The sequence below is a fragment of the Antechinus flavipes genome, chromosome 6, assembly GCF_016432865.1.
Source record: "Antechinus flavipes isolate AdamAnt ecotype Samford, QLD, Australia chromosome 6, AdamAnt_v2, whole genome shotgun sequence".
NCBI classification, from domain to species: domain Eukaryota; kingdom Metazoa; phylum Chordata; class Mammalia; order Dasyuromorphia; family Dasyuridae; genus Antechinus; species Antechinus flavipes.
The window spans coordinates 156,229,027-156,373,205 of record NC_067403.1 but is presented as its reverse complement, the minus strand read 5'-3'; the positions used below and the strand labels follow the sequence as shown (position 1 = coordinate 156,373,205).

At 33.9% G+C, this 144,179-nt stretch overlaps 3 protein-coding genes across 3 annotated transcripts; all 3 read left to right on the top strand.

Moving 5' to 3' along the window:
• The first annotated feature begins 32,774 nt into the window (after positions 1-32,774).
• Positions 32,775-55,633, top strand: NUDT9 (nudix hydrolase 9). Its single transcript, XM_051963914.1, has 8 exons — positions 32,775-33,189; positions 41,281-41,514; positions 44,070-44,165; positions 45,220-45,306; positions 46,141-46,252; positions 51,146-51,292; positions 52,286-52,370; positions 55,133-55,633. The coding sequence occupies exons 1-8, from the start codon at positions 33,056-33,058 to the stop codon at positions 55,306-55,308; spliced, it is 1,071 nt and encodes a 356-aa protein (XP_051819874.1). The 5' UTR covers positions 32,775-33,055; the 3' UTR covers positions 55,309-55,633.
• A 6,910-nt stretch (positions 55,634-62,543) lies between these two features.
• DSPP (dentin sialophosphoprotein) lies at positions 62,544-118,998 on the top strand. Its single transcript, XM_051966715.1, has 9 exons — positions 62,544-62,707; positions 77,273-77,363; positions 77,517-77,579; positions 78,747-78,842; positions 104,228-104,300; positions 107,927-108,042; positions 110,578-110,664; positions 114,896-115,870; positions 116,554-118,998. The coding sequence occupies exons 1-9, from the start codon at positions 62,544-62,546 to the stop codon at positions 118,996-118,998; spliced, it is 4,110 nt and encodes a 1,369-aa protein (XP_051822675.1).
• A 12,351-nt stretch (positions 118,999-131,349) lies between these two features.
• Positions 131,350-140,265, top strand: DMP1 (dentin matrix acidic phosphoprotein 1). The gene is made up of 5 exons (XM_051966714.1): positions 131,350-131,403; positions 132,505-132,552; positions 136,136-136,168; positions 136,365-136,412; positions 138,793-140,265. Exons 1-5 carry the CDS (start codon positions 131,350-131,352, stop codon positions 140,263-140,265), a joined length of 1,656 nt encoding a protein of 551 aa, XP_051822674.1.
• Positions 140,266-144,179: the final 3,914 nt, after the last annotated feature.

The following is a 144,179-nucleotide window of genomic DNA, read 5'->3' as shown; positions in this document are numbered from 1 at the left end:
ACTTATAAAAATAGTTTGGAAAAAAAAGTTAGGGAAAATTTGGGAAAAAAATAAAGTTTGGAAAACAAAAGTCGGGAAATTTTGGGAAAACACAGTCGGGAGATTTGAGGGAACAATTTTGGAATGGATTAAGGAATTTTGGTCTCAGGTAGAGAACATGCTGCCTTGTGCTTCCATCATATTTATTACTGGTTGAAAAATAGAAAAGTTGGTCAGTGGGACAAATTAGGAACATAAGATTAGGGAGGAGAAAAAAAAATGACATTTCCTCTCATGAATACTTTTACCCTAATTGATTTCTGTCTGATTCATTGTGTTGCTTAAATGGTGTAAGTTCTATTAAAAACCAAGCTAAAAATGGAAAATTACTTGGCATGGAGTGGCTCCCTCGCCAGTCTGGGAAAGCTAAATTCCTCTCAAGATTGTTTTTAAAGATGCTAACAAGATTGGAGACAGGATGGAAACTCTAACTTCACATTATTCAATATATACAGGGATAATCTGGGAATTTGTTATATCTGATAATAGTCATTTGGGCTTCTTCCTGACAGGGAAAGAGAGCAAATCATATCAATGAAGAAAGCAAAACTGAATAAATAAAATACATAATATAAGTGAGAAGAAAAACAACAACTATATTAAAACTAGATGCTACTGAGTTTAATGTATTAATATACCAAACTGTGTATGCTTAAGCTTTTGTTGATAAAAGCAAGATTCAGTGATGATCATCCCCTCCCCACTTTCTCTTCCATTTTATAAATTCATCTTTGTATACTGAATTATGAAAAACATGAATGACCATCCTTTTTTGGCAAAAGGTAGATTTCTTTAGGAGAAGAGATTACAGACAAAATGAAGCAAAGCAGTACAATAGATACCAGGAGTGGCAAATATGAAATAGAACTGAGAGAGAACATAGACTAATCATTTAGCTAAAGAGAAAAACTCCATTAGAAAGAAGGCACTATGAGAAGAGAGACCCTTTTTTAAAAATTTTCTCTTCTTTCATATATTCTCCTTTTAAGGTCATCAACACAGAAAACAAAAACAAAAAACAAAACTGATTTAATCCCTCTAATTTAATTCTTGTGACCTTTAATAGTGAGGTAGATCAGTGTAAAAGATTTGAGTGATGACTTTGGAGACAGGAAAGTCCTGAGTTGGATGAAGAAATTTGTTAATGTTTCTGTTTGAATTTATAGGTAATTATGCAATCTGGTACTTTTAAAGATAATAATGATGATGATGATGATGATAATACTTATGACAATATCTAGCACTGATACAGCATTGTAAGGTCTGCAAAGCTCATTACAAATATCTCATTTTATCTGTGAGATAAATGCTATTACCCCTATTTTACAAATGAGGAAACTGTTGCAGACAAATATTAAGTGAATTGACCAGGATTGTACTGCTAGTAAAGTCAAATTTGAACTGAGTTCTTCCTAATTCCAGATCCAGTGTATTATCCACTGTGCAACTTAGCTGCCCTAGATCAGTGCTAGAGTCAAAGTGGAAGAGATGGGATATTCTATGATCTTTTGTGTGTCTATCTTTTTTATTATTATTATTATTAGAGCTTTTTATTTACAAGATATATGCATGGGTAATTTTTCAGCATTGACAATTGGAAAACCTTTTGTTCCAATTTTTTCCCCTCTTCCCTCCACCCCCTCCCCCAAATGGCAGGTTGACCAATACATGTTAAATATGTTAAAGTATATGTTAAATACAATATATGTATACATGTCCATACAGTTATTTTGCTGTACAAAAAGAATCAGACTTTGAAATAGTGTACAATTAACATGTGAAGTAAATAAAAAAATGCAGGAAGACAAAAATAGAGGGATTGGGAATTCTATGTAGTGGATGTACTCATCTCCCAGAGTTCTTTCGCTGGGTGTAGCTGGTTCAATTCATTACTGCTCTATTGAAACTGATTTGGTTCATCTCATTGCTGGAGATGGCCACGTCCATCAGAATTGATCATCATATAGTATTGTTGTTGAGGTATATAATGATCTCCTGATCCTGCTCATTTCACTCAGCATCAGTTCGTGTAAGTCTCTCCAGGTCTTTCTGAAATCATCCTGCTGGTCATTTTTTACAGAACAATAATATTCCATAACGTTCATATACCACAATTTATTCAGCCATTCTCCAATTGATGGGCATCCATTCATTTTCCAGTTTCTAGCCACTACAAACAGGGTTGCCACAAACATTTTGGCACATACAGGTCCCTTTCCCTTGTTTAGTATCTCTTTGGGGTATAAGCCCAATAGTAACACTGCTGGATCCAAGGGTATTTACAGTTTGATTTTGAACATAGTTCCCAATCGCTTTCCAGAATGGTTGGATTTAATCTTGTGTATCTATCTTAACCATAATCCTTCCCTCAGTTGATCATCAAAAATTTGTACGGGGGGCAAGAGTGGCTTAAGTACATCTAGGTTGACTGTGAACTTCAAACAGATAGCAAGTGACTCTGAGACACAAATTTTTGCTGTACCTAGAAGGATTAGTTTCTCCTCAGTATCTGAGTAGACAAAGCCATGTTTATTTTAGTCTCTCTGTTGGATTGCCCAGTCTGCCAGCTTCTTCTTACCTTCTCTGCAGCTTTGTATTAGATTACCATGAAGACTCTTTGTATATTGCTTTTTAACTGCCTCCTAGCCAACTATCTGTACCTAGTTCTTTGATGGAATACTCACTGACAGAATCTTCACATTCCATAATTACTCAAATTTTGGATGGATGTTCACTGACTATATATGGGAAGATATATTGATAAAAGGAGTCTACACAGGTTTCTTGGTGCTCTCAGAAATGACATTATCATCGTTTGTCTATTTTAGCTGCATTGTAAAGCTATCTCCCTTCCATGGAATCTCTGACCTCCCTGCTATCTGCTAGGAAAAATAAATGATAGTAAACCTCTAATCTTTGCTCTATCATATGGTAAAATAATGGTAATGAGAGAAAAGTAGTAATGCAATCCTGTGACAAAACCTCCCTTGTTCCCTTGTCAGGCACATAGTTATTTCAACATTTGGTACTTATAAGGAATATAATCCAAGGATTAGACTTTGTGAAAGCATTACTTTAAATGCTATATATATATATATTTTTTGATGAGTGACAAAATTTTCTCTCAGGTTCTTAATTAGATTTATAACTCATTTAACTCTCACTAAATGATCATATTTTATTTATTGAGCTCTTCAGAATCCAATTATGTAATCAATGCTCCTTTGTATTTCAGGTTGTCTAGGAGCCTTGTTTATTTTTATAATACTCCTTGTTTTGGAGAGACTAGGCATAAAGTAATGTCTTGCTAATTCTTGTTATAAATGATCTTTAAGGTCTCTTTCTAATGTAATATAGAATATTTGATTCTATCTATGACTCATAAAGGTTTTTAAAAATAAAAATTGGAATAAAATAAAGACTAAAAAAATAATCAGGCTAAAAGTTAGAGATAACATTTAATTTCCGCTCTGTACATAATTCTCTATCATACTTTAGGTTTCTAAGAAGCTTTATATACTCATCAAAAAGGCATATTTGAAGAATGAAAATGACTTGCAAGGTTATATAGTAATAATGTTGGCTTATTTTCATGAGCACATCTAATATTTCTTTTATTTCCTTTCTGAATTTGACAAATGTACAATTCTTTAAAGTCAATTCTTTAAAGTCTATTTTTTACTAGTAACTAGTCCCACAGTTAATTTTATTTTTTATTTTGAATACAAGTAAAGTTCTTTTTTATAAGAAAAAAAATGAACAAAATACTCATTGCCCAACTTATGGTAGGCGGTGATGATTTGTTTAAAAAGAACACTATACAACTGAAAGTACTTCAACAAACATTTATTTTCTTAGCAATTTAAGATAAAAATATTTGATTTATCTTTTTCTTCCTGTAAGACTTTTACAGAAGAGGTTTTCTCCTGTTATGAAAGATCTAGGTACACTTTGGGAACTCTTCAATTACTTAGATATCGTCTCTACAAGATCTCAATACATAAAACAGTTTTATTTAAGTAGGTAAATATATAGGAAGGACCTAAACATGATTTCATGGAGAATCAAGAAATTCCATTCCTGGGACCACTATTTCCTTTAGGGTTATATATAGTCTGCCTGATTTATCTCGCTTGTTTATTATTTGACTTTTTTTTTTTTTTTTTCTGAGGCAATTGGGGTTAACTGACTTGCCCAGAGTCGCACAGCTAGGAAGTGTTAAGTGTCTGAGATCAGATTTGAACTTAGGCTCTTCTGACTTCAGGGCTGGTGCTCTATCCACTGTACCACCTGATTGCCCCTTTGTCCTTTATTCTTGAAGAGGATCAATGACATCAGGAGGGTGATGCCTTGACTGCAAGTGAATTAGATTTAAGTGAGACAGAGAATTATTACTGCATATCATTTATATTTTACTGATTATGGTATAAGTTGCTCTTCTGTATCATTTTTTGTTCTTAAATTTACATAAATCTTTGCATATTTATCTGACTTCCCCATTTTAGTAATTTCTTACAGTAAAATAATATTCTATTACACAAGTTGTTTAGTAATTTCTCAATTTATAGAAATCCATTTTGTTGTTATTGCTTCGTTTCTGAATATTTTAATATATATTTTTGTCTGTCTTTGACCACCTTAGTAAATTTTAGCAAAGAGAACTGCTGAATCAATTTGATGGTTTTTCTCACATAATTCTATTTTTCCCCCATTGTTCCTCCAGCAGCATCATTGTCAATTTGATATGCTTGAAGTGAAATTTCAAAGCAAGTTAAGTTTCAACTTTTTCTATTATTAATGCTTTAAAAATTTTGATTACTAGTGATTAAACTATTTTTATTATCTTGAATTTGACAAAAATAAACAAACAAATGAAATATTCATTCAAGATCACAGATGTAGAGCTGGAAGGGACCATCAAATCCAGTTCCTCCATTTACAGATGAAAAAACTGATAGGTTAGGTAACTGGCTTTACACAAAGAACAGAAAGAGAATTGCATATATTATAATGGATCTCTACTATGTACAGTTTTTATAAAAGTATTTAGCAGTTTCCAACACCATGCTATATTTGTCATCTTCTGAGCTTTTTTGTGTGACTTTTAAGACCTTTCACTAATTTATTTTTCTTTTCTATACTTTTTGTCATTTTGTTTGCTACCTTGTCTTTTCCCCACCTCCCACTCCCATTCTGCCTATATCACTTCATACAAGTTGTCCCAAGTTTCTCTGAATCAATCCTTTCAGTATTTTTTTTTAAGTGGAGAAATAATAACATACCATTACATCCCAATATGTAACAATATATTATATATAATATAAAATATTTTATATTACAAATATTTTATACAGATCCTTTTCCCCTTTCTTTGATCACTTTCTTTGATCAGAATAGTAAGACCATTTCTGAGTCAAAAGATATACATAGTTGATTGACTTATAGGTTTAATTCCCAATTGCTTTTCAGAATGAGTGAATCAATTCATAACTTCATTAATGTTTATCCTCTTACAGCTCCCATAAACCAATTATTTACCTGTTGTGTCATGTTAACTATCTGTTGGGTGAGAGGTAGAGCCCTTGTTTTCATTTGCATTTCTCTACTTACTAGTGCTCTGGAGCATTTTTCATATGGCTAGTGATAGCTTCTATTTTTTCCTTTTTCAGAGTCTCTTGACCATTTTCTATCTGTGAATGGGTTTTATTCTTATATATTTGTATCAATTTCTTACATGTCTTGGATAGAGGATCTCAATTAGAAAAACTTTATACAAAACTTCTCCCTACCCATATAACTTTCCCCTTACCCCACATGTTCCTTTCTTATTCTGTAATACAAGGGAGACCAGATAAAAAGTATTATCCTACACAGAGATAATTTTCATAAACCTTATTGATTCTCAAAAGGGGAGGAGGAGAATAGTTGCTGTCAGGGACAGTCTCACTGTTTAGTCACCATGCCTGCAGTAGGCAATACACAGGGGGCTGGATGAATATTCCAGTCAAAATTTAGAGACCTTTACCAAGTGGTACAAAGAGACAATATAATTGATAGTAATGGAAGACTGCTCTACTATTTATAGAATAGGTCGGTAAAGTTGAAGGGATATTATATTCTGAATTACCTAATGAGGAAGGAGGAAAGAGGACCAGCAAACTAGGAATAAAGTTAACCTTCACAATACCATTCCCCAGCAAGAGGCCGAAAAGGGGCTTTGAGGCCCTCCCAGTCAATTTTTTTTTTTTAATGAATCACTTAGTTCTCATTCCCTTTATTTGGTGTAATTTGTTTTATGTCTTTGTTGAAGGCTTGAAATTCTTCTTTTAAAAACTATTTGTTCATATACTTTGACCTCTATCTAATAGGGAATAACCTAGTTTTACCTATTTGTGTCAAGTTTCTAGTATATGTTGGTTTTTAATCTGATATGTAAGTTCATCAGATCAGACTTTTCATCTGATACAAAGATTTCATCTGGTACAAAGATTTTACCCCATTTTATAGTTTTCCATTCATATTCTAATCACATTTTTTTCTGTAAAAGGTTTCAAAAATTTTATGTAATAGTCTATTTTTTAGTCTACTATATTTACAAGTTTCTGCTTTTGAGGCTTTTAAAATGGCTGAATCTAAATAACAGGGATTTCCAGTCAGTGAGAGATGAGATAAGAGTAACTGGACCTGAATTGGGAGTAGACTTTCAGGGATAACAAAAAGATGATTGTTAAGTATATTGTCACAACACAATTTACCAGTTAAACTTGATAACAATCCCTTTATTTTCTAGCTAGCAAACTGCCATCTTTTGCTTTTATCATTAACTCATTGGCTGGGAAGGCCAAACAAAAATCCCCAAACACCAGTTTTTGGCCGGCTTTCATTATCTCTTCCTGCCCTCTTAGCTATCTTTGACCTCTACCTCTCCATGCACAGAACTTAGGTGTCAGAGTAAAGGAATGTTAGAGACTATCTAGTTCAATCCAGATGAGAATGAGTATTTTCTTTATAATATACTTAAGAAATAGTTATTACTCCCTATAGAATATTCTTCCCAGAAAAAAAAAGGTCAGTCCCTATCCTCCTTTGATTTCCATTGTGTCTTATGGAATTTTTATTCAAATTCTTTTTTTAAAATCCCCCCTTCATTTAATCTATTGTCTGTGTACTCATTACATTTTCTTCAGCTCACAAAACTCTGATTTTCTCTCCATGATATGTAACCATTCTTTTTAGGGTTGGCTGCTCCCATGAGCCTCTTATTTACTGCTCCAAAATAAATAGCATTTGGCGGAGCGTCATCACTTCCAGACCCTCTCTGTCATCATTACTTAGTGACTTCTCCTGCTCTGAAATTCATGCCATTCAATTATATTTACCTTCCCATGTTCTTGTCACTATCAGCTATTTTCTTCCAGGTTATTCTTTTTCTTTTGAATGCTAACTCTGTTTTTTTTTTTTTTTTTCTTCATACCATGTCCTGCCTTCATATTTGATCATCGATGTGTCTCTTCTGAATACTGATGAACAGGTGATGATGAACATCAATCTCCTCCCATCCCATAATTTCTGTGTTATCTTAGTCACTAATAGTCATACCTTATATTTTACCATTGAGTCAACTCAATAAACATTTATTAAATGTCCACTGTCTTCTGGGTATATACTCCTTTGCTCCCATTACGCTCTAATTTATACCATACTTATCTCTGAGCCCCTCCCTCTCTTTATATTCCTAGTCCTTGAGTAGAAGGTCTCATTTTATCTTCATAGCCTTGATACCTAACACAGTGCCTTGCATAGCAGCAAGTGCATAATATTTTAAGTGTTTAAAGGGACATTATGGATTTTTTTAAAGGGTGGGCAACTATTTTCCCATTTTACCTTTAATCATTCCATTAGGGTTAATAGTATTTAGTTATTATGCCAACTATAGTTTGATATTAGAGACTAAGTGAACAAATAATTATAAAAATATAAAAATCTCAAAAATAACAGAAAAATAAATAAAAGACTTAAATAGCCATATCTCAGAAAAACAAATTTAATAAATTAGAAATGAACTCCTAAAGGGGAAAAAAATCATAGTGCCACATGGATATACAAATTCTAATATAGTATTAACTGTGTGAGAAAAAAAATAAGGAAATAAAAAGATCCTATGAAATTCCTTCTATGATAAAAATATAGGTTTGATATGAACACCAGAAAAAGTCAGTATCTTTAATGAATATTGATGAAAACATTTTATTTTTTTCTCAATAATATTTTATTTTTCCAAATACATACAAAGATAGTTTTCAACATTCATTTTTGTAAGACTTTGTGTTCCACATTTTTCTTCCTCCTTATCCCATCTTTCACTTCCCCAAGACAGCAAGCAATCTGGTATAGGTTAAATATATGCAATTTAAAAAACAAAACAAAACATATTTCTATATTTGTCAGGTTGTGCAAGAAAAATCAGACCAAAAGGGAAAAAAACTATGAAAAAGAAAAATCAAACAAAAAAAGTTGAAAATACTATGCTTTGATCCACATTCAGTCGGTCTCCATAGTTCTCTTTCTAGATTCTGATGGCATTTTCCATCTGAAGTCTATTGAAATTGCCTTGAAATATTGCTGAGAAGAACCAAGTCCATCACAGTTGATCATCACATAATCTTGCTGTTACTGAGAATAACATTCTCCTGGTTCTGCTCACTGGTGAAAAAAATTTAAGTAAAATATAAGCAAAGAGATTACAGCAACCAATCAGAATGTCTATACATTGGTATTTAGTTGGAATTATATTAAGAAAGTAGGGTTGGTTCAATATTAGTAAAGCAGCTAGGTGGCATAGAGTACCACACTTAAAATCAAGAAGGCTTTTCATCCTAAATTCAAATCTGATCTCAGATACTTACTAGCTGTATGAACCTGAGCAAGTCACTTAACCTTTCTGATTCAGTTTTCCTACTTATAAGAAATCAACTTGCACCAGATCTCAAACCATACTACAAAGCAATAATCAAAACCATTTAGAATTGATTAGAAGAAAATAGAGATTGGTTAGTATACAATACATCACAATGGTCTAAACCCAAAATTTCCAGCTATTGAGTAGAAACTCAAGTCTACAAAAAAAAGCTAGAAAGCAATCTTATAGAAACTAGCTATAGAGCAACCTAAGACACCACATACCAAGACATACTTCAAATTAATACATAACCTAGACTTAAAAAGTCACATCAAACAAATTAGAGAAAGTTTAAAAATATATTTTTCAGAACTATGGATAGGGAAAGAGTTCATAACTAAACAAAGATAGAATCACAGAAGATAATGGACATTTTTGATTACATAAAATAATAAAGTGTTTGAAAAAAAAAACCCAAAATCAATGTAGCTGAAATTAAAAGAGCAATAGGTACTTGGGAAAAATCTTTACAGCAAATTTCTGTGTTAAAGATCTCATATCCAAGATATAAGAGGAAATGATTCAAATATATAAGAATAAGGAGTCATTCCTCACATCATAAGTAATCAAAGGAAATTAACAGGCAGTTTTTGGAAGAAATCCAACTTACCAATAGCCATATGAAGAACTACTCTGAATAATAATTAGAGAAGCAATATTGAGATTCTACTTCACACACATCACATTGATAAAGATGACAAAAACCCAACATAATGAATGTTGGAGGGGCTATGGGAAAAACAGGTACATTGATACACTGTTTATAGAGTTGATAATTGATCCAGCTATTTTAGAAAGTAATTTAGAACTATGAACTAAATTTACTAAACTGAATACATCTGTTGATCTAATAATACTACTATTAAGCCTATACTTTAAAAAGATTAAAGAAAGAGAAAAGGGATTTATACATATAAAAATATTTAATGCATATCTTTTTGTGGTAGAGGTGCCCATCAATTGGGCAATTGTTAAATATATTATAGTATAAGAATATATTATGTGATAAGAAATGATGAAGAAATCTGGGAAGACTTATATGAACTGATGCTGATTGAAATGAACAGAACAAAAAACAAAATTCATGTGATAATATTGTTTTTGGAAAGACAAACAATTTTGAAATACTTAAGAATTTTGATCAGTACAGTGAGAAACCATGATTCTTGAGGACTCATAATGAAGCATGGTACCACCTGACAGAGTACATTCAAAATATAGATTGAGAAACATGTATTTTGGACATGGACAATGTGAGTTTATTTTGCTTGACTCTTCTTTTTATTACAAGAGCTTCCTTCTTCCATCCCCTTTTTTCCTTTTTCCCTTTTCTCTCTCCTTCCTTTCCTCCCTCCTTCTCTTCCTTTCTTCCTTCTTCACTCCTTTCCTTCTTTCTCTCTATCCTCCTTTATTCCTTCCCTTCTTCCTTCTTTTATTCCTTCCTCCTTTTTTAATGTTTGTCTTCTTTCCTTCCCCCTTCCTCTCCCTCCTTCCTTTTCTTCCTTTTTTCCTTCCCTCCCTTCTTCCCTTTCTTCCTTCCTTCTTCTTTTCCTTCCTTCTTTCCTTCTTCCTTCCTTCCTAAGTTGGGAAAGGGAGAGAATGAGTTTTTGTTCAGGTCCAGAACCGAATACAATACTTCAAATGTGGTATGATCAGGTGTATATTGAGGCTATTATATCTCTCTTCTTGGAAATGCTGTCTTGTTGAATGCAGTCTAGGATTTTCTTAACATTTTTAGCTGCCATGTCATATCGTTTATTCATTCTAAGCTTGCAATACATTAAAATATTTCTTCATCATGCTCCAAATCACTATTGATCAGAGAAATGCAAATTAAGACAACTCTGAGATACCACTGACCTGTCAGATTGCTTAAGATGACAGGAAAAGATGATGAATGTTGGAGGGGATATGGGAAAACTGAGACATTGATACATTGTTGGTGGAACTATGAACAGATCCAACCATTCTGGAGAGCAATTTGGAACTATGTTCAAAGTTATGAAACTGTGCATACCCTCTGATCCAGCAATGTTTCTACTGGGCTTATATTCCAAAGAAATCTTAAGGGATGAAATGGGACCCATGTGTGCAAAAATGTTTGTGATAGGTTTCTTTGTGTAGTGGCAAGAAACTGGAAACTGAGTGGATGCTCATCAGCTGGAGACTGGATGAATAAGTTATAGTATATGAATGTTATGGAATATTATTGTGTAAGAAACGACCAGCAGGATGATTTCAGAGGGATCTGGAGAGACTTACATGAACTAATGCTATGAGCAGAACCAGGAGATCATTATACAGGGCAACAACAACACTATAGGATGATCAATTCTGGTGGACATGGCTCTCTTCAACAATGAGATGATTCAGGTCAGTTCCAATTGTTCAATGATGAAGAGAGCTATCTACACCCAGAGGGAGGACTGTGGGAACTGAGTGTGGACCACAACATAGCATTTTCACTCTTTCTGTTGTTGTTTGCTTGCATTTTGTTTTCTTTCTCAGGTTTTTTTTTCCTTCTTGATCTGATTTTTCTTGTGCAGCAAAATAACTGTGTAAATATGTATACATATATTGGATTTAACATGTATTTTGACATATTTAACATGTATTAGACTACCTGCCATCTAGGGGAAAGGGTGGGAAGAAGGAGGAGATAATTTGGAACAGAAAGTTTTGCAAGGATCAATGTTGAAAAATTACCCATGCATATGTTTGGTAAATAAAAAGCTTTAATAAAATAAAAAAAATTTTTTTAATGTTTCTTCATCTATTTTGCAGATGATTTTTGGTATCATTTTTCTACCATCTTGCATTTGTGAATCAAATTTTTAAAAACCCTACAAATGTAACCCTATTAAATTGCATCAGTATACAATATACAGAAAGTGTGGCAAAATGAAGAGAGGATTAAATTTGAATTCAGGATGCCTAATTCAAGTCCTGTCTCTAACATATACTGACTATATAGTCATGAGCAAATCACTGAATTTATCAGGGCCCTAAGCGACTTTCTAAGACTAGAGTTTCCAGATAAGTTGTCATATCATTGAAAACCCAGACTCAGTGGTAAACATTGTTGAATTGTTTGGCTCAGTAGTCTAGGATGTGTAGATATTTTTGAATTTTACCTTCATGGTAAAGTTTATGGTATAAACTTTATTTCTAAGCTTTGTGCCATCTGCAAATATGATAAGTATGCCTTCTATACCTTTATGGAAGTTATATATAGATAAAAATGTTAAACAGCATAGGGCCAAGTACAAATCTCTGGGGCTTCTTACCAATTTGGCATTTAACCATTAATGAATATTCCTTCATAATCAATTCCAAACATACTCAATTGTAATATTATCTGGATTTACATTTCTACATCTGTTCTACAAGAAAAGCATTATAAACTTTGCCAAATTCTTTACTAATATTTAGACTAAATATGTATTTATGGGATTCCTTTGATCTAGTAGTAAAGTAGCCCCATCAAGAAAAGAAATGAAGTTAATCTAGTATATAACTTTAAAATTTCTCATATTACTGTACTTTCCCAATACTCCTCCCCTCTCTCTTGAAAAAAAGTATAGTAAAATAAAGAAACATGCAGTGATCATATATCATGCCACATTCTAGATCTGCAATTCACCACCTTTCTATTGAGAAGAAACATGTTTCATCATTGGTTCTTAGGAGTCAAGATTATAAATTTCATTTGTATGAGTTCTAGTATCTTTTAATGTTGTTTTCCTTTATTTAAATATATATTATGTTATTGGGCAATCCAACTTATTTCCAGTTGTTTACTACCATAATATATATTGTATTACATAATGTAATACATCTATTTGTTATTTATAAGACCTTTTCTGTCATTAACCAACTTAGTAAAGATGAGGGATAGAGTGCAGTACTGTAGTCAGGGAAATCTGAATTCAATTCTTGTCTCAGACACTAGCTGTATAAGCAACACTTATAGTTTTATTTTTCTTCTTTATAACACAGAATAATAATAGCTAAGTTAACTAAAATAATAACGTATTTCACAGGGTTATTGAGAAGAAATAAAGCACTGTATAGTACAAATCTTAAAACACTACATAAATATTAGTGATATCCACATGCCTGATAAGATTTTGATCGATAAGCATACTTACAATGTGTCAAGCACTATGCTAAGTATTGGGTGACACATTTCTAGGTCAAGTATGAACAATTTAGTGACTTTTTTGGGAAGTTTTCAAATAATTTTCCAGATAGTTGGACCAATTCACAGCTCCCTTAAGAGTATATTAATGTGCCTGTTTTCCTATAACATTCCTAAAATCAGCTATTTCCTATCATCTCAATCAATTTGTTAAGCATGAGGTAAAATCTGAGAGGTGTTTTAACTTAAATTTCTTTTATTTTTTAACAATTTGTCCACATGTTTTTGATCATTTAAATTTCTTTGGGAAAAAATTTATTCATAATTTTTGATTACTTATCTTTTGGGAATGTTATAGGTGTGGCTCTAAAGCCAACATTCTCAATTCAAGTTTGATGTTGGAATGAAATAAGGCACTTATGAGTAATTATACAAAGGAGATTTATTTTGTTCATATACAGCAAGGATCCAGTGGAACTTAGTTTCTTTGAACCTAGTCTCTTTTGGATACATCTGGAAATGGATCTGATCAGTATGTCATCTGGTATGGTTTTAGGTAACTATAAAATCTGAGAGGTACCCGACTATTAGACTTATCTGGGACTTTTCACCAGAAAGCTGCAGCAGAAAAGCTGGGGCCAATCAAGTTGCATGGGATAAGGAAGTCAAGGAAGTTAGGAAACTCATTTATATTTAGTCAAGAAAATGCTGGTCTTGCAGGGAAACATGATCTGTTCTTGATAAAACCATTAGATGTCATTAATCATGTTTTAAATAAAAACTTCTAGAAATTTGCCAGAAATTCAAGTTAAGTTTTCTGGTATGCAACCTCCATAACCTTTACTTTTTTTCCTTTTTTGACAAAAAGAACATTTGCCTTTCTCAAAACCCATGGCATCATAACTGTTTTCCAGATATAACCAACTAGCTCAGAAATTACTTACCAGTATTTTTGATACCAAAGAATATAGTTCATCTGAGCCTGGGGACTTGAACTAATAGATTTTGAGGTGCGAAGGGACCTAAGAGAGCATCTACTCTAATTCCCTTATTTTACAAAGGAGAAAACTGAGTCTCCTGAAAGGTTAAGCAACTTGTCTAAGAAAGGCAGTTAAGGGCTTTTTTAGTATCTACCTATTTATATTTAGTATCAATTCTCTTTGATATAGAGTTGATCTCAGAAGCAAGAAGACCCAGTTTCAAGTATTATCTGACTCAAATTAGCTGAATGATCCTGGGTAGGTTGCTTAAACTCTTTAAATGTTTGATAGAATTCGCTTGTAAATATATCTGGAACTGGGGATTTTTTCCTCAGTGAGTTAATTTATGGCTTATTCAATTTCTTTTTCTAAAATAAAGTTATTTAAGTATTCTATTTCATCTGCTAATCTGGACAATTCATATTTTTGTAATTATTCATCTTTTTCATTTAAATTGTCCATTTTATTGGCAGATAATTAAATGATTTAATTCCCTCTTCATTGGTTGTGTATTTACCTTTTTTATTTTTTTTTGATGGTGGTTATTTGGTTTTCTTTAATAAAATCAAATGATTTATATATTTTATTGTTTTTCATTAAACCAATTCCTAGTTTTATTTATTTGTTCATTTTTTAAACTTTCAGTTTTATTCCATTCTTCTGTAATCCTTAGGATTTTTATTTGATGTTTAATAGGGATTTTTAAGTTTTTCCTATTTTTTTAATTGCACACACAATCTGCTCTGTCTTCCTTTTATTGATATATTTAGAGATATAATTTCCCTCTATGTACTTCTTTGGTGGAATCCCATAAATTTGTGTATGTTGTCTCATTATTGACATTATTTTTAATGGAATTATTGATTCGATGATTTGTTCTTTGACCATGCATTCTTTAGGATTATTTCATTTCCAATTAATTTTTAAACTTTGCTTCTAAATCCATTGATTGAATGTATTTTTAAAATTGCATTATGGTCCCCACAGGGTGCAATTAAAATTTATGCTTTTCTGCATTTGTGAGTTTTTTTTAAGCCATAATGCATAGCCATTTTTTGTGATGGTACCATTTACAGCTGAGAAAAAGAGCATACTTCTTTCTATGCCCATTTAATTTTTCCAGAGATCTATTATATATCTAACTTTTCCAAGATTCTATTCACTGGGGCAGATAGGTAGCCCAGTGGATAGAGTACCAGCCCTGAAGTCAGGAGTTCTAATCTGACCTCAGATACTTAATACTTTCTAGCTGTGTGACCCTGGATATAAGTTAGTTAACTTTGATTGCCTCAGTCAAAAATAATAAATAAATAAAATTCTATTCATTACTTTAACTTCTTTCTTACTTGTTTTATATTTAGATTTATCTAGCTTTGAGAAGGATTAGCATAACATTTTTCTAGTATAGCACAGTTATAGAGGACAGGAGGAGAGGTCTCTAGTATAATTTTATTTTTTCTTTTGTAATTTATTTAACTTCTTCCTTAACAATTTATTTATTTATTTTGGGGATTTTTAGCAAAGCAAACCAAAAATGGCTTACATATCAATTAAATACTTAGTATTACATTTAATCAATGCATATTTCATCACACAGTACATGAGTATAAACACTGTACATTTATACACTGTAGAACATTATACGTTATATTATCCATGTAACAGTAAAATAATGTATACACTTTATGAAAAGATCTAAGAAAGTAGTTTATATATAGAAGAAATCCAAATTATTGAGTATTTTCTATGTTCTAGGAATCCCTTAAGAATTTATATGCAATGGGGGCAGCTAATTGGTATAATGGATAGAGCACCAGCCCTGAAGTTATAAGGACCTGAGTTCAAATGTGATCTCAGACACTTAACACTTCCTAACTGTGTGACCCCTGGGCAAGTCACTTATCCCTAATTGCCTCAGCAAAAAAGGAAAAAAAAAGAATTTAGATGCAATGTTAGTTGGTGTACATCTTCCCCCAGATCCTAAATCCATTCTAAACATTCTTGCATTGGGTCAATCCATGTTTGTATTTTGGGTTTCCATTGTGTTTGGTCTCATTCAAATTTTATTGTATGTTAACATCTCAATCTACTTTGCTTTCAAGTTTACATCTCTTCAAAATTATTAAATTGCATACATATGGTTTATGTGTAGGTACCCTTGTCTAAACCTTTCAGAACCTATGGGAGACAGAGTTATACTTTTCTGGCTCACTCTCTTCTACCAAACAACCTCAACAAACACATTTCTTCTAAAACCATTTCAGATTTTGAGGTTTGTTCTCACATATAATGCTTCTTCTGTGTTTGTATCTTGAGCTTCCCTTTCACCATTGTAGCTTTTATAATCAGGTTCTTTTTTGTTTGTTCATTTCTCTAGTCTAATTCTTGACTTTGTACTTTATGTAAAAATTGGGTTCTGATTATCTTTGGTTAGTAGGGATTGTGGTGACTGTTTTGAAATTAAAACTTTTCTGCCTTGCTGTTTTCATAGGTATTGCTAGAAGTCTATAACTTTTCATTGCTTCCAGGTGTTAATCAGGAAAAGGTGTGGTCATTGATCTCTTGATCTGTACTCTCTGTCCCTGTTCTCTCATGATGGCAAATCCTCTCCTCCCTAGAACTGTGATCTCTGCACCAGTAAGGCCCTCATTCCCTTTCAACCAAAGATGCTCCTTCTGCCTGCAATTGTGACCTAGAGCTGGGTGATGGGCAATGAAGTTCTTCCTTGGTACATTCCTGCTCACAGTACTGGATTGTATGGAGTTCAATGGTATTTTCCTTTAGTGCTATTGATTGTTGTTTTATCTGATGCCCTTTCAATGTCTGATGGGAATTTCTTAGGGAAGCTAGATTTGGTTATATATTGTCTTGGATGGAAAGTTCAATACCATACCTTTGTATTCATTATATATGTCCTTATTCTATTTTCTATATATTTTTAATAAGAAAAATTAATTGTTTGACAAGCTCATTCACATTTGTCTCTTTGGAGAACTTTGCTCTTCCTCCTTGTCATAACTTTTTCTATTTGTGTCTTTAGAATCTCATTTTTGAGAACTTCTTATTCTTCCTGAACTGACCTTCTTGGTACAATATGGTTCCCTACTAATCCATTTCCTAAAGTCTTTGAAATCTAGTCCCCTAAAATCCAGAGTATATGTTAGACAATTCTCACACTGTCTTTACCACAAATTCTGAGATAAAGTTGTCGTTCCCCCAAAATTCTGATCATTTCCACCCCAGGTGACAGTTAACTTTTGTTGGTGATAATAAGATCTAGGATCCCTTTGTTGATCCTTTTGAATGTTATCAATAGGAAAAAAAAAAGTCTAGGAATGATTAGCTTCTCTGCTTTGGCAGGGATAGGGCTCTAGCACTTATTTGTGCAGATATTTCTCCCATTACTCTTTGTATGCGTCTGTCTTAGGTTTTTAATCTATTTCCTAAATTTCTATTTCTTCTCCCTGTTCTAAATGGACTATAGTAAGTTTTGGTGATAATATCCCTTCTTTTTCTGCCCTCTTCCAGTATCCCCATCGTGTTTAATTCATGTAGTACTTGGACTTTCTTATATGAATATAGCTTTTTTTTCCTATTAGTCATTTCCCAATAATTCATAACTTTATATCATTAGAAACATTCCTTGTAACTAAGAAAATCAATAAAACAAACCAAATCAATGCATTATTCATGTTTGACAGCAAATAACTATGCAAAGGTGGTATATTACTGCTTTTTAAAGAGAAGTATGTTTTATTACCTTCTCTTTGGAATCATAATTGATTGACCATTCCATTAATAATCTGAATTGAGATACCTTTTAGTGTTTTTTTTTTTCCTCCACACTTCTGTGGTCATTGTGCATATTGTTCTCTTTTCATCACTTTGCACCCTGAATCATCAGGTCATATAAGTTTTCCTGTTTGACTGAATTCCTCATATTATTACTATCTTCCAGCACAACAGCAGTTTATTATCTCTAAATACCATAGTTTGAACAGAGATTACTCTATTAATGGAAACCCATTTTTCTTCCTTCTGTTTGTTTTTTTGTTACCATAAAAATATATGCTTCCTTTCTAGAATGTCCAGATCCCTTCTCTTTTGGAAAAGCTTTTAAGATGTGTTTTAGATCTACAAGTGCTCAATAGCCTTCTTCCCTCTCCTTCTTATGTGACCTTCTTCTACCTCCCAATCTCCTGACACAGGTTAAGATTCCTCTGGGCCTCTTCAAGTATTTTTTCTCCTTTATTTTTATACTGAAAATTTTTTTCCATTTATTTAAGGAACACTTCATTTTCCCTGATAACCTGTAGAGTACCTACTTAAATTCTCTTCAAGACTCTCACCTAGAAGACCAGTCTCTGCTTTGAACATAAGCAGCAGCAGTCATTTGGCAATGGTGGAAATATAAACATTGGCAGAAATATAAGCATTGCTCAATTTTTTAGATTAGTGCAAACTCTTCTTGCTTTAAATAATTGTTGGACGTGAGATCTTCAGTATAATTCCTTTCTAGTAGCTATTCTGGAAAAATGCAGTAGTAAATTGCTATTGGAAGCTTTCAAGTCTCCTCAATTCTTTAGCCCCTTGACAGCTTCCTTTCATTTTAAAATTTACTCTATTGCCAAGGTAGAAGAATAAAATAAGTGTAGTGGCTAGGCTTTAAAGTATTGGTGTAAGAAAAATATTAGAAAACTGTGATCTTTAATTTAGTGATTGGTAAGAATTTTCTACTCACAAAGGAAGGACCTAAATATGTGCTCTAGAGAAAGCAAATTTAATGATTTAGGGAGTACTAAATAGTTAAATTGGAGATGGGGATGTTATATAGTTAATACATTATAATGTAGTGGTCAGTATTATACACAGAATCAAGAAAACTTGTATTCAAATCAGTGTCTGATACCTACTGGCTGTGTAATTGGATAAGCTCTATGATTTCTTACTGAATTATGTTACATAGTCTTTCTGAGCTTCAGTTTCTTTTGTAAAATGTTAGAGCTATTGCAAAATTCAAATGAAATAATGCATGAAGACTAATTGCAAACTCTAGAGTGCCATATAAAAGTAAATTATTAATAAATTTAGTTATCTAATCTATTAATGTTGTAATCCATAACCTTTACCTACATAGAGTCACATAATTTAGATCTGGGGTGGAGATTGGGTATTCTAGATTAGAATTTCAGAATGTTTACTTCATCAATTAGTAATGAATATTTCATCTAATTACATTATTTTCCATCCCTTCTTCACCAGAGACTGTCCCATCTATGATTCTCACTCTCTCTAATTTTCTTTTTATCTATTGTATCAATGTTTCCTGCCTACAAACATGCTCATGTGTTCCCCATTGTTACATAACTGGAAGACTGGCTAATGAACCCAGCCTTTATTAGTATTCATAGAGTGTTCAGCTATTGTAATACCAATTTGGACATCGAAACACATGAAGATATTTTCTAACAAGCTCTGTTCTGCTAACTAAATGATGAAAAGGATCCTTTTTTATTGACTATAGAACTGGGATTTTAGTGAATTCCAAAAAGACTAGTCAACCTTAATCTGACTTTTAGTCTAACTCCTTACTGCCTTTCCATACTATAATATTTGATATCCTAGAGACAAATGCAGCCAATGAGGACATTTGACTTGGGAGTATGGACAGCAGTGTGCTAATAAATGTTTATAACTAGCGTTCGAAGGGAAAATGTACACATATTTATAATCTGCACATTTTTTCTTTTTCTTAAATCTAGATAATCAACAAAACAATGAATCAAGACCAATTCCTGGTCAATATTTGTCAATTCCTGGGGTGTAAAACATTTTAAAAAATCGGCTTTTGAGAGTTTGTTTGAGCTATTTCTGGTGCTGCCTAAATATGAGTCATTTCTTTTTGTGTTTATTCTTACTATTTTTTTTTTGGGGGGGGGGAGAAACAAATGAAATAGCTACAACCTTGTAAGGTCAGGATAGTGAGTCACTCAAAATCCAGGAGCATAGTCCATACTGGGCTTTGTAACCAGCCAGTGTAGTACAAGGGTTAAGGTACAAGAAGCTACCATTAAGAACCAGCCCAACAATATCTGAGATACAGACTTGAGCTGCAGCTATGTTATATTTGGAAGTGAACTTGGAAGGACCAACAACATGTAGAAAGTTTGAGATTATTATCTTCAAGGATGAAGGTGATAAGATGCTCCTCAGATATTAGAAGGGAGATGTTTTTACTAGTTTTTGCTGTGTCACTGAAGTATGATAAAATGATTTCTGGTTCATGCTTTTTGTCACTACTATTTTATTTTAAGATTGTTAAAACTGCTTGAAGCAAACAGATCAGGTTTATTGCTAGAGCCTGCAAAAGAAAGTTTGGGACATAAACTTCAATTTTAGTTTTGATTAACTAGTTCTCTGAACTTCCTAATGTAGACATCTTTATTTTCTTTTTCTGTTATAAAGTCCTTACCTTCCTCTTCTACAAAATATGAAATTCCATTGCATCCATCCTACTTATATAGATTGTTATATGGGCTTACTAACTCTGTGTCAGTAAAGACTGCTCTGAGCATAATAAAATTGTATTAACTACTTTTATGTTATTGATGAGATGACTGACAGCAGTACCTAATCAATAACCCCTTGGGTAATTTAAAAACTAATTGATGTTAATTGGCTAATGGATTTGTAGTGTTAATCACTGGCAGCTAACATTGAGGGAAAACACACTGAGAGCCCAAACCAATACCATTACAAAAGAATTGTGTTTACTCTAGAACCATGAAGGGGTTTATAACCAATCTCACTGTGTGAAAGTGAAGCCAGAGAAACTGAAATACTAAAAACCCTCATTTGATCCTTTAATCCCTACTATCATATCTTCAACTTTCTCTCCTCTGATTCTCTTTTAAACTCTTTTGCAATATCCTAATTCAACTGAAACTTCTCTGGCCAAAGTGACCAATTATTTCTTAATAGCCAGAATAAATGGTCTTTTCTAATACCTCATCTTCTTTGATCCCACAATATAGTCTTTAATACTATTCATCACCTTTTTAGGTATAATGAATGCTCTTTCCTGTTTCATCATCTTAAGCTGGATGTCTTGGGGATTCTGGTTTAGTTGGGTTTCTACCCTTCATACTAAATCCTATCTACATTTGCCTTTAGAAATCACAGGAGAAGTCTCTATGGAGAGAATAGATTATTATTCTAGGAAAAGAGCAATACTTTCTTAACCTCTATAGGAAGATAACATTCATGAATATTGATAATTAAGGTTTTTTAAATTTAGGAAATATTTAGATAATTTAAGAATAATCTAATAATTTAAATAAATTTAAATATTTAGTTTATGAAATAAACATTTAAATGAAAAATCTCACTGTTTTGCAGTAAATTTTTTCCAAATTATGGTTTATTATTAGAATGACATGTTTAATACTTTATTTTAATCAGTCAAAATCTCCCCCTCTCTTTCCCTTTTGAGAACACAAGAAAAACAAAACCTATTATAAATATAGATAATTGATCAAGATAAGTGTCCACATTGATCATGTCCAAAAAAGTATGTGTCTCATTTTACATTCTGAATCCTTACACCTCTCTGTTATGAAGTAGTGCGTTTTATTATTAGTCCTCTGGAATCATGTGTCATTATGCTAAAAAAATCAGCACAACAGCATTAATTCATATTAATAAACTATAATTTTTTCATCCATTCTCATCAATTTTTATGGGTATATCCTTAGATTCCATTCCTTGCCACTTCAAAAAGTGATAAACATTTTTGTGAATCCTTAGAGTTTGTTTTGCTTAAGCCTAGATCTTAATACCCTCCCTCAAATTCTCACTGCCCCATTCTCCCTCCAATTTCGCTGTTGAATGAAAGGTTTTGTTTGTTTTTTGCATCTAACTGTATGTATGTATTCTTTCATTTAATCAGTTTGATTGAAAGTGAGTATTCTCCCTTCTATCTCCCTCTTGTTTGTATAGATATCTACTTGTGGATCTTGATCATGTGAGATAATTTCCCAACTTTCCTTTTTTTCCTCCCACCTTCACCTTCCTTTTACATTCTTTCTCTAAGATCATCAACATATAAACAGAACTGTTCCACGGTCTTGTTCAACTGTACTCCCTCTATAATCCTTGATGATGATAGAGTCCCATGGGGACATGTGTATTTCCCCTTTTTGAATTAAGCAGTTTATCTTTGTTTAATCTTTTATTATTGTTCATTTATTTGTACTTTATTATGTTTTTCTTCAATCCTGGGTTTGAACATCACAGTTTCTACACTGTTTTTTTCATAAGGAATGCTTAGAAATTCTCTATTTCATCAAAGATCCATTTTTGCTCCATCCCACTCCCACCTTCCAGCAACATGCTCAGGTTTGCTAGATAAATTATTCTTGACTATAAGCCTTTTGCTTTTTGGGATACTGTATTCCCAATTCACTGCTCCTTTATAGTAGTGGCTGCTGAGTCATGTATGATTCTGATTGTAGTTTTCAGTACCAGAATTCTTTCTTTCTGGCTGCCTACAATAATTTTTTTTTTCCTTTGACCTGGAAACTTCAGATTTTGGCTATGATATTTCTAGGTGTTTTCATTTGGGGATTTCTTTCAGAAGATGACTGGTAAATTTTATTTCCACTCTGCTCTCTAGTTGTTTAAACCACTCATTATTTATAATTAGATTGTCTCCAATTAATTTCTAACATATCTTCCCATGTCCCTTTATTAAATGTAATTTTAATTTCATCAAGATCTGAAAAGGATGCATTTAATATTTCTGCCTTCCTACATTTAATTTTGAAGTTTTTATGCCCTAATACACAGTCAATTTTTATGTAGGTGCCATGTGTAGTGATACAGAAGCTACCTGCCAGTGGCTGTTGGAGGTCTAACTTAGACCTGTAGAATGGATCTCTTCATGTAAGAGGATGATGATGATGATGATGATGATGATGATGATGATGATGATGATGATAAAAGGAGACCGAGGCAGTTGCTGTTCTCTGACCTCTTTACTGAGAGGCAGTTGCATGTTCTGACCTCTCTTCTCTTTGCTTCCAATTTATTTCATTCCCAGTCCACAAACAACATCTGTGTCAGTAAAGGCTGCTTTGCAATGCCTTCAGATGTTATGATTCACAGCTGTGGAGGCTCTCAGAGAATTGGCCTGCCCCTTCACCTAGGCATGGTCCTTAACAGCCATGTATCTTATTCTCATTCAATTTTCCCCATTGGTTTACTACATCTAACTTTTCTAAAATTCTATTTACCCCTTTAACATCTTTCTTGTTTATTTTGTGATTAAATTTATGTAGTTTCAAGAGGGGAAAATTGAGGGCCTCCACTAATATAATATAGAATATCATATTCTATTTCTTTTTGTAACATATAACTTTTTTAAAAATTTGGAATGCTACATACCACTACCTCTCTTAATTTGCCCTCACTTCTATCAGTTTTCCCCTCCTCTCCTACTTACCTATACGGTAAGATAGATTTATGTATGTTATTCCCTTTTTCAGTCAATTCTAATGAGAGTAAAGTTCAAGCAATGCTCACCTCCCCACACACCTTTTCCTCCACTGCAATAGGTCATTTGCACCTCTTCATCTGAGATAATTTAATCCATTCTACCTCTTTCTTCCTTCTTTATTCAGAGCAATCATTTTTCTCACTTATTGATTTTTTTAATATCATCCCATCAAAATCAACTTATACTGACATCTTCTGTCCATATTTTTTCTAACTATCCTAAAAGTTATACAGTTCTTAAGAGTTATAAGTATCATCTTCTCATGCAGAGATGTAAAGAATTTAACTTTGTTGAATAATTTATATTTTCTCTTTCCTATTTATTTTTGTATGCTTCTCTTAAGTCATATTTGAAAATTAAAATTTCTGTTTACTTCTGATCTTTGAATAAGGAATGTTTTTTCTCCATTTCACTGAATATCCATTCCCTGAAAGATTATGCTTGGTTTTTCTGGATACTTGATTCTTGATTGTAATCTAAGCTCTTTTGCCTACCAGAATATCATATTCTAAGCCCTGATTCTTTGATATAGAAGCTGCTAAATCCTGTGTAATCCTGCCTATGGTTCCTTGATATTTAAAGTTATTTCTTTTTGGCTGCTTATAATATTTTCTCCTTGACTTGAGAGTTCTGGGATTTGGCTATAATATTCCTAGGAATTTTCATTTTGGGATCCCTTTTAAGAAATGACTGGTAGATTCTTTCAGTTACTATTTTAACCTCTGGTTCTAGGATATCAGGGCAGTTTTTCTTGATAATTTCTTGAAAGATGAGGATCAGGCTTTTTCTATGATCATGGCTTTCAGGTAGTCCAATAATTCTTAATTCTTAAATTATCTCTCCTAGATCTATTTTCCAGGTCAGCTGTTTTTCCAATGAGATATTTTACATTTTCTTCTATTTTAAAATTCTGTTTGATTCTTGATTTTGCATGGAGTCACTAACTTCCATTTGTCCAGTTCTAGTTTTTAAAGAATTATATTTTTCTGTTTGATTTTGTACTTCTATTTTCAATTGGACAATTCTACTTTGGAAGGAGTTGTTTTCTTCAGTGGATTGTTGTACAACTTCCATTTTTTGGGTGTTCCTTTACTAAGCTGTTGACTCTTTTTTCATGAATTGCTTGCATCACTCATTTCTTTCACCAATTTTTCTTTTTCTTTTTCACCAATTTAAAAAATCTTTTTTGAGCTCTTGTAGTAGTTCTCTTTGGGCCTGGGATCAATTTATATTTCTCTCAGAGGCTTTTCATGTAAGTATTTTGATATTGTTCTCCTCTTCTGAATTTGTATTTTGATATTCCCTATCACCATAGTAGCTTCCTATAGTCAGGGTTTTCTCTTTATTACTTATTTCCCCCCTATTTTATGATTGCTAAATTTGAGTTCTACTGCCAGAGTACAGGGGAAACTGTTCCAAGTTTCTTCTGCCAAGGGCCAAGGACCTGGCCTCTGGCCTGCTGCACCAGAATTTCTGGGCCTGGCAGCTTGCCTGCTGCAAGCCTTGATTGGTATGGTCTCAACCATCCAGGATAGATGTATACCAAGGCTAATAAACTCAAAGACTAGGACGTTAATGTTCTTCAGCCATTCTTAATATCTTTAATGAAAACCTCTCAATTTTTCCACCCCTCATTCCTTATTTCTATCAGGCAATTAAAGAAAAAGAAAATCCTCTCATTTTGCTATTCTTTTAGAAAACAGGGAAGTCTCCTATTATAACGTTGTACAAAATTCTATATAAGTTTGGAACCTAAGGGACTCTGGATTTCAACTGGAAAATGGATACCTCTATCCCCAAACAGTTTCTCTGACTATATGCTGTCCACTATGAGCAGAGAAGCCACATATTGTTGGTGTGTTGCCAAATGTTTAACAACGGGCTCTTTGAAAAAAAAAAAATTTGCAAGATACATTTTAAAATGTAATTTGCTTTATTAACATTTTTTTTAACATTAACTTTCTTAAATCTGGCAATTAAAACAATAAATCAAATTTTGCTCGTAGCATTTGCTGATTTCTGAGGTGTGAATATTTCACACTGGACATTTAATAATGGCCTCTTGTGAACAATATGGACTGGCTCCAATGAGGCTCTACCATACACCAAGACTGCCCCTGTTAAATAGCTGTTCTCCTCCCATTGTGAGTAATGATACAAATTGGTTCAGCTATCTGGGTGATGCTTTTCATCTGCATTCGTCTGCATTACAAATTGGTGGTAGCTGAGAAGAAAAGAATTTTTGGCAACTCGGTGGCTTTTGGGAGAGAGAAAGGAGGTTGGGGAAGGGAAGTGTAAGGGGATGGGAATCTTCCCTGCAGAGAGTGGAGGAAGATAACTTGTCCCCTGGACCCTCTGAGGTTTTGAGTAGTAGGTTGCTTGGAAACAAGAAATTAACCTCAAGGGAACCAAAGATATTCCTCAGTGATAAAAATCTTTCACTCAGGAGGGCAGAGACAGACTTAGGAACAACACAAACAACCAGAATCTTATGGATAACACTCACTACCCAGTAGGCAGGCTACATCCAGAGGAGTGGATGTATAGTGAGGAGCTTGTTAGTGTTCAAGACAAATCTCAGCACAAAATGGGGGCAGGATACCCAGTGGTTACAGATAGCTGGTGATTCACTTCACAAAAGCAATTTCTACTATAAGACAGATGGCAGTTAAGTCACTGTATCTTTATGATAACCTGATTTATATACTTCCCCAGATGATCTGATTATAATCTAGCACATTACTGATGCTTTTAGTAGATGGAAGAATACCCAGATGACCTCCTTAAAGTTCGTTTTGCAGCCAGGAACTTTTCAGCAGGAAATCCTTTGTCTAGTAAACTTTTTTGCTTAAATGACTAGGGGAGTTGTTAATGAATAAGATTAGACTACTGGGATGAGGGTTAAGGCTCCTTTAAGAACTTTAAAAGTGAAAATCTGTTTGACTGGTATGGCCTTAGCCCTCCTATGATGACAGTATCCCAAGGCCAATAAATCCAAAACCTAGGGCATTTATATTTTTTGCATGTAAAACTTACTGGATGTAAAAACAGCATAAGAAAAGTCACCTTGGTATTCTCTGCCCATTATAATAATATCATCAGGGAAGTGTATTCATTCAGGTCATCACTATAAAATTATTACTGTATACTGTAAAAGTTCCTTGAAGAACAGTCTCTGGGAGTAGTATAAAGTCAGGAAGGGACTGGAAAGAGGAACTTCCCTCCTTCTTCCCAAAAGGTCATATAATGATGGCTGCTAGATTATAGAGCATTTAGGGGGATATACATTAGAATCCCCCACATCTTCCTGTGGCAGAAATATAGACATATTGTTGTGCCAGTTTCCTTTGTTTCTGCCTCAGTTTCCCTAAATTGTCCTACCTCAGTTTCCTTTGAATTATTCTGCCTCAATCCCCCTGATTGCAACCTTCCTTCCTAACCATTAGGACTGAGAAAAGTAGGGCTGGGAGCCCTGACCATTAGCATTCCATAGAGCCATAAACTGCAGATAAGTTAGAGATATGTAAGCATATCTCTTATTCCAGACTTTCTGTCTCTAGTTTGACTACTCCCTTCACTCCCAATGTATAAGAATGTATGGTCCTACCCCCAATCTGTCAGAACTGAATTGATGGTCCCTTCCTGGAAATTATTAAGGGCTAAACCAAGTTATGGATATGGTTGATTGCTAGATACTGATTGTGCCTCTGATAACCACATTTAGTGGTATGCTCTGACAGATCTGGCCAACGCCTTCTTTTCTATCCCACTCAAAGAGAAGCAAGCTTGATTTGCTTTTACTTAGCAAGGGATGCAGTATGGCTTTATTGTCCTGCCTCAAGGATATTTTACAGCTGTCCTCTGCTGTGACGACCACACTAGCACCCAGGACACCCCAGAATCAGCCAGAGTCAGGATAAGCAAAAGTCCTTAGTCTTTATTCTTGGTCTTTAGAAGCAGGATAGAAGAACAGGATGGAAAAAGAATCTCCGTGAACACCTTTTCCCTTGTCTACCACAAAAGAGTGACCCTGCCTCATCTTACTCCACCCCCTAGTCCCTCCTACAATCTTCTGTATACACCAATCATTGAGCCAGCATAGGATAGTGGGAAGGACCATTTTCCAAGCATATGCTCATAGAGTATTGTCCCATCAGTAGTTAGCCTCAAATGCTCGGCAGTCCTGACCTCAGTGCATCAACTCAATAGTTTCAGCCCTCTACAATCTGCCACCAATGGATAGGATGGACAATTTGACTCTGACATTATAGTGTTGCAGTACACTGATATTATTACTATGAGGATAATGAAAAAATAGGGGGTTCTGATCTGGTTATCTAGTTGGAACAAGATTAATATGCAATTAACACAGATGACACAAGGACCATCCTCAAAAGTCAAATTCCTGTGGGTACAATACTTGGGGTTTATGGAGTAATATTTCTAAAATGGGCAAGAATAAATTCTTGGATGAAAGCCTTTAGCAACCAAAAAAGAAGCTTAGGCCCTGATCCAGCTTTTTCAACTACTGACACCAATACATCCTACATTTAGGGATCACTATGAGGCCTTTCTATTGATTCCACATGCTACGATGTGGTTTGAGTGAACACTGCAACCACAAGCCACATTGAAAACTGATGTCCAACTGGCCTTTACACTTGGACTCCTGCCACTCACAAATGCCAAAGAACTACTCCAATGGTGGCAGAAAGATGCAGGTAGGACCTAGAGTTTTCAAAGAACTCAAGTTGTGGACCCACACATTTAAAAAAGCAATGGCCAATTAAGTGATTTTTAGCCTACTACTGACCAACCCCTTAAAGAGCCTGAACCTAATAAACTACCTACAGTCATACCAATTTAGGATTTCTCATCTGATATTCAAGAGCATGTAAAGGTATGGTTTACTGGTAAAAATCTTTCATATTCAAAATAGTCAAGACCTGTGGAGAACATCAAGGAACAAAAAGGCAAATGTGAAGTTCATACTCATGGCAATCAATGATTAGTCAAATCAGCAAAACTATGAGCAGTCTTTCATGCTTTCAAAGAGGGTGTTCAAAGGCAGGTGTTCGTTTATATTGATTGTGGCCAATGGCTTAGCCATCTGGTCTGGTCAATGGCAGCAAACTCATTGGAAAATCAAATTAAACTCAGTATGAGGGGGTGAGGTAGAGGAGATGGTATCCCTGAAGGCCCACATAGTAGTTTGTTAGGGACACTTCTTCTCTGAGAATTGCCATAATGCCAAGTCAGCTGGTAGCGTGGGCCCAGGAGATAAAGGGGCTTGGCCTCTGAGACTGGAGATTGTGTCTTACAGGTGTTAAAGGTTCCTTGAGATGATGAAGGGTGTATTCTCTTGCTAGCTCTCTTAGGGCGCAGCACTAACTCCAAGTGTCTCCCTTCTGCAGATCCACCTACACAATGCTGAGTGGGCTAGACACGCGTAATCCCAGAGGAGAGTAAATATAAATAACCAGCTCCATAGGCAGGGATGGCGAGAGGCGAGAGAAGCAGAGAGACACACAGGCACACACCCTTGCTCTTGTACTCTCTTCCTCTTGCTTCCTGCTAATCTCTGCTGAGATTACATAAAGAAAGGCTGTTTTGCACCTTAAGATCAGCTCATTTTCTTGTGTATCTGGGGATATCCCGAAGATTGGCATGTATGGCCCTGGCAATCTAGAATAGTGTACACAGATGGATCAGTACAGTAGTTGAACTGAAAAACTTGTAGATCATTTCAATTATATACACGCACACTGAAAGGGACACTCTCTTGAGGAATCCAATAGGAATGACATGTTAGATCAAAACTGTACAGAAAATAGATCATGCTTGAAATGGTCATGGGATAGACTTCACCCAAGAAGCCAAAAAAGAGAGGCTATTGATATTTCCTACCAATCGCATTAGGCTTTAGAAAAGGAATCTTAAGGAAGATGCTCTGGGAAGACATCTAGCCAGTGGATCATGTAAAACCTTCTTGCAGAGATACAAGACCTGTAAAATATCTTGACAACAGGAGATACCTTTTTTGTTTTTGGACTGACCACAGCTGTTATTTATCCTGATGTGAAGGTTATTATTTCAGCTTCTCCTTGGCCATACTGATTTTATTTCAAGTGACAAGAGAACTCCATTTAGCATAGGTTGGAGTCAACAATGGATCTGAACTCAAGGATTAGATAGGTCTTCCATAAATAATATCACCTTCAAGTATGTAACAAACTCAACATATCCATGAAAATAGAAAATTCCTTTCTGGCTAGCTAGACTGCTGGTCTCAAGCAGTCTACTCTGATATTTATTCACTCACTATTCCCTGCAATGTTAAGTCTCCATTATCTCAGATAAGAGCTGAAATTTTCAGGGTGCAGCAGCTAAGGAACTACCAGTGGTATATAACTCAATGACTATACCCAGACCTATTTTAAAATTCTGCCCAATCCACTGGGAAAGTGGACAGTTCAGCAGGGTCTACCAGTCATTGAAGTTGATACCAACTTAGATGCATTGATCTCTGCTGGCCACATCCAGTCCTCAGACCAAGGAGTCTAAAATAAATCACATAATGGGATCAAAAATTGGACTGGTCAGTGAACACAGAAACAATGATTTTCCTCAAGCACAGCTCTGACCATATTACCCTCCTATCAATAAACTCTAGGGACTATTATCTCCAGGATCAAATACAAAATATTCTGGCATGTATTCTTTGATCCAGTGGCACTGTTCTTATTGTTCCTAAAAAACAGTCCATTTTTCTGCTCTGGGTATTTTCACTGGCTTTCTCTCTTTACCTTTATCTCCGGACTTCCTACAAAGTCCCAGTGAAAATCCCACCTACTATAGGAAATCTGATTCACTGAATTGGGTACACAATTATGTAGCCATCAAGACTGACCTCCTTCCTGCTCTTGACTCAAGCAACAGCAATGGCAGTTAATTTAGATCTGTCACTTGGCACCAGGATGGATCTGAAGTGACTTCTAAGTCTTGTTCTTCTTTTTGCATGACAGATACATGTACATCCTGATAATAATTCACTGTGGGCATCAAGGGTTGATTCACTAATTCCTTCACCATTCATTTTATATATGCTTTTGATATGATGGATGGTATGGAAAGAAGAGAAGAGTCAACTATCAATTTGTGAAAAGTGCTTTGACTGTTGTGATCCTAGCTTCCCAGAATGCCAAATACACCTAAAGACCAGGCAGTTATTCTTTTCAGCAACTTGAGGGAATGTCCTCATTAGGTTTAAATACCTAACCTTCCTGCCTCTCTCCTCACTCCTTATTCAGTAATTTAGAAAGCATTCTTATTTTACTGGCCTTTAAAAAACTCTGATAGTCTCTTATGATATTACCAACCCTTTTGTCTAAAACTGAAAGTTTGAGGATTGAAGGGCTGTAGGCTTTGATAACAGATTATATATTCTCCCCTTACTTTATCCAAAAGTATGCTGTCCTATGTAGTAATAAATCAAGACTATTTCTACAAGCACTATTGTTCTTTCCTTTTGATAGCAATAAAAATGGTCTAAGTTTCTCTCATAATGGGTTGCCAGAATTGACTTGGTGGAGAAGCCTGGATCATTTGGCAAGTTTGCAATTTGTGCTTTCTTCCATTCCATTATCCACGATATTATTATTATTCAATTTGTGATTTGTCTTTAAGATATTAATCTTAATTTTTCTTTGCTTGGACGGAACTTTTTTTTTAAATTTTTAACTTTTTATTATTTGCATACATAGTTTTCAACAATCGTCCTTGCAAAATCTTGTTCCAAATTTTTTCTCCCTCGTTTTCCCCCACACCTTCCCTTAGAGAGCAAATAATCCAATACATATTAAACATGTGAAATTCTTCTATATGTATTTCCCCAATTATCATGCACAAAAAAGTCAGATCAAAAAGGAAAAAAAAGAAAACAAAAAGCTAGCAAATAAAAACAAAAAAAAGTGAAAATACTCTTCTCTGATCTACATTCAGTATTCATAGTCCATTCTCTGGATATGACGGCTCTCTCCATCACAAATCTATTGGAATTGATAGGAATCCCCTCACTGTTGAAAAGAGCCAAGTCCATCAGAGTTGATCATCACATAATATTGTTATTGCTGTGTACAACGGTCTCTTGACTCTACTCACTTCACTCAGTATCAGTTCATGTAAGTCTCTCCAGGCTTGTCTGTAATCATCCTATTGATCATTTCTTATAGAACAATAATATTCCAAAACATTCATATGCCACAGTCTATTTAGCCACTCTCCAAATGAGGAGCATCCACTCAGTGTTCCTTGACGCTAAAAAAAAAAAAAAGGGCTGCTACAAACATTTTTGCACATGTGGGTCCCTATCCTTAGTTTATGACCGCTTTAGAATACAAGCCCGGTAAAATCACTGCTGGATCAAAGGGTACGCACAGTTTGATAGCCCTTTAATTATTATAGTGGAAGGAACATCTTTAAACAGTTTTTTGAGAACAAGAGTTTGGAAACCAATCCTATGGCAAATTAAGGAAAAAAAAAAACCCACTTTTACTTCATCCTCCTTTTCTTCCCTTTGCAAGTTTAATTTTTAAAAAAATATTCAGTTTTCCTAATTTTATATTACCTTCATTTTATAAAATATCTCTTCCTCCACTTCTAGGAAGTCATCCCTTGTAACAAAATACAAAACTGCAGGAAAAAAGCAGTTAAGTGCTATGAGTTTAGGATGACAGCCTGTTGCATTTCACACTCTTAGTCTCCCATCACTGCAAAAGGTCTCAAGTTGTATTTACTTATTCTCCTCAGTATAATGCCAGCTGCTGTCACTTTCCCCAACTTGGGAGACAGAATCAGCAGAGCGCAATTTCATCTCTACAACCACCTCTTCGCTCTTCGCCTTTAAATACAGTCTCTGGTGCCGGGACATAAAAGATGAGTCTTTCCCCCGCCCTGCCAAAATACGCCTGCGCGGTGAAGACTTCGACGTAAAGATGACGGAAGATCCCGCGCGCCCCACGGACGCCCAACCCTCCTGCACGCTTGTGTCGGGTTTTGACGTCACGACGCTCTGACCTGGGTCGGGGGTCGGGCCGTGAGTTCGCCACGAGGGCGGGGGTCGCGGGCGCTTCCCCGGCCGCGAGGCTGGGTTGCCCGAGGAGCCCCCGGACCCGCCTGGGGGTCTCCGCCGGCGCCGCCGGGGCCGAGCGGGTGTGACGGAGATAGATGAGGAACCCGCCCCCGCGCAAGGGCTGGAGAGCGGCCGGTCCTAGTGCCGCCCGCCGCCCCTTGTCGGGCCCGTGGCAGGGCCGACAGAGGCCGCAGCCCCGGCAGCCCGCGGCCCGAGCGGCCTAGCTTCCTGGAGCGCCTCCGGGACTCCGATGGCAGCACGCGGCCTGGCCCAGGCCCTAGCTACCGTGTGTCTCAGTGCGAGCCTGTCCTGTGTGACCGGCAGGGCCCCCGGCGGCCGCTGCTGGGCTCCTCTGCAGCTTCCGGGCCGAGGGCCGCCTTACAGGTACTTCCCGAGGCCGGCTCCGACCCGCCGGGAATGCCCTGCCTACCTGCCGACCTAGAGGCGTAGGACGCCTGGGGGAGGGGGCTCGCTTTGCACTCCAGCTGCAACCTGGGCCGAGGGCGAGCAGCGCCCAGAGGGGCTCTTCCCCTCTTTGTGGGCAAGCGGACGTGCTGAGTTTCCCCGCTCGGTACGCGGCGGCTTCTTATGGGATACTTCCCCCCATCTGGCAAAATTCACTTCTATTTTAGTCCCCAAATCATTGACTGAGGATCTGCAGGCGCTCCTAGACACTGGGTGGTGGTTGGGGGCGTGTAGAAGGGGGATGCCCGTACAAGTAAGGAAACTTACTCTGAAGGGCTTGTATTGTTTTCTCTCCTCAACTTAATTATCTAATATTTCATTTTTCTCCATTTGCACGTGAAAACAATTTTAAGCAAATCTTTTTAAAAGAAAGTTTTGAGTTCCAAATTATTTCCCTCCCCATACTCCTCAAAGAAAAAGCAAAGAATTTGCTATAGCTTATACATCAGTAGTCATGCAAAGCATTTACAGTTTTTTACTTGGATAAATCCAGAAGCGACACTTTTACCTTTGAATTTTGTGCCTAAAGTGTAAAAAGCAGAATTACTCTAAATTTCTAAAGATAATTTTAATGTGAGACTTCTCTTCCCCACTCCTATATTTGCTGTTAGATTTTACAGTCAGGTATATCGTTATTTTTTATTTGTATGAATATGTTTATATGGCGTGTGTATCTGTTACTTGCATATACACCTGTGTGTAAATACATATATAGGGATGGAAGTTGGAAGTTCTTTGCCACTTCTATTCCATTTCTTTGCTCTAAACCAAGAATGAAACAGATCTATAACTATGCCGTCTGGTCAAAAGAAAAATCTTAGGAAAGACCTTAAGTATTTTACGACTTCCAGGAACCTAAGGAACATTTTTTTTTTAATGCAATAAAAGCTTAAGAATGTGAAAGAAAACTGACTAGATCCACCAGAAAGTTAGTTTTGCTTTTTGAAAACACTACTATGAACCTTAGCTCCCAAGATGACATACAGAAGCACACCTTTGACGATGCTGTGGATAGAGTGTGGGCTCTGGAGTGAAGAGGTCTTGAGTTCATATTTGACCTAGAATGCATGCTGTGTGGCCCTGGGCAAGTCACTTAATCCTGTTTGCCTTAGTTCCTTATCTACTAAATGAGCTGGAGAAGGAAATGGCTAGCCACTAGTATTTTTGTCAAGAAAATCCCAAACGGGATCATAAATTGTTGGGAATAACTAAAAAACAACTGATTTAACAACAACAAAAAAAGTAAGAATGGGCTTCCACATCTGATCTCTACAGGCTATGTAGAGTCAGTCACTTGAGTGAGTCACTTATCTTCCCAATCATTAAGCCATTGATTAAACATTATCATGTAACAAACACCGTTTTAAAAGCTAGGAATACAAAGACAAAACCCAGATAATTTGTAGATTGCACCTAGGAAATATAAATGAGAGAATCTCTTGAGGAAAATATTAGTGGGGGGTGGGGAGGGGCAGCAGGCAAGGGGAAGACAAGGGGAGCAGGCCTTTTGAAGAAGGTGGTTTTTGAGCCGAGTTTTGAAGGAAATCAGGGAATCCAGGAGGCAGAAGGGAGAGAGCATTCCAGGCAAGGGGAAAAAGGCATGAAGTTGGGAGAGGGGAGTATTGTAAACAAAGAGAAACATTATCATTATTGTTGGATCAGAGTAATAGAAGCAAGAAGACTGAAAGCATAGAAAGGAAATTGTATGAAAGGCTTTAAAAGTTGGTTACATCATATAGGGACTGTGTGGGCTGCTGTATGAGAGGAGAAAAGGAGGTTTCTACTAGAGATATGAATTGTCCACAGGTTAGATAGAGTTCAGGGCCATTCCAGTCTTGTGAGAACAGGAAGGTCATGGTGTCTTTGACAGTACTCAGTCTAGAAGCCCCAAGTACCTTTTGATGCCACCAATCAGTAGTTGGTGATTCTAAATCGGATGTCAGGAGAGAGTAGGGCTAGAAATGTGTAACCAAGAATCATCTGCTTAGACAAGAGAATTGGACCTGTTGCATGAATTTAGACATTTGTTTGATTAGGTAATGCCAAAAAGCCAACAGGTTTTATTATACTCAAAAGTGTGTGACCCACCTCAGTAGTTTATAAGAACGTGTACCCTTTAGCATTAAGCTATATGTTGGGGGCAGTTGGATTGTTCAGTGGAAAGAAAGCTGGGCCTGGAGTCAGTTCAAAGCCAGCCTCAGACTAGTATCAGCTGTATGAAGCTGACATCCTTATCCATTGGAGAAGGAAATAGCAATCCACTCCATTATCTGTTGAGAAAACCCCTAGTCATGGAGAGTTGGATATGACTGAATGACTGGACAACAATTTATACATTATATGAAACAGAAAAAAAAAAAAAAAAGATAGCTACTCATACAAAGAAATAAATTATACTTATTAAGGAAAAAGTATATTATTAGCTGCAGGAAATGAGTAAGAGATATTCTTGTTATAAGCTAGTTTCACTACTCAAAAGAGAACTACTTGATAGACTAGTTAATGGAGGGAGACTGAAATCCTCCCCCCCCCCCTTTTTTTTTAAAAATCAATTTCAGTCTTTGTACCAATTAGAGGTGCAAAAATATTCTCTGAAAAATACTTGAGAACCAGTTATTGCTTTTGGTCCTATAATTCATTCAGAGTTCATATACAACAAAATGTCAAATATAGAAGAGAATAGAATTGGTTCTGAAAATTAAGTGTTAAGAACAAGTAAACCAGAAATTCTCTTATAATGGTAATACTTCCTTTGATTATATATGATATAATACATATATCTCTGCTACATTCCTGTACATCTTATAGCTCCCTTTCTGGACATAAAGTTTCTGGCATGTATTTCCACAGGCAGTTAGAAGAATTGAGAAACATTGAACACAATAATAAATGGAAATTAACGTAATTGCTATTATAAGTATTATAAAACATACAACTTCATTGAACCTGGTTTCTGGCAACTTAGCTCAAATATCAAGTTGGTCCCTTTATGTAGACCCTTCCCTAAATCCCCAATGCAATCCCATTGTAGGTTAATGGTAAGGTTTGTTCAAACTTACATGTGCAACATGTAAGTAATATCTTAAGTAACAGATTTCTTATTTTGTTATCTTGGTCTTGGTTTATTTCATGGTATCTGCTTCTGGGAAACATTTTAATTATAATCTTGCACCATAACTGTCAAGTTCTTTATTATTATTATTATCATATTTAATTCTTACAACCCTGGAAGATAGGTGCTAATACTTACAGATGAGGAAACAGACAAATAGAAGTTAGGTGATTTAAGTAGGGTTATATAGTAAGAATCTGAGGCAGGTTTTGAATTCAGATTTTCCTGATTTCAAATCCAGTGTGTTTGCCACTTAGTATCCTGTTTTCCCTTGGAATTTCTGTGTCCAAGAGAACTTGTTCTTGACCACTGTTAACATATTGTCCAGGTGGGCTTACTCAAAACTCATATTCACTCAATCAACATCTTGGTGTTTTTAACTGGGATGTTATCTGTTAGCCATATCTAGAATGGGCCTTGTTTCTAGGGCAGATTTGCAGAGGAGTTTTTTTCCTTAATGGATTGTCTTTCCAAGTTCCAAACAACTTGGTGGTTTTCCTAAGTGATACTGCAAATTCAACCTGCAAATGACACGACTTAGTACAATTTGGTGAGACCTGACAAAACCCAAATAGGTTGACTTTCCAGTAATTCGTACATCTAGTGAAAATCAGTGCAAATTGTAGGGACTTAAGAGACTCCCAGTTTTCCAGAGGTAAGACCCAATAAGCAAGCTATGCCCTGAGCTTGGCAAACAATAATACTTTGGTCTCATCCTCTGTATGAACTCAGCTGTAGCAAAATCCCAGAATTATTTCATACCAGCACCAGATTATAGATAACTTTTGAAACAACTGATCCTGAAACAGGTCTACATATTCATGAGGTATATCATACCCAGGTTCTGAATCAACCAGATGGGAAATATGTGGAAAACTTGAGCCAAGAAATTCTTGGAAGGCTATCTTCTCAATTCTCCCAGTCATCTCTATACATCAGCAATATTTTCCAGAAGATACTTTCTTAGCAACAATTATGTTGGAATTTCTATCTCATATGGTAATTGCCATTATTTATAGTTTAGAGCCAGGTATAGTTTTTCATATTGAAATAACATTCCAATAAAATAATAACAAAAACATTTGTCTTCAGTATTTAAGTTGGCCATCATTAACCTGTCTGTATTATAGGACTGCATTAGGTAACCCCTAAAGTAAGGTTTTTTAATTGAGGTCCATTGATAGTAAGTTGATTCAGATATAATTTTATTATTCCCCATGCACTTTTATAATTCTTAATATAATGGATCAGGCACTGAATCTCAGACAATTAGGCTTCCCAAGTAAGCAAGCTAGAACATACCCATTTAAATATTATAACCTTTAATCTGACGGGCACTTTGCCTTTCAGGAAAAAAAGTAAGTTCAAAGTTCAAAATCATAACATTCAGATAGAAAAGGAAATAACCTCCAAAAAATACATTACATTTTAGGTATCATGTCAGATTAATAGCATTTCTTATGCAGTAGTTTCCCAGAATCAAAGTGCAAGAAATTGGGGATAATTCTAACATAAAACAAAATCACAACAGCATTTTTTGCCAGGTGAATGACATTAATTCTGTTGAATTGCATCCCTGAACAATTTTGAAATACAAATTTCATGCCTTTATGAATTTTATACTATATTCAGAGACTTTATATAGAATAATTAAAACCCAATTTTGTTTATAGATATAAAAGTGACTCTTATTTTTGCAGTCTACAGACATTTCACCTTAATGCCAAATTTTAAATATTTTTTTCCATTAGTCAGTTTTTCTTACAGAAGGTCAAGTAAAACAGTTGTCCTTATAGGAAAAGCCACATCTTTAAATGAGACTGCATTACAATTTTGTTCAGAGCAAATTCCATAAAAATCTAATCTGGATTTCCAATTTCAAATATTACTATATAGAATCTCAACTCTTATTATTGACCCATCCACCTTCATTAAGTCTGCTGCCAAAAATCAATGTAAGAACAGTTTTGCATTTTCAACTCCTCTTTTGGGGCCCTTGTGGGTCTTCTAAAGCATGGAAATTGCAAGTATTACAGTTCCTTTTTATTGTCCTGCCTCATTTTCCCTGAATTGTCTTGCCTCAGTTTCCCTGAATTGTTCTGCCTCAGTTCCTTGAATTGTTTTGCCTTGATCCCTCTGGTTGCAACCCCCCCTTTTTGCTCATTAGAACTGAGATAATTAGGGCTGTGGAGATCTGACATTCCAAAAGATAAAACTACAAATGTCCTATCTCAGATACCTAACTGGCATTGTCTATCTCTCTAAATTTCAAACTTCTTGGCTCTAGTTAGACATCACCTAAGTCCTCCCAATTAGTAAGAATTTATGGTCCTACGCCCAACCTGTCAAAACCGGATTGATGGTCCCTGCCTGGAGATTCCTGCTCACTAGAAATTGGACTCCACCCCCGCTGCCTTTGTGTATCTTCTGGAGCTTAGAGTCATATATATAATGGGAAATTCCTTGGATGTTTGGAGACATCAGCCCTAGGGGCAACATGCCCCCAGCACAATCTCTCTCTCAAATAAAATATTAAAAACTCTCTAATCTCTATCTTGCCTCAGTTTCTCTGGCATTACAATATAACTTCTGTTATAATGAAATTATGAATATGTATTCCCATCATAATGATTAGAATATAGTCTTCTATTGAACATTCAAAGACATTTTAGTATTTTTGTTGTATCAGTCGTTATATTGGCAAAGGTGCCGGAGTGGATTATTTCTTTCCTCACTTCATTTTCAGATGAGGAAACTAGGCAAATAGGTTAAGTGACTTGTCCAAGGTCACACAACTAGAAAGTGTTTGAGGCCAGATTAGAACTCAGGATGAGTCTCCTGACTCAAGACTTTGCACTCTGTCTGTTGCACCACCTAACTGCCCATGTCTACAAAGCTTGTTTTCTTTATATAACATATAAAATCTTCAAATTGGCACAAGTTTTATAATATAGTAGCAATTAATTGCAAAAGTTTACTTTTTCTTCATCAAAATGGAAATTTTGAGTTTGGAGAAAATACCTTTTCTGTAGAACAGTAATCTTGGAGATCAAAAAAATTTACAAGGCTATCCTCAGTCTACATTTTATTCAACAGTAAGATAAGAGACTGATCTTATTCTGAAGGAGACATTTACTCTATTGAAAGCCTTCTGGCATTATATTCCAATTCCTTTTAAGTGATTTTGCTTCTACTTCACTAGACAAATAAGTTAGAGGCAATAAAGATAAAGTAGATGGCTAAGTTTAGAGTCAGGAAGATTTGTGTTCAAAACTCATCTCGAATACTGGCTGAGTGATCCTGGGCAGGTCACTTAATTGCTGAGAGCTTTAGTTTCTTTATCTGTAAAATGAGTATGCAAATAGCACCTTAGGACTGTTCTGACTATAAAATGAAATAATTGTAAAGCTTCTGGCACTGTATAAATGTTAGCTATTATTTTGTATTCACAAAAGAATACAGGGGTGAGGTAAACCATACTTTTAAAATTAAATTTAACCCATTTCAAATAATTTGCTGATTTAAACAAACCTCTTTTCAAGATAGAGAGGAGAGTTAATTGTACTAGATGGCTCTTACATACCACATACATTTATGAAGAGTATATTATGTTCCAGGTAATCTGCTAAGTGTTAGGTTTACAAAGAAAGACAAAACATCATTTCTGTTCTTTAGGAGTAGGAGAGACAATATAAAATGATGTTAGTAAAAATATATGTATAAGTATATATATGTGTGTATGGTATATATGATGATATGTTATAGATAATGCATATACTATATATTTATATAATGTAAATACATGTATACACATATATACAGATACATTAGTGTAAATGGAAGGCAATCTCTGAGGAAAGTCCCTGTGTATGTGTATGTATATAAGTGTGTGAAAGGAGGGAAAGAGAAAGAAACCACCAGCAAAAGCTTCTTGAAGGTTTGAGGTGATTTTTGAAGGAAGTCCAGGAAGAGTGGGAGGGGGAGCACTGAATTCCAGGCACATGGGCTTGCCTGCAAAATGGCTGGAGTCTGGAGATGGAATGTGGGGAATAGCTGGATTGTAAAGTACATGACACGGAGAATATATAGGAAGGATAGGGAAGTTTCAGATTGTGAAAAACTGTAAATGCCAGACACAGAATATTTTATACCAGAGTCAAAGGGGAGCCACAGTTCATTGATTTGGGGGCTGGGGCAGGACATTGGCCTCTTTTGTTTCTTGATCTTAGTGCTTTAGAGAAATTTTGGCAGCTGAGAAGAGGATTTTAATTGAGGCAGCTATTGTAACAGTCCTGATAGAGGTGTCCAGAGCCTGCATCAGTATGCAGGCTATAATAGCCTATATATTAGTGGAGAGAAGGTTCACATTAGAGATGTTGTGAGTTAAGGCAGCAGTGACAGCACTTGACAATGGATTAGAGGAGAGTTGGAAGGGAGTGAGACATGATGTATTTGACATGCCTGTGGGCCATGCAGTTTGAGTTATTCAGAAAGCAGTTAGTGATGTGGACTGAAGCTCAGGAGAGAAACTAGTGCTGAATATATAATTCTAGAAATTGTCTGCATAGAAGGGGGAAAGTGCCCAGAAGAGTGTCTTGCTTGAATAACTAAGGTTAGTGGATGTGAAATGGATTATCAAGATTCAGCATAGGAGGCCCAGAAAGGGTAGGCAGATGGATGGGATGAGAACCAGGAAAGAGCAGTGTTAAGAAAACCTAGAGAGTGATATTATTTTGGAGGAGAGTGTTTAATACATGTTTGTTGAATGCATGGAAAATAGGAGACAGTTTTGTTTAATGTTTGAAAAAATGTTTTCAGATCCTTTAAGGGAGGTCTTTTTAAAACTTTATTTTTAAAGAATAGCTATGTAATATTTTGATTTTTTTTTCTTTTAATAGTTCCTCTTCATCACATTTGTTCCATCTAAGCCCAGTCATGTCAGGTTCAAATGGTGCTGATGAAAATTCCCATAACAAAGCTCGGACGTCACCTTATCCAGGTTCAAAAGTTGAACGGAGTCAGGTACCCAATGAGAAAGTGGGCTGGCTTGTTGAGTGGCAGGAGTATAATCCCGTGGAATACACTGCAGTCTCTGTCTTGGCTGGACCCATGTGGGCAGATCCACAGATCAGGTGAGTAATTTAGGTACAAATTTAGCAATATGAACCCTGATATTATTTGTAAATCAGGAGTTTAAGTACTGAACGTTGTAGTTGTTCATGTTTGTTTTTAATTTACTTATGATACTCACATATAGTAGTTGATTATTTTTGTTGGTTTTTATGATGATCCATGTATATAGGATTATCTATAGTTTATCAATATCAGATTTATTGAACTCTTGATCCTATAAGTAAGCAAATACTTATCTCATAGTGCTTTTTTTCTAACATCCTAGTTTATTATTTAAGGAGTACATATATTTATCACATTATTATATAGGAGCCCTCAGGATGAAAAAAAAAGGAATTACAAAAGGACTGAAAAATAGAAAAAACTTAATAGGAGAAAAACTTCAAGAGAAGAAAAAAGAAAATTCCATCTAAATTCACAGCAGTTCAGAACTTATTCATATGTATATCCTTTTTGTAAACAATTTTACCAATTTATATCCATGAGGTTAATACAAATGTATTCTAGTTAGCATTCCATCCAGCTCTATTATCAAATAGGTGATAAAAATTAGACTCAATCTTAGAGTAATTGAGATTAGCAAAGAGCATTATAAGTTTTATTATATTCTTTTCTGTGTCTTGATTTGAATTTATTGTATCTTTCTCTTCTCTCTTTAATGCTTCAGTCAGTGATTCCAAAATCTAATCCTGCCAAATCTAGCAATGCAGATCACAATCTATCTATGATTTTTAATTTGTCTAATTCCAGATATCTTGATGATTTAAGCTTGTGGCCTATTCATTTGTTATCTTTTGCTTTTGTATTCTTTTTGAAAATTTATTAATAAATCATTGAGCTTTTATTAAACACCTGCTATGTGTCAGATATTGGGAATGCAAATATGAAGAATGAAATAATCCCAGCTTTTAAGGGATTGATGCTTATGTTATGAGAGTAGCCCACTTGCTTTTACATCTGTAGCAAACTGTCCAAGATGTATATGATGATTGACCAGCATGGAATTTAACATGTTCAAAATAACTTATTGTCTTCTCTCCTAACCCTCTCCCTGCAACCTGCCTTTCCCGAGTTCTTTTTTTTTTCTTACTTTTTTGCGTTCCACCATCTGCCAGCTGCTAAAGTTACCTTTCACTCAAATATTCACATATTAATCCCCATGCAACTCTGTAAACTCCATGAGGGTAAGGATTTTCATTTTTGTCTTTGTAAAGACAAAACTCTGTGTCTAGCAATGCTTGTGAATTTCATTTAGAAGACCCTGCAATATTAGTGTTTATTGAAATGAGCAGTATGTTGTTTGAAGCAGGAGCAACTGGAAGGTTTTTACCATCTATAAGAAATTGTTCATTCTTTCTCTTTTTGCTTGTGAATGCCTTCTATGACAGTGGCAAACATCTCTGGCAAACATACTTAAATCTATTTTTATTCCTTGATATTAATAATCAGAGCCAAATTATTTTGGTTGTTTCTCTAAAGGAATCTCATGATTGTAATATGGACATGAGACACCTTTAAGGTGGTGCTTTGTTTTGCAAAATATATCATGTTTTGGTCAAATAATAAACACAATGGGATTTTAATTTCCTTTATCTTTTAAGTCATTTGTGTGTCTAACCTATTTAGAGTGTGCTTAGGTAGATTTACTCTCAAAACATCCTTGGTCTGTTTCTGGGACCATATATTTCTAAATGTAATTTATAGAAATAGTACTCACTTTGGTAACTAGTTTGTTAAGTTTAGTCATACTTGTTAAGATTAGCCAATTTCATTTTTTATGTTGTTACTGGTTCTAATTCCCTTTTTGAAGACAGTATTCATGTAATAGTATTTGTGAGACTCTTGTATAGGCTACAAGTCTTTGGTTTCCTTTATTTTTTGATTTTGAATCTAATTTTGCAGTATATTTTCCTCTCTCTTCCTCTCCTATTGCATTGAAGTTAACAAAAACTAAAACATGTTAATTTAATTTGGAGAATCTTATCAAGTTCTTCACAGGGTTTCTCTTCCTCTTCATTTATAATAGGTAACATATAAATAGCAGATTAATAAAATAGGTATAGAACTGCCTTTCTAGTCAAGATAATCTTATTCTAATCCATATTGATTTTATATATCTAGACAAGTGATTTAAATATCATAGTTGTCCAAACAACTCACTTAAAATGTAATTGCAAAATAGTACCATTTGTAGATGGAATTTATTCACCAAAGAACTCCCTAAACTGTATGAAATCACTTGCCTAGACAGGAATAAAAAAGATGTTGGGACACAAATTTAAGACATAATCTAATGAATATATCTTTAAATTTGTGATAATATGTGATGTTATATATTAGTAAACTGCACAAATAATATGTATAAAAATTGAAACATTAGTTTCATTCTTTACTATTTGGAAGTGAAAAATGAATATGGAAAGTAGAAATTAACTTTTAAAAGCAGATAGAAATAATTCTACTTCAGCATTAACTATCTTTGAGGAATAACAGATTGAGTTTTTAAATACCTGGAAATATTAAATTTTGGCATTGGTTTTTATTTTTATTGTAGTGAAAGAAATTTTTCTCCAAAATTTAATGAAAAGGATGGACATGTTGAACGAAAGAGCCAGAATGGCTTGTATGAGATTGAAAATGGACGACCTAGGTAGGTATTGTGGCTGAACCATTAAGTGCTTCTGGAGGCATAACTAGTTTATTGAATACCTGCTTTGTACAGCAAAATCATATTTTAATATAGATTTGAGAACAAGATTATTTTATCTTTTATCAAAACAATGCAATTTGTGGATTTACATTTCTACTGTAGAATGGATTTTGTGCATAAAAAAAAAAAAAAAGATGAATTAACTGCCATAGAGAAATAGGCATTTGAAAGAAACACAGCCAGATAATGAAATATGAGGGAGTTATGGGAAGTAGTAGCAAATTGAAAAGGTTATTAATAAGGAAGTTTTATCACTACTCCATGGAAACTTGAATTTTCAAAGAACATTTTACCTGGAAGAAATTTACTGACTCATTAAATTACTTGTATTTATTTAGTCTCTGTAAATATTTAAGTTATATTTTGTTTATTAAATATTGTAAATTCAGAATTTCTGAGATTTTGTATGATATCATAACTGTTAGTATTTAAAATTGTTATACTTTATTCTGGTCAGTGTACATGATGAGTAACAAAACACTTCAGCTGAGGAAAAAAACCTGTGGCGTTTAAAAATGAAACAAATTTTGTATGCTTAATATGCATTTTTATTTTTGGTTATAGATAGGAATTTTTGGGGAGGAAGGAAGAGAGTAAGCAAGAAAAGAGGGTAGTAGTGGTTATTCTAAATGATATGAATAGAAAAGTCATAGCATCAAATAGAATGAATTATCTCATCTGACCATTCTCAGGGGACTAGTTTTGGTTATAACCCAGACTGAGAAATGTCAGTTCAAAGTGGAATAATCACAGGATCTTCTGTCATATGTAGCATCTTTAGTAGGGAAGTCTTTCTTTTGGGTTAAATTCAGGAGTAAGATAGAAGAGAGGAAATTATGATTAAAAGCAAATGACTAAAAATATTAATGAGACATAAAGTTAGAGACATGATTTCCCTCTAGTTGTTATTCTTTTTTTTAGGGTTATGCTTATTGAGCTCAATTTGGAAATAAAAAGAAGATATAAATTCAAATTACTCTCTTTTTTCTTCTAGGAATCCAGCAGGTCGGACAGGACTGATTGGCCGAGGACTTTTGGGACGTTGGGGCCCAAATCATGCTGCAGATCCCATCATTACCAGGTAAAAATTCAGAAACTTTAATGATCAAGAAATAAATGGATGGGAAAAAACAGACATCATCCTTAAACTCTTACTAGTCGTATTTTATATCCTAGTGCTCAGCACAGTGACTTTCACATTTTTATTGTTCAGTCATTTTTCTTCATGTCCAACTCCATCTGAACCCATTTGGGTTTGATTTGGCAAAGATACTGGAAAGGCTTGCCATTTCCTTTTTCAGCTCATTTTGCAGCTTTTATATAATTGATGCCAAATAAACATTTGTTTGAATTGAAAATACATCTTAAATAAAATGTAGCTTATGTACATAATTGTGTTTGCCATATTCTGATTATGTACCAACATAGACTAGTGCAAGAGCTGTGACCAAATCAGATTGGGATGTGATGGGATACAAAACCTTACCCAAGCAGCAACCCAAACAAATGTTAATTATTCTGAGAAACAATAAGAAATATTAAAACAAAGTCAAAAGACTAGAAAAAGGAAGAAAATGTAATCTTGTTCTTAAATCTTAGTCAAAGTCTGGGGATCCAAAAGATCTTTGGGGCAGACCTGTTTCGCAGTCTGCTGTCATTTGTGACCTGAAATTGGGGAAGTGAATGACAATGTACAAGATGCATTGGTGTTAAATTCAACTCATTTTAATATAGATAGTGACCATTGCTTATAATACTAATTCATAAATGGAAGCTACCTAACTTAAATGAAATTGGATTTGCGCTTTGCTCATAATAACTTAGATTGCTATGATTGTTGTTATTTATTTTCAAGTTATTTATTCTCTGTTCTGTTTTATTCTAGACTAAAAGACTTTTTAAAAATTATTTTCAGGTGGAAAAGAGACAGCAGTGGAAACAAAGTCATTCACCCTCATTCTGGGAAAAATATCTTACAATTTGTAGCAATTAAAAGGAAAGACTGTGGAGAATGGGCAATTCCAGGGGTAAGAATTAAAAATAAGTAACATTGATATTTTTCAAGTTTATTAAAATTTTGTTATTGATTTAATAATCACCAGTAAAGATAAATAAACTTACATAAAAGAAATAAAAACTCAAGATCTACAAAATAGAATTCGTTTTCTTTATCCCTAAACCTGTGCCTCTGGTAAATTTCCCCATCATTATTTAAGATGCCAACAACCTCCTTGTCATCCAGGTTTGCAGACTGCTGTCATATGTAACTTTATAGTCTGCTAATTGAGCCTGCCTCTGGTCTTTGCTAGTCCATTCTATCTTTTGTGTAGCTGCCAAAATTGGCTTAGTGAGCCTTCTTAAAGTAGCTTTAAGTTCAAATGTAAGATTCTTTGGCATTTAAATCTTTTCTCGACCTAACCCACCTTCACACATCTCACTATCCATATTATGCTATTTGTACAGGATATGCCATCTCTGTTTCTTTGCAGTCACTTTTTTACCTGTCTGGAATGCTCTCCTTCAATCTCTTTAGAATCTCTGGCTTCCTCAAGACTTACTTCAAAATGCCACTTGATGCAGGAGGTCTTTCCTGTTCTCCTCTTCCCTCGGCCTTGTGCTTCTAGTTTTGATCTCTGAGATGACCTGTCCAGTCTGTTTATCCCCATGAACTGATTAGGAGGTCTTTCCTGTTCTCCTCTTCCCTCGGCCTTGTGCTTCTAGTCTTGATCTCTGAGATGACCTTCTGTCCAATCTGTTTATCCCCATGAACTGATTATTGACATGCTGTCTCCACTATTAGAATAGAAATTCTTTTAGGGTCAGGACTGTTTCACTTTTGTCATTGTTTCCCCAATGCTCAACACAGTGACCTTCACTTTAAAACTTGTTTGCTGAGAGTTGTTTGATTAGTTTGGCTTTCCTAAGATCATAAAATAATATATTTAGAACCATAAGTAACATCTGTAGTCATCAAATCATTGTATCTTATAACAGTAGTTATAATAATTACATTTTTTGTGTTCAGTTGTTTTTCAGTCATCTCTGACTTTTTGACTCCGTTCAAGGTTTTCTTGGTGAAGATATTGGAATAGTCTGCCAGTTCCTTCTTCAGCTCATTTTTTACAGATAAGAGAACTGAGGCCAAAAGGTTTAACTTGCCTTGGATCGCAAAACTAATTAGGGATCTGGGGCCTAAGCCTGGAACTCAGGAAGAGGAGTTCCTGACTCCAAGCCTGGCGCTATCTGCTGTGCCATCTAGCTGCCCCAAATCATTGTAGGCTTTAAGATTTACAAAGTACTCTAGTGACCATTCTTTTATTCAGCACTAGGAGATCATAAGAGGGCTTCTCTTCCAATCCTTTCCTCTTCTAAATGAAGAAAATCTAGGTCCAATCTTTCCCAAGTTAACACAGATATGGAGGAGCCAGAATTCGAACCCAGATGCTCTTTAAATTTTTATGTTTCATGATAGAAACTCCTTTGATCTGAACCCAATTTATGTTTTAAATTTCTGGGAAATCTTCACATTGACTTCACTAATTTATTCATACTTTTCGATTATTCCACTACTGTAGCTTTTGTTCAGGTTATCACCCAACCTTGAATACTCTTCCAGCTCCCTTCACTTATCTAAGTGCACTCTATTTCTTGAAGCCCAGTTCATATTTTATAAAACCTACTCTAAATACTCCAGCCTATTCTGATTCCCTCTCCCCCTTCCCTTGCTTTATAATTTATTATTCATTTGAAACTGAAGCAAACATGCACAGCCCTTCCTTATTTAAATCCAACTCACTTGTATGTCATCCATCACTTTCCTGATGTCATATTCCTCTTCAAGAATGAAGGACAAACAACAGCTTAATCATGTATGTTTTGAGGTTTCAGATCATAAGGAGCTATCTTATTTGCCATCCTTTTGTATTCTTTAGTAGTGATGATGTCTTAACCCACTTGTACTGTAATGTATTGCATGTTTTCTTTCTTTTAGCTCTCTGCCTTTAAAGATAAGATTTCCCTCATATCCCTCATGGCACCTGACATAATGCTATGTATGTAGTCTGTACTGGTTGAATAAATACCTTCACCACAATTCTCATGTTTTTCCCTTTCTTTCTACTTCACAGTCACCAATATGGTATCTATCCTAATCTCTTAAATATTAAAATATTCTGAGAATTGGATCGATCCATTAAGTTTAAAGATTTGACATTTCTTTTCTGTTTAATGTTCTTTAATTCAAACAATTGTTTCATGTCTCTTAATCAGATAAAAGATTATGTAGCAAAATGAAATTACATCAATAATCACAGCAAAAGCATAGGAATATTTCATTGGGGCATAGGCTTATTTATGTAAGAAGGTAATTTATCCCTTCTATAAAAGATTTCATCCATTTGGATTAAGATAGGAAAAGGTATTAAAACCAAGAGAATAAAATTAATTTCTTGAATTTATATTTTAACTTCTTTCACTGATAGGATGGATGTGGATTAAAATGATGTTAGTTTCACTTCCTCTTCCTGAGTATATTTCTTCAAATGTAAAATGAGAAAATAATAATAGTTTTATTATTACTGTGTGGAGTTGTGGAAAAAATGTTTTGAAAACTTTAAAACATTACAGAAATTAAGGTTCAGCAAACATGAATTACCTACCATGTGCAGAGTGTACTGTGTTTGCAGAGTGTGAGTTATTGTTGATGCATATTAGCTTTTGCTCTGTAATTTACCATTTTATAACATTGCTGGAGTGTGAAAGGTTATATTCCTTAACCTCAGTCCATAACTATTACATTTTGAAGCAGGGTATCAGAACTAGGAGGTTAACAGTCATCTAGTGAGTGCTCTCATCTTACAGAGGAACATCCTGAGGCTCAGAGAAATGATGCCATTTGTCCATGGCAGTAAGTAGAGGAGCAAGGTCTTGAACTCAGAGCTTTTGACTATTAAGATGAGTAGGTATGTTTTATATTTTATTTTAATTAATTTAAGCATTTATTGTACATTTTTATTTGACTTCCCCCCCAAAAAAAAGACAATTCCATTTACTACCTTTATTTCCTCATGTGTCACTTCTCAGCTTCTCTCAAGCCGTCTTGTTACCAGTACTATTCAACTGAAAGATTACCAGTAATTTCCTAATTGTTAAACATAATGGTCTTCCTCTAGCTTAAATCCTGTCTCATCTCTCTCCAGATGTTTGTGTTGTCTACCACTCCCTCCTCCTGGATGTTCTTTTCCCTCTTTGCTTCTTTGACATAGCTCTTAATTCTTTTGTCATTTGTCTGACCATTCTTAGCAAATTGCTGGTCATACACTCTCTCCTATATACTCTGTATAGGTTTCTCCCAGAACTTTCTTGGACTCTCTCTCTCTTTTTTTCCCCCTTTTCTCTGTGTTCTTTTTAGTGATTAACTCCAGTAGAGTCAGCTATCCATTTCCTTCAAAATCTATATGTCTTTTTCTAGCATCTTTCCTGAACTTTAGTCTTTGCTACCTGTTATATATTTCTTTGTGGTTACATCATTGGCACTTCAAACTTTTCAGATCAGCCATCTTTTCTCCAAACTTATTTCTAGTAATGATGATGCTTGTCCTTCCAGTCACCTGGGTTCACAACCTAAGTTATTTTTGATTCTTTCTTCTTCAGCCACCTTAGACAAGTCCTACTAATTCTACTTCCACCACAGTTCTCATGTTTTCCCCCTGTTTTCTACTTCACAGCCATCAATATGATATCTATTCTAATCTCCTCTTGTCTGGTAAGACCGCTGCTGTAGTATCCTAATTGTTTTCTCCTGTCTCTCCCCTTCCTAGTCAGTTCTCTCTATATAGTTAACAAATTATATTCCTAAAACACAGGTCTGAACCATGTAACTCCTCTATTTATGTATCTTCAGCCAAAGCATATGGGCTGTGATACTTTCTGAAATTTCTCATCACAATGTTTTCATGTTTTTAATGATATTCTTTGGGCAAAAATATTCATTACTTGGTATCCACCCTGGTAATCATGAACCTCTGTGAACCAAACTAATATTCAGATGATAGAGAAAAGGTTCGTTTCTAGACCCGTACTCAAAATCTTTCCACTTAGTAGCACCTCCAGAGCTTATATATCAGAGACTTTGAGATAACTTTCAAACCACAAAGAGGTACAATGACTAGGAAATAAGACTGGAAAGGGTCTGATTATTTTTGGCTTGTAAAACTAAGACATTTATGATTTAGTTATTATATTCTAGAGCAGGGGTCCTCAAACTTTTTAAATAGGGGGCCAGTTCACTGTCACTCAGACTGTTGGAGGTCCAGACTATAGTAAAAACAGAAACTTTGTTTTGTGGGCCTTTAAATAAAGAAACTTCATAGCCCTGGGTGAGGGAGATAAACGTCCTCAGCTGCTGCATCTGGCCCGCAGGCTGTAGTTTTGAGGACCCTTGTTCTAGTGGCTTTGCTTCATCTTTCTTAGATTTAAGAGCTTGCCTGAGGCCTTACATCTAATAATGTAAAGAAGCAATATTTGAATTCAAGTCCTCCTAAATCCAAACCTGCTGTTGGCTTTGCTGCTTTATGGTCTGTCTTTTGATTAAAGATGGGAAAGGGAGGAAGACTAGTACAGAAAGATTCCCTTTTATAAGTCTGGTACAAAAAATTGATGCTTCATTGGGATAGTTGCATCCATAAACTCTTAATATTGATTAAGTAACTTCCCCCTGGTGAACTCATTCACAGAATTTTTATAGATGTAAATGTTAAAATCAACCAGCCATCCAGAATTTAATGTGCTGAGGACAGAAAGATAATCTCTCCCTCCAAGAAATGTGATTGTCTCTGTACCCATAAATTTTGATATGTATATACATACATTTTAGATAGATAGGAAGAGACTCAGATATACTTTTTTTGTGTGCCTTTTAGGGGATGGTGGATCCAGGAGAGAAAATTAGTGCTACCTTAAAACGAGAGTTTGGTGAAGAAGCTATGAACTCCTTGCAGAAATCAAGTGCTGAAAAGCAAGATATGGAGGAGCAGTTACACAAACTCTTCAGCCAAGAACATTTAGTGGTAAAAATTTGTTTCCCAATAATTAATCAGATAATGAATATTTAGTAAGCATCTACTACATGTCATACATTGTGCTAAGCAAAAATTAGGTTTCTACTCTGTATTACCAAATGCATCTTATAGACTTGTAAAGTTTCTAGAATTTTGAAGGGCTCTAGAGTTTTTCTTAATGGTGGTAAGTCTCCAAACTTGAAATTTATTGTCACTTTAGATTATTAAAATTTAGAGTAATTACCATTACCAAGGGAGTTTTGCCCAAGTTCTTGAGGAACATAAAGTTGTGTTAAATACAATCAGGCATAACTTTGGTTCACAGTGTAACTGTTGTAAACCTAGACAAAATCCTTTCCCAATCCCAATTCAAACCCCAAAGCCCTAACGATATTAAACTAATTTTTTCTCTGGTTATCTGGCTGAGTACAATAAGGTGGTACTTTACCTTAGCTTTTGCTCTGATTGCTGTTGCCTTTTTAGATCTGTTGCTTTTTCTATTCTTTGCTGTTTCTTGACGGTCTCCTCTGTAGCATTTTCCAAATGTCTAGGGCCACTAGCTTTCATCCATCATAGAGCTTTCTCCTAGTCAGATGTTTAACCATTGTAGTATGGGCTTTATATAGAAAGAACTATATATATAAAGTATGGATTTTCCTCTAACTTACATGCATGACATGTAAAAAGTTTTAATCATATAGCCTCTCTCTGAATTATACCAGTTGCAAAAATTAGTAGAGGCTGAATTATAACAGTTTTCCTTTTCCATATTATGAAACTACCAAGAGTTATTGAGAGATAACTATGTATATTCATTTGTTCAGTTTAAGCTATTGTGCTCAGAAGTTATTTTTGATTTAACAAATATAAAACTCCTAAAAAATTCCTAAATGACATTTTTAAAAATTTGAGCTTGTCTGGTGTGTATTAATTTTTCTAACCATGCCAAATGTATTTTTTCCATCTTTTGGTAAGTTATGTTACCTATTTCTTTCTTACTAGGTTTATAAGGGATATGTAGATGATCCTCGAAACACTGATAATGCATGGATGGAGACAGAAGCTGTGAACTATCATGATGAAACAGGTAGAAAATTTTATTAGCATGTACTGAATGCTTTTTTTGTTATAAGCATTGAATTAATAATATGCTGTCTTTTGTGTTATTGTCTTAATTAGACAATAAAATTTAAGAGCTTTCTTAGGATTAGGAGGAATTTGTTTCATATACTTAAATGTGTTTCCTCATGTGACCAAGGTGGTTTTGTGTGTGTGTGTGTGTAATAACTGACAGATTGGAGCTTCATCTAGTGGCCATGGAAAGGACAAAGGGCATATACCTACAATCTGGATTTTTTTTTAGTACTTATGATTTTAGCTTGTGCCTTATTAGCTCAAATGGTTAAAATGGTATAAGACAATCAAAATATATGGTTCCTTCTGATACAATAAGGTTCAAGGTATTACATAAAGTCTTGAATTTGTAAATGCCAATATATACTGTAAGAAATTAAAACTGAAATTTAGGGGTTAACACATGCTGGTTTTTTTCATGGATCTCTGAATAAATCTCTTACTGAAAATGGTGTGAGGGAAATTTTTAACCACTAATGAATAACTTAAGTGTCTACATTTATGGTGTTCTTCTTTTATATATAATATGATCATTCTCTGTGGGCAGCTTTCTTGGGGAGGTTTTCTGGAGGCAGCCTTAGTTTCAATTCAAAGTAATAATCACCTCAAATACAGCCAGCTGATAAAATCCAAATGTTTATTTTCTCCTTCCGAATCTTGTCTCCTTGCCTGGGGCTGGGCAGTTTTCTGGAGAGCCTTTCAGACCAGCCTTGGTCTCAGTGGGGGAAGTGCAGGAGGCCAGCCACCACGGTGGTGTGAGATGAAGTGAATGAATCTGGTTTGGCCTAAGAGAGTGGGCTTCTTCTGAACTGACTCTGACTGACTCACTGAAGCTCTTTTTATGCTCGGTATAAAAGGTTAACTCCTCCTCCGAGAGTGGGATTATAGGTTTCTGACTTGTGAATCTCCCAAAAGTGTGAACTCCAATGAGTACTTAAATACATTAGTGAGCTAGAGAATTTGTTAAGTACCATGCTAAATTAGCCAACTGACTTACCACTTTGTAAGGATTCTATAGTATTTTAATGATGAAAAGGATAAAGTTTAACCAGGTAAATTATTCTGAAAAGAATATATGATTGGGTGTCAGATATTCTGGTTTCAAGTCCTAATTTCGATACTGTGTCACCACACAAAAAGTAAATTGACTTTTCTGAACCTCTTTTATTATGTCTTTAGAGTAGAAATCACCTATCCTATCTACTGAATTGTGAACAATAAGCTCATATGAGGCAATGAGAAATGAAAAGGGTGATTGTAAAGTATTACTTTTATTACTTTCATTTTTCTGGTGAATAACAAGCAACATTGTCATTAATCCACAAACATTAATGATATACCTAACATATGGCAAGCACTGTATTAAAAACATTAAATAGAAATTGTTCCTCTCAGCACTCAGCAAAGCTTACTTTTACTATCAAAATGGCTTCTTATCAGGCTTACCAGTGGCTCATATTACTAGAGCACATATTTGACCCAGAATTACACAAATAAATATGGTAGTTAAAAAAAAAATATGTTGCAGGAAGGAACAGATTAATTGTTCTAAGCCTGTGAGAATTTGTCATGTTGAAATATAAACACTCGGTTTTGTTACTAAAATGAACTTGATTTTTCAGGAACTCCTGTCTACTCCACCTCTTTTTTTACTTACTTTTTATAGCTTTAATTAGAAAATTAGAGGGAGAAAGGAAGCTTTTTCATTCAGCAAGTGTTAATGATTCTATGTGTCAATATTGTTTTGGTTGTACAAAGTATTATATACTAGCATATAATATGGTATATAATATATAGTAAGAAGCTTACATTCTATGGGAAACAATTCTTAGAAATATGAGTAAATACAAAATAATAAAAAAAATGTGAAGTAATATTGGGAGGTAGAAGGAATACACACACAAATGTATATGGAGATATATAGACATAAATATAATAAAGAGGTAGAATGTTATAGGGGTAAAGAAAAAATTGAGATAATTCCCTTTAAAATAGGAGCCCTTCCCCAAGGAATTCATAGACAAATTTCAAGCAGTCTATGAACTTGTTTGGGAAAAATGTTAGATTTCTTTCACTCAATAATATGGGCAACAAATCACAGTGGTATTAAGCTTCACCAGATTCCCAAAGGAGTCCATGACACAAAAAAGGTTAAGGACTAGTCCTTTACAAACTTTAAAATGATATTTTTGAATTATTTGTATATTTCAGTTTTTCTTGTTAGATCTACTTCCTAAGGATAATTAAGAGCTGGGATATATAGATAAATAGAAAAGTTTTTTTTTAATGATAATTTTAAAAGCAGATTTATTTCTATTTAGGAACTTAGTTGAAACTGATTGCATGATTATAGAATTATTTGTATTTATTCACTTTATATTTATACTGTATAAAGGTTACTTGTCTCCCTCATTACAGTGTAACAGGATTAGGAACCTTAATTCTCAGTGAAGTGAAATAATTTGCTCAAGATCACATAGTGTTGGAATTGAGGTTTGAAGTCCTTTGACCTCAAATCTAACACTTTCTTCCATTGTACTATACTATCTTTTGGGCTGTTGGGAGCTAATCAATCTATAAAAAGTTAGGTGTCTGTCACTCCTTACCCAGTATTGAGATTGAGTTTTGAGAATAAAACTTGAAGAATGGTGTGGTAATATTTTTTAAAAAAAAAATAGCCTGTAGGTTTAATGATAGTTTTTATTTTGTATTTAGGTGAGACAATGGATAATCTGGCTCTGGAAGCAGGAGATGATGCCGGGAAAGTGAAATGGGTGGACATCAGTGACAAACTGAAGCTTTATGCCAGTCATTCCCAGTTCATCAAACTTGTGGCGGAGAAGCGAGGAGCTCACTGGAGTGAGGACTCAGAGCCAGGCTGCCATGGATGATGACTTAGGAATCTCTGTTTATATTTCAGGTCTTCAGAGGAACAGTGTGCAGGGCCCAGAACACAGTTTAGAAATGGCAGGTCACTTGTGTCCGTGGTGGTTTTATTCGTTTCTGAAATTGTATTTGAGTGTTTTTGCGTCATGGATATGATAGAAAATAGAATGGAATGCTTAAAGAGAAGAAAAGCTTTCTAGCCACGAGAAGAGGAATATAAAAGATAGCCTTCTGTACATGTTATATTTAGGCATTGCTTAAACCAAATTAAATTACTGCTGCTTTTTGAAGAATTGCAGACCTAAATAAAGAAATGACTGACTGAATGAATATGTGCCTGATGACCGTCTTCTCCACTTTCTTCTTAGTGGGGTTGGTTGGTTATTTCTTGCCATTCCTTCCCTCTTGCTGTTCTGCACTCGAAGTTTGGAGTGTTGCTGCTTCTTTTAGGGGCACTATTTGCTTCTGAAGGAGTGACATCCTTGGAGAATCTCCTATAAAGCCTAATTCCTTTTGTATTACCTACTTCAAATTTAGGTTTAGGTGGCCATGTGGAAGCTGTTTTTAAGAACTGAACCTTTCAGGGCATTTTTGACTTTACAAGGATCAATTTTATGAAATACTCTAGTTATTCTTTTCGTGAATGGTGAGAACTAGAGCTCTCATTGTTTCCATTTTAGAAAATTCTTCTTAATAAAAACTTGTCTAGGAATTAAGTAATTAGATTGATGTCATGTTTTATTTCATCCTACACAATTTTATGTGATGAATCAATCTTAAAATTACTAAAATGGCTTAGTAATTATAATAGTTTACATTCTTTGACATTTTTAAAGTTTACAAAATACTTTTTATACACTATACACTATCTCATGTAATCCAAATGAATCTGTGAGGTAGATGCTTTCATCATCATTATTATCTTTTCATAAATGAGTAAACTTGGACTAAAAGTGACTAATTCACTTGCCAGGGTCACATAGGACTTCAAATACTGGCCTTTCTAACCTTCCAAAGTCCAGAACTTTATCTACTATGCCAATTTTCCTCATTAGTAAGGAACTGAAATCTAATTAAGATCTAAAGGCAGGTCTTGGAGAGTTGTTCAGTTTTTGAAGGGAATTCAAAGACTTAAGAATGTTACTATTGTGACATAAAAATTTGAATGTTAGATGAATATTCCAAAATAATTTTATTCCTGGAATCAAGACATTAGTGGTGGTGTTGAATCCATCAGGGTTATTTTTCAAATAAAGATTTTAAATCTTGTAGCAAAGCAAGCAGGTTATGCTTTTGATAGTACATGTAGCCCTCAGCTTATAAATGATCTTTTTGCTAAAAATATAGTTTATAATTTGTTGTTTGGAATGTTTCTATATGCTAATATCATTATCTACCTGAAAAGCAATGAAATTACAGACTCAATCCCTAGACCTATAACTATTATTAAAAACTATTACTAACCACATTTTAAAACATTGAGAATTGTAAAAAGTTCTAAATTAGGATAGTAACAGATCATTGTTTGTCTCTATTCTATAAGCAAATCTGTTTATTCTCATACTAGTTCAGTTCACATGGGAAAATGTTAGGAAAGAGAAGGCTAGAGTACAATTTAGGATTTATATAAAAGAATGATTTTTTTTTTCCTTAAGGAGGAGGGAAAATTTGTTACAGTAGGTTTGATTTGATATAGGCTTTGTGCATTTTAGTTTTGTACATTCTGTTATCCAGAGAAAGTACCTAAAAATCTTGGCAGTAGTCATTAATAGAGCCAGGAGGCTATCTGTAGTTGTTTGAGGAAAAAGCATTGCTTCTTTATAGTGCCAGATAGAGGTCTTTAAAGTAGAAATTTTTTTATACTTTAAACAGTACTTTGGAAATACTTATAGCCTATATTTGCTTGTTTAGGTAAATTCTGACAAGCAAAAAAAAATTTATGAGTAATAATTGATTAAGAAATAAAGTATTTGCTAAGGGATCTACATATTGCTGTTTTCATAAGATTATAAAACACTGGTTTCATTTTTTTTTTTTTTGCAGAGAAGAAATTCTTTACACTTTACAGGATTTTGGAATTTTTACTTGAGCTCTTAAAGACTGCAACATGATATTTTTTTTCTACTGTAAACTGCATTCAGATTAGGAATGTAAATTGAAATTTTCCGATCTTTTTGCAAAACAGGAAAATTTGCATAAAATATTTTCAAAAGAAATTACTTTTAAAGCATCTCTACTACTTTATCATTAACTTCTTGTTCTTAAACTCAGTTGTAATGAAGAGCCTTCATAATTTGTTAATTTAATATATTCATAATTTATTTCACATTTATTTGAAATAATATATTTCATATATTATTTCATAATTTATGTCCCACTAGAATTAAATGCTGTGAGTTTCTTAAGATTTGTTTTTAGAAAGGAAAGTGAGTACTCGAAAGATAATAAACATTTGTTATTAATGTGATATACCAAGTTAACTTTAGTGATGCAGTTGCATACAGATATCTTTAAATGTAGCTGCTCCATTTTCACCAACAAGCTTTTATTTATGGATTAATAATGCCTTAATAACTTGAAATAAAGCCAGATGTTTGTCTTTCTGGCATTTTCATACATTTATAAGTAATTCTTAATTTTTTCATACAAACCTAACTGTCTTAACAGTAAATACTACTTTAAGTTGTCATAATTAAATATTATTCCTTTTAATAGGATATTTTATTAAACTAAGGGATTCTTTTCAGGACAAAAATGTGTAATTTTAAATAAATCAATTGATTTAAAACATTGTTATTTTTCTGCAAAACTGCAAAAACTCAACCAAAACCAGAATGTAACTTTTACCTATCCTGTGTATACCTTATATTTTATATTTCATAAGCTGTGTTATCTCTGTCAAAAGGAATAGAGAGTACAGATTGGGTTTATTGTAGTTCTTTATTTAATTTACTTAACATTTTTTGGTTATCCCACTTCTTAAAAATATTTTACTGCCTACAGGAGGTAGGAATTATGTTAACAAATTATTTCTAGTTGCTAACATGTTCAGAGCAGGACTGCTGCTTATTACCACAAATATACATTTTTTTCTCTTGGAAGAGTGTATTTCCTGATAGTTTGATGACTTGTTAAGATCAGTTGGGAAAATGGGTTGGTTTTTTTTTTTTTTTTAAGATAGTTTTCATTTACTGGTTTTCGGTTATTAAGTCAGATTAGTGCAAATGAAAAAGAAAATTTCCTTTTTAAAAATTATGGTAGAAAAGTTGTAGAGAAATACTGAGCACATAACAAATGTATGCATTTGTATTTCTCAACTGTATTTATTTATAACAATGGTTTCCCCTCCCAAGTGGGCATGAGAGGGGAAAGGAGTAAAAATAAAGATCAACAATAAGCCAAAAAGAAAAATTTGGATTATTGAAATATAAAAAAAAATGAACAGGAGAGAAGGAAGTTCAGAAGGAATTACAGAGAAACATAACTAATGAATTTAATGTGTTGAATTAAATCATTTATGCTTATTTTTAAAGAGAAAACATACATAATTGAGCTTCATGGATTCACATGCAATCCTCTTTGTTATTCGTATATTTTTATATGTCCTTTGTTGTTTGTCAAGTTTAGAATGAAAAAAATAAAAGAATTACCAAACTAAAATAAAACATTTTGAGATTCATTCATAAAAAATAAATTAACCTAGGTCCTAGAAAAAACTCTACCTATCAATAAACCTATGAATTTCATTCCCAGCTTTGTGCAGGCTTCTAATAGAAAAATAAGAGTGGGAGGAGATCCAGGTGTCCAAGGCAAGGCAGTACTTCTCTCTCCCCAAGTAAGATAGAAAGGATATTCTTGCACTTAAATTGTCATTAAGAATAAATTTACTTGATTTGCTAGAAAACTTCATTAAGGCTTTACATTATTACAAATTATACAAATAGTTGACTGGATATATTGAAAAGAATGAACTTGTTTTTAACATCTGATTCAAAGAGCCATATTACAATCATACACTTTGTGTACATAAATCTACTCTGAAATTCATACATGATAAATATGAGTTAACAAATGTGCTCAGTATTTTTCACATACTCTTCCTACCATAATTTTGAAAAATAATTTTTTTCTAATTAGCACAAGAAAAACCTCATAGCAATTAGAGATGTCTAAAAGTGAAATGGCCTGTCTTGGCAATTTCTCCCTCATTAGAGGTCTTTAAGCAGATGAACTTGGGGATTTTGTCGAGTGGATTCTTGGTCACTTACAGGCTTAGATAAATAGGGGCTGCTGAGGCTCTTTCAGCTCTGAGATACTGAGTTTTTTTTTGTTTTTTTTAAAATAAATTCTCAGCTGGATGCCAATTTGTTCCTTGCAGGAGATGTTTGTAGTTTCAACCAAATTAATACCTAATGTGGATATATTCCCAGGTGAGCACTATCTACACAGGTAGATCCTCTGACGAGTTGTACACACATGTCTTAGCTTTGTCCATCTTTGTCCATCTTTGTGCTTGTAAACCTTTCTCGGTTCTGTTGGAAGAACAAGCAGGCTAGAAGGGGGAGGGTTTTTGGCTCCAGGTGGATGAGATGACAACAGACCCAAGGAAGCAGAACTGCTCACTTTTGACTTGGGTCATGTTAACCTTTACACTGGAAATGATGGCACAAAAATAGCTAACTAGAAATTGATAATATAAGTGAACAGATAATGAGAGAGCACTTGAATTCAAGTCCTTTGGCCCAGAGAAGCCACATCTTGAAAGAATCGACAATTGTAGTTGGTGAGCCAGTATTAATGGTATTTGAAAGCTAAGGAAAACAATTACCACAAGAGTGAAGAAGGACAAACTTCCAATTTTCAAAAAATTTTCAAAAAGAAAAAATAACTAAGTCTGCAAACTTTATGGCAATGAGCTTAACTTTTAATTCCTGGAAAAATCTTGAAAAGTTTTATTATAAGATGAGAAAGTCAAGAGACCATGCCAGATTAACTCCACTTTTTTGACAGGATTGCTAAGGAGATTGCTCATCATCATCATCAGCTGTGTGTCAAACATTTAGAACCAGATGTCCTTTACACATGTCTAAAAATAGAACTCCAAAGAACTTGACAAACTAGAGATTTGGGTTGAATCTATTGTGTTGGCTGAGTTGTGTTTGACTCTGGCCCAAATGGGGTCACAGATTGGCAAAAATACTGGCGTATCCTGCCATTTCCTTCAGCCTATTTTATAGATGGAGGAACTGAGGCTACAAGTTAAGTGACTTGCTCAAGATCACACAGCTACTAAGTGTCTGAGATCAATTTTGAACTCAGGTCTTCCTGATTCCAGGTACTCCTGGAATCTATCCATTTTGCTACCTAGCTGATGAGAAAGTTTAAATTTAAGATAAGTGAAGAATGTAAGTGGAGAGATGCTGGTTCTGAAAAGGATTTGGGGATTCTAGTGGACTGCAAGCTCGATTTGAGTTAGCAGTGTGAGGGATATGGAAGACCCTTACCCAAAATGACTACTCAGAGATCATTCAGTAGAAGGCAGAAAAGTTGTTTATTGAAAACCTCCAGAGGATGAGCCGTCCCATCGTAAGATAAGAAAGAGAAAGCTCGTGGTAGGAGGGCTAAAGAAGTAGTAAAAATACATAGCTTTTATACAAAAAATTACATCACAAGTAAGAGAGTATTGAGAAGGGGAGGGGGAGGCATCTAATTGATTGTTGCTATTTGGAGAGATTGGAATGGAAGGTTTCTGTTTCCCCAAAATCTCCTGATTTCTAGGAAACAGGCCTTCAGACTCAAATAGACAGTGGTCCAGCTAATAGACTAAATATTGATAAATGTCAAATACTAATCAATGTCATCAGCTCAGGTTAAGTAAATATGTTTCTAACTGGCTAAGGCTCAAGTAAATATGAGCCTGCACATATGATACAGGTCATAGGGGAAACACAGAAATAATGAAAATAAAATACAGAAAGAGAACTCATACATTCCTGTAAGTTCTTCACTTTATCTCTCTCTCTTTCATACAGCAGTGTGATGTGGCAACCCAAAAATTTACTGTGATCTTAGATTGCATTAAGAGTTTCAGGAACAGTGAGACAAGGTATTCGTTGTCTTCTGCTTTGTCCTCATCTGAGTACTTGACTTTGGGGCATTATAGTTTAAGGACAACAGGAGAATGTCTGAAGATAGGAAGCTAGTTTGATGAAGGGCCCCGAGTTTTTGTCATAAGTATTGTTTGAAGCAATTATTTAGTTGTCCTAGAAGCCATCTTCCTTTTCGTCATATCTTCCCTGTTGATTTGTTTTGCTTAATGTTTTAAACAGTTTTCTTTCAACTGAAATATTAGTAATTTCTCTCTTTCTCCTCTCCCTCCCTTCCCCTCTTTCTCCTCTCTCTGTCTCTGTCTCTCCTCTCTGCCTTACTCTCTTCCTTTGTTTATTCCACTTTTATTTCCTTATTACTCACTTTCTTGCTTTTCTTATTCCACTTTTATTGTCCTTATTACTCGCTTGCTTTTCTTATTACTCTTTTCTTATTCCACATTTATTTCCTTTTTACCCTTTTCTTATTCCACTTTTATTTGCTTATTACTCACTTTTTTGCTTTCCTCCTTGGTGGCAGGTCCTTTGAGAACTGAACGTTGAAACTGTCAGTCTCTTCCCATGCTGGGTGAATTAACTTTTCAGCATTCTCAGTCTCCACTCTTAAATGACCTCTTGAGGGACATAGAGGTCACATATAGGCCAGTCCCCTTTCTTCCATTTCTGATGGAATATCTCAACAAATGTTCTGGTAGCCTGCCCTGGTTTCTGTCTTTGCTAATTATCTGGCTGAGCACTGCTGCAGAGCACAGCCTTCCACCTAAGGCAGAGCCTGTTTTCACTTTGCTGCACCAACTCTTCTGAGTTTGCATTAAGAGTGATATGCCAGAGGCCTCTCTGATAAGATAGGATGCTCATTATTACCACTTCTTTCATTCAGTATTAGGAATGCTAGCTATAGCAACAAGGCAAGAAAAAGATGTTTAAGAAATAGCCCGGACTTCCAGTGCTGAGCTGGCAGAGTGAGGATTGACCTTGAAGCCCTCCAAAATTCCCCTCCAAAAACTAGAAATCCGTTTAGAATTTATCTCAGGAGCAAAGCAGCAACGTTCCAGCCCAGCAGGAACGGTCAGTCTCACTGGGGTGGGCAGGGGACAAGGTTAGAGCAACAGCAGCAGCCAGCTTCACAGTAGATGCAGCAAGGCTCCAAGCCTCCAAGCACTCTGCCAGTGAGGCTCCCCTCTTCTGCAAGCCAACATACCCCTAAGCAAATGAGCCATCTGTGCAGCACAGCAAGGCCTCAGTCCAGTGAGCCCAGCACCAGCTACCAGCGAGGCCGTAATCCCATTGCTGACCAGTAGGAAAGCCCCACCCCAGGACTGGCCAACAGTGAGATCCTTCCTCTGGGGCTTACTGGCAGAGACCCTGGATTTTAAAAAGTTAATTAGACAAGTAAAAGAAAATAAGAAAATAAAGGAGAGTCATGCAAGAGAAGCATGAAAAAAGTCAAGAGCATTGAAAAAGATATGCAAAAATTTACTGAGAAAAATAACTCCCTAAAAAATACAATTGGTCAAATGGAAAAGGCAGTACAAAAGTTCCCTGAAGAAAATTTCTTAAAAATTAGAATGGATTAAGTGGAAACTGATGACTTTATGAGACATGAAGACATGATAAAACTAAAAAAAGGAAAAATAATAGAAGAAAAATATGAAATATCTCATTGGAATATCCCAGGAGAGATAACATAAGAATTATTGAACTAACTATAAGCCACGATTAAAAAAAGCCTCGACAACATCTTCCAAGAAATTATCTTTTAAAAAATTTTTAAAGTTTTTTTCAAAACATATGCATAGTTTTCAACATGCACCTGTGCAAAACTGTGTGTGCCAAATTTTTTTCTCCCTCCCCTAGATGGCAAATAATCCAATATATGTTAAATGTGCAATTCTATATACATTCCTGCAGTTATTATGCTGCACAAGAAAGATTAGAAAGAGAAAAAAATAAGAAAACAAAATGTAAGCAAATAACAAAAAAGTGAAAATACTATGTTGTGATTCACATTCAGTCCCTATGGTCATCTTTCTGGATGAAGATGGCTTTCTCCATCACAAAACCATTGGAACTGGCCTTCCAAGAAATTATCAAAGGAAATTGCCCTGATATATTAAACCCAGAGGGCACAATAGAAATTGAAAGAATCCACTGATTACTGTCTGAAAGAAATCCCCCAAATGAAAACTCTCAGGAAAATCATAGCTAAATTCTGGAGCTCACAGATCAAAAAGAAAGTCTTGCAAGCAGCCAAAAAAAAAAAAAAACAAACAAAAAAAAAAAACAATTCAAATTTTGTGGAGCTATAGTTAGGATTACATAAGAATTGGTAGTTTTTGCATTAAAAACTGGAGGGCTTGAAACATGATATACCAGAAGGCGAAGGAGTTAGAATTACAAACAAGAATCACCTATCCAGAAAAATTGAATATAATATTTCAGGGGAAAAATGGATATTTAACAAAATAGAAGACTTTCTGTCTTTTCTAATTAAAAGATCAGAGTTGAATTAAAAAAAAAAGTTCTTCAAATATGACTCAAGGGAAACAAAGATAAAAAGGTTAAAAACAAACAAGAAAGAGAAAATATAAGAAATTCAATAAGATGAAACTGTTTACATTTCTATATGCCAAGATAATATTTGTAACTTTAAACTTTATTTCTATAAGAGCAATTAGATTAAAGAATTGTATATAGACAGAGACTAGGGATATGATGACTTTGAAGGGATGATACACCAAAAAACAAAATAAAGGGGATGAGAAAGAAAATTGCACTGGAAGAAGAAGGGGGGGAGAATTAAATGGAATAAATTATTACACAAAAAAGGGGCATGAAAGAGCTATTAGAATGGAGAGGAAGATGGAGAGTGGTAGGCAAAGCTTAAACCTTACTTCAAACCTTACTTCAACTTTACATGAAAACTGACTCAAAGAAGGAATAACATGCATTCAGTTGGATATAGAAATCAATCTTACCCTATAAAGAAGTAAAAAGGCACCAGAATAATAGAAGACGGAGTGGAGGCTAATAAAAGGGAAGATATATTGGAGGAGATAGCATTCTGATTGCAGAATGGATTAAAAGCCAGAAACCTACAATATTTTGCTTATAAGAAACACATTTAAAACAACTCACAATTATTTTAAGTCCCTAGTAGGAAAATTCCCAACATTTAGGTAGAAGTGGAGTTCTTTACCTACCTTTGCATTTATTTTCATTTCTACTTAACTGATATCTTCTTGAAGTCTCTTTTGATGTTTCCTTGGAAATATTTGGGTAATAAGCTAACAAATGATACTATAATGTTTGTGGATAAATAGGTACCAGGTGAGGCTGTTGGAGAAAATAGTTGACTTTTTCCTCAACTTGTGTCTTCTGCTCTGAGACATTTATATGGACAATTAGCTTCTTTAGTATCTCCCTTGTCTGCCACAGTTTTTTTTTTTTTTTTTTATTCCTCAGAAGTGTGTTAGAAAAGTACATATTCACATTTTTTTCTTCCCCTTTTCTCAACTTTCTTGATAATTTATGGACAATTCATGTAGATAAAACCAGTTTTTCACTCTATTGGAATAGACTTCCTGACATCATTTCATTTTATCCAATGTTTTTCACAGACTTTTTGCATCTAGTCTATGGTCTTTTGGTTGATTAAAATATGTTCTCCCTTAGTTAAGGTATTTAGAGATAAAATGGGGTGGAATGGTTCAAACTTACTTTTATATAAATTTTTTTCCTAACAGGAAAAAAAAAAACAGCTATGGATTTTGGTGAAATGTTGAGAAATGACAACAGAGAGCAACAGGAGTTTATGAAAATCATCATCTCTTTCTAACTCTTGCTATTGTTTTTGTTGTTGTTCATTAGTGTCTGATTCTTCATGACCCTACTTGGTTTTTTCTTGAGAAAGAAAACCTTCTAGGTCATTTTACACATGATAAAATAGAGGAAAATATCTAAAGTGACTTAACCAGGGTCACACACCTAGTAGACATCAGATTTGAACTCAGGAAAATGAATCTTCCAGGCTCCAGGCCCAATACTCTTTCCACTGGACTTTTTTTTTTTTTTTTAAACTTTTGAACATTTTTAAAAAAGCAAAATATAGTTTCTCTGATGATTCTCTTTTAATTAGGTCCATTATTTTGTTTTGTGTGAGATAATGATATCACCCTATCTTTTTTACTTCAGGGGTAGTTGAAACTACTCCACACTCTTATTTTAACTATGTGTGTATCTTTCAGTTTCAAATATGTTTCTAATAAATAAAATACTATTGTAGTCTAGTTTCTAACCCGTTCTGCTGTTTTCTATTTTATATGAGTTTATCTCATTCACTTTCCCAGTTATGATTGCTAACTGTATATTTCCCTCCATCATATTCTCTTATATTTAGTCTTCTCTTTCTTATCCTATTCCCTTCTCAAAAGTCTCTTTTGCTTTTGATTACTCCCTCTTTTTATTTTTATTTCCCCTTTGATTTTTTAGGGTTTCTATTTTGGTATCCAAGTAGGGGGTTTTAATTTTTTGTCTTTCTTTTTTCTTTCTTTTTAGTTGCATGCTCAATATTTTGATCTGCTCTTTCTCTTTTTTTATTGATGAAAGTATTTGGTGATATAATGTTTCCCTTAAGTAGCTTGATGTAGCTTGGCTACATCAAACAAATTTTGTTATTTTGTCTCATTGTTGTCACTATCTTTAATGAAATTATTGTTTCTATGATTTATTCTTTGACCCACTTTTTCTTTAGGAATGTTATTTAGTTTTCAATTAAATTTCTAAGACTCTACATTGAATGTAATTTTTCTTACATTGTGGTAAGACAAATATCTATTTAACATTTATGTTTTCTGCATTTGTTTGTGAGATTTTTATGCCTTAATACATGTTTAGTTTTGTGAAGCTGCCATCAGAGAATTTGTCACTTTTAATCCTCTTCCCCATTCTGTAAAAAAAGGAGATTGTACTGGGCTTGATGTAAATTGTGTCCCCTTTGACTTTTGGAAGGAAATGATGGGAATGAACCCTGAAACTGTCCAAACTCTCCTCTGGGAGAGACCCATCCTTAGGGAGTCAAGTTAAATGATCTCATTCAGTTGGAAATCTTGGCCAGGGATATGATCACACCCCCTATTGAGTTGAAGATTAGGACGGAATCACTCCCAGTAGTTCAAACTCCCAAGATAAGTAAAATCTCTTTTCAATTTGAGATCTAGGCCCCAGGGCATTGACAACACTGAGGGAGTCTCATTCAATTTTGAATTGAAACCCAAGTCTCAGACAGCTAATAAAAGACAATTCTGAACCCTGAATCTTTATAGAAATCCTAAACAGGATTATGCTTGCCAACGAAGCTGTTTTCTTGGCAAGCTGCCTTGCCAGGACTTTTGCTCACTGGTGAAGATATTGTCTTCTCAGTGCCAATAAATCCCTTTTGCCACACAGATTTTGGGTTTGTGAATTCTTTTGCGTAGGACCTGCACCTCCAAGCAGAGGGAATCTCCCATCCCAATTCTCACACCTCATCACAACTACCACTCACCTTATTATTTGTACCTCATCAGGCTAATATCTCAAAAAGATCTTAAAGGAGGAAAAGGGACCCATATGTGCAAAAACGCTTGTGGCAGCCCTTTTTGTAGTGGCTAGAAACCAGAAACTGAGTGGATGCTCATCAATTGGAGAATGGCTGAATAAACTGTGGTATATGAATGTTATGGAATATTATTGTTCGGTAAGAAACAACCAGCAGGATGATTTCAGAGGGGCCTGGAGAGACTTACATGAACTGATGCTAAGTGAAATGAGCAGAACCAGGAGATCATTATACACGGCAACAAGAAGATAGTACAATGATCAATTCTGATTTATGTGGCTCTTTTCAATAAAGAGATGATTCAGGCTGGTTCCAATGATCTTGTGATGAAGACAGCCATCTACACCCAGAGAGTGCTGTAGAACTGAATGTGGGTCACAACATAGTGTTGAGGGGTAAGATACCCTAACAGTGATAGGCCAATGTTGCAAATTTTGTGAAAGAATTTGCAGTCCCAGTCCGCAAGCAGGTTTGGCAAAAATGGGTTTATTTTCACTAAGCAGCTCTCTCAGTGGGCTGCTTCCTGATTAGGAAGATGGCAAAAATTGGGATACAGAGTCTTGATTTTATTTAGTTTTCTATGGCTTGGGGCTAGGAAGTGATTGAGGGGTTAATTTTCAAATCAATAAGAGTGGTGATTGTTTCCCAGATCAAAGTGATTCCCAGATCATTTAGAGATGGGAGTTTCCCATGCGAACCAGGTAATTTTCCCAGAGCTGGGAGGGTTGAGATTCAGGGTTTTTCTAATTCAGGTTCACCCTCTCCCCCAAAGATCAGGGGGACACAGTTCTATTACATCATTAGCATTTTTACTCTTTTTGTTGTTTGCTTGCATTTTATTTTCTCATTTTTTCGTTTTTTCATTTGATTTTTCTTGTGCAACAAGATAATTATACAAATATGTATGTATATATTGGATTTCACATACACACACACAATATATATATATATACACACATTTTTTTTTTTTTTTTACCATATATTGGATTACTTGCTCTCTAAGGGAGGGGATGGGGAGAAGAGAAGGAAAAATTGGAACACAAGATTTTGCGAGGGTTATTGTTGAAAACTCCCACATTCAGTTATATGAACCTATATGGGATTGTGACCCACAGCTTAAAAATCTTTGGTATAGAACATTCCTCAATGAAGAAGCTCTATCTACCAGAGTAGATTAGTGCCCTCTATGGACCTTTTAATTTTAGAGAATGGTGTAGATCAGTGGGGTCAGCCTCAATCAGAAAAAGATCCTTCTGGTGAATTATTGACTTAGAAAATTTTAATTTAACATTATTTATCTTGTATTATATTTTTATTATTTTGTTAAATATTTTCCAATTACATTAACACTCTTAGAATCCTGAGGCTAATATGTGTCAGATGGGAGACTTGAACTCAGGTCTTCCTGACATGAAGATCAACTGTTAACCTGAATGTCATGCTGCCTCTGTTTTAGAGTCTGCAGAATCAACTAAATTCCCCCAACTCAATCTATTCTTAGAGAAACCCTACTCTACTTGTAAACAGTTAGTTCATTGTGTATTTTCTTAAAATATATTTTAGAAATGTATTTTTGAAGATGTAATAAAAAGGTTATTTTCCCCACAGAAAGTTTAAAGAATGGGCCATTCCTTCTCTCAGTCTTGAGGAATATTCCCATTTAGTCTTGCTGTTATCTCTAGACATGAAGAGTATGTGTTTTCTCTAAATGGTCACAAGAGGGAGCTATGAACCATTTAAATATATAACAAAAAAATGGAAGTTGACAGAATCCTTTCCTGTCAACTTTTTTTTTTTTCATTTATATGAACAAAGGATCCTTAACAATATTTAGTTCATTTTTTTTTGGTGTTTACAATTGGGTTTTATCTTTAATAAAATCAAATCTAGATATAAGAGAACTTTCTATAAAATCTAGTGTCCATTATTGCCTACAAAAGAGAACATTGGGAAGCCTTCCTCATACAGTAAAGAATCATTCTCCAATTTATACTCTGCATCAAATCTCTTCCTTGCCAATAATGAATACCTTTGTTGCAGATGCATCTTTCTGTTTTATGTGATATTTGATATTAATGATCAAGGGTTATCAAAAAAAGCAATTTCTGTTATTTTATCCATAATAATCATGATCATAATCATAGCTACTGCTAGGTCCGTAGAGCTGAAAAACTCAATTTCTCTTTATCTACCAAGGTACCTGAATTGCTATTTAATTTAGGAAATTATGAGGTGGGATTAGGCACTCCTGGTCCTTTGGGTGTTCACCAGTGAAAACCAACAGGGAGTAAGGCTTTAGTCACACTTAAATTTTAAGTCACAGAAGATGCAGAGATGAACAGGCCATAAAGTATAGAAACAAGTGGCAGAAGGTGGGAGGAGAGTACAGAGGCATGAGAACAGGGACAGGTGAGGAAACTAGGCAACATGGAGAGGGAGAGAGGTACAGAGAGTCGCTCACATAACCATGGATTAGAGTTGGGAGTGTTCAACAATGTATACCCAGATGGCAGGAGCAGGAGTTTGGAGTTTCATTTTTATAGGGTTTTGTTGGGAAGTGGGGGGACAAAATAACTTTTGTCAGTGCAATTTAGGCTTATATGTTCATTAATATAAACATCCTCTCAAAGCTGTCAATACCATATGGTATTCTGTGAGTATCTGGAGCTTACTGGAGTCTTTATATCATAGGTCCTCACAGCAAGAGCTACCTGTGTTAGCATATATTTTAGGAGATGATTTGTTATATAATATATGATACAGTTTGCAAATTATGCCCTTCTCATCTTGGGAACATTCTATACAGACTTTTCCAATCTTATTTCCTGCTTTTCTTATTTTATAAACTATTATTCTTACTTAAACTTACTTATAAACTTACCATACTAACTGGAGGGGTTGGAGGATATTAATGGTCAGAGGATCAGAACAAGATACACTTTTAACACAGTATTCTTTAGTAGTTTTTGACTTATGAATGTACAAATTTAGTTCAGTCATAGGAAGAAACTGGTTTCTCAGGAGATGTAACAGGTTCTTTTTCTCTGGATTTTTACACTGCCACTCTCCAAACCTCAAAGAGCTTTATTTTAAATATATGCATTTAAAATTTTTTGTATTCCAAATTCTCTTCCTCTGTGCAGCTCCTTCCCCACTCATTGAAAAGGAAAGGAATGCAACATCCATTTTTATACATGTGAAGTCATGTAAAATATATTTCCAAATAAGCTATATTGTAAAGAAAAGAAAAAAAGTGAGAAAAATAAAGTAAAAGAAAACATGCTTCAATTTGCAGTAAGACAAATCACTATTGATCAGAGAAATGCAAATTAAGACAACTCTGAGATACCACTACACACCTATCAGATTGGCTAAGATGACAGGAAAAAATAATGATAAATGTTGGAGGGGATGCGGGAAAACTGGGACACTGATGCTTTGTTGGTGGAGTTGTGAACGAATCCAACCATTCTGGAGAGCAATCTAGAATTATGCCCAGAAAGTTATCAAACTGTGCATACCCTTTGATCCAGCAGTGTTTCTGGGCTTATACCCCAAAGAGATACTAAAGAAGGGAAAGGGACCTGTATGTGCCAAAATGTTTGTGGCAGCCCTGTTTGTAGTGGCTAGAAGCTGGAAATTGAATGGATGCCCATCAATTGGAGAATGGCTGGGTAAATTGTGGTATATGAACATTATGGAATATTATTGTTCTGTAAGGAATGCCCAGCAGGATGAATACAGTGAGAACTGGCCAGACTTACATGAACTGATGCTAAGTGAAATGAGCAGAACCAGGAGATCATTATACACTTCCACAATGATATTGTATGAAGATGTATTCTGATGGAAGTGGATTTCTTTGACAAAGAGATCTGAGTTTCAATTGATAAATGATGGACAGAAGCAGCTACACCCAAAGAAAGAACACTGGGAAACTATTTGCATTTTTGTTTTTTCTTCCCGGGTTATTTTTACCTTCTGAATCCAATTCTCCCTGTGCAACAAGAGAACTGTTCGGTTCTGCACACATATATTGTATCTAGGATATACTGCAACATATCTAACATATATAGGACTGCTTGCCATCTAGGGGAGGGGGTGGAGGGAGGGAGGGGAAAAATCGGAACAGAAGCGAGTGCAAGGGATAATGTTGTAAAAAAATTACCCTGGCATGGATTCTGTCAATATAAAGTTATTATAAAATAAAATAAAATTAAAAAAAATCTGCAGTAAGAGCTCATCAGTTCTCCCTCTGGAAGTGGATAGCTTTTTTCATCATTAGTCCTTTGGAATTTTCATGAACCATTGTATTTAAGTCTTTCATAAGTAATCATTGTTAAGTATTACTGTTACTATATACAACGGTCTTCTATTACTGCTCATTTCACTTTGCATTAGTTTATACAAGTCTTCCCAGGTATTTCTAAACTCATCTGTTTTTAATTTCTTGTAGCTCAATAGTATTCTATTACAATCATATACCACAATTTGATCAGCCATTGATGGACATTCCTTAGGTTTCCAAATTCACCACAGAGTTGCTCTAAGTATTTTTGTACATATGGGTCCTTTTTCCTTTTCCTCTGATCTCCTTGAAATATAAATCTAGTAGCAATACTGCCAGGTTAAAAGTGCAGAAAATAGCCTCATTCAAATTGTTCTTCAGAATGATTTAAACAATTCATGACTTTACCAACAGTGCATTAGTAAACCTAATTTCCTCATCCCTTCCTGAGTTTGTATTTCCTTTTCTATCATGTTAGCCAATTTGTTGGGTGAAAAGTGATTCGCATTTATCTAATTATTGATGAATTAGAGGATTTTTTTGAGTATTGATAGTTTTGATTTCTTCTTCTGAAACTTAATATTATTTGAAAATTTATCAATTGAGAAATAGATATTATTTTTAGATATTTGATTTAGTTTCCTATGTATTTGGGAAATGAGATCTTTATCAGAGAAATTTACTATACAAATTTCTACCCCAGTTTCCTACTTTCCTTTTAATTTTATCAACATTGGTTTTGTTTTTGCAAAAACTTTAAATAATTTAATATAATTAAAGTTATGTATTTTACCTTCTGTGATCTTATTATTTTTTGGTTAAGAACTCTATCTTTAGCCATAGATGGTAATTTTTCTCATGTACCTGTAATTTGCTTATATCACCCTTTATGCCTAAATCATGTATTAATTTTGAATTTATTTGAACTTATCTTGAATTGTGATGTGAGATGTTTATCTATTCCTAGTTTCTATTGGACAGCTTTCCCAACAGTTTTGCCATATAGTAAAATCTTGTCCCAATAATTGGGATCTCAGTTTATCAAATAGTAGGTTACTGTGCTCATTTACTTCTGTATATCATGAATCTATTCCATTCCTCTATTTTTTATCCACTATCCCTTAAAAAAAAAAAGATTTCTGCTATGTAATATAGGTTAAGATTTGGTATTGTTAGGCTGTTTTTCTCTATTTTTTCCTCCATTGATTCCCTTAATGGTCTAGATTGTTTTTTCCTCCATTTGAATTTTGTCATTAATTTTTTGTAGCTCTATAAAGTTTGATTGATAAGTAAAATAATTTAAGTAGTATTATAACTTTTATTATATTGTAGCTTATTCACAAATATCCATTGTTCAATGGTTACATTTGCTTTTATTCATGTGAAATGTGATTTGTAACTGTATACGTATAATTCTTGTGTCTGTTTTAGCAGGTAGAAGCCCAAGTACTTTATACTGTCTGCAGTTGTTTTAAATGAAATTCCTCTTTCTATCCCTTCTTGCTGGGGGATTTTGTTGGTAATAAATAGACATACTAATGATTTATGTTGGCTTGTTTTACATCCTATTAAAATTATTGTATTGCTAAAGTTATTAACTGTTTAGGGTCTTCTAAATATAATATTGTATCAGCTGCAAAGAGGGATACTTTTTTTCTTCATTGCCTTATTTGTTTCTTCAATTTCTTTTTCTTGTCTCATTCTTATAGATATCATTTTTCATACAACATTGAGTAATAATGATTCACCACTGAGCTAATTGAAAAATCTTCTAGTTCATCCTCATTACAGATAATGCTTGCTCTTGCTTTTATTTATGATTTTAAGATTTTATTTATTCCTATCCTTTCTAGTGTATTCAATAGGAATGGGTATTGTATTTTGTCAAAACTTTTCTTGTATATATTAATATTTTCATGTATTGTTTTTGTTATTGTTATAATCAATTATGCTTATACTTTTTCTAAACTGGATCTCTCTAACCAATCTGATTATAGCGTATGATCTCTGCTATATATTGCTTTGGTTATTTTGTTTGCATTTTATTTAAAACTTTCACAATGTTAAGGACATTGGTTTACAGTTTCCTTTTTTTGTTTTTGTTCCCCCTGGTTTAGGTATCAAATTAAATTTGTGTAATTCCTTCATGCATTTTTCAGCTATTATATATATATTTGGAATTAATTGTTCTTAACATATTTGGTAGAAGTTACTTATAAATCCATTTAATCCTGGGGCTTTTTTTCCTTAGGAAGTTCATTTATGGCCTGTCTATCAGCTTCTTTTTCTAAAATAGGGTTATTGAAGTGTTTGATCTATCTCCTCATTTGTTAATCTGGGCAATTTATACATTTGTAAATATTTATCTATTTAACTTACATTGTCAGTTTTATTGGCATATTAATGGGCAAGTAGCTCCAGAAATTTTGCTTTAATTTCATTTTACTTGGTTGTACATTTATCCTTTTCATTTTTCATACTGGTAATTTGGTTTTCTTTTTAAAAAAAATCAAATTAACCAAATATTTACCTTTTTTATTGTCATTCTCCCCCACAACACCAGATTCTAGTTTTATTTAGCAGTTTAATGAATTTAAAAAAAATTTCAGTCTTATTAATCTCTCCTTTGACATTCAGGATTTAAATGTTGGTATTTAACTGGAGATTTTTAATCTGTTACTTTCCTAGTTTTTATTTTTAGTTGTATGCACAATTCCTTCACCTGCTTTCTCTTTTAAGCTTTAGAGATATAAAATTTCTCCTAAATATTGCTTTGTTTGCAATACCAAATTTTGATGTTGTCTCATCATTGTCATTAAACTTAATAAAATTATTATCATTTTCATTTTTTTAATTTATCATTTATTTTTTGGAATTAGTTTACTTTCAAATTAATTTTTTATTCAGACTTCCAAGGCCCTTTATTAAATATAGTTTTTACTGCATTTATTATTTCTGCTCTTCTGCATCTGCTTGTGAGATTTTTATCCCCCAATCCACAGTCAACTTTTGTGAATGCTCCATGTAAGTATTTTCATTCCTATTTCTATTCAGTATTCTCCAGGAGTTTATCATATCTAATTTTCTAAAATACTGTTCCTCTCTTTAACTTCTTTTTAATTTATTTTATGGTTAGATTCAACTAGGTCTCAGAAAAGTAAATTGCAGTCCTCCACTAGTACAGTTTTGCCATCTGTTTCTTTCTGTAACACATTTAACTTTTTCTTCAAGAATATGATTGTTATCTCATTTAGTGTATATATGTTTAGTATTGATATTAGTTAATTTTCATTGGTACCTTTTAGCAAAATGTTTCTCTGATTATCTTTTTTAGTTAGGTTTTTGTCTTTTTTCTGCTTTTTTTTTCTTTTTTGCTGTTTTTGTTTTTCCTTTTTTCTGAGGTCATGATTGTTACCTCTGCCTTTTTTTTTTTTTTAAGCTGGAATGCAATAAAGTCTACCCCAGTGCTTTATTTTAATTCTGTGTATCTTTCTGTTTCAAGTGTGTTTCTTGTAAACAACATATTTTTATATTCTAGTTCCAAATTCATTTTGCTATCCTCTTCCATTTTATAGATGAGTTCATTCAATTCACCCTCACAGCTGAGGTATCACTAGCTGAGTATTTCCCTCCATCCCATTCTCTTATATTTTTATAGTATTAATATTTTTCTGTCTTAAAACCAGTTCAGAAGAGGATGAAATGCAAGCATTGCCTTTTCCCCTTTTATTTTCCACTTCATTCTAAAAACTACTCCTTATGTTCTTCTTTTATGTGAGATAATTTCTTCCATTTCCCCCTTCTCCCAATACATCCCTCTTTCTCAATTTTATATGTATGTTTTGGGATCTTCCCATTCTAACAGACTAGATTATATCCATATCTCTGATTAAATAGACTTCTTACTGCCAATTTTTATGAGTTACATGCATCTTCCCATTTGGCGACGTAAACAGTTTAATCTTATTAAGTTCATGATTTCTCATTCACACTTAGCTTTTTTATGCTTTTCTTGAGTCTTGTTTTTGAATGTTATGTTATCTATTTTGCTTTGGTCTTTTCATAAGGAATGCTTTGAAAGTCCTTATTTCATTAAAAATTCATTCTGCTCTTGTAGGATTATATTCAGTTTTGCTGGGTAAATTATTCTTGGTTTTAATTCTTGCTCTTTGGACTTCTGGAATAGAATAATTGAAGCCTTTCACTACCTTAGAATTGTAGCTGCTAAATCTTGAGGAATTCTACTGTGGCTCCACAATATTTGAATTGTTTGTTTGTTTTTGTCAATTTGAAATTTGGTTATAACATTTCAGGAAATTTTCATTTTGTTGTCTCTTTGAGGAGGTGATTGCAGGATTCTTTCAATTTGTCTTTTGCCCTCTGGTTCTACAGTGCCTGGAAAGTTAATTTCTTGAAATATAGTGACTAGGTTCTTTTTTTTTTTTAATCATGGATTTCAGTTAGTCCAGTAATTTTAAAGCTGTTTCTTTTCAATCTATTTCCAGATCATCATTGTTCCTATGAGATATTTTACATTTTCTTCTTTTTTTTCATTCATTTGATTTTGTTTTTATTCTTTCTTATGTCCCATAGAATTATTAAATTCCATTTGATCAATTCTAATATTTTTAAGAAATTATTTTCTTCAGTCAGGTTTTGTGCTGCCCACACTTCTAATTTTTCCTGTTCTGATTTTTTAAGGGATTTTTTCCTAGTGGAATTTTGTACCTCTTTTACCAAGCTGTTAATTTTATTTTCATAATTTTCTTGTGTTTTTTTCTCCCCTTAAAAACTCTCTAGCTCTTCTAGGAATTGTTGGTCTCATCCGAAATGCATTTTTAAAAAAATACTTTACTTGTAAATATTTCAAGTCATTGTCTTCTTTTAAGTTTGTATGTTGAGTTTTCTTACTACTATAGTTGCTCTGAACGATCAGGTTCTTTTTGTTGTTGTTTGTCCATAATTTAAGCCTATTTCTTGATTTCATTTTTTATGTTAGAATTAGGCTCTGCCTACCTTTGGATGAGGTGGGGTCAGGTAGGGGTTACTGTTCTGAACTTTAGGCTTTTATATCATGCTATTTTCATTGCTAATCTAGGGATTTATAAGTTATAGGTGTTTTCAAGGTGATGTGATCAGGAAGAGATGTGGTTGCTACCTTCCTGATTTTTATTTTGGGGATTACCCAGTTTGGGTCTTTGCTCCCTTGAAACCATAGTTTTTCTTTATCCTAGAACTGCTTTTTGGAATTGTGTATGGGCAATAAAGCTGTCAAATGGTGCCTTTTTTCATTCAGTAATAGCACAGTGCTCTCCTGTAAACTCTTTTTTGACCAAGTGTTCAATCCCCTTATCATCTCTGGGCATGAAGCTATCCTGGTACCACTGGTACCATTGCTTTTGCTACCACTGTGGCCCACAGCTGAAGTTGCTTTCCTTGTGCTATGCTCCCCTCTCTAATGTCCACAAGTTCTCTTTCTGTGGTTCCAACCTATCCTGAGCTAGAAAAATGATTCAGTCTTACTTTTTGTTGGTTATGACTCTTAGAATTTGATTTGACTTTCTTTTTAAAAGTTGTTTGGAGGAGAATGTTGGGAAGAGTTCAGAAAAATACTATCTTTATTATGTCATCTTGGTCCACTCCCCACATACTCCAAGGAGCTTCAAAGAGAGAGCTTGCTTTATGTCTAGATCTCTCCAAAAAGAGGGAATAGAAAGGTGCTAAATGTGCAATGTCATTTAGGTATACCATAGCTATTTATTTCCTCTGTATAAAAATGGCAAACATGAAAGACACAAGGACATATTAAAAATGTTTAAGGTACAGTAATAATTCCTCTTCTAGAAAGTTTCGGCTTCAGAACATGAAGAAACTTATGGATCTTCTGAGGAGCTAGTTTACATTTAACTTGGCCTTTTGGCAAGTCAGTTCATCTGATAGATTTATCTTTTCTGATATAGAAATTCCTCTTTCAGGCAGCCCATTTTGACTTCTGACCCAGAAGCATCAACCTCTCAAATTCATAATGCTGCTTCCAAAGCTGGAAATGGCTATCACCTATGTTTGGTAAAGAAACACAAAACAGAATGAATATGATAATCCACCCACACTGTGAGAGCCATTAACTAAGATGATGAGAAGGTCCTCTTTTACCCCACTTCTGAGAAATGAGCCTGGGGTGAAAAGTATTTGTGAATAATTTTTCTTTCTTAATTTTAGGTGTTTACAGTGATCCCTATTGACTCTGATAGTTCAAGTCATGGTGACCTTAAAGCTAGGATTGTAGGCAGATGGTGCAATATGTTGTTAACTTGGCCCATAAGCCCCTTCAGCTCTGAAGTCAGGAAGACTCATCCTGAATTCAAATCCCACCTCAAACACTTATTAGCAGTGTGACCCTAAGCAAAAAAGGATCATTGTTGATTGATCACAGTAGCTAAGTCTTTCATAGTTGATTACTGTGACAGCATTTATTGATTATGGAGAAAACAAGGAAGTTCCTGAAAACAAACATTCACTTCTGCCTCATTAATTACATCAAAGCCTTTGATTGGGTGGATCACAGTAATATATGGCAAGTTCTCAAAGAGATAAGAGTACCAGATCATCTTACTTGTCTCCTGAGAAACCTATATAAGGATCAAGAAGCAACAGTTAAAACCACATGTGGAACAACTGATTGGTTTAAGATTGGGAAAGGACTATGACAAAGTTGTCTGTTGTCATCTTACTTACCTGCAGAGTATATCATGAAAAATGTCTCTATAATAAAAGTAGAGTAAAAGTTTTTCCAGTAGCAATGGATAAAATGCTATGAAAGTTGGATGTTAAGGAAAGGAGAATGCCATAAAATTGAAGCTTTCCAGTTGTGATGCTGAAGAAGACTTTGAGAGACGCTTGGACAGAAAGGAGATTAAATCAGTCAATACTTAAAAAAATTTAATTGAGATTATTCATTGAAAACACAAATGCTGAAATTGATGCTGAAGCTGAAATTCTTTGGCCACATAATGGGAAGACAGGGCTTAATTATAACAGCCTGATATGAATGATTGAAGACATAAGAAAAAAGGGATAGCAGAGAATGAGATAGCTAGTGTAAAGAAAACAATGAATACAAACTTGAATAGACTTTTTAAAGATAGTGTAGAAGGGCCCGGTTTGCTATGGTACATGGGGTTGATGGGGGTGAACCCTGAAACTGTCCTCCTTGACTTTTGGGGTGAGTTCTGAAATTCTCCTCTGACAGAGACCCACCCTTCAGGGCAGTTAAGTGGTTTCATTAAGATTAGCCCAGGACCACTCCCTACTAGCTCAAACTTAAGTGGTCGCATTCAACTGGAAATCTAGGCCTGGCAGCAGTGACAACATTAAAGGAATCTCATTCAATGGAAGTCCTACCCCTGGACTAATTATAAAATGACCATTTTGAACTCCAAATCTTTGCAGAAGTCTGAAATAGGATCGTGTTTTGCCAAGGGTCCTGTCCTCTTGGGACAGCTGTCTACCAGGACTCTTGCCCGCTGTGAAGAGACCCTCTTCTCAGTAATAACCTTTTGTTATTTCTCTGCCAGGACCTCTTGCCACTCAGAAGTCTGTCTTCCTAGCTGGCTTTTCAGGGCCAACAATAAACTTCCCTTTTGCCAGTCAGACTTTTCAGATTCGTGAATTCTTCCTATTGGACTTGTGTCCACCAGAGGGATTCCCACAACTCTCTGCACTGCCACTAACCGCATCAGAGTCACAAAAAACTGAATAAAAATGACAATAATAACAACCAATTGTTATGATATTGTTGTTATTACCTACAGTATTCTCCTGGTTCTGCCACTCATATATATCATTCCAAATTTTTCTTAAATGATTTCGCTTCCTCATTTTTTATAACACCATAGTGTTCCATCACAATCATATACCACAACTTGTTCAGTCATTTCCCAAATGATGGACAGTTTCTCAATTTCCAATTCTTTATCACTACAAAAAGAACTTTTAAATACTTTTGTACATATAAGTCCTATTCGTTTTCCTTTGATCACTTAGGAATACAGGCTAGTAGTAGTATTGCTGTATCAAAGGCTGGCACAGTTTTATAACCCTTCTGGCATAGTTCTAACTTGTCCTACAAATATTGAACCAATTCATAGTTCTGCCTATTAATATACCTATTTTTCCCACATTGTCTTTGCCTTTTATCATTTCACTTTTTTGTCATATTAATCAATTTAATTGGTATGAGGTAGAACCTCAGAGTTATTATAGTTGGCATTTCTCTAATCAATAGTGATTTAGATATTGTTATTTTAAAAATAGATTTGTGGGAATTAGAAAGACAATGACCTGTTTAAGTTCAGTGGGATCACTTTAGGTTCAATCTGCAAACCCTGGTGTGATCCAAAGGCAGTTATAATATGCTGTTTATTATTTAATCAAGTCATTATTTGAAGTAATTAAATGTTTCTTTAGTACTCAGACAGAAATATATTACATGCTAGTTTTTATTATTGGAAACCACTAAATTTGATTCATGTAAAACTGAAAAAGGTAAACTTTTTTGAAGCAAATATCTGATTTTCTCAGAAGATAAACTAATTCCTTTTACAAAGAGATTTTACTTGGGATTCTTTAAACCAAATTCCCTTATTAGATATTAAATATGAGATAACTTATTAAATCATTTTATTCACAAATTTTCAAAAATCTATCTAAAGTATAAAACAAGGTATATTAGAATATGAACTTGCTAAAAAGTTACAATGGATTCTTTAAATTGCTGGCACAAATTCAAAACATCTACTCACTGAAGGAAATTCACTCCTTTTTTGGCTTTTATGTATACCGATTATGCAAAAGTTTTTTTTTTTCTTTTTCCCCCAAGTGGTCACCTTCCTCTATGGTGGCACCTACACAGTACCAAAATAAACACCAGAGGGAGAATTTAAGAGAAAACAAACATCCACCATAGACCTGAAACCTCTTTGTCGTTGTCGAGGCGATGCTATTTTAGTGCTCAGACACAGCTTATTTTGGAACTCCAGCCAGACGAGACTTAACTACAGTTCAAATGAGTATGTGTGCTTTCAAACCTGTCTTTTGTTTCAGTTAAGGAGAAAGTGAGAGAGAGAGACATACACACATACACACAAACACAGAAACAGAGAGACTGATGGAGAAATGGAAGGAGGGAAGAAAGAGAAAAAGACAGAGAGAGAGAAAGGGGGGGGGGATCTTATTCTCCAGATGAGGTTTGGTTTTTTCATTTCAATTGTATTTCTTGCACCAATGAAAATCATAGATCATAGAACAGAATGAAGATCATAGAATTGATAACCAGAAGGGTGCAAGTAGCCCACAATATGCCCTAATTTTAAATGCTGTGTAATAGGTATGGGTAATATGTTAGTGTCATTAATTTATTAATAAAAATACACACATAAATATAAATACATACATATAAAATATACATATAAATAAACATACCTATATAAAAACACACATAAATGTACATATATAATATAAAATATACATATATACACACAGATACATGTTATATACATATTATATGTATGTATGTATGTTTGAACATTTTCTGAAATCGAAGCATAAGTGTTAAAATACTTGGATGACTTTAGTGGTTCACTCTGTGAAAAAGTGATCAGATTGTGTGAAGTCTCTTAAATCATTTGCCCTCTTCATGCCTTGTCACTCTTCTTTCCACCACAGCAATAATACCTTGCCCACATGTTTTGGTTCCTTTTAGGGATGTGCTGAGAAGAGTGAGATCATGTCTGTAAAAGACAACTAATACTAGGGAGCTGAAAAAGGAGATGGGGGCACCGAAGGCAAACTTCCCTCACTCCAGAACTTTGCCTAGGCCTGGCTCAGCTCCTAGTATAAGTAGTGGAAGTCACTATAAATGGGTTATTGGAGTAGTCATTTCCTTTGGATTGTTGGAAATCTGGGAGAAGGAGGTGGTAAGAAGGGTGGGCAGGGAACCTGGCTAGAATGAATCTTAGTACAGGTGACCTGTGGCGCCTCAACCTACTCAAGTATGGCCTTTTATGCCGCAAATGTACAGGACACCATCTGTTCTTATTTTTAAGCTCCCACAAAAATGACAAACAAGATTCCTCTAGAGGGGACTTTAAATAACTCTCAGGACTGCAATGAGACAAAACAACTTGTTTTAACAGACACAAAACAATGATGACTCATTGTACAAAATAAATGTAGCTTTACAAAGATACCTGTTTAACATGCTGAAACTGTTTTAGCTTAGGAATATTGTGTTTCTGTGGAAGAAAAATCAGGAAATTCAGGGTCATGAGAGACTAGTAAATTTATGTTGAAGTATGTACATTTGACAATGATGATGATTAGTCAGTATAATACAATATACAATAAAAATAAAATATCTAATGTTAGAATAACAATAAGTAGGCTAGGAACAATCAGAAAAAGTAAAAAAAAAAATTAGGGACTTGCCCTTAAGAAGACCATCTTCTTGTCATCTGTCATACAGAACATTCTATCCTGGCTTCCATGATTTTACATGACTAGGAAACAACCTCTCCACTTCTGCTTCTTGGAATTCTTAGAACCTTGCTTTTCCTAAATCTCCTAATTGCTACTGAAATCCTCAGTGAGTACAATTTGTCTTTCTATCCATCTATATGTATCTCTATATTAGCATATATCCCTATATACATATATGTAGATATGTACATGTATATGTACATATATAATGAAATAATATATTTCATTCTATTTTACACATACATACATATATACGTGTGTGTGTGTGTATGTGTGTGTGTGTGTTTGTGAGAACCAGGAAGAAATGTTGAATAGGACAGGCTGTATATCTCTTGCTTCTTACCTAGGAGGTGACAAAACTCAGAAATGAGACTAAGAAGAAGTAAAGAAGAGAATCTTTCTTAGACTGCCTTTTTGGAAAGAGCACAAAAGTGCTGAAAACTGGAAAGATAACCTTAATATTCCAGAGGAAAATGCTCAATAATATGCAGCAGGGTCAGAAATTGTATGTGGTAAAAACTGTAATTGCTCACCCATCAGTGAGCTGAGGAAGTCCAGGGTTTTGACCCTTCTGGTAGAGACATCATGTCTTCTGAAGAGTTGACTCAATTTCAGAGCAACAATTTCCAGCACAAGTCCAGCCTGGCAGGAGTCCAGTGACAAAGTAACCTGCCTGATTTTGTGGTGATGTCTGGTGAGGAGCCAGCCCATTGGTTTAAGTGATCTTCTTGGCCCAGACTTGCAATATCCATGCCATGCCAGGAGATGCCAACTAGTAGGCAAGCAACCTCTCTCTCTCCAGGGCAGCAACAGATCACCGAAGTAACCAGGATTAGCTCAACCCAGAAGCGAAAAGCGGGCACAGGTGAATTACCTTTCCAACTGACAAACTGCCCTCTGTGGAACTAGCCTACTGACCAGTGATCTTCAATGAGTTCAAGGAGGACTTTAAGGAGAGAAAGTATACTGAGACCCCACCCCAAGGGAGACTTGACCACACGTGCTTCTTTCATGTGTATCTCTGTATCTCATGTATATGTACATATAACATTAGACAATGCCATATTTAATATACAATATAATTATATGTTATAGTCATGTCCACTGTTAAACCCAGAAAATAAATGACCAAAGAGTCACAGAAATTATGCCACAGAAACTATTAACTCTGAAAATACCAAAGAGCACACAGAGATAATATACCAATTGTTAAACTTTGAAAAGTAAAATAAACAAAAGTGCTAACAGTGGTTATAAGCAAAAAGCCTTTCTTCTGTTGGAGGAGGGAAACTAACACATGTGCCAGGGTATGTTCTAAGACCAAACAGACCCATATCAATAAGGTAAGCCTTGGTACATATAGTCATGGCCAGACAAAGAACTAAACAGTGAGTTATAGTCATAGCAATGAGGGGTAAGAGCATCAATGAGAAAAGTGTCATTCATAGCAGAGCTTCATATGATTTAGGTGCAGCAGAATTCATCCAGAGGATGAATGAAAAGGATTGTCATTATCTATGCTCACAGCCTAGCTTGCTTGCTGGTGCTTAGCTCTGGGAAACAGGTGTCTCCTAAGAGTAAAAAGAGAGGAGCAAAAAGGGAAGGATGATCTTGGTATGGAGATCTTAATGTTGTCACTTTCTCTATAACATTATGGTTTTCCCCTCAACTCTGACATATATTGGACTACTTTATTTAGTCATCATTTAAGTTTAAATTTTTTCTCCAAACATTCTTAATTAATTATAAAATTTATTGCATTGTAGTTAATAAATGATATAATTAACATTTCTGCCTTTCTAAGTTTATCTATGATATTTTTTATTCCCTAGCATATGGCTATTCATAGGATACTTAACTTATATGCAGAGTGCATTACCTGAAATGCCAGGCTGGATAAATCAAGAGTCAAGATTAAGGTTGTGAGGGAAAATATCAACAATCTCAGATATGCAGATGATACTACTCTGAAGGCAAAAAGGAAAGAAAAATTAAGACGGCTCTTGATGAGGATGAAAGAGAAATATGTAAAAGTGGCTTGAAGCTTAATATTAATACTAAGATTGTGGCAATTGATTCCATCACTTCCTGGCAAATTGAGAGAGAAGAATTGGGAACAGAATTAGATTTTATATTCTTGGGCTCAAAGATCACTGCAGTCAGTGATTATAGCCATCAAATTAAAAGACATTTGCTCCTTGGAAGGAAGGCCATAACAAATCTGGACAGCATACTGAAAAGCGGTAATATCACTTTATTAGCCAAGGTCTATATAGTCAAAACAGAATCAAAGCTTTTGAAATGTGATGCTGGAGAAGAATTTTGTGAGTCCCTTGGACAGCAAGGAAATCAAGTCAGTCAATACTTAAATTAACTCAGACTATTTAATAGAAGAATAAATACTGAAGCTGAAATTATTTGACTACATAATGATAAGACAGGGTTTATTGGAAAAGAACTTAATGCTGGGAAAGATTGAATGCAAATATGGATAAGGGGATGGCAGAGTATAAGATAGATGGATAGTATCATAGAAGCAATGAACAAAAGCTTGGATAGACTTCAGAAGATAGTGGAGGATAGAAGGACTTGATATGCTATAATCTATGGGGTCATGAAGAATTGAATATGACTGCTTGAACAACAATAGGAAGATATAGTTAACTCTAGTAATGTGACAAATGCTGCTGAAAAAAAGTTAATTAATTTCATTATTCATTATAGAGCTATCATATCTAACTTTTCATAATTCTGTTCATATTCTTAACTTCTTTGATCTTTTTGTTAGATTTTTCTACATCTGAAAGGTTATATTGAAGTCTTCATCTATGATATTTTTTCTCCTTGAAATGTTAACTCTTCCTTTAAGCATTTAAGTACTGGGGCACTCAGTACTTATATACTTAGTATATAAGCCTTGATCTTATTTAATGGTTTAGCATACTTTCAAATATCATGTAATTTTCCTGTTTGTCTCTTTTGACCTATTTTTCTCTTTTAATTTCTTCTATTTTTCATTTTTGCCATATCTGAGATAATGATTGCTATTCTTGTTTTTCACCCCTAAAGTTCATCTGAAACATATATTTTGTTTTACTCAATTCTGCTATACTTTTCCATTTTATGTATTTGTCCCATTATTGTTTGAATTTATAACTGTTATGTATTTTCTTCCATTATATTCTCTTAAACTTTTCTTTCTCTTTATCTCTTACTCTTCTTTAGTAAGAAGAAAAAGTGGCAAAGAAAAAGGAACATGACCATCATTGTTGATCTATAATCAATGTAGTTTGCTTCTCTTGTATTCTTTTTCCTCTCTTTTTCTAATCCAAACTGCCATCACTAGTTATTACACTTCTTCCTCTCCTTTAAATTACCACCTATAATCCACTCTCCAAATCTTAAAATTGTTTGCTTGTGACTATTCACTTCCCAATTCTGTTCTCCCTCTTGAACAACTCTCTCCTCTTTTCCTGTTTCTCTATTGACTTTACTATGTTTCTACACCAAACTCTGTGTACCAAACTCTGTGTATTCAACCTTCTTCTGTCCAGTTCAGAGATGAATGGAGCTCATGTGATTTCTTTTTTTTTTATTTAAATTTTATTTTATTTAATAATAACTTTGTATTGACAGAATCCATGCCAGGCTAATTTTTTACAACATTATCCCTTGCACTCGCTTATGTTTCGATTTTTTTCCCCTCCCTCCTTCCACCCCCCCCCCAAGATGGCAAGCAGTCCTATAAATGTTAAATATGTTGCAGTATATCCTAGATACAATACATATTTGCAGAACTGAACAGTTCTCCTGTTGCATAGGGAGAATTGGATTCAGAAGGTAAAAATAACTCGGGAAGAAAATCAAAAATGCAAATAGTTCACATTCGTTTCCCAGTGTTCCTTCTTTGGGTGTAGCTGTTTCTGTCCATCATTTATCCATTGAAACTCAGTTAGGTCTCTTTGTCATAGAAATCAACTTCCATCAGAATACATCCTCATACAGTATCGTTGTCGAAGTGTATAATGATCTCCTGGTTCTGCTCATCTCACTTAGCATCAGTCCATGTAGATCTCTCCAAGCCTCTCTGTATTCATCCTGCTGGTCATTCCTTACAGAGCGATAATATTCCATAACATTCATATACCACAATTTACCCAGCCATTCTCCAATTGATGGGCATCCAACTCATGTGATATCTTACCCAACTCCTTCTTTGTATGCTCTAGTTCTGGCATCCAATTATGAAAAATATTAACTTGCATCCTTTTTCTTCTCTAATATTTTCTTTTGGTCCTCTCTTTTCTTTCTTAAGACCAACAGAAAAGAACAAAACCATGATTATCCCCTTATTTAATTCCCTATTACTCTTTAAAATATGATTCTGAATAGACATATGTTATTTTTCTATTAAAATGTAAAAACTTCATCAACATTTAGTCCCCTTCTAGTTGCTCAAATATAATTACCTTTGTAGGTTTCTTTTAACTCATGTTGTATTTCAACCTTTTTCAAACTGTTCTAGTATTTTCTTTTTTTAAAAATAGTATTTCATCCCCCCATTAATGTAAAAACAACTTTTTAGCATTCATTTTTTAACAAGATTTTTAAATTCCAATTTTTTTCTCCCTCCTTTCACCTCCCCTCTTTCTCTCCCCCTAAAAGAATAGGCTAAAATGTAAAAATATTTCTGCATTAGTCTCAATTGTGAAAGAAGAAACTTTTTAAAACAAACAAAAACCTGAAAAAGAACAAATCAGTTGAGAAATGTATGCCTTGATCTATATTCAGAATCCATAAATTCTTTATCTGGATATGGATAGCATTTTCCTTTGTGAGTTCTTTGTACTTGGCTTGGATCATTGTGTTGCTAAGAAGAGCTGAGTCATTCATAGCTGATCACCACACAATGTTGCTGATACTGAATATAATATTTTCCTGGGTCTGCTCAATTTGTTTTGCATCCATTCATATGCATCCTTCCAGGGTTGTTTTTTTTTTAAAGAAATCTGCCTGTTCATCATTTTTTATTGCACAATAACATTCCATTACATTCATATATCATTGCTTTTTTAGTTCCCCAATTGATGGGCATTCCTTCAGTTTCTAATATTTTGCTACTATATAAAGGGCTGTGATAGATATTTTTGCACATATAGGTCCTTTTTCTTTCTTTTTTTTAAAAATAATCTCTTTGGGGTACAGATACAGATCTCATAGCAGTATTGCTGTGTCAAAGAGTATGCACAGTTTGCCCTTTGTGTATATTTCCAAATTATTTTCCAGAATGGTTGATTCAATCCACAACTCTAACAAGAATGCATTAGTACTCCAATTTTCTTCATGTACCTATAGATAACTTTGATTTTTTCATCTGAAAACCATCTGTTCATATCTTTTGACCATTTATCAGTTGGGGAATGGCTTGTATTCTTATAAATTTAAATCAATTCTCTACATATTTTAGAAATGATATTTTTATTAGAGGTGCTTGCTGTAAAGATTGTTTCTCAGTTTTCTACTTTCCTTCCAATTTTGGTAGCATTGGTTTTGTTTGTGCAAAAGCTTTTTAATTTAATATAATCAAAATTTCTATTTTATATTTCATTGTGCTCTCTATCTCTTGTTTGGTCATGAACTTGTGACTTGTATTTAGATGCTATACCACTTGGTGCATATATGTTTATGCAATAATATTACTTCATTGTTTATAGTTTCCTTCTGTATCGCTTCTAATTGAGTCTATCTTTGCTTTTACTTTGTGTGAAATCAGGATAGGTATCTCTGGGTTTGTTTGTTTGTTTGTTTGTTTGTTTGTTTTTTAGTTCAGCTGAAGCATGATAAATTCTACTCCAGCCCTTACTTTTACTCTCTGTTTCAAGGATGTTTCTTGTAAATAACGTATCATGGAATTCTGTTTTTTGATTCACTTTCATTTTATGGGAAAATTCATTGCATTCATATTCACATTTATCATTAATAACTATGTTTTTCTCTTCACTCTATTTATTCTTCTCTTTGAACTTTCTTTTCTTTCACTATTTCTCTCCTTTGTCCCTGATCTGCCATCCCTTCTGTCAGTCTTCCTATCTTTAACCTCCTCCTCTTCTACTTTTCTTGAAGGTAAAATAGATTTCTATATTCAACTGATTGTGTATATTATTCCCTCTTTCAGCCACACTAAAAGGAGTAAAGTTTAGTCAATGCTCATAATCCACCCTCACATCTTTCCCTCCACTACAGTAGTTTTTTTGGGCACCTCTTCATGTGAAATATTTATCCCATTTTACTTTTCCCTTCCTTCTTCACCTAGTATACTTCTCTTTTTCATCCTTTAATTACTTTTTTTTGTCATTCCCTCAAATTTACTTTATATTTTTACCCTCTATGTATATTCCTTCTAGCTGTACTATTACTTGTACAATTTTTAAAAATTACAAGTATCATCTATCCATGTAGGGATGTAAATACTGAAGTTCCACTGAATCCCCCATCATATATTTATAAAAGTATATAAGCTTATATGTTTAAATGTAGAGATAATATATATTTAGAAAAAATCTTTCTTTTCTCTTTTTATATTCCTCTTGGATTTTGATATTGTAGATCAAATTTTTTTTAAGTTCTGAACTTCTCTCAATGAAATCTTGAAATTCTTCTATTTCGTTGAATGACTATTTCCCCTCTTGAAGTATTATGTTTAGTTTCTCCCTTTGCCTTCCAGAATATATTCATGATCTCCAGTCCTTTAATGTTGCAGATGTTAAATCCTGTATAATCCTGATTGTGGCTCTCCAATATTTGAATTGTTCTTTTTTTTGTTCTGCAGTATTTTTTCTTTGACCACAGGATAGTTCTAAAATTTGGCTATTATGTTCCTTGGAGTTTTTATTTTAGAACCTCTTTCCTAAGGTGATCAATGAATCCTTTCAATGTCTATTTTGCCCTCTGGTTCTAGGATATCAGAACAGATTTTTAAATAATAGTTTTTTATTATTTTTCAAAACATGCAAAGATAGTTTTTGACATTAATCCTTGCAAAACCTTGTATTTCATTTTTTTCACTGTCCTTCCTCATGTCTCCTTTCCCCTAGAGAGTCGGTAACCCAATATAGGTTAAACATTGGAATTGACTTGAATCACCTCATTGAGAGCCAATTTCATTGCAAATGATTGTCACATAATCTTGTTGTTGCTGTGTACCATGTTTTTTTGGTTTTACTCACTTTACTTAGCATCAGTTTATGTTAGTCTCTCCTGGCTTTTCTAAAATCATCCTGCTGATTGTTTCTTATAGAACAATAATATTACATTTACATTCATATACCGTAACTCATTTAGCCATTCTCCAACAGATGGGCATTCACTCAGTTTCCAGTTCCTTGCCACTATAAAAAGGACTACTATAAACATTCATGCCCATGTGAGTCCTTTCCCCTTTTTTATGACCTCTTTGGGATATAGACCTAGTAGAGGCACTGCTGGATCAAAAAATATATATAGTTTGATAGCCCTTTGCTCATAATTCCAAATTCAGAGTAGTTTTCTTTGATAATTTACTGACAGATGCTGTCCAGGTCCTTTTGATTTTTACTTTCAAGTAGTCCAATGATTCTGACACTATCTTTCCTGGATCTATTTTTCTGGTTAGTTATTTTTTCAATGAGGTATTTTGTATTTTCTTCTATTTTTTCATTCTTTTGAATTTGTTTGATTGATTCTTGATATCTCATAGAGTCATTAATTTTCATATTTTTTTTAGCTATCCCCTAAATGATGGGCACCTTTTTAATTTCCATTTTTCATCACCTCAGAAAGAATTGTTACATATATTATTGTTCATGTAGGACCTTTTCCTTTCCTTTTCTTTTTAAAAAAAATCTCTTTGGTTACAGATCTAATAGTGGTATTGCTAGACAAAGGGTTTACCCAGTTTAGCAATTTTTAGGAATGTACAATTCCAAACTTCTTTCCAGATTGGCCATGCCAATTCACAGTTTCACCAATCTGTTTCATTCAATCTCTCTGTTTTCCTACAGGTTCTCCAAAAATTTAAATTTCCTTTCCCCTTCCCTTAATTTTTCCAATCTAATGGGTATAAACTTAAATTTATATATTTTAAATTATTAATGCTTTGTAATGTTATCTCATAAAGTTATAAATAGTTTGAATTTCATCTCTTTGACCATTTTCATTTATCAGTTAGAGAATAGTCCTTATTCTTGTAAATCTGAATAAATTTCTTACATATCCAAGTGAATTATTTTTGATAGTATGTAATATGAATATATGTATGTTTAACAGTGGGTTACGGAAAAACACACACCATCTCCAAAATGTAATATGAGTTGTGGTGTAGCGACATGATGTAAGGTTATGATAGGGAAGAACTACTCACCAATGTCATATAATATAGTTCTAACACTCCACACATGGATTATACCAGCATCAACTATAATCAGACCTAACTTTAACCTAATCCACAGAGATAAGCTACTCCAAAACCATTTACAAACAGACTCTCTCAAGATTCTAGAGCTATCCTTTGTTGAGGGGAAATATATGGCTCCAACTCTCCACTCTAATGCTTGAGTTTCTATTTGATGCATTTTCTGTCTATTCAAACCACAAGGGAACACACCCACACAACTAACAAATCGCAATAAGACTTTTAGATCTTAAATCCAACCATGTACTTAACAAAAAAAGCAAAATAAATGCAATTATATATTAATATATTAAAAATGCATAAATTAGAAAATACATTAAAATTTATAGATAAACCTACCAATTTACTTAATTCTATTGTAAAGAGTGAGGATATACTAAAAAGGAAACAGTCAGGGAAGTTAATGAGAGAGGAAACCTCATGATTTTAGGGTAATTTACAGCTCTAGACCACAGGCTTCTATTATTTTGGTCTATTTAGAAAACACATATAATATCACAGAACATTGTAGAAAACTATCTGCTTATGGTTTGACTGTTTGTCTGCATCACTTTTTAGTTTTGCAACTCATCTTCTTAACTCCAGATGATTGGTTGATCAATTAGAATGAATTTTACTAGACAAACAAATCTAGCCAAATCCAGGAAATCAAAGCAACTATAAAAGTCCTATTTTTTCTTGTCAAATGAGAAGTGGTAACAAACAGCAGCAGAACCTTAAGAAAATCATTTTTTTGTTGTTGCCACAATTGTTGTTGTTTAGCCTTGTCCAACTCTTCATAACCCGATTTGGGGTTTCCTGGGCAAAGATACTGTAAATGATTTGCCAGTTACTCTTCTAGTTCATTTTACAGATGAGGAAACTGAGGTAAATAGGTTAAGTGATTATCTAGGGTCAAGCAGCTAGCAATCTGAGGCCAGAGTTGAACTTAGAAATATGAATCTTCCTTATTCTATGTCCAGTGCTCTGTTTACTGTGCTATCTTCACTGCTGCAATGTCACGTAGGGGTCTCGATTCTAGGTGGATTGAAGGATGTGAGAGGTCAGTGAAACTCTTGATCAATAAAGGCAATTATTTCTTTATCAATCAGAAATCACTCTTTCAAAGCCCTTTGTTAACTGATTACTTCTAACTACCACAGCTCCTACTAGCTGTAGCTTTTCAGCTCATTTTCTATGTCTTTCATTATTCTCAAATTCCTATATCAGGTTCTTCTCACAACCTCCTATATTCAGATTCTATATATTCCAGTAGCTTAAATGAGTCTCTTGATCTTCAGTGATGTACTTTATATTCTCAAGTTTTCCCCACAAAATCTTAATCTTCATTCACTTATAAGATGTTTTTCTTCAGTATTGACCAAACTCATCTCTTTTCTTTTTATATTCAGATGGTCTATAATAATATTTCTTTGACAAAAAATTTCTCTTTCTCTCTCCATTGACTGACCTTCATTCAAATACTTTCTACCGTGCTTCTTTCTTCTGATCCCTGAAATTCTTCACATGTGTATACCTTCTTTTTTTAAAAAAATATTTTTATTGATATATTTTGTTTCTATAAAAACTAACATTTTCCTCTGCTTTTTCCTTTTTTGCTTCTCAAAGAGCCACCCTTTGTAACAATTTTTTTTTTTACAAAAAAGAGGGAGGGAAGTCAGTGAAAAATCAATACATCAAAATATATAAAATCTATTATAAACAATATTTTACTTTCGTGGACTCTGTACAAAAGAACAGGAGTGGATTTGGAAAAAGAGATATCCTATCTCTTCTCAGCAATTGCACTTAGTGTTTTGATTGATTTGTGGTTGTTATTTTTTCCCTTTACATTGTAATCATTATTTTCCTAGTTCTGCTTATTTTATATCTGTACATAGGAGTCTTTCTAGGCTTCTCTGTATTACTATGTTCCTTACTACTTACAAGGTCAGAAATATTCCATTACATTGATGTAAAATTGTTATTCATAACCATTTCCCAGTTGATAGGCACCTTCTTTGTTTCTAATTCTTTAACTGACAATGCTATTCTGCTCTCTTATTGTCTTTATATTTACTTATAAATATAATTCTCTTTTGAATACTGTATTTCCATCCAGATCCAGAATAGTTATAAATTTTGCCTCCACAAAGTGACTCATGTCAGGACCGCTAGTTGCCCTTGCTTATTGACAAAATTTGGGCCATTTCTCTATGAACATTTGAAACCTGGCATTTCATCATTGTCTTTTTTTTCTTTTTTGTCTTCTATCAACATCTGGATGACTCAGCTTTCAATTCTCTTCCTTCATTATAATTATTGTCTATGACATCTAGCTTAGAAGATATACATATGCAGTTCTCCTTTTCCTGTGCTTTTTAGTTTAAAGTTCTTTTGACCAGTCTTGCAGGGTATCTGGCAAACATGTTCTTACCAACTTTTGTCAAATGAATTGCATCACTGGCTAGGAATAATAGCCAGTCTTCCCTGTATTTTAAGTTGGTCCCAAAATCCACATTTTCTTAGCTATCTCTTAATTTTCCTAGTTAATTATCTTTTACCTCCCGCCCAATGTAATAGAGAAGAAAACAAAACTTGTTCCTCCATGGCCTTGAATTTCCTGGCCAAAGCTCCTTCTGGAAAGAAATGCTACAGTCTTTGCCTTCAAGGAGTTTGCATTCTCCTGGGAAATGGTTTTCTCATTACATTCTTTTTTTTAAAGGCTCACAGAAACCCTATAAAACAGGTGCTCCATTGTTATCTCCATTTTATAGATGAGGAAACTTGAGATTAACAGAGGTTAAAAGATTTACTTATGGTTCAAAGATAGTATGGAGTTTAATGATTTGCTTACAGCCATACAACTTGGGTCAGAAATAGTATTTAAATCTTTTTCCAGGTCCTTTCTAATGAATGCCATACTACTTTTCACATTGTTTTCCCCAATACATTAAAGACTCCTTGAGTTTCATCCCAGGGAGGAGTTTTTTAAAAAATTTTTTATTTTGTACTTCCAGTATCTAAAGCATAATAATAAATTATTGTTAATTACTGATTGGCAAGCCACTAATGCTTAGTTATTCTAAACAATCCAAAGAATGCAGTTAAAAATTCAAGAAACCTTCATTCATCAACATGAATATTTTCTCTTTTCTCTCAGATAGTATGAATTTCTGATCAAATGTAAGCTGGGCATTCATTTTCAATACTCCTTTTCTCAGAACCCTGCTGAGACTTTTCTCTGGTCAGTTATTCCATGTTGGAGCCTGCATCCCAATATGACCTCAGGTGATTACAAAGTATGGTTTGTGGTTGCCTTTCAGGAAATTGCTCAGGTTCCACTGTCCATAGCTTCTTCTGATATGCATTGACTCAGGAGACAACTAGAAACAAACTGCTAAATAAAGACATCTGGCTATAGCCTCTGTTCCTCTGTTCCTCTGTTTTTCACTCCTCTTTTTACTCCGAGTTTTATAAAAATCTATCTATTGGTTTACAAACACAACTAACTGTTAATAAAGGGGCATGGATAAGAAGTACCAATATTCTAACTAATGTGATTTGAATCTTGTTAGCATTTTTTTGATTTGGGCTTTTGGCTACTGCCTCTCATGAACTTTTTATTTGTATGACCTTGGGCAAGTATTCCATCCCTGAAGAATAGCTAGTGTGTTTTTTGGCAACCAAATCCTTCATGATCTTATGTGTATGCCATTTAACTAGAGATAGTTCTGAACATTTTTTAATTGGCATCTTCAGCACCACTTTGAAACATTTGAAAACATTTTGAAATATTTGAAAAAATTCTGAAAGCTTCTGTGATTCACAGTCATTTAGAGAAAAAGGATTAATTTGTTGATATATAATTAAAGATAGAGAAAGAAAAATTTTCTTTTTCCAAATGAAAATTTTAAGTTTAGCTCCTTTTCTGACTTGTTATACATAGACTTAAAATGTGAATGTTGAGGAGGAAAACTAGAAAGTTATTACTGAAATTGAAATAAGGGAGGAAAAAAAGCTGTTCACAACTTTGTTGTCTGGTTCTGTTAAAAAGAAAATTCTTCATTTGAGTGAACTTCATTAAGACAGGCAAACTCTGAAGAGAATTAAGTTTATTATAAGTATTTCAAGATAGCAATATGTTGATTGGCTACTAGTCAGAAATGGTTTCATGGTGGTACTAGCTTTTATGGATAATTTTTATAAGATAAAAACAATTAAGATAGTTCCACATCAACAAAAGAGGTTGTTCTCTTGAACCTCAGTTCCTTTCCAAGGAAGCGAGTATATGAAACTTTTCTGGTATAGATAAGTAACAGATAACTTGACTATGTGACAAATATTAGGGGACTAGATGATGCTTCCTCCCAACACTGATGGACACGTGAGTTTAAGAGCAATGGGTCACTAAGTAAATAGACCTTTCAATGATTCTCTCATTTGATGCCAAAACATATATATGGAAATGATAGAAAACAAAATAAAATATAAATGGTTCAGCATCATGTTCAGTTTTATATTGTACCTTAATCCCCAAGTACATCAAATTAATCTGTTTCTCCAGGAAAATCAATTTGAACTAGGAGACAAACTCAAAACAGGAAAAAAGTGTACCCTGGATCAGAAATCATAACCTCATGTTTCCATCAAGGTCATAAAGTTGATTAAACTTAGATACATAGAATGATAATCTCATTTATTTACCAAGGAGAAAAACTTTGTTAAATAGGCCCTATGTGTAAACTAAGGATCAAGCCACAGATTTTAGAGAGATGTACATTTCAGCAAAGTCACCAAGAAAACTTAGTAAACAGAAATGAAGCAAAAGACTAAAGTAATACAATAATGATTATTAATATCAAATAGCATCAATCTTCCTTTTAATCTGGTAACCCAATTGAAATGATCAGTTATCAGCACATTTCATCTTGAGTCTAGATGTCCCACATATTTATCTGATTTCCAGAAATATCTCTCCTAGACATTCTACAATAGACTTGTTCCTCTTCAGGCAGCTCTAGTGTGACCTCTTTCTAGCAAATTTGCTTCTTTAGTTGTAAGTTATCAACAGAATTCTAAGGGATTCTACTAAAATCTGCCAGTAAGAGGATTCAATACAATTTAGTATGCTCTCCTAAATTTTATTATTCCAATAACTAGGTCCGGTGGTTAAAACTAGCTCAAACTTTGTGGTTATAATTCTATCAGCAGCAAAGCTATAAGAAGATCGATTTAGGAACCTAAATTCACTGTAGAGAATTTCAGATATCATATACCACTGGCAATTTTTAATCTCTCTTCTTCAACTTACAAATGCAATTTATATGTAAAATGTATATATTTTATATGTAATATGTATGTGTTTATATGTAAATCTTGAATCTGATTTTTAGAATTTAGAATGTGTGCACAAGGCCATGCATATTTAAGGTATATATATATATATAATCATTTATGGTTGACACATATAATCATCTGATCTTGTTGCTTTCTCAAAATTTTGCACTTTTGCTAATTTCCTCTTTAGGAATAGGAAATACTTTAAGGATCTAATACCATACATGAATAGCTACCAGTACAAATGATAAGTAGATACTATTTATCCCTAAATTCAACATTATATAAATTAATTTGTTTTAAGATTTTTAATAGCAAACAACAAAAGACCTGGAATGGCATGAGGAAATATAATAACCCAAATTATATACAGAGAATAGTTTCTATGAAATGAGTTTCTTTGGTAAAGCATGTTCTAGTTATTAACCATGTTCCATATAAACATAAACTACCACTCTGGAAAGCCCTTTAAACAATGGGGATAGCTTTAAGGTAACTCCTGAGTAGTTTTCATGAATGTCATGCTCCACATACAGGTTCTAATCCCAGATTAAATAACAACCCGAAGTAAAGTCAGATTTCCCATTAAGGTAATACAAGATAGCTTATAAATTACTCTTCAATAAAATTACTGATTGTACTTCTTCTATTCCTTAAAACAAAAACAGAAGCAGTTTCTGATTTAAATCTCACAAATTAAGAGATTTCTGTCTTTTAATTCACAAGTTCCTTCATCTCTGATTTCTTATATTGATATTTTGAAAGAATGACATAATTCAGAAATTTAATCTCATATATGTGAGAAATATAAGGACAATTTGACTCTTGCTTAGGCTATGGAATGATAATAAATTCAGATCGAAAACAGTAAGGTCATTCTTACTTGAGTAATTCAAATATCTTACTATTAATTTAATAACTAATAGATTCCATATTGTAATGACAAAATTCCACTCTTCTTTGATAATAGAACTTTGCTATGAGAGAAAGAAACAGGAGCATGGTTATAACAGCATCAGTACTGTACTCCAGGCCTGATCCTAAAGGCAGAGAATGATTAAACACAAGTACAAACAGCATAAAGCATGCTTAGCTCTGGTAAGAGTCATGGTTAAGTTTATGGTAAGGTCCCACTTCATTTATAGGGTGTCAAATCCAGTCTCAAGATTTAACCAGGTGGAAAACATTTCTGCTCAAAAGGAAGTAATACAATGGGACAATTGAGTCAAGAAGATCCTATCTTAGATCATGTCAAGGTTATCCTCTCAACTTTTCCAGACATAGATTATCTAGACATAGATAGATCGATAGATAGTTCCCAGAATGTATTCCCCTGGAAAGCATATATTGAAGCCTTGAATAGTAGACTTATGTCCTCATGACAATGCAGACAATCATACTTGAAATAAAAACTGAGAATAATATCAGATTACAGTCCCACAAGATTTTTACTTCAAATAGCAAGTTCCACTAACCACAGTTTAGGACTAAGTTTTTTTTTTTTTTCATGGAGTTGCAACAATAAAAATTTGCTAAATCTTTTAAAATTTACTCAATAACCTTTTCTTCCTTTTCTTTGTCTTTTTCTCTTAGAGTCTAAACTCATCCTGGTATAAATATCTATTATTAGAAATCAAGAATATAATTATGTTCTGGAATAGTTTACTCAAAACTCCAGAAAAACAACACTGGCCAATTGCTGTAAGTCTCCAAACTAAAAGTTATCTATTTCATATCCACCCTTTGAAGCAACAATAAATCTTTAAGACTGGAATTTGTTAAGACTAAGTTGTTTCAAGATATAACTTTAATATAAACTATTCTAGGTATAACTTCATAACCTCTTCAAATGATAAGCAAATAAATCTTAAATGAAACTCACTCTACATTGTAAGTAGGCTTAAAAATTCCACTACCATTTTGTGCAAGGAGTGTTTGTATTCCATTTATTCAGTAGGAATTCTACAACATAGCAAGCTCTTGCAAAGTTCATGACCAGACAACAAGATAAGATAAGGTTGATAAGAGTTTATTATCAGATAGTTCCAAAAAATTTTGTAAGTTTACAAATAAGGAGATTTTACAAGATCTTTTCTTTGTACGTTTTCCTGCACATTGCTCAATTATTAACTTTCCCTTTTAAAACACACTTACGTAAATACTTGATAAAGTTTAACAGCATGGCAATAATCTAAATAATTAACAATATATAATTCTTACACATAATAGTTAAATATTTTAAAAGGAAACTTCCTCTTAACTACAGGCACATCTGGAAACTTCCATTTTCTTAAATTATAATACTTTAGAATATTACAACATGTGGTCAGCAGAACTGCTACAATAATAGCAGTTTTCAAACTTTTTTTTCCCATTTTCTTTTAATAATTCAACTCATAATTTAACAACATTCAAATCATAAAAGAAGTTGCTTTTCTAACAGCATATCTGATATAAAATTTGCTAAATTTTACAATATAATAAACTCTATTGTATTATATTTACAATATAATAAACTTTAAAGCAAAACCTATTATCACTCAGGGGTCCTCAATTCAGTTGCCTTACATAAAACATATTTCCCAATTGCTTTACATAGAAAAATCATTCATCTTATCACTATTGGCATTGAATACTGGTCACATCAACAATAGTTTATGTCAAGTATATAACAATTTTATATAACCAAAGAAAGAATAACAGTTAACATACATATAGTACTTGCCTTATGCCAGGTGCTGTGATAAGCACTTTGTTATTTCATTTCCCCCCTTTAAACAGAGGTCAAATCACACAGCTAATAAATATCTCAGACTGGATTTTAATTCAGGTTTCTGTGATCCAGCAGTTTCATGCTTTAATGCTAAATAGCAAACACGTTTCTTCATTGAATTCTGCTTTACTGCAATTATCCTAATGGGGAGGACATTTAGACCTCATTTTGATTTATTTTAGCACAGACTTCAACCAAATCATGTTTGGATTTATAATCACTAAATTTAACATTTAAATCAATTTATCTATGGGCCATTTACTATAAGTACTTCCAAAAAAATGGAGAGCAGATTATTATCAATAAATCCATTTTTTTATAAAAAATACAAGGTAGTAGCATTCTCAGCTTTCTTTCTTCCATTTCCTCAAGCTGGATCAATTCATAGTCTGAGCTTCATTTATCTCTCCTAAGGCTTTCCAGGTAAGAAAAAGCAGCCGCTTCCCATTCCCATCTCTAAGCAAAGAAGTCCAGGAATTTCAAGTTGCATTATCACAAAGAATAACTACATTAAGTGTTCCATATCCTCAAGTGAATAAACTCAAAATCCTCATCTCTCTTTCCAAATCTTCAAAACTCTTACTCAGACTATGCAATTTTCCTTATCTTTCTATTAATTTACTCTTTCCTCTAACTCCTTAATTATTTTTTGCTTTCTTATATTTATTTATTTATTTATTTATTTATTTATTTATGCTGAGGCAATTGGGGTTAAATGACTTGTCCAGGGTCATACAGCTTGGAGGTGTTTGATGTTTGGTTAGAGGTTTGAACTCAGATCCCCCTGCCTTCAGGTGCTCTATCCATTACATCACCTAGCTGCCCCCTTTTGCTTTCTTTTAAATTTAGCTAATACTGTCATCCCTTTCTCCCCACTCACCTCCCCCCAAAACACTGCACTCATTTTGTTTCTTTCATATTCTGATTGAACACTTCCCTCAATTAATTACACCTAGACTTTCCATTACTCCACTAAATTCTTCTTATTCTTATTTACCTTCTTTCCTTTTCTATTATCCATAAAGTGGTAGGCTGGCCCTATTATCCACAAAGGAGTTGGCCTACCAATCTCTTAATTTCCAAATTTAACAGTCTTTTCTCAATTCTCATTCTTCTTGACCTCTTTGAAGCTTTTGACACTCTTTTAAAAACCCTCTTCTCCTTTATATTGTATTCTTTCTAAGTTTTTCAAGACAGTTATCTCTCCTGGTTTCCCTCCAACTTGTCTGACTCCTTTCCAGTTTTGTCTACTGGATCTTCATCCCTAATATGCATACTGACCATGGGTATCAAAAGGGTTCTCTCCTGTGCCCTATTCACTTCTAATTCTTCAATAATTCATGTAGCACTTTTATTAGCCCCCATGGATTCAATCATTATTTCTATGCTGATGAGTCTCAAAATTTATCCAGTCCCTGTTGACCTTCAGTTTTATTTCTCTAACTTATTAGATATCTTAAACTAAATGTTCTGTAGTTAGCTTAAATAACACATCCAAAATGAAACTCATTATTTTGCCTTCCTATTCTGTTTACCTATTACTGATTAAGGTGCTACCATCATCATAGTGCATCAGACTCACAATCTAAGGGTCATTTTTGACTCTTCATAATGTTGCATTCCACTACCACCACTCCATATCCAATTTGTTTTTTTTTTTTTACTTTTTTAATATAAATTTTTTTTACTTTTATAAATTTTATTTTTATAAAATCTTCCATGTGGTTGCTCATCCTTCATTTTTGAAAAGGCCCAATAACATCACAGAGTGATATCTTGACTTGAATTTAAAGAATTGGGTTTAAGTGAAGTACAGCTGCACAAAGTAATTAATCTCACTCCCTTTTCAGAGTTATGGAAGTCCAACAGCAGGACAAAAGTCAGGATAATTGGTGATGTCCTGAGATTCAGTGGATGACATTGGTATCTTCAGGGTCTGACTAAGTATTAAGCCCTCCACAGCACCTGTTTCAGTAACCTTCTGGCTTTTGGAACAAATTGTTCTCATTAACCCATTACACGGGGGGAAGTTTTCACATGTTTGGGTTAGACATCTCCTTAATTCACTGATGAGTTGGAGGCATGTTGGTTACCCTCAACATGGTTTAGCTTGTCTGTAGAAGAGTTTTTTACTGGATATGGCTGCTACACATGCTAAAATTTCTTGGAGCCACAAGTGAGTTAGGTGACAACTCTTCTCAGACATCTTGGTGCAGACCACTCCCATGGCATATCTGGGATTGTTGCAGATATGCAGCAATAACATGCTAGTTGGTGTCCTTGCCACAAATCCCTCCCAATTTAAGTCCATTTTTCATCCAGTTGTCAAAGTGGTCTTCTGAAAGTGACTTGTGTCACATGCCTTAGTCATTAAATTACAGTAGCTCTCTATCACTTCCCAGATCAAAGTGGAGGGTGCAGAATGTGGAGTACCTATGAGGTTCTGGGAAATGCTGACAAAGTCTAGAGTCAGAAGCACAACCAGGAGGGAAATGAAATATGGCTAGCCTGGGCCTACCCCCAAAATGGAGGTCTTCAAAAGAATTCACCATTAGAAGGAGAATGAGAGGAGCCTGGCAGAAGGACACTGGAGGGCGAGAATGTTGAGATTGAGAAGGGGGGCCCCCAAAGTCCCAGACCAGTGTCACGAGTTGTCTCAAAGGAATTTGCAGGCTTGAACCCATGTCCTATTCAAGGGGCAAAATTATTGAAAAGTAATGTGATGCCATTACCAAGTGGACTGAATTGTAAGGGAATTCAGTAAAGAAACTGAAGCAAGGAGATACACTTATACAGCTTTCAATCATAGATATGTTAATTCTACAGCCCAAGAGTAAAGCTAGGGAGTAATCTCTAGAGCAGTGGTCCTCAAAGTATAGTCCAAAGAATTGTTGGGGTCTCTGAAACCCTTTCAGAGGGTCTACAAATTCAAAATCATTTTTTATTTCTAATATAGTAAATAGCTATAAATATAACCCATGTGAACAAAAACTCTTTGAACAGATCCTCGATAGTTTTTTTTTAACAACATGAAGATACTGAGAACAAAAGTTTGAGAACCACTGCTCTAGATAAATTGAGGGCCATCTCCGAAATTTGATTATCACAGACCAGATCATCAGTCAGCAACAAACTGAGAAGTAGTCTGTTTATAATCAGGCAGACTGGAAGTAGGAGTTTCCTGAGGCTATCTGGCTAAGTAGTGGTCAGAATCAGATAGATTGGGAGTTTGCTGAGGCAGATTCCAAAGCCAAAAGACCCATGACCACTGACCCATTAGAACAGAAGCCACTCAAAGTCAAGGGACCACAAAATCACATTACATCAAGAAGGCTCCAGACACTAAGGGAAGTTCCAAGATAATTGAGCAGGTGAGCCATGGTAGCAAAGTCCATATAGTTGGAGGATAATGAAAAATGGCTGACCTCAAAAGTATTGGGCCAAAAAAGAAAAATCCTTTCTTGTGCAGTGAATGATTGTTTCTAAGTAATTATTATTGTCACAATATCAATAAGATTTGTGATTTGCTCATTCACTCCTATATATGTAATCCTGTTTATAAGTTATTTAGTTAAATGATTGCATAATTTTTCATGTTAACCTAAATGATGCTCCATGAACAGTATATATGATGATTTCTTTATAAGTTTGTCCCTCGGTTGGACAGAGAAATGAATCTTCTATAGATAATAGAATCTTTTGTCCATTTTTGCTTCCTTGTTTAATTATTTGACTATCACTACAAAATAATTCTTCATATTTTGAAGTTATTTCTGAATTCCATTCATTTTTATTTTTTGTGAGGCCCATCAGCATTGACAGTTAGAGCTAAATGTTTTTGAGGAGAGGGGCTATTGTTTTTGTGTTTCATGTCTTATTGTTCCTTGAGAACAGAAAGGCTTCTTTATGCAACTATTTATAGATTTTCAAAGGTCCCTTAGGCAGTCAGTGCCACTGATTGAATTATAGCACTAACTTAAATATCCACTTCAGGAATGATAGGGGTCTTAAATAGACAGTCATATTTACTTAGGAAACCTAGAGTTTTCTTAGATTGCCAACCCTAACAGGAACAGAAATGTCGGGGTGATAGAGCATAAGTGGTGCTCTGGGTGCTGTGCAATGCTAATTCTCTATACTTAAGATACTAAACCAGCCTGGTAGGAGCTATTTAATTAAGTAAAAGTTAGTCTAGTCACTTTGCAACCAAGGATTTCAGGGGGCAAACATATAGCAGTATGTGGGAAGTTAATATGAGCTTCATGGTCACAGCCACACCTCACAACCCCATATCAGGTGGATTTCCAGATGGTGATTGGTGGACATAATTGTCAAACAGAGTTTAAATTTCAGTAGCTACATAAAAGTCAAACAAAAATACAGTACAACACCTTATTACCACTGTTCTTCAAAGAAAAAGATCAATTCTGGATTTTCAAAGTTCCTTTGAAGATTGTCAAGGTAAGACCAGAAATGTTCCTGATATTGAACTATTGCATTTTGAAGATAATTTGCATTTCAATTAAAGGGAAATTTTGAAGTTTAGACATATTTTAAACTTTGAATTGTTCTTTCCCTCATTATAATTTGTAAAATCAAGAAAACTAAAGAAAAAAGTCATGACAAACTCTGGGAGGATGAATGCTAAATTAATCCAGATACCTTAAAAAACATGGTGCCTTCGCTAATCATAGCTAGACATGAACCTGGGACAATCAATAAATATGACAGTTTGTTACCATCTGATGCTCCCACAAAATTTGAGAAAGAAACCCTTCACTGTTCAATAGGTTGGCATTTTCATGTGGATATACTAGGGTAGCAGGTAGATGTTGGAATGACAAATAGATTTCTATCAGATTTAGCATCTTTTATGTGATTAAAATTTAAGAATTCAATAAAGTTAAAAATGTATGTGATATGAAACAAATGTTTAAAGCCTTTTTTAGTAGTAATAACAAAAGGATAAGTGTTTAACTATATAATTTATTGTTTTTATCACTGTGAGATACAATCAAACTCAGAAGAATCATGACTAAGATGTGACTGAATTTCATGATTTTGGAGGTGGAGATAGGGTGGAGCATGAGGGAATTTTTTCTTCTTCTATCCATGATAATATTTGTGAAGTTTTGTTCTCTACACATAACACTGGAAATTTCTATGAAGTATTACAGTTTAAAGAACACTGTATCTTTCCCTTCCCTCATTCCCCATCCTACTTCATTAGGATAGTGAGTTCATTAGTGAGTTCTCTCTCTCTCTCTTTTTTTTTTTTTGGTATCCCCAGTGCTTAGCACAACATCTGGCACATAGGAGATTCTTTAATAAATATTATTGATGGACTTATGGATAGATTGGGATTGGATGTCAGAGGAGCTGATTCAAATACCACCTCTGGGTACTTAACTACATGTGTGACTTCAGGAAAAGCATGATTTCCTTTAGCCCTAGTTTCCATATCTTTTAAATGAAAAGATTAGATTAGATGGTCTTTAATCAACCAATATACATTTAAATAATAATGTTTTTTATAATGACATCAGGATCTTGACATTTATAGAAATTTGTTTTACAAATTTTTCAGTAAGGCTACTGTTCCTCTGTTAGTATAAGCAAACAAATGGATATTTTGGTGCTGAATTTAGTGAAGGATATCTTCTCCCCTTGACTTTCTGACCATCTTTTTGCCACATTTAGGATGCAATCAGATTAGTGTAAAGATGCATCTATGCCTACTGGCTAGAAATGACATATTTTTAAATAAATGAAAACAATTTATGATTATGATTAATGTTTATTCAGCTTTACAATTAAAATTTTACTATACTCTTTTTTATTATTATTAAATAGGCCATTATTGCCATCAAAGAAAATGAAGATTATCTTATTTTTCTTCATCTTGGTAACAGCAGAGGCCATTCCGGTAAGCATTTTGACCCCTCCCCAACCTCACCCTACCAGGAAGCTTCCTTATAATATTCTTTACCTTAGAATTTTTGTTAAATGTTTCCTAAAGATTTTCAATTCCCTTTGCAGAGGGAAAAAACTAAATCTTTACAATTATAAAATATTTAGTGCAATGCTTGGCATGTAGTAAGTGGTATATAAAGATTTGCTCTTATTAGTATCACTATTCAAGATATTGTAAAATATTTGGGACTACTTTAAAAAATATTTGATGATTCAGAATCACAGAATCTTAGAATTCAGAAATTATACATAATTGAAAAAAAGTCTCTATAAGTGGTCATCAACTTTGCAGATGTCTATTATATCATGTCTCTGTGCCAGTCATGTGATTTATTTCCTGAACTCATCTATTTTCTTTTCTTGTACAGGTGATCTATAAAATGCCCAAAAGACAATATCACTTCTATTTCTGCCTTCATTGAGCTACACCCAGATACTCAACTATAACCTGATGTCCTTGATTTCCTCAGTTTCCTGCCACACATATATTTTACTATCTTTTTCCTTTCAAATAATAACTACATTTTCATATTCAGACTATCAAATCTTAGTGATAGTCAAATTTGCTTCTAGTTCATTTTACTTGTTAGCCTTACATGGATCATTTGTGTATGGACATCTAGGTTACAGATTTTAGTAAGGGTTTTCTCCTTAAATTTTATTTTCTGTAAACTTACATGAATCTTTCCTGCTGTTCTTCCTATAGATGGTATCATTTTTGTTTTTTGTTTTGTTTTTGTTTTTGTTTTTTTGTTTTTGGTGTGTGTGTGATAAATAGCTTAGCAGATTTATATAGATAATTTAGCTTGTATTTTAAGACATGGTCCAGAAATCCCATTCTCAAGCAACATCTTCTTTTTTTAAAATCAGTACAAAATTTTTATTTTTTTATTTATTTAAAAAGAAGAAAATAAACACAAGTGAAACATAACTTTTTCTTCAGACACCTGACTGTTTATTTTGATGGAATGAATACCCACTCGTCTTTTTTTTTTTTTTTAAATAATAGCTTTTTATTTTTCAAAATACATGCAAAGATAGTTTTCAACATTCATCCTTGCAAAATCTTGTGTTCCATATTTTTCTCCCTTCCTTCCCACTTCCCTCCTCCCTTAAAGTAAGCAATCCAATATAAGTTAAACATGTGCAGTTCTTCTAAGCATATTTCCACATTTATCATGATGCAGAAGAAAAATCAGATCAAAAAGGGAAAAAAACGAGAGAAAATAAAAGCACACAAACAACAACAAAAAAAATGAAAATATTATGTTGTGATCTATAGTCAGTCTCCATAGTCCTCTCTCTGGATGCAGATAGCTCTCTCCATCACAAGTCTATTGGAATTGGACTTAATCACCTCATTGTTGAAAAGAGTCAAGTCTATTATAACCTAAACTTGTTGTTGTTATATACAATGTTCTTTTGCTTCTACTCACTTTACTTTGTATCAGTTCATGTAAATCTCTTCAGGTCTTTCTGAAATCATCCTGCTGATTCTTATAGAACAATAATATTCCATTACATTCATATACCATAACTTAATCAGCCATTCTCCAACTGATGGGCATCCACTCAATTTCCAATTTCTTGCCACTACAAAAAATGCTGCTGCAAACATTTCTACATATATGGTTTCTTTTCCCTTTTTAAAGATTTGGGATACAAACCCAATAGAGACTGCTGGATCAAAGGGTATATAACAGTTTGATAGTCCTTTGAGCATAGTTTCAAATTATTCTCCAAAATGGTTGAATCAATACACAACTTCACTAACAATGTATGTGTCCCAATTTTCCCAAATCCCCTCTAACACTTATCTTTTTCTGTCATTTTAGCCAATCTTAAAGGTGTGAAATGGTACTTCAAAGTTGTCTTAATTTGCATTTTTCTAATTAATAATGATTTAGAGCATTTTCATATGATTAGAAATGGCTTTAAATTCTTCTGAAAATTGTCTGTTCATATCCTTTGACTACTTAGCAATTGGAAAATGGCTTGTATTCTTATAAATTTGAGTCAATTATATATATATATATGTATATATATATATATATTAGAAATGAAGCCTTTATCGGAACCCTTGGATGTAAAAATTTTTCCCAGTTTTCTGTCAAACACCATCTTTTTAACCTATTGTTCACTATCCAAATCTGCTTTTTAATTCTGAACCTCTTATTTTTGATGGGGAAAGTAGTAAAAATATCACTGATACTTTCAAGATCTATGGTTTCCTTTAAAGACTTAATTGTTGGAAGTGATTTCTTTTTAAAAAATATACTTTTTGGATTATAACATTCATTTTTAATTTAATGTTTTATTTTCTCCAATAATATGTATGCATATATTTTTTCTTCAAATTTTGAATTCCAAATTCTCTTCCTTCCTCACTTCCTCCTAATTTATTATTTGTTTCTTTTTCCTCTAACTTTTACTGAATGACTTCTCACCTAGAATTCCCTATGAAATTACTTCATCATTTTTTGGAGTTCAAAAAGATGTTTCTTTAGTATTGAGTATTCTCTTTGTGAAGAACTTCTTCCTTCTTAGCTCACAGTGCTTTGTAGTCCTTCTTATTCCTTTCCCCCAACTTTATGATATCATTCTACTATCCAGTCTCCTGATACAGCTAAGAATTTTCCTTTTCCTCAATAGATTCAGCATATGTGTGTGTGTGTGTGTGTGTGCGAAAGAACATTTCATTATTAATTTTCCTTGATAACTTAGAACAGAGAGGTGTTTCATAAGTCTCTTCACTTTCAGCAGAGAGAACATTCTGCTTTTTGAGCCAATTAACATTTACCTGTAGCAAAAACATAAATATTGCACATTTAATGAGGGAATAATAGTAAACTTCTTTTAGTTGCACCCCTAAAATTAAACCAGATCCTTTTTTTTTTTTACCCTTTGCCTACTTTTGTTACTTTCTGCCTTGTTTAGAAGAATGGTTCATTCCTATTAATTTATATGCTCCCCCAAAATTATGTTCAACTCATGCCCATTTTTTGCTTTTTGCTCTATAATTCTGATTTTAAAATCAAGACAGAAAATTTGTCTTAAATTTGTGGTAAGCAAAGGAAATAGCCATAATGAAAACTACATTTTCCCTTCAAACTCTTATGTAAGAAAAAACAATTTGCTCTAGTTATCAAAGAGGAATAACTCAAGAGAATCTTGGAGTAGTAGGTTCATAGGAAAATAGGTTTAGAGTTCAAGGTTGAACAGAGAGGTCATTTAAACCAACTTCCACATTTTCAAATAAAAAAAAAACAGAAATAAGGTGGAGTTATATATTTAGGATCCAATAGGGACTAAATGACAGACATTTGATCTATTTTCAGATATTTGAACACAAGTTATAGGATTCCAAAGCACTCTAAGATGTCTTAGGTTCATATTTTGCTCTGTCCTGGGCTACAGCTTTTTGAGTCAGTATGCTTTGTCTCTCTTATGACTCAGTTGGTAACCAGTCTTCTTTCATGCCTTTATGATAGTCTATTTATCACTCAACTGCTCTGTCCCAATGAAGATACTTGTGTATCCTATAATGTTATTTAGGGGAGGACTTTTTGTGTTTTGTAGATATGCTAAATTTGCATAATATGTCTAAAGCAGTGAAATGCAGTGGTCTGGCAGTCCCTGCCAAAAGCAATGGATTGAAAAATCCTAAACTAAATTCAAATAGTAAAAGGCAACAGGTAGGTTGGGAGACAGAACACTGGCTTGGGGTCAGGAAGACCCAAATGCAAATTTGGTGTCAGACACTCATTAAATGACTTTTGTTTACCTCAGTTTCTTTAACTGTAAAATGGGGATTTTATATAATAATAGATAATAGATATTAGATCCTATATAATAAGATCTAATGCCCAGAGTTGTCATGAGAATCAAATGAGGTCATATTTGTAAAGCACTTAGCACAATGTATGATATGTAGTAGTACTTGTTTTTAAAATCTATGTTTTACTATGTTTTTATTTATTTTGTTAAATATTTCCCCATTATGTTTTAGTTTGATTTGGACAGTGCTCTGGAGTTCACCACACAAATATGTGGTAAAAAACCCACATATTTAACACCTTTGCTATAGAGAGTAGCTTTAAAAGAGGTAAGGTTGCATTTTTAAAGGAAGACACATTAAGGAGAGACCTGTGAAAATGAAAAGAGACTTGTGTAATGAATATCATTTTACCTTAGGACTAAAGATCTAAGGCAGTATTACTAAAGGAAGGCAATATTACTAGAGCAAACCATGGACTATGATAAAGTGTCATGTTAGAGGGGAGGGTGCAAAAAATTGAGATGGCTGTGTTTTAAAATATTGAATGACTATACTTATCCCTGGAGATGAGTACTGAAAATAGTGCTTCTTTGCAAATGCAGGGAACTATGAGTATGAGGTATAACATGTATAAGATAAATAAGCTGTTTGATCATGGTGAAGTGCTTTTTAAAAAATTCTTTGTAATAAAGGATCATTCATTAGGTAGGGGAAGGGGAAGAGATATATTCAGAAATGAAGGTCAAATCATTCCTTCTCTCTGAATTTCGTTTTTCTCATCTATAAAATTAGGAATATGGCTTAAATGTCTTTTATCCCAAATAACCAGAAACATAAAGCATGAACATACTTCTCTTTTCTTTTTCTTTTTCTTTTTTAAAAAATGTTTATTTATTTTTATTCTAAATAACTTTTTATTGACAGAACCCATGCCAGGGTAATTTTTTACAATATTATCCCTTGCACTCACTTCTGTTCTGATTTTTCCCCTCCCTTCCTCCATCCCCTCCTCCAGATGGCAAGCAGTCCTATACATGTTAAATATGCCATAGTATATCCTAGATACAATATATGTGTGCAGAACCAAACAGTTTTCTTGTTGCACAGGGAGAATTGGATTCAAAAGGTATAAATAACCTGGGAAGAAAAACAAAAATGCAAGCAGTTTATATTCATTTCCCAGTGTTCTTTCTTTGGGTGTAGCTGCTTCTGTCCATCCTTGATCAATTGAAACTGAATTAGATCTCTTTATCGAAGAGATCCACTTCCATCAGAATACATCCTCATACAGTATCATTGTTGAGGTATATAATGATCTCCTGGTTATTCCACTCAGCATCTGTTCATGTAAGTCTCACCCGTCCTCTCTGTGTTCATCCTGTTGGTCATTTCTTACAGAATAATAATATTCCATAACATTCATATACCACAATTTACTCAACCATTCTCCAATTGATGGACATCCTTTCAATTTCCAGTTTCTAGCCACTACAAACAGGGCCGCCCCAAACATTTTGACACATACAGGCCCCTTTCCCTTCTTTAGTATCTCTTTGGGGTATAAGCCCAGTAGAAACACTGCTGGATCAAAGGGTATGCACAGTTTGGTAATTTTTTGGGTATAGTTCCAAATTGCTCTCCAGAATGGCTGGATGGGTTCACAATTCCACCAACAATGTATCAGTATCTCTGTTTTCCCACATCCCCTCCAACATTCCCCATTATCTTTCCCTGTCATTCTAGCCAATTTGACAGGTGTGTAGTGGTATCTCAGAGTTGTCTTAATTTGCATTTCTCTGATTAATAATGATTTGGAGCATATTTTCATATGGCTATAAATAGTCTTAATTTCTTCATCTGAGAATTGTCTGATGAACATTCTTCTCAAGGGAGCATTTAAAGCACTTGCCTTCTAAAAATGCATCAGTAAGATATTTTAATTTTATTTGTATTTGTGTTAATTAATTTGTATTTATTTTTATTTAGTTAGTTAATTAATATTTATTTTTAAAACTTTTAATTAAATTTAATTAAAATTATGTCAGCGATTTGGGATTATGTGCAAATTTAGATAACCCAAAGAGGATAACTCCCACTGAATGTGTGTGTGTATGTGTGTGTGTGTGTGTGTGTGTGTGTGTGTGTGTGTGTGTGTGTTGGGGTGGGGGTGGGGTAAGAAGGTAGTAGAGGCACTTTCTAAGAGAAGATAAATTCCTAGAAAATATCTCAGACCATTTTTGTCACAGGCATTTCCAAGACAAGGAGTTCATTTAAGCTAATCAATATAGCAATACAATTTTTCTAATCTAAGACAAACATTAATTTGCATGTCTTCTATGTGTGTAATTATATTTCTTTTAAAAAATTCTCCCCCCACAAAATCATTTTGAGAAGATTAAGCATATTTCTAACATAAATACTTTAATATTATATTCTGTTTTCAATTTGACAGGTTTCTCAGATCAGACCCCAAGAGAAGTATGCTTTTGATAGATCTGTGGACTTAAACTGTTCGGGAAAATCAGAAGTAACCAAACAGGTATCCAAAATTTAGAATGGGTTTTCTTTGTATTTTTTAGGTCTGTGTATTCTGCTTGAAAGTATTATTTAGAGAGGTTGAAGTCTACTCACTTCAACCACTCTAAGATCTCTTAAATCTTACTCTTTATTTCTATTGCAACCACCCTCATACAAAGGTATAACTATCAATTATTGTATCTGGGACTAGTTTTACTATAGGAGCTGTGTGTTTCCACATAAGGGTATAGGATCCTGTGGGTTGTGCTGTTTGGGAGAGGTGGTAATACACTTTGGAAAATCAGTAAGTTTCTAACTACTACTGAATTAACTGAACTATTGAAAAGAACATGTTCTGAGGTGGGAGTAGAAAGGGAGGAAATGAATCCTGAGATAGATTATCAACATCTTTTAAATTTTCCACCTTGTTGCAAAGCCCCATTAGATCTGCCCAAATGTACCTAGACTATAGTAATAATCTTTTAACAGATATTTCCACCTTTAATTTTTCTCCTTTCTAATTCATACTTCATGTCACTGCCAGAATAATTTTTCTTATACATAAATGTAATCATGCAACTCTTCTGTTCAGAAATCTTTAGTGACTTTTTACTGCTTCTCAAGGAAAATTATAATGTTCCTTTGTCTCATATTCAAGGCCTTTCACAATCTCATCAACGAATGGTATTTGATATTGCTCTGTACATTCCTGCCTCTTTGTTTTGATTATTCTATTCATCATGTCTGAAATGTTCCCTTTTCTATTGAACTCTAACCTATCCTGTAAAGCCAGTTCCCAGGCTATCCCCTCCAAGAAGACTTGCTGATTATTTGAATTGGAAAAAACCATCTTAGACTTCATGTGACTTTTAATTTTATATTTCTTTTGGGTTCTCATGTATTATTTTGTTCATTATAGCTTTTTTTTTTTGTGACATTGGCTTGCCCCTACAGCTGAGTATAGTGCTTTTCATCCAATAGACTCTTTTTTAAAAATATTTTATTTTATAATAACTTTTTCTTGACAGAATCCATGCCAGGGTAATTTTTTTTACATTATCCCTTACACTCACTTCTGTTCCGATTTTTCCCCTCCCTCCCTCCACCTCCTCCCCTAGATGGCAAGCAGTCCTATATATGTTAGATATGTTGCAGTATATCCTAGATACAATATATGTTTGCAGAACCGAACAGTTCTCTTGTTGCACAGGGAGAATTGGATTCAGAAGGTAAAAATAACCCGGGAAGAAAAACAAAAATGCAAATAGTTCACATTCATTTCCCAGTGTTCTTTCTTTGGATGTAGCTGCTTCTGTCCATCATTTATCAATTGAAACTGAGTAAGGTCTCTGTCAAAGAGATCCACTTCCATCAGAATACATCCTCATACAATATCGTTGTTGAAGTATATAATGATCTCCTGGTTCTGCTCATTTCACTTAGCATCAGTTCATGTAAGTCTCTCCAAGCCTCTCTGTATTCATCCTGCTGGTCATTTCTTACAGAACAATAATGTTCCATAACATTCATATACCACAATTTATCCAGCCATTCTCCAATTGATGGGCATCCGTTCAATTTCTAGTTTCTAACCACTACAAACAGGGCTGCCACAAATATTCATCCAATAGACTCTTAATAAAAATTTTTTTTAAAATTCAATTTAATTGAATTGTGGGCAAATTGTCATCTATATTTTCAACTTATGCTACTAGATATTTGAAATAATAGTGAGGCACTTTTCCCCTTTGCTATCAAAAGATCAGTAGAAGGAAGGAAATAAAGTTTAGTTGACATCATTGACATTTACCATAAACTAGCTATGCTTGTAAATGAATATAACCAACCATATCTAATCTGCTTCCAGTGATATGATTTTTTTGGATAGTCATATTCTGCTTCTTACCCCAGCATAGTGCTTAAATATAATAGATATATAATACATCTTTTGCAACTGGTTAGCTGAACTTTGAAGCACGTCTTTGCTTAACAGAGTTGGGGTAGTCATAAACAAATTATTTTTTTAATTAATAAAACTTTAAAAATTAATAAAAAAGTTACACAAAATCTTAAAATTTTGAAATAAAAAATTAATTTACTCAACTATCAAAAATAAACAATATTGTTAGTGTTATTCTAAATGAGGAAATCAGAGAACACAGTTTAAATTTTGACTCTGCCTCTGTGACTTTGGGTTTCATTTCTTTGATTTTTTACTTTCATTATCTATAAAATAAGGGGGTTGAAGCTGATGACCTCTAAGGTGTCTTCTTTAACTATTATCCTAGGATCTTAGTCAAATCAGTCCTTCTCCTTAGATCTCATTTTTCTTGTCTATAAATTAGGAATATGGTTGAAATTGAAATAACCAGAAACATGTATTATGAACACATTTCTCCAAAGGAGCATTCAAAGTACTTGCCTTCTAAAAAGAAAGAAAATATCTCTTAGCATATATATATATTTCATACTAAGTATATTTACCATAAATACTTTGCATCCATAAAGCATTCTTCAAATGTTATTATATATTCTGTAGACAATACATCTATATTACTTGGTCCCTCTAACGTAATAGTAATTCAATAAGAATTTGTAGTAATTCAGTAGCAATTTTGTGGTAATTTGTAGTAAGTCAGTAAGAAAATTTCTTTTTTGACTGGCACACATTTGAATAATCTTTTAGAAGTAACTTTTTATTCCATTGAGAAATATATTTTAAAAACATTTTTATACCTAACTAGGCAATTTCAAAACCTATTTTAAGGTTCTTTACAATTTTAGTGTTATCTTTTGATTTTAAATAAAATTTATAAAAAACCCAAAATTATAAATTATATATATAATATAAACACACATATGTGTAAATATCTATATATGCATGTAGATACTATATACATCTCTATACTACATTTAAGATAAAATAAATGTATAGCATATAATACATACTATATAAGGTATATAGTATTTTTATAGTATATACTATAAAAAGTATATATGTACTTATAAAAGTATATAAGATATATAGTATAGATTTATGTGTGTAACTATATAAGACATAAGTATATAAGTAAAGTTTGTACTGTATAGATATATAATATAGACTTATAAGTTTATACACACCTACATACATAAATATATAGTATCTGTATAGATACATTGAAGAATGAAAACCCCATTTTCTCATCTAACCTCTATCATGCCCTCTCTTACATTAGGATGCAAATGTTTTGAGGGCTCCTTTGAGAACTGTTTACATTATCTATTTTGATGATTTAGAATAATAGAAATTAAGTGTAGATTGTAACCTTGGAGAAATTTTAATCAGATTTCTAATTTTATAGATGAAGAAAATGAGGTCTAGAGAAAAAAAGTGATTTGTACAAAGTTATAGGATTATGGAATCTAGTGCTAGAAGAAACCTTAGAAATCCTTTAGTCAATGCTCTCATTTTATAACTCCTATAGTCTTCAGGATAAAGTATAAAATATTCTGGCCCTCCACGATCATTATAACCTACCTTCCTCCTTTGCAGTCTTCTTACACCTTACTTTTCAACATGTATTCTTCAATCCAGTAACTGGCCTCTTGGATGTTTCATTTTTATTTCTTTTTGCTTTTTGTTTTTATTTGTTTATTTCATTTGACATTTTGTCTTGCTGTCTCCAATGCTTGGAATGCTCTTCCTTTTCATCTCTGCCTGTTGACTTCCCTGTTTTCCTTTAAGTGTCAAAATCCAGTTTTCTACAGGAGGCTTTTCTCAACTTTTCTTAATTGTAGTGCCTTCCCTCTCTTAATTTTTTCTTATTTATTCTGCATAGAGTTTGTTTGTATATATTTACTTAATTGTTTCCTTTCCCATTAAATTGTGAACTCCTGGAGGAGAGGGACTGTATTTTATCTCTCTTTGTTATTGCTTAGCACAGTGCCAGGCATACAGTAGGTGCTTTAAAACATTTATTGACTGACTTACAGATGAAAATACTGAGGCTCAGAGAAATTAATAACCTGTCAATATTACACATGTAATAAGTAGTAGATCCAAGATTAGAACTAAGACTTCTCTCACTTTGAAATAAATTCTCTTTCCAATATCTTACACTGCCTCTTTCATTAAAATGAATCATTGACCAAAATTTTAAAATTAGATTTAGGATTATTACTATCCAGATTGAATGGGTTAGCTTTTATTCAAATAAATATTCTACATGACCAAGAAATTAAATTATTTTACTTATTTTGTCCCCTTTTAGGATCAGATAATTGTCAATGGTACGGTTAAAAATAGTGAAATAAATGAAGACCTCACATATGAAGATGAGACAGGGACACGTCTATATAAAAATGGCAGTAGCAAAGGACAAGAGAATGCTATTGAGAATGCAAAAATAGGAGAAAGGGGATCTTCTACCAGTTCTGGATTAGATAAAGGAGAGAGAGGTGATGGAGATAGATATGAGGTGATAACATATCCAGGAACATTAGTGAGAGATGGGAATGCAGAAAATGGCACAACAAATAGCTTTGAAGGAATCATTTACAAGGCAGGAAATGTAATGAATAATAATAATGGAAGCACTAGTGAAAATGTCAAAGAAGGAAATGTTACCTACACGAACCAAACTGAAATTATCAATGTTCAGCAAGAGAACATAAACAAGAATCGAAGCAATGAAGATGAAGGAAATGAAAACATTGATAAAAATGAGGGTGGTCTAAATGGAAAAATTCCTAACAGAGGAGATGGGAATGGGAGTAATCAAACTGAGTCTCCAACAGAAAAAAGTGAAGCTAAAAATGTGAGTGGAGAAGATGAAAGCTGGAATGATACTGATGGTGGTGCTAGTGGCAATGGAGCTGATACCTTTGAAGGTAATGGTTCTGGTGATGATGAAGGAGAAAAAACAGAGGAGAAAAATGAAAGCACTATTGATAACACAGATTCAAGCTTTCCTAGTAATGAGGTTCAAGAAAATGGAAATGAAGATGACAGTGATAATAGCTTAAGCAAAAATTCAAGTAATGCCCATGAAGATGATGACACTGGAGACAAAGATGATTCCCTCAATGGAGAAAATGCTTCAAACAGTGATGAAGATCATGATAACACAGTAGAAACTACTGTGGAGCTGACTTCATCCTTTAGAGGTGGTAAAAATGGATTCAATGAAGACTCAGGACCCAATGAAGACGCAGGACCCAATGACATTAATAGAGTCCAAGAAAAGGTAAGTTTTAGAATCTTTTTCTTTTTTCAGTTAAAATAGAAAAAAAAACTTTCTACATCTTTTTCTTTCAAACAAATAATAATAAAAAAAACCCCTGCATTCTTCTACATTATGCTTCTCTAGTCTTTATTTTGAATAAAAAGATATAGAATCCATGCATTGGCATGATATAATTTTAGAAATTAAGATTTCTACAAGTTTGCTGAAAATATTTTAAAAGTTGTGTCTCGACCAACGAATTTACCAAATTATTATTTGCAGAATTTCACAAGAATTCAGAACTTGAAGGGAGTTTCGAGTAATCTAGTCCAATGGCACTGAATTTTACAAATGAAGAAATCTAGGCAAATGGAAAGCAAGGGAGATTAAGTGGGCTTGCTTGTGATTACCAAGGTAGGGAGTAGCAGCCTAGAATTCACATCTGACTATTCTTCATGATGTGGCTCTCTTTCTACTCTGCCAACCCCCCTGAGAGTTCTGCTGGGGCAGAAAATTTGAAGTGACTATTGAGGAGTCCCAAGAATGAAGATGTTTTAAGATCAAAGTATAAATATCACAAATAACAACTTTTAAAATATAAATTAACATTGTATCAGATCAATTGATGTAGTTCAATTTTCATAATTTTGTGGTAGTGTATTGTTTCTTTACTTACACTTTTTCTCTCTGTCCTTTCATAGCAGGTAGAAAACAATGGGACCAACAACAGTAATGGTATGGAAGCTACTAAAGAAACTGAGAAAGTAAATGATGCTCTTAAAAGTAAAGGAGATGGCATTTCTGACAAAGGATCCCATGGTGTGGCAGGGAAAGTTGACAATGAACCTATTGGAAACAACCTGAAAACAAAACTAGGAGGAAAAATCGGACACAGAAACATTGGCAGTGAAAGCAATAGTGATGGATATGATGAAAGCTATGATTTTGACAATGAATCTATGCAAGGAGATGATCCTAATAGCAATAATGATGAAGCCAAGTCTGAAAGTGAGGATATCAGTAATAGTGAGGGCAATGATTCTAATGAATCTGATGAATCAGCTGGTGATAGTAATGGTAGTGACTCACCAGAAAGAGGAGATGAAGATAGTGATAGTGTTTCAGACACTAGTGATGATGATAGTGACAGCACCAATAATGACAGTGATAGTGATAACAATAGTGATGGAGACATAGCTAATGGCAGTAGTGATAGTAGTGACAGCAATGGCAGTGACAGTAAATCTGATAGTGGTAACAGCGATAGTGAGAGCAAATCTGATAGCAGTGACAGTAGTGATAGTAGTGACAGTAGTGATAGCAGTGACAGCAGTGACAGCAGTGATAGTGACAGCAAATCTGATAGTAGTGATAGCAGTGATAGTAGTGACAGCAGTGACAGCAGTGATAGTGATAGCAAATCTGATAGCAGTGATAGCAGTGATAGTAGTGATAGCAGTGACAGTAGTGATAGCAGTGACAGCAATGACAGCAGTGATAGTAGTGATAGCAGTGACAGCAGTGACAGCAGTGATAGTAGTGATAGCAGTGACAGTAGTGATAGTGATAGCAAATCTGATAGCAGTGAAAGCAGTGATAGTGATAGTAAATCTGATAGCAGTGAAAGCAGTGACAGCAGTGATAGTGATAGCAAATCTGATAGCAGTGACAGCAGTGATAGCAGTGACAGCAGTGACAGTAGTGATAGCAGTGACAGCAGTGATAGCGATAGCAAATCTGATAGCAGTGAAAGCAGTGACAGCAGTGATAGTGATAGCAAATCTGATAGTAGTGACAGCAGCGATAGCAGTGACAGCAGTGATAGTGATAGCAAATCTGATAGTAGTGACAGTAGTGATAGCAGTGACAGCAGTGATAGTGATAGCAAATCTGATAGTAGTGACAGTAGTGATAGCAGTGACAGTAGTGATAGTGATAGCAAATCAGATAGCAGTGATAGCAGTGACAGTAGTGACAGCAGCGATAGTAATGGCAAATCTGATAGTAGTGATAGCAGTGATAGTAGTGACAGCAGTGACAGCAGTGATAGTGATAGCAAATCTGATAGCAGTGATAGCAGTGATAGTAGTGATAGCAGTGACAGTAGTGATAGCAGTGACAGCAATGACAGCAGTGATAGTAGTGATAGCAGTGACAGCAGTGACAGCAGTGATAGTAGTGATAGCAGTGACAGTAGTGATAGTGATAGCAAATCTGATAGCAGTGACAGCAGTGATAGTGATAGTAAATCTGATAGCAGTGAAAGCAGTGACAGCAGTGATAGTGATAGCAAATCTGATAGCAGTGACAGCAGTGATAGCAGTGACAGCAGTGACAGTAGTGATAGCAGTGACAGCAGTGATAGCGATAGCAAATCTGATAGCAGTGAAAGCAGTGACAGCAGTGATAGTGATAGCAAATCTGATAGTAGTGACAGCAGCGATAGCAGTGACAGCAGTGATAGTGATAGCAAATCTGATAGTAGTGACAGTAGTGATAGCAGTGACAGCAGTGATAGTGATAGCAAATCTGATAGTAGTGACAGTAGTGATAGCAGTGACAGTAGTGATAGTGATAGCAAATCAGATAGCAGTGATAGCAGTGATAGTAGTGACAGCAGCGATAGTAATGGCAAATCTGATAGTAGTGACAGCAGTGATAGTAGTGATAGCAGTGACAGTAAGGATAGCAATGGTAAATCTGATAGCAGTGACAGCAGTGATAGTGAGAGTAAATCTGATAGTAGTGATAGCAGTGACAGCAGTGACAGCAGCGAGAGTAGTGACAGCAGTGATAGTAGTGACAGCAGTGACAGCAGTGATAGCAGTGATAGCAGTGATAGTAGTGACAGTAGTGATAGTAGTGACAGCAGTGAGAGCAAATCAGATAGCAGTGACAGCAGTGATAGTAAATCTGATAATAGTAATAGTGACAGTGAATCTGATAGTAGCAACAGCAGTGATAGCAGTGACACTGATAGCAGTGACAGTGATAGTAAATCTGATAATAGTAGTGACAGTAGTGATAGTAACAGTAATGAAAGCAACCATCAAGGCAAGTCCAAAAATAATGCCAACAATGGAAATGACAGTGATAGTGACAGTGTCAGTGAAGGCAGTGATAGTAACCATCTAACAAGTGATGATTAGAATATAGACCAGGAAGTGGTAAGTTCCACCTGTGAAAAGCTCTAGTAATTTCTAAAAAGTAAAAAGTAAAAATTTCAGTGAAATGAAAGTCAGGCATCACCTCAGACACAACTGTAGAAACTGTCCAGATTTGGAGCAAAAGAAAAACTAACAGATATATTCTGAATCCTTGATCTGTATGTGTTGTAAGCTAGTAGGTGAAAATGTTACATAAATATAGATGTGTTTAAATGTATTGAAATTTCTTTGTGTTTTAACATAAATTCAAATGCAAAGTAAAATGTGAAACAACTGTGGAGAGATACTGATTAGGTTAACCATACCTAAAAGCTTGACCTTCGCTAGCTTGCCAAATAACAACTTAAACTTCATGAATTAAATGTTCCCAAGAGTTCTATAGAATATTTCCCTTAAGCAATAACAGATAGTTACAAACAAGTATATAGTATTGTCATGCTCCAGAAAGCAGGACTTCTGGGTGGCTACACTCTGAGTTAAGGAAGAAAGATTGTTTGATGATATTTGATAAAAGGTCTTTTCATAAAGCAAAGTTGAGGTATGATTAATCTCTAAAAGAATATATTTATTGTGGCCTAAAGAGAATTACTTTGACAGCATTTTGATTTTAAGTATGAACAAAACTAAAAAACTAAAACACTTTGGTAATGATTTTAAAAATCCACTGAAAGAAAAAAAATATATCTTCAATTCAGTAGGAATTTAGTATAAACAGACTTTTGATAAAGTACTTTCTATGATGGTTCATAGGGCTCAAGGAGATTTGCATTCTAAGTCTCCCCACATATAATTTTTAAATTAGCCACACAATATTATGGATTTGATTACCATAGTGGTAAAACTGGTTGTGCATATAAACATGGCCTTACTTGGGATGAATTTATGTTTTTAGGGTTAAACCTCACTCAAGAATTGCATCTACTTCTTAGAAGCTTCTTTGGCCTAGGCATGGTCTTTAAATCAGTAGCAGATTAAAAATTCCCTAGCGATGCTCTTTTTTTTTTCCTTCTTAGGTCATGTTTGCAACCAAAGGACTCAGAAGATCCTTTAAATGATTTTATATGACTACCAATAATTTTCAGAGTCAAGGATTTATCCCCAAACTCATCTAATTAGAGAAACACAGAGATGTATTTAAAGGTTTAGTTATGCTCTACAAAATGAAATATGAGGGAAAATGTTTATTATTTATTTTATTTCAGATTTGGACTTGAGAATTTATCTGGGTAGAGAACTCCCAATGTAGAAACCCCCTTCCCTTATGCAGATCATCAACTTGTTACACTTAAGAGAGTTGCCACATTAGATTTGCTGATGGTTGCCTAACTGACATGAATCCAGGTCTTTCTGACTTAAAGTCTAGTATGTGTTGACTCTACCTGCTGTCTCCCTTTTACAATCATTTGATATAGCTTATCCCTTCAATTTCTTATTCTAATGGAGGTGTCTAGTAATTTATTTACACCTTCTTTGTACCTTTGCTTGATTATTTCTATAACTCAAACAGATGGCCTTAGGACGTTGTTAGTTACATGGATTGGGGTTTGGGAGTGTGTGGCAAGCATTCTTAATCCTATTTTACAGATGAAGAAATTGAAGTTTAGAGAAAGGAATTAATAGTGTCATAAATATCTCATCTCATATTTGAACTAATCTTTTGAAATTCATTGCCCTTTTCAATAAGCCAGGGTACCAAAGAGCTGCATTTTGTTTTGTTTGTGCATCAATTTCACTTGTTTATTAAATTAATGAAGTCTTTCTCTGATGCCTTCAAGTGGTAAGAAGGTGAACTCAGCTTCTCAAAGGCTATGTTAGTGAATATAAATCCTTGCTATTCTGACCAAGCTGGAAAAGTTACAAGTATAGACTAACATTTGACTGTGAAACACATTTGGGATGGCTCAGTGGACAACATGGCCTATTCTCTGAGGGAGAGCTCAATATGATCCAAGAAATTAGTTTTGATTGTAGGGAGTAGGTGCTTCTACAGGCCTCTTTTCCACAGAAGAATAATATTTCTTGAGACTGCTTCTTGCCCAAGCAGAGCAAATATGAGGGTCCTAGGGGAAGAAGTATTATGATCTCCAGGCAGTCAATTTGGCAGACAATGAGAAATAGGATTTAATTAAAATAAATTCAAGGAATTTATTACTTATAAGGTACTGGCCAGGGCAACTTTAGGAGGAGAATTGGAGATAGAGACTGTGGAAGCAGGATACTACCATCAGATTATTGTAAGTATATATAAACTACAAGGATGAAGTATTAATTTCATTTAAAAAAGCATAAATTTAACAAATAGATACCTAAATGACAATAGATTAAATTCCTCTATAAAATAAAAGGGAATGGATTAATTTTTAAAAAATCCACAATAAACTGTTGTATACAAGAAATACATGTAAAACATGTAGATAGAATTTTTTAATATATGTTGTCTCATCATTATTGTCTTTCATGTATCTATTGTTTCTTCGATTTGTTTTTGGTCATCAATAAGTCTCTATTTAGATTTGTATCTTTTACTTATGTTCCCTGTATTAATTTTTTATTTCATTATGGTCTTTAAAGAATATGGTTAATATTTTTGCTTTTTTGCATAAATTTAAAATTTCTCTATGTTCTATTTTGTGCCATATAATTTCTACGTTCTCTATTCTATGTCTATTTTTAAAACTTTCACATGGTGCTGAGAAATATTTAAGTATATATGCATATATAATCTTTAATATTCCCATTCAGAAAATTCTGTCTTTTAATCTGTACAGTTTCCCAACTGTTTATTCATTTCTGTTTCTACATTTTCCTTTTTGTTGATTTTTCTGATATATTTATTCAAGGCTGGGAGAGGTACATTAAAGTCTCTTGCTATCATGTTTTTCTTTATTTGAATATACACATTGTCATTGAGTAGAGTAAACTTTGTAAGATGTGTTATTTGAAATTTCAGTTTGAGTTACTTTTTTGAGGGGAGGCAAACATACTATTCCATCTCCTTTTGTAATTTTTTTTTTTATCAGTGTGGAAAAATCTTTTGTACTTTAAGTGTCCTATCCTTTATATTTAAAAATCTTTCCCTTAGTCATTTTAAAAATCTGTTGTTTAATATTGAAGTGAAATTCACCCACTGTGTGTTTTGAATGCAACTGGAGTAGTTCTCAGAGAAAAAAAATACCCTGATGATATCCTAATAAAATAGAAAAAAATTAAATGAATATGTAATTATAATTTAGAAAAACCAACAAATAAATCTAGAATAAGAACAAAAGAAGAAATATTGAAAATTGGGTGAAAATAAACTGGAAAACAGAGAAATGATTTTTTTTAAAGTAACAATTCTTTGAAGATCAAATGAAAAAAAGAATAGGGAACATAATCAAATTAGTATTTTTTTAAAAAAAGAATACATTGTAATAACAGATACAAATCAAAATAATTAATCAGAACACAATATGAACTTATGACACAGCTACTACATGCCAACAAAAATGGGAATTCAAAAAGAATAGAAGATTATTTTTTAAAAAATATAAAATTCTCAAATTAAGAAAACACTAAATAAAAGTCTTAAATAATTTCAGAAATACCAATTGAAGTACTTGTAAATGGGTTATAAAACCCCCAAACAATGCCCCCTATCTAGAAAGATTTATAGGACAATTATGTAAAAAAATTTTAAGAACAATATCTATACCTCAAATTGTTCTTTAAATTTGTGGAAAAAAGCACTTCAAACTCTTTTAATGAGACAAATAGAATCCTAAGACCTGACTCATATAAGGTTAAAGCACAGAGAACTTTAGACATAGTTTATTTGTCATTAACTTATAGAAATCCCCTCTCCCCCAAAACTCTGCCCTCTCCAAATTGTAGCAATTTATTCAAACTCCCTTCCTTCCTTCCTTCCTTCCTTCCTTCCTTCCTTCCTTCCTTCCTTCCTTCCTTCCTTCCTTCCTTCCTTCCTTCCTTCCTTCCTTCCTTCTCTCCTTCCTTCCCTCCTTCTTTCCTTCTTTCCTTCCTTCTTTCATTCCTTCCCTCCTTCCTTCTCTCCTTCCTTCCTTCCTCCCTCCTCTCCTTCCTCCTTCACCTCCTCCTCCTCCTCCTTCTCCTTCTTCTCCTCCTCCTTCTTTTTCTCCTTTTTTCTCTCTCTCTTTTTTACTCTTTCATCAAATTAGATTTATGCCAAGTATTCAACAATAGTTGAATATTATAAAAATAAGATAATAATTGAAAATAACATTTTAAACCCATGATAATATACACATAAATACAATATTATACAAGCATATACAATGTAATGATAATAATAAAATGTGCATTATATATAGATAGGAATAGAGAAAAATAAAATATAAAAAAATTAAAATTTTGGCAAAGTAAAACTAGTTTTTTGACAAAGTATAACTCTCATTTATACTAACATACTTAGAAAACATAAATATAGAAAGATCTTTCTTAATATGATGAAATGATTTGTTTAAAGCACAAAGCTCAGTTTACACATGATGAGGCAACACCCAGAGTTTTCTCAATAAATTCTGGAGCAAAGCAAGAATGTTCCTTTTCTTCTCCTTTCTCCTGTATCAAAATTTGACAGTTTTTAAAATGCTAGTAATGACAATGACAAGAGAAATAAATTTAAAGCAAAGACAAGACAAAACATGATAATTTACTTAGAAAATCTTAGACAACCAACAAAGAAATCGGTTGAAACAATAGCTGCAGTAGGGAAACAGAATAAACCTATAAATAATAAACAGTAATTCTATATGGCATTAACAAAATATAAAAGAACACAATATTAAAGGAAATGCCATTCAAAGTAACTATAACACAAAAAAATACATGAATCAATTTGCCAGTGTATACTCAAGACTTTCACATATATAATTATAAAATATTCCTTAAATAAAGTTACTTATATGATTGGAAAATTTTTCATTCCTCATGGATAGGCCATACCAATATCATAAAAAATATAATTGCTAACTAAATGAATTTACAGTTTTAATTCCATAACAACAAAAAACAACTAGATTGTAGAGGAAGTGGAATACAAGTATTCCAAGATCTTTTGTGGTATGTATACTTTTCTGACAAGTACAATACTGATTTGTCCTTGAAATTCTTCTTTTAGAACCCATCCACTATTTTTCTTTGATATCAGAAATTTGGATTTTGATGTTTTGCACTATTCCAGGAAAGGGAAGTATATATTTTCTACAGCCTGTTTACTCTACTGAGGCTCAGCAAGAATTTTCAACATAGTCCCAATCAGAGGATATAATCAGATCAATCAGGAGCCTATGGATCATATGTATTTTTTTTAAAATAAGGAGTCAGAATACAGACCTAATTCCATGCATGTTGCATGGGATGGTTTCTGGATCATAGGTTTGGATCAGGATAGGTATGAGTAACTCCTGAGTATCTCAGGTGGAACTATTTAAAACTTTCCCTGTGGATTAGAATCCTTCAGTAAAAGCCCTGGAATCTCATTGTTTTAAACCAACTTGATTCCAAATAGATTTCTCTTTCTCCTTTCATTTCCCTTTCCCCTTCTTTTCTTGGTTGTATCAGCTTCAAGTGATTTTTGCAGCCTTTCTTGGCTTGACTCTTGGTTCATGTCATTATCTCCATAATGAAATTAGGCATTGGAGAAATTCTTATTGGACAGGTCTTTGGAGCTTGATATTTTATTATCTAAATAATAGATTGGATTGATATCTTTTGTTTTTATATTTCCTAGATTTGCCTCAGTATCTTTTCTTCTTTTCCCTCTCCTAGAAAGCTGTTCTTTATGAAAAAAGAATTTTTTTAAAAAAGAAAAAAATACAAAAAACCTAACAAAAATCATTACCTTGAAAATATATATTATTATATGTAGTGTTCCACATCTGTTAACACTTTTCCTACATAATGAATATGAAGAAAATTTTCATTGGGGCGAATTCTGTATAATTTTGCAATATTCATCTCTCCTCTTTTTGTGGTAGTTGTTATTTTCATTTATATTGTTGTAATAATATGTATATATTTTTTCCTTGCTCTGCCAATCACTTTGCATCAGTTCATGTAAAACCCAGTTTACTTTCCTAAAAGTCCTTTAGGGTCTTATAGTGGCAGAATTAAGAACATTCAACTTATTATTGAGTCCTAACTTATATATGTGATCTTAGGCAAAATATTTAACTTTTTGAAGCCTCAATTTCTATAAATGTAAAACTGGAATAATAATATTATTTTATCTCATAGTATTGTGAAGATTAAATATTATTAATCAGATAAACAATGTAAGTATATTGTTATTAGGTTCTGATCTATTATTATTCTATGAATTTCTTGGGACATAACCCTAGTTTGAGGAATGATGCCATGTCAGACAAATTCTTTCTGGTAGTAATTAAAGGTTCTCGTGAGTGTTTGGTAGTGGTGGGTAAGTATTGTAACTATTAGAAGCCACCAGGAAATGATGGAGAGTGAATCACCCATGAAATCCCCAGTTTCTTTCAAGCACTTGGCTTAAGGGAGAGTAAATAAGGGCTAGGCATTCTCAGCACTGATAGTTGAAAAATGTCTACTATTTTCAAAGCCCAAACATAGAGCTTCCGTCATGTACAACCTGGAAATGTACATTAACAGGAAACCTATCCTCCTACCCTCCCTCATGTCTGACAGGATCTGTCAGTGTGTGGGTGACACTGTCATTGCTTATAATGCTCACAAACTTTCTTGGATGTGAATGACATATATTTAGAAATCAAAACAAAGCTTTGGGAAGATATTCAATTTAATGGAAACTAGTCTAGTCATTTGGGAACCACAAGAGCTTTTTAGGGAAAATCTGCCCCTGCAGGAAAGAGGAAGTGTGGGAGTACTGGGGTCCCAGTGACACTTTGTGACATCAGATATCCCAAGAGGAAGGTTGATTGGCTACTGAGGAGCAGTAGCAGGGTTTAAATTCTTGTCCCATCAGTGTAATTTTCAAAAAATCAGCTAAAAAATATCTTCATTGGCCCCACATTTCTCTGGTGAGATCTACAATCCAATATTTGGTGATTTTCTGGAGAAAGAATTTTTGAACTGAAGAAGCAACAAAGGAAGGGAATTTGTAAGTCCTTTAAAAATTTATTTATAGATATGCAAAAATAATAAGTTGAATGTACTTGTACATTGAAACTATTTAATCTGTGCTTTGTGATAAATAGGCTGAAGGGAGAAAAGAAAAAGGAAAGATGTAATGATGAATAGAGTTGCTTTCTGTTAAACATCTCCATATATCATCTCTCTTGCTCTTGACTCTGGATATATAAATTCAATAAGAGCATATTTGGAGATGCATGTACATATTTCTTTCTATGATACACTTATCTAATCTCTATAGAATACTTAAATGTGAATTATCTTCAGAAGTCAGGGCTTTCTAACTAAATTAGAGGGAAGGCCTACTGAAAATGAGGCCAGAGGAGGTAAGATTGTGATTTGGTTTGAATAAACTCTACAAAGGAAATTTCAAATTGAAGTTTTACATTCTTGGATAATAGATATTACCTGTCAGATACTGAAAATCTTGTACCATAATGAATAAGGATGACTTGATCATCAGAGAAAATTCTTTAATTGGAAGCTATGCATACAAAAGACATTCAATAATTATTCATTACAGTGAAACTGGAGAAAAGGAATATTAGCTGAATATTAGATGAAAAAAAAGACTTATCTACTGATAAATAGAAAAATGATTTGTTTTCTATTTATGATTTGATTTTTAAATATCTGATCCTATCTTTTCAGGAAAAGGAGAAAGGGAGCCAAGAGGAAAAAATGTACTATAGGACAAAAGGGAGACATTATTTCAAATCTCTGATACACAGGGATACCACTGATACACACTAAATGATCATGAGCAAGACTCTTGACCTCTCAGTGTCCCAGGCAAATTTCTAAGGCCTTAAATTATAAATGAGTTGCTGATCTGTCAGTGGAGTTCTCTACAACTGATGACACCACAGGTCCAGAATATCCATCCTTTCATTTTTCTCCAAATATCCTATAATTATTCGTAAGATTTAGAACTGAAAGCAACCTAGAGATAACCTCAATGAGGAAACAGAGGCCCAAAGAGGTTGTGAGTCATTCAAGTACATTTATGTCAATGTTATGTTTTCATAAACCTTGTCTTCTGAGGGTTATTCAACAGCCCCATGTGTAAGAGGCAGAATGTAGAAAAGTCAGAATTTTCAGTGAATTCTGTGTTCTGGTTAACTGGATTTTCTTGTTTACCGAGGAATAACTAGAAACCCCTTTCTTCAACCTTCATGCTTTTTGAAAAGTTTAGTATAAATGTTTAGTATACTTTCAACTAAATACTGAACACATTTGAATCTATAACACCTCAAAGATCATCAAACCAAACATAATATGGCATAAGTTATGGAAAGTACAGGAGACTGGGTGGATTAATATGGATTTGGGGATAATCCCAGGCATTTGTATTAAATCCAGAATAAATGCCTAATATGAATTTGTATTCTTCTAATTTATCATCTCCAAGTAGAGAGCAGAAACCTATTCCAAGCATCTTAGATTCTACCAGTTGCCTATGTTCTTTCAAATGCAGATTTTTTTTTTTTTTTTAAATCAAGGATCTCTGATTACAGGAGTATAAGTGCTTGTCCCAGTGATGCATATTAAAATCTCATCTATGGCTTAGCACATGACCTTTGCAATTCAATTCAATAAACATGTATTGAATATTATGTGTTGGTCTTTGAGAATTGAATGTGGCTAAAGAATTCATCATCTGGAGTTAATCTGATGAAAAATATTTCTGAATAAGGCTAGGCTGCTTCCTGAATAATGTACCTGTAGATCTTCTAGTTTGGTAGCATCTGCTAGAACTTATATTCTCCTTGCGTAGTCTTTGATAGTCTAAGCTTAGAGTTTAGGGCTTGAAAGGAGAGTGGAGGATAACATTAAAATTCATTTCTGTTCAAATGCGCCTCTAATACCAAATTATCTTCATTGAAGATAGTCACATCAAATTACATTATAATTCATGTTGTATATAAAACTATACAAATGTCAAAAAGTTATCTTCTTGCAAGTAAATCTTTATTTTACAGAGTTACAGAGTTTGTGGCACAAATGTAAAAAGACCTAAGCATCTGAGATGAAATAATATAGCAAAGGAGATAGAGAACAAGTATTGGATTTAGGGAGACCTGGGTTCAAGTCCCATCTCTGACATATACTGGATAAATCACTTAACCTTTCAGTGCCCCAGTTACCCTCTGAAGCTGTTTAAAAGAGGCAGAGAAGATGTCAATCTGTATTATAGAAAGTTTCCTCATGGGAATTTCTCATAACAATTAAATCATAAATTTAGCCCTAAATAGAAATTGATGATGTTTACAGTGTGAAATACTTTTCTTGCCAAGAACCTCTTGATGGCAAAGATCTGGAAGGCAGGCTTCCTGTCTGTGTGTCAGTAATTTTGCAGGCTCTTGGATTTTGCCTATGTACAGAAGAAAATCTTTACCTGGTTTGAGTGTATTTCATTGTGATAGTTAATATTTACTTTTATTTTTCACTTAGAAATCTGTAACACTAGAGAAGTCAAACACTTCCATCAAAAACACTGAAATTTAAACATAACTTATGACATAACTCATCCTAGTGCTTGCCAAGCTTACCACACTCTTAGCAAAGTATTGCTTTGGTATATTAAATATCCCCAGTGGCTAACGGGAATAAATTATTAGTCTTGAAGTTGCCAAGAAGTAACTTAAAGGAGTAAAATAGAATTTTTTGAGACCATGTCATTTTCCACCCACCTCCATATCTCACTTCAAATTTAATCAACAATGTCCCCTTTTATTAATGAATAAGGGCAAGATGAAACCCACATTTTTAATGACTTTTAATTCATATCACTGGTTCCCAGTTTACTAAAACAATTTCATCAATGATCTCTCAGCTTCTTCCTTCACATAGAGTCACCTGAGCACCATTTAAATTCTGGAGTGTATATCATTTGCATGTGAAATTTTGAGAAATTTTTATCATTCTCTTTTTTCTCTAGACATAGTTAACCCATAATGTGGCTATAGGGAACATTTCAAATTTCCATGTGTATGTGTGAATGTTGAGCTAACATTTTATTTCTCTGGATCTTAGTTTCCTCATTTTTAAAAAGAAAATTAGATTATATGATTTCTAAAGTTTCTGTCAGCTCTTAGTTAATGATCCTACTATTTTTATTTAAGAGGTTCTGAGGAGCCCACAAGGCCTGAGATACTCTCATTCCCTCTCCCTAAAGGGAGTCTTTGCTCTGAAGTCAGGCATGCTTTCTAGACTGGGTTCAGTATTAAAGAAGCTTGATTTCTAAGAAGATGGAAGTGAGGTTTCCTTTAGTCATATAATTTGGCTAGTTAAATCTCCATGACAAATTGCTTAAGATTTAGCTTTAGGATTATGACTAGGTTTTCCTCAAAAGAGAAAATAGAAATGTTTAACAAGAGCCAGGTATTTATTCACACAAATAAAACACAAACAACTCTCATAAGTGAAAGGTAAGGCTTAAAATAAGATTCAATATCTTAATTTATAATTATAGTTAAACACTTTCAGATGACTGATTTTTAAACTTTATCAGAACATGAAACAATATGCAGGATTGCTTTTTTAAATTTTATTTTATAATAACTTTTTATTGACAGAATCCATGCCAGGCTAATTTTTTTTTTTTTACAACATTATCCCTTGCACTCGCTTCTGTTCCGATTTTTCCCCTCCCTCCTTCCACCCCCTCCCCTAGATGGCAAGCAGTCCTACATATGTTAAATATGTTTATGCAGGACTGCTAATGTGGTATTTTACATTTCATCTTGGTCCTGAATGTTTAAACAATTCTGCAAACTAACATATCTGCTGATAAAACAGTCAGGCTTGAACCTATCTTTTTTACTGAAGAAATTTTTTCTGGTAACAACCAGATCTATTCGTTGGACTTAGAATCTATGGATCTCTTGAACTAGTTAGGTCATTTCCAATCCTAGACCTCCAAGCCTCCACCTTAAAGCTATTGTTTAATCAACTACTTGGGAAAATTAACAAAACTGGAAACACAGCCTGGGATCTAGGCACAAGCTCACCAAGTTTAATCTATCCTCCATGTGGTAGTATGTGCATAAAGAGCACAGATGATCCCTTCATTTTTGTCATGGGCAAAGCTGAGACACATAAAGATTGCCACATGAAATAGACAAATTAAGAGATTAAATTATAAGATATTTTTCCTTCTAAAGGTCTACTGATTATCATCATCTTCCTCTTTTCTGTCTTCTCTTTCCTTCCTTCCCTTTTCTTTCTTTCTCTTCCCTTCCTCTTTTTCTTATCCTTTCCTTCTTTCCTTTCCCCTTCTTCCTTTCCTCTCCATTCTCCCTTTGCTTCCCTCCCCTTCCTTTTCTTCCCCTTTCTTTCCTTTCTCATAATTCAAATGCCATGAATTGAATTATTATACCAATGGAGATGACTTCCAAATATCTTTAGCAGGTATTTACATAGTTTTATTAATATTTTTCTTAATTTTGAACAAACAGAACAGACCAAATTTTAGAACTTTTTTTTTGTTCCACTATATCTTGAATTATTAGTGAAGTCATCATGAGATGGGAAAAGGCCATATTTGGCTATATTCCTTATATGTATATTTAATGTATGGGAAAACAATTAGGATTTTTAGATTTTTTTCAGTAATCTGGAAGATATTTACAAATAACTAATTAGGTAGTATAACTTCCATACTAAAAACAGACATTAGAACTTGGTAGACCTGGAATACTTTATGTAGATCTACTTGGTAGACATATAAATTTGTAATAATATATAGTTTGTAATAACATAACAAACATACTGTTTCCAAATTAAAATAGAAACCCACCCACTTTGGCCTCTAAATTATCACTGTGGTTCTAAAATTCCCAGTGGCCTTTGTATGAAGAAAAATGATCATTCACAAATGCTTAGTGGGGCTAGAATAAATTTAAGAATATAGTATAGTTTTCTTTTATTTCATAATCCTTATGTAAGTGAAGAGTCTTGGATTTCTTTTTTCCTATTTACTTGAAAGAAAATGAAAGCAGTAAATGATGGCTCCAATTCCAAAGTATTCAGACTTTGAAACTTACAGAATTTGTTACAAATGAGACTTTCTAAATATTAAATGTTCAGAATTAAATAGCTTTTATGTGATGAGATATTTTATTATTCTACATAGACTATTTCACTTACATTCTTCTTTATAGGTTGAAAGCATCTTAATTACCAATTATGAAGACCACTTTCCTGCTAATTTTCTTCTGGGGTTTATCCTGTGCTCTTCCTGTAAGTACTAGCTTGGCAATTTTTGAATAAAATTTTCCAAAAATATAACTACCATCAAACTTGCTCCATTTGGGTAAAATAAAAGATACTTAATGATGTTTCCATATGTGTCATACATGTATGGCATCTGTGGTTTAGTAAAATGGGAGATAGGAGTTGGCCTTGGAATCACAAAAAAACTGGGTTCCACTTTGTCTCTGATAGATTTTGGTTGGTTAATTTGGGGCAAGTCTCTAAGACTAGTCATAAACCTAATTTACATTGGTAGAATTTCCCTTGCAAGATTAATGAAATATAAAGGTAACATGTATTTACATATATGTGTATATGTACATATGTGTATATGAGTTCCTTTGCAAAAGAATATTTATTTCAAAGTTAAAATTAAAAGATACAAAATCATTCTTTGGTACATGGGGCTTAATCCTTTTCTATATCATCTCAGTTTTGGTGAAGAGGAGAGATGAGAGAAGATGAGGAGGGATTAAGTTCTTTGTTTAGTTTACTTCTTCCAGAATACAACTCTAAATTCCAAGGTCAAAGCCCTACTTGAGTTCAAATCTTAAGCACCCTTGGTTCTCAAGGGTTTCTTTCCTGGTCTGGCTATTATTTTCTGACTGGTTTCCTGAACCCAAGGCCCCTCATTATGGCTCAAATTCACAGTTCTATTGGATACAACCACTTGCACCTAAACTTGAGAAGATTAATGAAATAGAACAGAAACAAAAATACCCCGGGTCCATTTCTCTGAGCCATGAGGTAAAATGAAAGAAGGGGAGAAAGTTTTCCTTTTTCCCAGTTTAGTTTACGACTCCCATGATGTAGGTGAACTCTGTGAGATTTACTTTCTGGACATATTAGGAAAGAGCACACTTACACACACACAGGAAAGAAAGCAAGACTGTCCTAATCTAGAAATTAAAAAAAAATAGCATCTTCCAGCTATACAGCTAATGAAAGGAAGTTTAGTCATCTCTATTTGGTAGGGGAAAGTGGGGAAGTAGTGTGCATTCAGGTTGGGTGGTTTAAGAATGCCATATGTAAGCAAATGCCTCCTTGAAAAATATTCTGTGTTTAACTATAAGTTTTCCATTGATCTAGGTAGCCAGATATCTACACACAGATTCTGAGAGTTCTGAAGAAGTGAAGGTAAGTTGAACTGTAATAATAGTGATAAGTAGTAGTAGTAGTAATATTTATATAGTATCTACTATGTGCCAAGCACAGTGCTAAGTGCTTTTATAAACATTAATTCACTTGATCATTACAACAAACATTGGGGTACAGAAGAGGAAATTGAAGCAATACAGGTTGAGTGACTTTCCCTAAATCACACAATTAAAAAGTCTTTGAGCCATTTGAATGGGCATAACTGGCATGGAAAGCTATTCTTTAGTTAGAAACCAAATTGATGATTTAGTGAATATATAGTATAGTGAGTAAAGCAACATGGTTTAGTATATCGAGTCATTCTGAAAGTCAAAAAGATCTGGGTTTAAGTATTGCCTTTCACATGTAATGACAATATAATCTTGGGCAAATTAACCTCATGGTGCCAGTGAAGGGGCTGATATTTATATCATTGTCCGATTTAACCCCAAGGAATGTGTAATCAAAGAATAGGAAGATGAATCTTATTTCACTTTCTCAGTGATAGACAATCATTGGATGTGTCTCCAAAGAAATTCACCTTTCTATCCTTCCAAACTCCCCAGTATCTGTTCCATGTACAAGATTCTTTCTCCCCCTTTCTGAACTGGGTGTAGGTCCTCTGAGGCACTTATATCCCAACCAGGAACCCATAGCAGTTACTTATGCAAGTACTATAGGAAAAATAATTTCTCTTCTTTACATTCTCATATTCTGCTCCCCATGTCACCTAGTAGCTTTTGCAGGTACCTCTTGAAGACATAATGGAGTTATAGTCATCAGCAAGTGAGAATTTCATTCCTATTTTTCATTTGGAGTGGTACACCTCATAGGAGTTTCACAGGATAAATAGGCATAGCTGGATTCATCTCAGGTTTAATCATATTATCTTTCCCTCCCAAATCCACCCCTCTTCCAAACTTTCTTATTTCTGCTGAGGACACCATCACCCTGCTGATTTATAAAATTGATATCATCTTCAACCCTTCATTCTCACTCACCCCACATATCTGATCAGTTGACATATTATTTTGTTTCCAGCCCTACAACATTCCTTGCATCTGTTTCCTTCTCTCTACTCATATAGCCACAATCCTATTTTAGGCTCTCATCCATTTTTGCTTGAACAATTACAATAGCATTCTAATTGGTCTCTCTTCCTCAATTTTAACGTCTACCTAGATGCCAAAGTTATTTTTCCTAAAATGTAGGTCTGATCATGTTACTTGGCTCCCCTATTCAGCAAAATCTAGCATTTTCCTATTGTCTATTTAAAAATTTATCTTCTGTATAAATTTTATGTTTATAGTTATTATACAGTACTATATTTAGTGAGTATATTGGTTTTTCTGAAATAATCGTGCTTGTAATTTTAAACTAGTACAATAATTTCCATCACAACCATATACCACAACTTGTTTAGCCCCAATTGATGAGTATCCTCTTGATTTCTAATTCTTGGCTACTTCAAAAAGAGCTGCTCTAAATATTTTTGTACTAATAGATCATTTTCCCTATAAAGATAATTTATAAGTAAAAATAATCTTTTTGGGGTTCACAATAAAAAATTTTAATGGATATAGGTGTGTAACCAACATAGTTTGGAAACAACTTTTTTACACCAATGAGATTAATGATTTACTATTATGTAGTAGGTATTTAATACACAAAGATGAGACAGTGAAATAATTTATATCCTCAAGGATTCCTTCATTTTATTTGGGGATACAACCGTATGGTATCATGGAAAGAATGCTGAATTTGGATTTAGATGACCTTGATTCACATTCCAATTCTTCCATTTACTACTTGTATGACTTTTGGTAATCACTTAATCCCTCTGAGCTTCAGTTTTCTCTTATGCAGAATGAAAGATTTAGACTAGATGATCCCAACATCCCTGCAGCTCCACGTCTATAGTCTTGTGATCAAATAAAAATAAATACAAAAAGCAAGTATTTATTAGTATGTGCCTAGTATGTGCCCAATATTGTGGCAAAAATAAAATAGTCATTGGCTAGTAAGGGAGACAGTTAAAAAGATTATGTTCAGTTGTATCCAACTCTTCATGACCCCATTAGAGTTTTCTTGGCCAAAATACTGGAACAGTTTACCATTTCCTTCTCCAGCTCTTTTTATAGATGAGGAAACCAAGGCAAAGAAGGTTAAGTGACTTGCCCAGAGTCACACAGCTAGTAAATATCGGAGACCAGATTTGAACTCAGGAAGATAAGTCTTTTGACTCCAAACCTGCTTTATCCATTGCACCACCTAGCAACCCAAACTTCAAAATAACAGTATCTACTATTTCAGTGGGAGAGCCAAGTAAACTAGGTGTTGCAGAAATATCTTTAAAATATGTAAAAAGTAAATCCAAGGTGATCATTTATAGAGATGATGTTTCAGCTGAATTATGAAGGAACAAGGGAGAGAGCATTCTGGATGTGGTGAAGAGTTAGTGCAAACCCTGGAGATGGATGAGGAAGTGCTCTATAGGAATAATAGCAAAAAGGCTTGAGTGCATGAAGAGCTTGGGCATAAGAAGGTTGGAAAGATTAAGTTGAGATGATTTATGAAAAAGATTTAAATGTCAAACAGAATTTAGATTTCATCCTAGAAATAATAGGAAACCAAAAGAATTTGCTGAGTTAAGTAGGTGATAAGCTCAGTCTTTACTTTAGGAAAATAACTGTATGGAGAATAGATTGGAGAAGAGAGAGATGAGGCAGGAAGATCAATTAGGATGATATTATCCAAATGAGAGATGAGGACAGCCTGAATTAGACCAAGATTCATCTGTAGATGAATGTTTACATATATGCAAAATATTTCTGAGTCCTTCTTGTCATTGTTATTCAAAAGTAATTTTAAATGAATAATTTGAGTCATAAATAAATACATACTTCTTTTTATTCTCCTTTTGACATCTTCCCTCTCAGCCTCTACTGTCTTACTCTCAGTTCCATACTACAGTTGATCAAAATCATATTCTGCTAGATGGTTCATAATTTCACTGTAACAAAGCACAGCTTAAATCCATCATTAGCTTTCCCTTAGATAGGTGCGATCTTGGAGTTGTCAAACAAGGGAACAGCCTACAACTACTTAGAGAGTGGTTGCTTCTGTCACATTTTAACAAATGTCTGGAACATAAAACACATCAAACAGTGACATGTTTAAGATGTGTTACAGATAGGAAGTGTTAAGTAATGATTTGCTGGGTTTAATTTATGACTCAGAGGATCCTTAAATATCCTTATTGGATTCCTCAAGAATTCATTTTTCTGCCAGCATCCAAAAACAGATTTGGTGATGCTCTGAATTTGTTAGTGCCCTATTAAACTTAACATTGAAAATAGCTGTTTTAAAGATGATATAACTTGGACTATTCCTTGTTTCTTATACTTCACTCTTTATTCAGTCCCTTAGGGATCTTTGCTTTAAAACCATGCCATCACAAATCTTCAGATTATTCACGTAATATGTAAGGAAGAGGCAAATCACTTAAAATTATTCTAAACTTTGTAGTGACATATGAATTTTATATAAAAGTAACTTGTTTTTTTTCTTCCTCTTTCTGCAGGATCATTTGGCGCCAACACCAGTTTTATCCTTGGTAATTATCTCCTTCCTGTTATATTGATTCATGTTCTTCCTAAAACAATCTTTAGTACATCTTGAGCCACATCATGGCACTGAGAAATATAATACACCTGAACCTCAAGCAATGGAGACGAGATCCTTTTTCTTTTTCCTATGACTGGTAAAAGGGAAAAAAAAAGTAACTTGGAATTGTATTTCTCTTCTTTCAGGAGAGTAGTGAGTCATCAGAAGAAAGTAAAGATAGCTCAAAGGAACAGGTAATTAAATCTTTCCTAACATTTAAGTTATTTATGCATTGAGGGACATGGTGATGACTTAAATTATATGGAAACAGTTCTAAATATAATTTTTTTAACCATGAAAAGTCAATAGTTCTGAGTACCAAAAAGGGAAAAACAAGCCATTTAACACATTTTGGTATTTTATTTTGAATGTTGGGTTGAGGATGGGGGAGAAACAACCTATAGACTTTGATAGTCAGAAGTTTCCTCCAATTAAAATTTTTTTAAACAAGTGCTACTAATCTAGACATAGTAATATTATAGATGAGCTCAGAGATCATCCTAAAATTGTTTATTTTGTAATTGGTGACATTTGTGACACAGAAAATTCCATTAATGCTAGAGAATTATTGTCCATTATGAAATAACTAAAATTTCAGAAATGCTCCCAAAATATTTCAGAAAACACAAATGAAAGAATATCTTCACTTCCTCATTCATCAAAAACTTTTAAATTAATTATCTGAGGATCATGTTTAAAGGAGAGATGCTTTTATAACTGAATAGCATTATTGAAGCATTGAAGAGTTTGGAGTTCTAGAACACCAACTATTATATGACTTAAAAGGAAATCATTTAGCCTTCCAAGTCATCAGTTTTCTCATCTGTAATGAGGAGAATTGAATGAAATAGTTTCTAAGGTTCCTTCTGGTTTTAGACCTACAACCCTAAGATATGAAGTCAATGAATACAAGTTTGATATGAAGGATGATGGAAACCAGGGCTCCAATAAGTAAGGAAGAGATATTGTACAGTGGAGCCCTAGCAGTTGACTAATCAGCAGAAAAGCAAAAAAAAAAAAAAGTTTTCCAGAGTCTAATGAATTCTGAGTGGTTCACATAGTTTCTTAGAAATCTTATTTGTTTCCAGGATGACCGACTTTGTGACATACTTGGAATAAAATGACATCTGACATTGCCAATCTGATGACATAATATATGAGAGATCTTAGTCCCATGTTGCATTTTTCATGACTGAAAAATATAATTGCTGAAGCTTCTTTCTACAAGCAGTAGCTAATGACCAGATGACAGTGTGATATTATAGTGCAAAGAGCAATTGACTTTGGTCAGGATCCTGGAGATCTAGGTTTAATACTTAACTTTGGCACTTACTAATTATCTGACTGTGTCAAACATACACACACGTGTGTGCGCGCATATATATACACACACACACACACACACACACTCAGGAAATTAAGTGACATGTTTGTATCTATATTTGTGGCACATATGTTTGTATATACAAGCATAAATGTCATTTCATTTTCTGAGTTTCAATTTCCTTTTAATGTAATACTGGGGTAATAATTTAATATCTTTACTTTACAAGGTTTTCATGGAGAAAATATTTTGTAATGTGTAATTTGAAAGAGCTGTTTTATATGAGCACTACTGATGCTTTTATTTTGTAAACAGTAGTTTCAAACTCTTTCCTCCCCAAAGTTTTTTTCCTATGGTGACTTTCATGTGTGCTTACTATATGTCAAACTTTATACTATGTGATGGGCATGTACAGACAAAAGTAAAATAGTCCTCGAGGAACTTGCATTCTATTGAAAGAGATAACCGGCACACGTTTATAAAATGTATGCAAAATATGAGGTAATAAGATGTTGACACTAGCATTGGGGAAGAGGGGGAAGGGCAAGCATCAGGAATTACTTAGAGGAGGTTGCATTTGAGAGGAGCTTTTGAAGGAAGCTAGAACCACTAAAAGAGGAGGTGATAAGGAAGCAGGTTCTAGGTGAGGAGACAAAAAGCTCAGTTGGTATAAAGATACAGAGGTGGAATTATTTTTCCTTACAAAACAATTTTTTACTTCACAAATGATTAACTGAAAAATTTCTCTAAAGAATAAGTTTTCTTAATAAATGACACTTATAGTGTGTGTGTGGGGAAAACTGCCAGATCTGGAGTTATGCAACCTAGATTCAAATCCCAGTCCTACTACTTGTCCTAGACATATATTTCTGGGCTAGTCACTCAAACTTTTCTGTGCTTCATTTTCTCATCTGTGAAATAAGATGGTTGGATTTATGTTCTTCAAGGTCTCCTTCAACTCTAAATCTATAAAACTAGGATAGAAATCAAAGACCTTTAATTTCCACACAGTTTTTTCAGTAGTTTATATATTACAAAAAGTGACTAAGTGGTGGTCGATGTTTTTCCTTTTTTCTCAAAATTTTCTAAAAAAAAAAAAAAGGTAAAAATGTCAAGGAATAGCGAAATGGCCAAAAGAAAAAAGGAAGAAGGAAAAAAAATAAAAATAGTGGGTCTAGAAAATCCACTAATTAGATGATTGGTCTCTGAATTATTATCAGCTGATTGTATCTTTTGATTCCTCCATGCAGACAAATGAAGATAGGATAGACTTCAGTGATAGTACTGAATCAGAGGAAGACATGGGCCTTACTGATCAAGAGTCTGTTTATAGACTATCTGACAGCTCCTTTAAGAGTGGAGGAAAAGATAATGATAAGAATGATGATGAAGATGACAGTGGAGATGACACTTTTGTTGATATAGACAATGGTCAAGGGTCCAGGGAAAGACATCAACAAGAAGGTGAAAACCTGTGGCCTGGAAGTGAGGATGATTCTGACATGACTCTACACAGCGGAAATAGGGTTGCCGATGGGAAAGATGTCAGTCACAATGCTGTCAGTGACGAAAGCAGTCAGAGTGAGAGCAGAAGCCTTGAAGAAGAGAATGAAAGTCATGAGGTCCATAAGAGTGATAGTGATGAATTCACTGTGGAAGGAAGTCAACCAAGCTCCAGCAACTCCAGAGATGATTCTTCATTTGATGATGAAGGAATGCAAGGCGATGATGCAGACATGGTGGGTAGCATGAAAAGCAATTCCAGAATGATTAATTACAGAAAAAAAAAGATTAACAAGACAAAGGGTCAGAAGGGAAGCAGACAAGATTCTGATGTGAGCCAATTGATGGGACAGCGTGGCAGGAAATCCTTCCAAAAGGCACGCATCTCAGAGGAGGATGACTGGGATGAAACTAATGATAGCAATACCATGGAAGAAGCCATGAGTGACTCTGCAGAAAAGAGCCAATCCAGTGAAAACAGTCAGTCCCGTGAAAACAGTGAATCCCGTGAAAACAGTCAATCTCGTGAAAACAGTGAATCCCACGAAAACAGTGAATCCCATGAAAACAGCAAAAGCAAATCCCAAGAAGACAGCAACAGTCAGTCTCAGGAAGATAGCCAAAATATGCTGGATCTCAGCAGTGACTCCAGACAACATGATGATGATTCTCATGAAAAGCAAAGTAAATCCCAGCAAGAGAATGAAAATGTTTCACGGGGTGATAACCCTGACTCTGATGGAGAGAGTGTTGGCCTTTCTGAAGTTAATAAGGAAGATAGTAATTCTTCTGAAGATAGCAACCTAACCCAGTCCTCCAAATCAGAAAGTGAATCCTCAGAGGAACAAAGCAACAGTGAATCTAAGGAGAGTATGAGCCCCTCAGAGGAAAGCAAAGAGTCACCTGAGGATGAAGACAGTTCTAGTCAGGAAAGCTTCCAGTCTCAGAGCTCATCAGCAGAGAGCCAAAGTGTCTCCAAGGAGGACAGTGGGGAAAGCAGTTCTGAACAGTTGCAAGGAGAGGGGAATAGTCAATCTGAAGAAGATGCCAGGGCATTTCAGGAAAACAGTAAGCTTAAAGAAAATGTGAATTCTAGTGAAAGTACATCAGAAAGCCTGTCCAGAAGCATTGAGATAGAAAGTAGAAAGCTGGTAGTTGACACTTATCATAACCGACCAAAAGGAGACCATGATGACAATGACTGCCAAGATGGTTATTAGCTTTAGCTCAAAAGTATATTTTTATAAAAGGGAGGGAGAAGGAGGCAGAAATTGGGGTGCTTTGATTTAGTCATCCTACCAAGCTTAGGATGACTTGGATTTATTTCTTTTGGAAGATAATTAATGAGACGTCATAGTCATTTGTAGGAAATTACTCTTCCATAGAAGATCACAGAATGTGAAATGGCTTGAGGACTATCCATGATAGTATAAACAAGAAAGGATTTTGATAATAGTTTATAGCTTGAGTTTTGAAGAAATGCCTTAAAATGAGGATTCTTTCATAAGTGAGTTTTAAGTGATTAAATATTTGGTTGGAGAAAACATTAAAAAATTATAGGATAGTTGTATTTTGGTTTAAATGAACAAGACTTCTTTCTGCCGACCACTTTATCCTTTACAAAGGGTTCTTTGTAAAACATCAATGTTAAAAGGAGTTATTCTGAACCACTGGTGTGTGGGAATGGGTTGTGAGAGTTACTAAGATTCTCTTTTATTTGTTAAATTATGTGTTTAACATAATTTGAACTTCTGTTCCTTAATTTGGATTATGTGCAATGCCAGAATTAAACTCTGTGATCAGCTGTAACTTTTGCTCATAGCAAATAAAAGCTGTGTATATAGACTCCAACTGAACTTGTTATGTATACTTTGGAATGTTACCTCAACACAGGATATATTTAATGTTTTGTAATAAAGGTAATAACATCCAAAAATGGTGTATGCTGTACTTTTTTTACACCGATGATTATCCACATGCTTTTAATTTAATGAACACTTTGTTTTGCTCCTGTTTTAAAGAAACAATTACTATTTATTACTAAAAACAGTAATTATTACTAATAATGATGTTTCTAATTGCTCTCACACAAAAATTTTCACTTAAATTCAGATACTTTATTGGTTTTGCCTTGTAAGTAATTATGCCTTTTCCACTAATTTTTAAATAACTTCCATTCTATTGCTGTCATTAAATAGAATAATAAAATAGTATGTTAACTTATTTTATACCAGACCATACAGGTTGACAAAAGGATAAATTTACAACCTATAGTTCCTGACATTTTCTTCCAGGACTTCATTTATATTGGATCTCTGAAACATATTTTTTTTTATTTTTATCTCTTTGGAGGTAACCATTTCAGCTTTAAAAAAATACCTAAAACTTATTATTTTTTTTTTCAGCACCATCATTATCATTATAACCCTGTGACTCAGAATCTAAAATTTCAAGGAAACCCAGACTTAGTACTTATTACATCATCCTGGCTACATTCTCTTGATAAGAAGGATTACTTTCCAAAATGATCAGAATTGAAGGTTTAAAATAATTAAAATTAAAGAGGAAAAGAGCTAGTTTAGAAATAAAACATCATTACATTGTAAAGTCTAATACTTTCTACCATTCCCTAAAACCAATGAACAGAATCCTCTCAGAATGTATAAGAAGAGAACAATTTCTTTTTTTTGATTTCCCCTTTTACTTGTTAAATGTGACTTGTATAGGTTCCTTAATCTTTTTTCTCATACTCTCTCCCTTTGGTAAAGTGAGATAGTGGATACTGTTGGACATGAAATAAGAAAGATCTCTCTTTCAATTTCACCTTAGACATTTACTAGCTATGTGAATTTGAGTCAGTTAACTTTGAGCCTGAACTGATTTATCTATAAAATGGGGAGAAGCATACCTGTAATATATAAATTCCAGGTCTGTTAAGAAACAAAGATGAGATTTTATATATGTATATATAAAGTGCCTCACAAATTTTAAAGCATTTATATAATGATTTTTATTGATGATCTCATCTTCCACAAATATTCCTTTTGAATATTTTAGAACATTTGATCCCAAAGGCAACAATACTTTCCTTTTTTGACTCTATGCACTCTTACTCTGTCCATTCTGACTTGGTCAAGCATGTTAATACTTTATTAATTTGTTCTGATGATAACACTATTCAACAATGTGGGAACTACTTGGTGTTTTATATGTATTTTTTGTGTGTGCTGAGTTAAGGATGCAAAAAGAATTTCTCTATAATGCATTGTAATTAACATAAGAATTTTAATATTAATTATATTGTATATATATAATTGTATATATATACAAATATAGAGATATACATGTATGTATGTATATATAATATGTTTTAATATCAGAATATAATTTTATAACTATTTATATAAACATAGTCATACAGGAATATAAACTCAGGCACTCGAAGTTAATTTGCTGATTACTATATCATGCTGCCTCCAAAATGTACTTCTTTAATACATACATGTAGACGTGTGTGTATAATGTGTATCAATATCAGAATATAACTATAAATACTTATATATATATAAAACATCTTCATATAGGAATATAAACACACATAAATATATGGACATGCATGTATACACTTTATATGCTTGTCTATTGCATGAATGCACATTATAAACATATAGGTATACCTACAAACATATCCAACACCAATTCCATAATAGAGCGCTACTTCTCTTTTTCCCAATATATGTTGTATTTCTAATACCCTAAGCTCATTATGCCTCAAACTGAATTCTTTCTCTACTCTCTGTCCTTTTCTTCCTCCCTTCCCACCTCCACCCCCTGGCCACCAAGTCTTGTCCTCTTACTGTCTCTATTTTTGTCAATGATACTATATTCCCAATTATTCAGGCTTGAAATCTTGGAGACCATATTTTACTCTTTTCACTCCATTATTTTCAACATCTCCTCATTTACCAAGTCCTTTCAACAATGTCTCTGAATTATTTCTTGCATTACTTTCTTTTCTATTCCAATTGTATCTCCGTTCAAGTACTCATCTCTTTTTGTCTGGACTGTTATAATTTCTTATTTGGTCTTCTTGCCCTTATTTTTCCTTCTGATGAAGCTTCAAACTTTAATACATAAGATATAATTATTCCCCTGTATAAAATGATAGCTCACACTTCATAGTGCACTAAAATTCACAATGCACTTCCCTCATAACAACCTTTGATAGAACAAGTATTATTTTATCCATTTTTACAAATGAGGAAACTTAAGTTTAAAGGGTTCATACAGCTATGAAATGTTATAGTTGACTTTCAGATCCAGGTCTTCTGAATCCAAGAGCAGTTTTCCTCTCTACTTCATCATGAAGCTGCCTCAGTGGGGTCTTCCATGAAGGTGGAAGCAATTTTAGAAATTAACGAGTCCAATTTCCTCCTTTTACAGATGAAAGTTTAACAATTTCCAAAAGTTATGCAGGTAGAAAATAGTGATTTATCTTCAAAATTTTCATAATTCTTTTTTTTTATATCTTTCCTTAACAATTTTGTTTTCTTTTGCAGCATAGTTTTTTTTTGTGTACTTATTTTCCCTTCCAATTATATTGTAAAGTCCTTGAAAGTGTTTTATTTCATATTGGATTCATTTCATGTCATTCTCAGCTTTACAACTACCATTGATGAGGGTGAGCTTGAAACTGTCCAAACTCTCCTCTGAAAGAGGCCACCCTTCAGGGCAGTTAAATGGTCTCACTTAGTTGGAAATCATGGCCAGGGACTTGGCTGCATCCTCTATTAGAGTTGAAGATTAATCTGGAACCACTCCCAGTAACTCAAACTCCCAAGATACGTAATCTCTTTTCAATTGGAGATCTAGGCTTGGGGCCCTGTCAACAACTGAGTGAATCTCATTCAGTTTTGAATGGAAGCCCAAGCCTCAGATGGCTAATAAAAGACAACTCTGAACCCCGAATCTTTGCAGAAGTCTTAAACAGGATTTTGCTTGCTAAGGAGCCCTGCCAAGACTTTTGCCCACTGGTGAAGAGATTGTTTTTTACCACACAGATTTTGGGTTTGCAAATTCTTTCCACATAGGACCTGTGCCTCTGAGCAGAGATCTCTCACCCCAATTCTCACAC

What these genes read in the sequence shown, in the direction of transcription:
- NUDT9 (XM_051963914.1), top strand. Translation starts at nt 33,056, where the DNA reads ATGGCAGCACGCGGCCTGGCCCAGGCCCTAGCTACCGTGTGTCTCAGT. An exon ending in GGCCGAGGGCCGCCTTACAG is followed by an intron (nt 33,190 to 41,280) that starts GTACTTCCCGAG and finishes TTCTTTTAATAG; the next exon opens with TTCCTCTTCATCACATTTGT. An exon ending in TCAGCCAAGAACATTTAGTG is followed by an intron (nt 51,293 to 52,285) that starts GTAAAAATTTGT and finishes CTTTCTTACTAG; the next exon opens with GTTTATAAGGGATATGTAGA.
- DSPP (XM_051966715.1), top strand. Translation starts at nt 62,544, where the DNA reads ATGCAGCAAGGCTCCAAGCCTCCAAGCACTCTGCCAGTGAGGCTCCCC. An exon ending in CAAATAGTAAAAGGCAACAG is followed by an intron (nt 108,043 to 110,577) that starts GTAGGTTGGGAG and finishes TCAATTTGACAG; the next exon opens with GTTTCTCAGATCAGACCCCA. An exon ending in AATCAGAAGTAACCAAACAG is followed by an intron (nt 110,665 to 114,895) that starts GTATCCAAAATT and finishes GTCCCCTTTTAG; the next exon opens with GATCAGATAATTGTCAATGG.
- DMP1 (XM_051966714.1), top strand. Translation starts at nt 131,350, where the DNA reads ATGAAGACCACTTTCCTGCTAATTTTCTTCTGGGGTTTATCCTGTGCT. An exon ending in CAACACCAGTTTTATCCTTG is followed by an intron (nt 136,169 to 136,364) that starts GTAATTATCTCC and finishes CTCTTCTTTCAG; the next exon opens with GAGAGTAGTGAGTCATCAGA. An exon ending in AAGATAGCTCAAAGGAACAG is followed by an intron (nt 136,413 to 138,792) that starts GTAATTAAATCT and finishes TCCTCCATGCAG; the next exon opens with ACAAATGAAGATAGGATAGA.